The sequence below is a fragment of the Petaurus breviceps genome, unplaced genomic scaffold (genome assembly GCF_028583685.1).
Source record: "Petaurus breviceps papuanus isolate PSGF00001 unplaced genomic scaffold, PetGlider_PUasm1.0 90823, whole genome shotgun sequence".
NCBI classification, from domain to species: domain Eukaryota; kingdom Metazoa; phylum Chordata; class Mammalia; order Diprotodontia; family Petauridae; genus Petaurus; species Petaurus breviceps.
In genome coordinates this window covers 3,497,117-3,628,081 of record NW_027187352.1, presented here as the reverse complement: position 1 = coordinate 3,628,081, position 130,965 = coordinate 3,497,117, and the positions used below count along the sequence as shown (strand labels likewise).

Here is a 130,965-nt window from a genome sequence, read left to right as displayed (position 1 = left end):
AGAGAGAGAGAGAGACAGAGAGAGAGAGAGAGAGACAGAGAGAGAGAACCATGAATAGCTTCTTTGCCATGGGGGCAGAAATGGTCTCCCTTCTATGGCCTTAGAGGACAGTTCTTGGGTAGTGTTACAAAGAACTCAAGTCACAATATGGAGGCACAAGGAGTCTGGACTTGGTACTCTATCATTATAGTGAGTAATTGGGATGGGATGGGTTTGATGGGAAGGAGATGGCACTGTCTAGCAGCCCCAAATTCTCATTCCAGTAAAGTCTAAACCTTCAGATGATCTCTGTGGGGTAAAGGGAAGGATTTCTCCAAATGTTAGGGCACTGGGGAAGTGAATAAGCATTTATATAGCACCAGGTACTGTTTACAAATGTTCTCATTTGGTCTTCATAACAACCCTGGGAGGTAAGTGCTATTATTGTCCCCAGTTCCAGAGGAAATTGAGGCGGAGATTAAAGGACCTGTTCAAGGTCACAGAACTAGTGTCTGAGGTCAAATTTGAATTCAGGTCCCAGCCAGTGCCTCCAGCAACACGTCTATCCAGCAGCCCTGAGGTGTATTTGCTTCATAAGAAACAAGAATTTAGCGCTATGAGTGGGGTTAGGAGGCAGAGTGGGAGAAGGATAAAATGGGAAAGTAGGCTCACCAGAATATTAGAAAGCCTGGGGGCAACCTCAAATTCAGTTTCTTTCTGAGGGAAATACAAAACGAATGATGGTCTACATGGAGGCTTTTAGGGCCCCGTGGGAAAGGGGGACCCACCAAAGAGAGAGCAAAATTGTATAGATTATTTCTGAGCTAACTCGAGGGTCATTGATGTGTTTTCTATATTTATTTATGAACTTCTGTCAGTCTTTGCCACTTTCTGCATTATCTAAGGGGCAAAATAAAGGCTGTTTTGAGTGCTTTTACAGGCCTCTGGGGGAGTCCTCTTACACCTATGTGTGGAGATGCAGACACAGGAGGTTTTCCAGAGTAAATTCTGAGTGGGAGCTTAAGGAAGCAATGAGATTCCGATATTTGGGGGCTAATCCTCCAATCCATGTAAGCCTGGAGCCAAGTCCTTCATTACAAGCAAATACAGCATAATTTGAAGAGGAAGAAAGCACTAACAAAACAACCAAGGCAATCAGGAAGGGCTTTTCTTTCACCTGAGTAGCTTAGGATTCTAAGAGGTAGAGAGGTCAGGTGAGGCATAGTAGATGGAAAGCTGGACCTAGGATTAGGAAGACCTGAGTTCAAATGTAACCTCAGACACTGATGAGCTGTGTGACTTTGGCCAAGTCATTTAACCTCTCTGTGCCTCAGTTCCCTCATCTGTAAGTGGGGAATAGCAGCACCTACATCCCAGAATGACATAATATTTGTGAAGGGTTATATAAATGATCATCATCATAATCATCACTATTCCAGGCATGGGGGACAGACATAAGGCATAAAGGCTGGAGCAGCAGAACTGAACATTCTTTGACCCCAAAGCATCAGAAGGCTCTCCCTACCCCACCCTTCTCTCTCTAGGTCTCAGTTTCCTCCTCTGTAAAATAACAGTAAAAACTCCAATTTCTATAACACTTTAAGGTTCACAAGAGGCTTTCCTCACAATAATTAGGGCAGAGAGTGCAATCATATCATTATCCACATTTTACAGACAAGGAAACTGAGACTTTGAAAGGGGAGGGAACCTGAGGTGACACAGATATTAGTATTGTCCTGGGATATTTACTATGAAGGGCTTGGACAAGAGCATCTTTGAGGACTCTTCTAGCTCTGAAATTCTATGATTAAGGTTTTTAAAAATTGTTGTTCTTCAGTCATTTCAGTCATGACTGACTCTTTGTGACACCATTTGGGCTTTCCTTGGCAAAGGTATTAGAGTATTCCTCCTCCAGTTTGTTTTACAGATGAGAAATTGAGGCAAACAGGGTTAAATGACTTGCCTAGGGTCATGTAGCTAGTGTCTGAGGAAGGATTTGAACTCGGGTCTTCCTGACTCCCAGCCCAGCACTCTATCCACTGTACCACCTACCTGCTCTAAAAATTATTATTTTCCTAGACACAGGACTTCATAGCCTCATTTGGGTCATGGACCCCTTCTGTAGTCTGGTAAAATCTGTGGACCCCTTCTCAAAAGCATGTCTTTAAAAAGCATTAAATTCCGACCACTGGATCACAAAGGAAACCAACTTTATTGTTATAGTTATCTACAGAGAGACAGGGAGGCTGATGAGAGAGAGAGAGGGAGATAAATAGATAAAATCCTATTTATGAATGGATGGATAAAGGGATAGATGGATGACAGGTGGACATTTTAAAAGTTCAAGGACTTCAGGCTAAGAACCCCTGTCCCTCCCATTTACCCTGTATTTACTTGTACTGACATTGTTATTTACATATTCTCTCCCCCATTAGAAAGTGAGCTCTTTGAGGGTAAGGGATTGTCTTTGTCTTTCTTTGCAGCCTCAGCCCTTAGCACAGTGCCTGGCACACTGTAACATTTAATAAATACTTGCTGCCTTGACTTGACTAGAGAGCTCTTTAGCAGAGAAAAGGGAAGGTATCCTTTCTAAGGTGTTGGCATGACAGAGACAAGCCCAAATCTGCAAGGTAAATGTCCTCCACTGGGATTGTCCCAGCTACCTCAGTCTGCTCTGAGTCAACAAAATAACAGAACCCTAATTCATGAGCCCCTTGAGTCTGCCTCTGGGGTGAAAAGGCTGCTGGGGGTGAGAACTCCCACCCTCCCAGTCCCCCAAGGAATGGCCTGTATCAGCAGAATTTGTGCCCAGACACTCCAATTGGCTTGTCTTAGGAGGCAGGTGTCGCTGCATCAGCCCTACTGCCAAGTTGACCCTTCACATCTGGCACCCAAGAGGGAGGGGGGGAAATGTGTTGAAATGAGACAGTTACTGAAATGGGTGGATTGAGGAGAGCTCGAGTTGGCCCGAGTCTCTAGGAATGACGCAAACCACAGAGGGACAGAGCTCTGGGGTGGAATGGAGAAAACAGATGGGCTTAAACTATAGGCAGGGCTGTCATCCAAACAGCCCATACATCACTGAGGGAAGGGGCCTGAGGGAGCTTCTCTAGTGGAGAGCTGGTTATGTGGCTATTATCAAAGAAAAAGGAGAGGAAGGTACATTCTGAAAATTTCCCTCTCAAGACCCAGAATTAACATTCAGACCACTGGCTCAAATTTCAAACTGTTTTTGAGTTGAAATCTGATTGAAGGAGAATATAAACATAATAGCACCAAAGGAACATGACAGGTGGTGGGCTAATGGGAAATCAGGAAATCCAACCCCAGTCTAGATGGCAACAGGCCTTGCTGTCAACTGCTTGCTTTGATACTCAGGCTCTATGAGCACTTGGTTAGGTGGGACATCATGGCCTCCTGCAAGGATTCTGACCTTATCCATCTTCCCCCAGAGTGCAGGTCCTTCCACACCTTAGTTGATTTAATAGAGTTGCTACAGCCAAAAATAGTTCACATTTTGGTGGCCATCCTTCTGGGGATACACCTCTCAGTGCTTGGCTAGGCTGGTCTTTGGATGACAGATTTGTTGGATGCTACTCAGAGCTTTTCCATCTTAGTAGAATCTGCTAGAGCCTTGTGTTCCCTTGGCCTCAGAAAACCCAGGATCACCTCCAAGCATTAATGACACAGCCCTTCAGGACTGTTACAGGGAGACCTACCACTTAGAATGCCTCATCCATCTCCATTAAGTCAATTTTGCAGTATCAGGAGGCAACACAGGGAAGAAGAATCATGGAGACTTGGAGTTAAGGCCCTCAGAGATACAGAGGATTAGAGGACCATAGGTCTAGAACTGGAAAGCCTCCAGAAGTACAGAGAATTGCAGAATGTACAGAGAGGTACAGAGAACTATGGACCTAGAACTGGAATGGCTCTCAGAGGCCATCTGGTCCAAACCCCTCAGAGGGAATTGAAGCAAAAGGAGATAATGTGATTTGTCCAAGGTTACACAGGCAGTAAGTGTAAAAGGAAGGATTTGAATCTAGGTCCTCTTACTTCACAGTCAGCTACTTCAATTCTTATCACTAAAAAAAATAGACCAAGACAGGACACTAGGGTTCTAGTGCTGACTCAGATAGTTTTGTGATCTTAAGTAGCCACTTGCCCATTCTGGGTCCAAGTTTCCACCCCTGTAAAATGAGGAATAACATTTAGGGGTAGGCTGCATTCCTGTGGCTAGGGAGAATTGATTGGTAAATATTCAGTGTGATCATTTATACCTCAGATATTGGCAAATAGTACAAATCAGGGCTTGATTTATTGTCTTGTTGATGATGCAGACCAGTGGTGTCAAACTCAAATACAAATAGATCTCTACTAGAAAACCACAAATTAACATTATGTGTGTCATAATGCATTTTTGTTTATTTTGCTAAACATTTCCCAATTACATTTTAATCTGCTTTGGGCCTTGAGAGTTTTGTGGCAGCATGCACTCTTGAGTCTGAAAACTCTGGTCTAAGAAAGTGATGAAGAAAATGTTAATGATGCAGATGAAACTTAAAATTTTCCTGAGAACTAGTTGCTAAACATTTATTAGCACACCCTTGGAAAACACAGACTCTTAAGGGCTCTGAAAGCATTTTAGTGCTGACACTATTCCAAATGAAAAACTTTACAATTTTTTTAGTTCTAAGATTCATCACAAATTTCCTTCATTAAGTGATGTTACACAAACAAAATGCATTTTATTTTTTTTAATCACTCAGGGTTAATATTGTGCACGGTTCAGTAAAAGAGCAATGCCCATAGGAAACACTAAAGTATGTGTAGAGTTCACTGGTTATTCCCTAAATAGCCTCAGACTAGGTCTGTAGGGGCACAGCTAGGTGCTGTAGTGAATGGAGTGCTGGGTCTGGAGTCAGGAAGATTCATCTTCCTGAGTTCAAATCTGGCCCCAAACCCTACTTATTAACTGTGTGACCCTGAATAAGTCATTTCACCCTGCTTACCTCAGTTTCTGAAGAAGGAAATGGCAAACTGCTCTAGTATCTGCCAAGAAAACCCCAAATGGGGTCACAAAGAGTCAGACACGACTAAAAAAATGACTGAACACAATACAAAAGTCAGAATCTCTGAGTGAGAAGTGTGTCTAAGGGCATAGGCACAGAGTGACTACTCTTCAGTGAAGGAAGATGACTGAGACTGTAGCTCTAAAGGACATTTGCTAAGTCACTTGCCAGCAGGCAAAGTGTGTGGAGGTTGGGCCTTAGCAGGACCCACAGGTGTGCCTGTAGATCAGGTCAGGTCCAAAGGAGCCTAGGGAAAGGTACGTGTTCTAGGACAAAACCCACGTGTGTGTGCGTGAGCACCCAGCGCTATAGCTCAGGGAATCCAAACTGTAGGAGCCCTGTGGTCCCCAAGGTGGTTGACACATTTCCACTGGCTGTCCCCTATGCCCATAACTCTCTCATTCCTCATCTCCCCCTGGCTTCTTTGACTTCCTCCAAGTCCCAGCTAAAATCCCACCTTCTACAAGAAACCCTTTCTGACCCTTCTTAATTCTCATTCCTTCCCATGAGATTGTCTCCAGCTGGTTTTGTCTGTCTTATTTGTACATACTTGTTTGCATGCTGTCTCCTCCATTCGACTGTGAGTTCCTTAAGGGCAGGGATCATTTTTTTAGCCTTTCTTTGTATTCCCAGTGTTTAGCACAGTGCCTAATATGTAGAAGGTGCTTAATAAATTCCTGTTGGCTTGACTGGACCACAAACCACGTCATATGAGGATCAATTGAAGGAATTAAGGATGCTTAGCCTAGAGAAGGGAATGCTTAGGGAAAATAAAATGGGCTATCATAGGGAAGAGGGAACAGCTCTAAGAGGCGGTGGAAAGCGCACTGGATTTGGAGTCGGAGGATTTGGCTTCTAATCTGGCTCTGCCACTTGCTGTCTGGGTGACCTTAAGTTAGTCATTGTTCTTCTCTGGGTTTCAATGTTTTGATCTGTAAAATGAAGGGGTTGGATGAGGTGACCTCTAGGCCTATGACTCTATTGTATGTGGCCCCAGAAGAGAACCTAATACCAGCAGCAATCAGAGTTGTTTGAGTCTGGAATGCCCTTCTTCATAAGATAGTGAGTTTCACATCAGTGGAGGTATTCAAGGAGAAGCAAGATGTTTACTGTGCTTGTTGAGATGATGTGGAGGAGGCTTGAGCATCAGGCAGGAGATGTGGACTAAAGAGGCCATTCGATATCTAAGAAAGTGACCACTTGTCAAGGATGGAGCAAAGTGGACCCAAGCATTGGGGTAGGTTTGGATTAGCCCAGGGACTCTATCTTTTTTGTGCCATCATCCTCCTGGAAGGCTGGGGGAACCTATAGAAGCCTTCTCAGAATACATTTAAGTGCATAAAAGAAAAAAACACAGAATTACAAAGGAAACCAAAGGTTAGAAAAATTAAGATGCCATTTCTTTTCTGTCCACGTTTGTGGATCCCTGCCCCCAAACCTATCCGTGGATCCCAAGTGAAAAACACTTGGACTAGATGATGTCAGATTTCCCTCCTAACTCTACAATCTAGTCTCCATAGTTTAAATGGGATTACAGCCAAGGCAGTAGCATGAATGGAACACTAGACATGGGAGGGTGCAGCAAAAGGTCATTTGTGGTTGTCTCCCATTTGTACCCATGCTCTAACACTCCTCTAAGCAGAGCCTGCAGTCAGGAAGACCCGAGTTCAAATTCAACTTCAGACACTTAGTAGGTGTGTGACCCTGGACAAGTCACTTAACCTCTGTTTGCCTTAACCCCCTAGAGAAAGAATTGCAAACCACTCCAGTATCTTTGCCAAGAAAAACCCATGGACAGTATGGTCCATGTGTTCATGAAGAGTCAGACTACTGAATAACTGAACAACAAAAAGTCTACATAATGGATAGATTTCTAGATTTGTAGTCAAGAGGATCTGAGTTTGAATCCTGTCTCACATACTTACTAGCTATGTGGTCCTGGGCAAGTCACTTAACCTCCTTTGTTGTTGTTGCTGTTGTTGAGTCATGTCCAACTCTTTGTGACCTCATGGACCTTACTACACCAGGCTCTTCTATCCTCTACCATCTCTCAAAGTCTGTCCAAGCTCATGTTTGTTGCTTCCATGACACTATCTATTCATTTCATTCTCTGTCATCCCCTTTTCCTTTTGCTCTCAATCTTTCCCAACATCTGGGTCTTTTCCAATGAGTCCTGTCTTCTCATTATACAGCCAAAGAATTTAAGCTTCAGCTTCAGTATCTGACCTTCCAGTGAAGGGTCTGAATTAATTTCTTTAAGTATTGACTGGTCTGATCTAAACAAGGGACTCTCAAAAGTTTTCTTCAGCACCATAATTCAAAAGCATCAATTCTGCAGCACTCAGCTTTCCTTATAATCCCACTCTCACAGCCATATATGCTCCTGGAAAAGCCATAGCCTTGACTATAGAGACCCTTGTTTGCAAGATAACCTCTCTGCTTTTTAGCACGCTGTCCAGATTTGCCATAGATTTCCTTCCAAGAAGCAAGCGTCTTTTAGTTTCATGACTGCAGTCACCGCTTGCAGCGATCTTTGAGCCCAGGAATATAAACTCTTGACACTGATTCCATTTCTTCCCCCTCTATATGCCAGGAAGTGATGGGATCAGTTGCCAAGATCTTAGTTTTTTTATGTTGTTTCAAGCCAGCTTTGACACTCTCCTCTTTCACCCTCATCAAGAGGCTTCTTAATTCTTCACTTTCTGCCATCAGAGTGGTATTATCTGCATATCTGCAGTGTCAGTGGAGAGAAGGGGCATATGTATTGGAGAGATGTTGAAAAGGTGAAATTGACAGGCCTCGGTAACAGACTGGATATGGGAGTTGGCAGGGAGGGGTAAGAAATAATGGGGAATTCAGGATGACTCCTAGGTTGGGAGCCTGAGGGACTGGGATAATAGTGTTGCCCTCCACAGTAACAGGGGAGTTTGCAGGCAGGGAGAATTTAGGGAACCAGATAACATGTTCAGTTTTGGACATATTGAGTCTAAGATATCTACTGGACATCCAGTTTGAGATCTCTGAAAGGCAAGTGGAGAAGTATGATTGGAGGTCAGCAGAAAGATTGGGGCAGGATAGGTAGATTTAAGAAAAGTCAACATAGAGGTGGCAATTATATTCAAAGGAGCTGATGAGAACAAGTCAAGTCGTATAAAGGGAAAAGAGAAGAAAGCCCAGGATGTAACCCCGTGGGACACCTTATGGTAAAGGGTGTGATCTTGGTGAGGATTTAGCAAAGGAGACTGAGGAGTGATCAGACAGGTAGGAGCAGAACCAGGAAAGAGTGGTGTCCCAAAACCCTAGAGAGAAGAGAGTATCAAGGAGGCGAGTGATCCACAGTGTCCAAGGCTGCCAAGAGGTAGGGAAGAATGAGGACTGAGAAAAAAAGACACTGGATTTGGCAACTAAGAGATCATTGAAAAGAACGGTTTTGGTGGAACAGTTAGATCAAAAGTCAGACTGTAAATGAAGAGAGTGAGAGGGGAGAAAATATAGCCATCTATTGTGATGGCCTCTTCAAGGTGTTCAGCTACAAAAGACAAAAGAGATATATGATAATAGCGAGAATGGAAGGATCAAGTGAGGGTTTTTTCAAGGTGTGGGAGACATGAGGGTGTTTGTAGGCAGTAGGGAAGGAACCAATATACAGGGAGAGATTGAAAATAAGTGATAGAATGGAGCAATCTGTCAAAGGAGACAAGATGGAATGGGATCATCTGACCAGGCAGAAGGGTTAGCCTTGACAAAGAGAATGACCACCACTTTGTTTGAGATGAGTGAAGAATGAAATAGAGGCAGAAGACACCTGGGTCATATGAGACTGAGAAGAGGGAAGAAGAAGTTAGTGGTGAATGGTCTCAATGTTTCTGTAAAATATAAGGCAAGGATCTCAGCTGAGGGCATGAGGAGATGAGGATCCATAGGAGGTTTGAGGAGGGAGGAAAAGGTTTGCAACAGCTGTTGTGAAGGGTGGGATAGTGAGTTGATAAGGGAGATCCAATAGGATTGCCTAGCAACAGTGAGGGCCCAGTTAAAGTTATGAAATATAAATTTGTAGTGGATCCAGTCAGAATAATTATATGATTTTCTCCACCTTCATTCAGCAGCACATGTGCAGGAGCAAAGTGGGAGTTAGGTTAAAGCACGGCAGGATGTAACTGGTGATATAACAAAGGTGCTAGATATTCAAGAGAGAAAGATAGTGTGCAGTTGAATTAGTTCACCAAGTGGTCAAGAAGAGGAAATAGTGGCCAGTGCTGGGAAGATAGCCTGGGAAAGAACTGAGGGGTCAAAGGACTGGAGGTCATGGTGTGGACATAGAGTAGAGTTTTGTGAAGCAGAGGTGAAATAGAATATTGTTGGATAAAGGGATTTCAGAATTCTTGACCATGGAGGTGGTACATTGACAGGAAAATCAAGGCTATGGCCATCTTTGTGTGTGGCTGAGGTGGGTGGAGGAGTAGCTCACGGGAAGTGAGTAGGTTGAGGAACTGAGTGACTGGGTGTTTGAGAGAGAGACCCCCTTCATACAAGGGCAGGAGTTGGGGAGGAGAAAAAAAATTGTGAGCCATATACAGAGCTCATTGAGGAAGGAAGAGAAGTGACCTGGAGGCCTGCAGACAACAACTCTGAGATTTTGATTGGGTAGTATATATGAATAGTATGAGCCTCAAAGGAGTAATGTTACTGAGTGATAGAGGTAGAGAGAAAACATAAAAATGGCAATGGGGAGCAAAAAGTATTCTAACTCCCCTACCATGACTAGTAAGCCAAGGGGAATAAGTGAAGGTATAACCAGTGCTGGAAAGGGACAAGGGAGGCTATGGTCATTGGGGAGAGCCAGGTTTCAGTACAAGCTAGTAGATGGAAAGACTTAGGAATAGATTTAAGATGTGGGAAGTTTGTTGACTATGAGGCATTCCAGAGGGTACAGTGAAAGGGGTGGGTGGTGTTTGGTTGGAACTTTAGGGTGGGAGGGTTGAGGGGGATGAGAATGAGGAATAGGGTAGTGGAGGGTAAGGAATGGGATTTGAATGATGACCTATAGGGGTTTAAAATCACTAGGACATGAAGGGTCTGATCAAGTGTAAGAATGTTTATGCTTGAGTGGAGGGCACCAGTCCTCTTCCCAAAGGAGGATGGAAATGGAGTTGGAGATGAGTGAATTATGAGAGGGGAGGCACATGGTCAGATGGGAGGCCCTGTTTTATCATTATTCCCTCTAATGGATAGAGATGAGGCTGGGAAGAGTAGAATCTGGGGCAATGAGGGGAAGCTGCAAAAAGGCAAATGTAAGCTTGATATCAGGAGAAACTTCCTAATAATTAGAGCTATCTGAAAATGGAACAGATCACATGGAAAAGACCACCTTGGGATATGGCAGCTTCTTTCTTATGGAAGACCTTCAGGAAAACTCGTGGTGGGGATTCCTTTTGGGTATGGCTTGGATTAGTGGTCCAAGGATTATGTCTCTCCTAACCCTATGATTCTTCATGAAGCTTGCTTTAAGGAAATGGAGATGTTAAGAAGCCTGATGAAGACAGAACTTAGGAGAGGACATAATTATCATGTGACCAAGAAAAATAATTGTTTGCTAAAATAGATAAGGAGGGAAAGTTCAGTGTGGTCTGATGCACATCCTAGATTTGGAGAAAGCCAGTTTTGAAGGATTCGGTATTGCATCCCACAGTCTAAAATTCTGCTGGGGGAGTCAGCTCTGGAGCAGTGGGATGCTCCCAAAAATGAATTCTGACACCACAAACACAGAGAAGTGGGAGTGGCCTAGGCACAGGAAACTCACCAACTCAGCCTTTACAAAAATGGAAGAAAGAAGTAAGGGCAGACAATTGAAAATGAAAACAAGAGAGTGGATTGGGTCTCTAGGAATGTCAGGAATTCTGAAGCCCAAAATGAGTTGAGGTCTACAGTGAATGCTATAGGACAAAAAAAGGGTGACTTCTTTAGTTAGGTTAAAGCTGATGTCTGTAGCAGACTGTCACAGGACTCCAGTTTCTCATCCTGTTTTGTTTATCTTTTTTTTTTTAAATCAGTGACTTGAATGAAGATGCAGGGGGCATGCTTATCAAATTCTCTTCTGTGAAAATAAGCAAGTTGAATTAGGTAATCTCTGATGTCCCTCCCAGTTATAAAAAAAAAGTAGGCATCTATAGTTTTGCTGAATTACTGTTGTTCACAAGCAGAGGGACCCAGGGAGTCTACATGTATGATGTACTTTGAAGCAGTAGCTCATGGCTTAAAAATAGCGAACACCCAACGGCCTAAGGAAGGGTTGTAGCCACCTGGCAACAGAAAGCATCCTGAGGCCTCTTTTCCACCTGTAGGTCCACTTCTTGGCATAGTCAAGAGGAGTGAGCTACGTGGCAATGTTGGGAACTGAATTTCATACAAAGGGTCAAGCAAAAGGCATTCCCCCAAAATGAATTTCTTTCCCCAATGGGAATTATTCTTCCTGATTCAGAAATTTAAAACTTAATCAGTTGATTTGTTCAGGGAAATGGGGCACCCTCTAGTTACCTGAATTTTCTGGTTAACTGAGGATTAACCAGATATTCTTGTCTTTCAAATCTTGCTGAAAAAACATAAAAATATAATAGATTCATAGGATGCCAGAGCTGAAAGACATTAGACTTTAGAACGCAGAATGTCAAACGTGGGAGAGATCTTGTTCTAGCCTCCCAGGGAAGGGATGGTCAGTGGCAGAGCTGGTCTCAAATTCCTACCTCCTAAATCCAAGTTGAAGGCTCTTTGTAAACCCCCAAAGTGCTCTATTGATCTGAACAACTGTTCTAGAAGCATGTTCTAGAAGGAACTTGTGTGGAAAAGGGATCATTTTATCCATTAATTGTTGACCAGCTAGTCCTCAAACAGCACAGGCAAGCCAGCCCCGCTAAAGCAGCAAAGCACTAAGAGAAAGAGTTGGAGAGAAAAGGGGCAAAGTGGGGGTGGGGAATGAGGTAGGAGAAGCAGCTTGTTCAAGGTAAGTCAAATCATCACGACCATCTCTTCTGAAATCCAAGTGGAAATGGCCTAGGACTCTGAACCTGAGAGCCTTAGGAATGGTAATGGCCTTCAAACCACCAGTCCTGCTTCCAGCCCTAGCACTCTAGGAGTCATCGAGGGGCAAAATCCCTGGGAAAAGAGATCCACCTTCCTTCACATGACCACCAATTGACAGGAAGGTAAGCCCAAGAATTCTAGAAGGGGAAGCATCTCTCACTCTGCTGGTCTTGCTACCAAGCCATCCCTTGTGGAAGGCAGCCTGAGAAACAGTCCCTTTGGAGATGTGGTCTGGCAATTGCTTCTGTGGGCACAGCTATTGAAGACCCAGAAAGAAAAAAAAGCCACCAACATCCTTGGTATCATCACACTGTTCAACATCAGAATCTGGTATGATTTTATAATGATCTTCATGATGATGCCATTACCATCTACTTTCCATAGAATGACAAAAAATGCTATCCACCTCCAAAGAGAAAACTGATGAAATCTGAGTACAGATTGAAGCTACTTTTAAAATTTTATTTTTCTGTTTTTGGTTTTCTAAGATTCTTTTTTTTCAACATGACTAATATAGAAATGTTTTGCTTGGCTTCACGTGTATATTTGATATCATAACTGCTTGCCTCCTCAAGGAGTAGGGCAGGAAAAAGTGAATTTGAAACTCAAATTTTTTAAAATAAATGTTGAAATTTCAAAGAAAATATAATTGGGAAATATTTAATGAAATAAATACAATTAAAAAAAAAACAGAGACCATGGGACATTTCTTTTATATGCATTCTCTCCCTCATTAGAGTGTGAGCTCCATGAAGGCAGGGATTGTGCTTTGCCTTTCTTTGTATCTTTACCAACTTAGCACTGTTTAGTGCCTGGCATTTAATTCTGACTGACTGACAATTCTCATCTTCTCATCTTGGAAACTGCCTTTCTGAATTAAAAAAAGATCCTTAATACAAGAATGTGCTATTGTTAATGACCTAAAAGTAGAAAGAAAGTAAAAGGGAGGAAGTAATCAAGGTTTTGCTGTTTTGTGGTTGAGACTAGAGTTTCTGAGTCCTACACATGGTCTCAGAAGAGTTCCAACACTTATTACCTGTGTGATCACCCAGGGCCAGTGACTTTACTTCTCCATCAGTTTCCTCAGCTGCAAATTAGGGATAGTAATCCTAGCATCATTCTGAGGTACTTTCAAACCCACCTTGCTTCACCAAATCATCTGAGATAAGGATCACCACTCCACCCAGCCCAACCACCCCCCAAATCAGGCAGACAACTGTGGTGCCAAGGAAAGACCACTGAATTTGGAGTCCATAGATCTGCGTTTGAACTCTGGCTTTGTGTGATTTGGGGTAAATCAGTTCACCATTATAACCCTAAGTTAGGTGGCAAAATGGGACAGAACCCTGGGCATGGAGTAGGGGAGACATGAGTTCCCATCTAGCCAAAGACACTTACTAGCTGTATGACCCTAGGTAACTCATACCTCCTTCTCCTTCAGTTATACTCATGGGGATAAGAATGGTACCTATCTCCCTGGGTTGTCGAAAGGCTGCAACGAGATAATATTTATAAATGCTTTGCAAACCTTAAATCACTACATAAATAAAACAAACATTTATATGTAAATATACATAAATATTAATAAAGCTGTGATTCAACATGACTAATGTGGAAATGCTTTACATGATTGCACATACATAACCTAGATCAAATTGTTCACTGTCTTAGTGAGGGAGGGGAAGGGGAGGGAGAAAATTTGGAACTCAAAATTTTTTTAATGAATGTTAAAAATTGTCTTTATTTGGAATTGGAAAAAAAATACTATTTATTTTTTTAAAAGTAAAGCTGTGTGCCCAGGCAAGTAACTTAACCTCTTCTCACCCTCAGTTTTCTTATCTGTAAAATGAGGAGGTCAGATGTGATGGACTCTAAGGTATCTTACAGCTTTAAATCTCAATTAGTTCAAGTGGTCAGGCCCAATAGAACTAGCTATTTGGAATACTGAGATGGCACATCTGCTGAGCTGCTATCACTTATCTCTGGGAAGAAAACAGTATGAAGGTCGGAGAGAAAGGTCCTACAATACAACAAAATATTTATAGCAGTACTTTTTGAGGCATCAAATAAAAGGAAATAGATGCCCATCAACTGGAGAATGACTAAAGAACTTGTGGTACATGAATGACGGAATATTATTAAACTAAGAAATTATGTCTATGAAGAATTCAGAGAAGTATAGGAAGATTTACGTGAATTAATGCAAAGTAAACAAAGTAGAAGCAGGAAAACAGTTTACACATTGACAATATACCGTTAAAGGAAAGGGCAAAATACCAAACTGAATGGTTTTTTTTTTTCAATTCTAATAGCCAAGTCTGTGCCCCAAAAAGAGATAGGAAAATGCACCTCCCTTCCTTCTGTGCAGAGGTGGGGATCTAGGGGCATAGAATACTGCATAAACTGTCAGACTTATTTAATGCACTGGTTAGTTTTGTAATCTTTATTTTTTTTTACTTTTGTCTTATTTGTTGCAAGGTTTGTCATTCTGGGTAGGATAGAGGAATAAATATATTTGGAAATGTAAGTGAAAAAATAAAAGAGAGGAATAAAAATTTTAAGAGAAATGTGAAGAATGGGATTGGAAACCACAAATTACTGTCCCAATTTTTGGGGGGGAAAATGGGTGGGAGGGAGAATGTATTCTTTCGACTGTAACTTGGTGAGTGTGACTTCAATTGCTGTCAAAACTCTGGAAGACTTTAGTAAAGGGTGTTTTGTAAGAGAAAATGATTTGCTCTCTCCTGGTTCTCCTCCTACATGTCTTGATTGCATCTTGACAGCCTTCCTTGCTGTGCTGGCTCTTTATCAAGAACCAGTCCAATTACTGTGGGTGTCCCCAAAGTTCTGTCCTGAGCCCTCTTCTCTTCTCCTTCTATATTTTTTCACGAGGTGATTTTATCAGGATTCAATTATTGTGTCTATGCAGATTCCTCAGATTTATCCAGGCCAAAGCTCTTTCCTGACCTCCTGTTTCACATCTGCAAGTACCAGAGCCAACTGGCTGCACAGTGGAGAAGAGCACCAGGCCTAGAGTCAGGAAGGTCTGAGTTCAAATGAGATTTTGGACAGTAGGTATGTGACCCTGAGCAAGACATTTAACGTCTATGTGCCTCAGTTTCCCCAACTGTAAAATGGGGATAATAAGAGCACTTAGCTTTCAGGGGTTGTTGTGAAAAGCAAATGAGATAACATTTGTCAAGTGCTTAGCAGTCTGCCACACAGTAGGTGTTTAATAAATGCTTATTGCCTTCCCGGTCTCTCCTATCGGCCATCTCAAACTGAATGTTCAGTAACTATCTCAAATTCAGCATGTCCCAAACTGAACTCATTTATCTTTCTGTCAAAAACACCTCCCTCTTCCTCATTTCCCTTTAATTAGTCAGGGTATCTCCAACCTCCCAATCACCCAGACTCATAGCCCAAGTGTCATCCTTCACTCATCTCCCCTCCATCCAATCTGATGCCAGCTCTTTTCGACTCTACCTTTCTAACATGTCCCCTTCTCTTCTCTAACACTACCACCTACCCTGGTGGCAGCCTTCATCACTTCACCCTTGAATTATTGCAATAACCTTCTCCTTGGTCTCCCTGCCTCAAATCTCCCCCTTTAGTCTATCCTCTACTGTTTTCAGAATGATCTTCCTAAAGGGTAGGTCAGACTATGACCTCCCTCTCCACCCTCTCACTCCATAAACTCCAGGGACTCCCTATTACTTCCTGAATCAAATATAAAATCTTTGTTAGCTTTAAAGTTCTTCATAACTTGGCCCGCCCCTTCTTACCTTTCCAGTCTTCTTACACATTACCCTCCCATCTGCCCCTCACCCCCACCATACTCTGTAATCCAGTAAGATTGACTGCTTTGCTATTCCTCACAAAGGAATATCTATATATCCCTGTATATATCTAAGTATATCTCTCTATATATAATTTTAACTATATATATATATATCTATATAACTATATCTAACTATATCTCTCAACCCTGCATTTCCATCAGGATCCCTTGAACCTGGAATTCTTTCCTTTTTGTCTCCTGGCTCCCCTGGCTTCCTTCAATTCTCAGCTAGATGTCCAACCTTCTGCAAGCCATTCCCAGTCCCCTTTTATGCTAGTACCTTCCCTCAGGCTTATCTCTAATTTACCCTTTAATATCTTATTTGTATATAATCGTTTTCATGTAGCCTCTCCCATTAGATTCAAAAGTTCCTTGAGGGCAGAGACTGGTTTTTGTTTTTTTATCCCCATTTAAAGTTTAGTGTGGTTCCTGGAACACAGTAAGCACATAATAAATGCTTGTTGGTTGGATGATTTGTTACTTGTATGACTTGTGATTACCACTAGCCAGCATGGTTTCATAACATTAACCTAAAACTCCTTTTTACAACAATGTTGTGCTGGCATATTGGAGGAATGGTATTAAATATAGGCTACCGAGATTTCACTCAGGCATTGGACAAAATCTCTCAGACTGTTCTAATGAACATGTAAGAAGGATGTGAACTGAAGAGATGAATTCAGAACTTGTTAAATGACTGGGGCAAAAGTGTTGATTAATACATGGATACCAACTTGGAAGGAAGTCACTAACATAGTGCCAGCAAGCTCTTTCTGGCCCAATTCTATTTAATCTTTTAATCACTCCTAACTTGAATGAAAGCATAGATGCTTACCATCAAATCTGTGGTTGACACAAAACTGGGAGAAATAACATGTCAGATGACAGAATTGGGATGCACTAAAAGATCAGAATTAAGGGGTCAGTTTACCAAGATGAAATAAATGTATATTTGTATTCATTAACTCATCCATGTGGATAGTCCCCCTCCAATGGTAACCTATCCATACTTTCTCCTCCTGTGGAATCCTAGACCTTATTCTCTCACAAATCCATAATTTTTCATTCCATCTCTCCCTCTGCTTCACCCCTCTCTCCTCAACCTATTCTTTGCTCTCATTAAGACCTCCAAATTCCTCTACCCTTCAGTACTCTCTCAGGTCAGATCGTTATAAGGGTAAGACATTTGTAAAGTGTTTTATAACCTATAATAAAATGCTAATATATGCTAGCTATCATTAGTAGATGCATGGTGGACATAAATATGCTACTTGTACAACATTCTACCAGTCACTGACAATGACTTGTGAAGAAATGTAAGATGAAATCTAATATGGATAAATGTAAAGTCCAACATTGGAAGTCAAGTTCTATTCAACAAACATATATTAACCACCCGTGTGTAAGCCACTGTGTAAGAGGCTAGGGTTATAAATACAAAGAATTCCTGCCCTCAAAGAACGGTATATAAATTCTACTGAGGTATACAGTGTACACAAATAAGTACAGTCAAAGGAAAACTGATGAAGGAGAGAGAAGTCTTGAAGGAAGACCAAGACTCTGGGGAAGTAGAGGAGAGAGGAAGGGAAAGCATCCCACACATGAGGGACAGTTTGTGGGAATGAAGGAAAGAATGTCAAGTTTTAGGAACAGCTAGTATACTAGTTTGGCTGGAATGTAGTTTGTGAAGGAGAATCGTGTGAAATAAGCCTGGAAAACATTTTTTAAAAATCAACCACACAAGTACAGGATGAGGGAAATGTGGCTAGACAACAGTTCTTATGAAAAAGATCTTTAAATATTCAGAACTACAAGATTTTTTTTTAAACCACGGTATCTAGTCCAACTCACCCCCCCCCCCAAAAAAAAAGAATCCTTACTACAACATAACCAATCACTGATTCTGTGGAATGTATTTCTGTTTTGGTGGACTGAAAACTCAGGGGGTCAACAGTATAATATGGAAGCCAAACTACAAAGGGAGATCAGACAGAAAGACAACATCACAGATGTACTAGAAGCATGGTATACAGAATGAGGGGATGACATTCCCATGTTGTCCATCCTGGAGCACTATATTCAGTTCTAGGTACCATACTTTAGGAAAGGCACTGACAAGCTGGAACCTGTCCAGAGAAGGGTAATCAGGACAGTGAGGGAATTCAAAACCATGCCACAGACTGAACCAAAGATATTTAAACTCTAAGGCTTAGGAGAAACTAAATGGAAAGATGAGGACTCTTCAAGCATTGGAAAAGCTATCGTGTTTTGTTTGGGTAGATTTCAGCTTGATACATACAACAACTTTCTAACAATTAGTTTTCCAAAAGCAGAATAAAGGACCGTCTCTGTTAGTGAATTATTTATAAAGACCTGCGGCAGAATTCTAGAAGGTATATAGTTAGGATCAAAGAACTGCTGAGGTTCCTTCCAGTTGAGGGTATAAAACACCTCTGTAGATTTATCTCCCTTGACTGTCCTACCTTATGTGTGCTACCCATGTGACCTTGGGCAAGTCATTTTTAACCTTCATGGGCCTCAGTTTACTTCATCTGTAAAATGAAGGGCTTGGAGGAGAAAGCTCTTGGGATCCCTTCCTGCTCTATGATCTCACTACCATTTATTACCATCTGTTTCCTGGACATCTTCACACAGAGGTTCTATACACATCTCAAACTCAACAAGTCCAAAACTGAATTTATCATCTTTTCCCACCCCTCATTTTATCCTTCTCATTTCTCTTGAGGGTGCCACCTTCCTTCCAGCCACCCAGGTCTACAACCTCACAGTCATCTTCAAATCTTTCCTCTCCCTCCATCACTTGCCAGTCCTTGCCAATTCTACTACTCCAACATCTCTCACACTTGTCCCTTTGTCTACACTAACACCGATGCTTCTTGGTTCAGGGCTTCATCAGTTCCTACCTAGAAGACTGCAAAGACTCCTACCTAAACTGTTAACTTTCAGGTTCTCCCTATTGTCCTCCACACAACTGCCAAAATAACCTTCCTTAGCACATACCTGTCTGCATCACTCCCCTGCCCAGAAATATTTAGCAGCTCCCTACGGCCTCTAGGACAAACTACAAAACTTTTCTGCTTTTCTAGGATTACAGCATTCTATGTTCCAGTCCACGTGGCCAGCCTGATGTTCCCCAAGCTCATCGTTCCAGCTTCTACTACCTATGTGCTTCTCACAATGTGTCCCTTGTGTCTGTAATCTACTCCACTACCTCCTCTTAAAATGCAACTCCTGTACAATCGCCTAGACTAGAGGAAGTCTTTGTTATCTCCTTAGCTGTCAACACCTTCTCCCTCTTCTTCACACCATCACATAGACACACCTATTTTCATGTGTCATCCACCCAGCAGAATACAAGCTTCTTGAGGGCAGTGACTGATTTTTATTGACTTTATAACCCATAACCTAGCATAGCGTGTAACAAATAGTGTTTCATAAAAATGGGAATCTATACTCCCTCCAAAGTACCCTCCCTTACTCTGAGCACATAAACTATCTGTCCCCTCTGACTTTGCTCACACCAATTCCAAAGTCTAGAATGTTCCAGTGAACACAGAAAGGGGCAGAAAAGTTAGAGGACTATCCATAAAGAGTCATTTCAAGAAATGAGGAGACAAGCAGGAGAGGGTGGGGGGAAAAATAAAAGTCTGCCAGCATCTGGGACTTGGAATGGAAGAGAAATTGTAGGGTCAAGGTAGGATTAACAGTTGAAAAAAGAGGTCAGAAGCCTTACCAAGTTTCTCTGGCTAAGGACCATGGCAGGCAGTCAGTGGGTGGCCTACATATAACATTAGAAACTGGACACAGATACGAAAGACAGCATCATTTAGCAGAGAGCAACAAGATCCAACCCTAAATACAGACAGTTTGGGTACAATGTGCCCTTCAGAGAGGGCATGGTGACAGCCCTAACTAATTTATAGGGCCTCCAGGGTACAGTCAGGGCAGTAACTCAGAAAGCAGTACTACCTCTCACAACACAAGGCAGCCTCACTCTGTTCCATGGTGGTAAAAACCGTATTACAGCATCCTCAGATCCCGTAACCAATGAAAGGAGACAAGTTTACCCAAACGAGTCCTGACAGAGTACATTTCTGGCAAACACAATACCATGCACTCATTCTGCCCATGTCCCGAAGAAACTATTTCGCTTCCTTATATGGCCCTTCTGTTCAGTGCTGTCCTGTACCATAACGAATGCCCCTGCTGGAGGAACGAAGATTCCCGGGGAAGGACACAATTCTTTGTGCCTCGTGCAGGGAGCACAGGAATACCAGCAAGGGCAAGGGAATAGAGATCTGGGTTTGAACTCCGGCTCTGACACTGGCTATGAGACCTTGAGCTGACTGACCACCTCCATGACCCTCATTATTCCTATTTGTGAAAAGGGAGGAAAAATACTTGCACTCCCTACCTTACAAGGTCATTTCAAGAAAGACACTATATAAACCTGAGTGGTTACCAGGCCCCTTCTGAAGGTGGTGTGGTATAATGGAGTGAAGAGATAATGTGAAATCAGAAGATCTAGGCCCAGATTTATTCATCAATACTTGCTTAGCTAAGTGACTTCAGGCATCTTTCTACACTTCATTTTCCTCATCCACAAAATGGAGCCCGTAATACTTTTACTACCTCTACTTCATTGGATTGTTCTGAAGAAAGCAGTTTATAAGCAGGGAAGTGCTGTTGAAATATGAGCTGTGGTTAATGTTACTATGATTTATTTCACTAGAAAAATTGGCCATGTTCATGGAAAAGTCAACAAAAACACTACAATCTTCTAGGCTGATTGCTGGGATAAAAATGAAAGCAGATAAATTGTAAAACTTTCATTTAACCTCATTAAAACTTACTGTTTCATTTTCTCTATATATGATAGACCTTTTAATTTATTAAATATGCATTGTATAGACAATAGTCTTTCTAGAATATTTTATTCATCAATATTTGTATTCAGGACATTAACTTAAATAATCTCCAAAGGACAGGGTCATGAGGGAAGGACAACCAAACCCATCAACAGATAAAATGTACAACATAACAAGGTTCAATTTAGATCAATAAAAATTTGAATAGCCACCGAGAAACACACACTCCATTACATTCTACCGATGAGTGTGTGCCTGGTTTTTTTTTTTTTCCTTTTTGAAATAAGAAAAACTCTCAAACGTATGCTGGACATCTCTACCACTTGGACGTTCCACTGGCCCCTCAAACTCTGTGTCACCAAAATTAGGATTACCTTTCCTCTTAAACCAACGATTTTAAGGTTTTTTGTGTGTCACTGCTGCTTTGGCAGTCTGGTAAAATGTATGGACTGCTCATCTCAGAATAAAATACAAACAATTACAAGGTAAATCAATAATGCTAAAGCTTCTTCCCATCTCCACTCCAAGTCCTCCATCTGAAATCAATATATTCCTTTATAGGTTTATTGATCGGAAAGTTAAGAGACCTTCATCCAGTCTAGCTCCCCAACTTTACACATGAGCAGACTGAAACCCACAGATAGGCTAAATTATTTGCTCAAAGTCTTAGAGCAAGTCAGTAGCAGAACCAGGACAAATCCGTGTTTCTGACTCCAAACACAATATTCTTTCAATTAAGTCACAGCTTTACATGGGTGCCAGGTTAATCTTCCCAATGGAGGGATCTGGCCACGTCATTCCCCACTGTTTCTTTAAAGCTCTATAACCACCCCTTACTGCTTTGCCTCACGTTTAGGGTCCTCCAAAATCCAGCAGAGTTCTATTGGTCCAATTTTAACTCATTTTAGCAACTAGCATGGAACCTTGAACACAGAGGGTCCTCAATAAGTGTGTTGAATCGAATTCTAATTCTTCCCTTCCAGACAGTTTTTCCTCCCACCAAAACCCCCCTGTATTTTGCTGCCTTTTTGCCTTTACTCATGATGATTATTAAACTTGAAATACCTTCCCTTTACCTGTTAAATTTTTCTCATCCTTTAAAAACTCAAACTCAAATATCACCTCTTTCAGGAAGCCTTCCATGATTCCCTGTGGTGACGAATGACCTTTCTCTCTCTCTCTCGAATCACAGTAACACTTTTTATGTACTTCTCAAGGACAATTTTGTATCCAACATTTGTGTGATGCCAATGAGTTATATCCTTTATAAGATCCATGACAGCAGGGTCCAAGTCTTTTCTACACTTGCTTTCTCTTCCCTAATACCAAACACAGTACTCTAGAAAGTATAAGTACTCATTAAATACTTGTTGACTTAAAGACAAGGGCCAAAAATTTTTCCCTATTTAACCAATCTTTAGATTTCTTGATGAACAGCCAGTATAATGCTTTAAAACAATGCAGCAACCAGCCAATGACCTTGGACACACTCCAGGCAGGGCTAACACAATGTCTGAGGACATGACTGAAAAGAGAATGTCGTCCTAAATGAACTAAAAATGAAGCTAGCTGGAACGAAGAGGCATCCAGCAGAGCCACAAAAAATGACGGAGGCGGCAAATAGCTTGTCTCTCAGACCGCAGGGTGTGCAGTTTTAACCTTTATAAACTGAAAACAAGTCTGCCTCCTGTTAAGAGTTTAAATAACTGCACACATTGCTGCTGTCCTGTCAAATTAAAGAACACATTAGACAACTCAGTTTAAATCATCTTTTAAAAAACAACCTCTCAAATTTATCAAACTTGTATGAATACCATGGCACAGTACTACCTTAAAAAAAAACCCCAACATGCTAAGATTACTTGCTAAGCTGTTTTTACAAGGGGAAGCTTTCAGACAGCTCAATATTTAGGGAGCTCATTGAGCATGTAACAGAGATCACAGGATTGGTGTTATCCCGGCAAGAGAGAGCCCCTAACAGAGTAGAGTTTCTCTAATTCAGGGATCAGCTTTTTCAATGATCCCAGTACAATGCTCAAATGATTTAGTTTGCTGTTGGTAGTTTTTAATTCAATGTTACTGTTTAGAATAAACTTTCAGCACTAATAAAAATAAACATCTCAACAGGCCTCTCTCTTCAGAGGTAGGGTCTTTGTAAAAAGGCTTGCTCAAGAGTCCAGGTTTCCCATACTTTCTGAACAAAGGCCCCATTCCCATTAAGAAACAGTTATGGGATAAGCCAACCCTTACTCAGCTTGCTACACAGGCCTCAATATACTAATGTCCTTATACATAATGCCAAAATTCACCCTGAAAACCTCTGGTCTTAATAGTGCCCCTAGGGGCTACTTTGGCTGGAAAGCCCTGGGTGATGGTTATTAATGAAGCTCATTATGAAGCCTTGGGTCAGTTATAACCCTAACCTTAAATAGCAGACAGCTGATTACACTGCCTACTACCTCAGCCACCGTAATGATCCCTTTCAGGATGTAAGCGGCAAGTCAGACGTCTTCGTCTGTTACTCAAGATGGGGAAGACTGCCCTGCCAGCACCATGTACATGGCTCACTAAAGCTTATTGTTAGCAATTGCCATGCTTGGTTGAACCCATTCAGAGCACTCCATTAGCCTTAAGAGAAATCACCTTTAAAAAAAAAAAACACAATTACAATAAATGATTTATTGATTGTTTTAAGGGATTTTCCCCTCAAAAGAACAAGTTAAAAATGTTCCCTTGCTTTTTTGCCCTGTGTCTGTACTCTTCTCCTTTTAGCTGCCTCCTTGTGCACCCTGTACTCCTGGGCAAAGACAGTGGTGCCAAAGAAAGGGCCAGAGGGACAACATGTGTGTTTTTGTGCTTAGAACCTTCCCGAGCTTGGGGCAGAGCCCCAGAGAGCAGGACTGAGCTTGTGTTTCCTTCAGAAGGAACAAAAGTTTTTCATCCTCAATGCCTGCTGTTCACAGGAAGCCTCCTCTTTAGCTGGGCTGCACTTTCCAGGTGCTGAGAAAGGAGGACGAAGAGAAGAAATGAAAACCACCAGGCACGATATGAAGCACTCACTGTATCAGGAACACGAAGGCTTCAGTGTTCACATTAACTGCCTTCTTGCAGTCAACTACAACCATAAAATGTCTTTGTCAGCTCTGTCTGGGGCCCTTCCCAAACCACGGGCGGTGGGCAGAGGTCTAGAGGGCTTTTGTGAAGAGGACCCAGCAAAAGGTGGCTGTCTCCTGGTCTGGGGCCAGGTGCCAGGGTACTTTATAACAGAGGAAAAGAGGATGACAGGGAGACTTTTGTTACAAGGCTTAGTTAGTCCAATCAGGATTTAAAGGCAGAAAGAAAACTGCTTGTTTCTTTTTCTTTTGGGGGATGAGTAAGGGTGACGAGGCAGAGGAGAGTGGAAGGGAAGGGTCTAGGAAGGAGAGAGAATTCATCCAATGAAGTTCAAGGGGATGGCCCAAACAAGTAGAGAGAATACAAAGACAGGTATTAACATGAACACAAATGGAGGGTAGGGAGAAGTGAGTCAGGATATATGAGCCATTAAAGGACTTCTTCAACAAGTCTGTCACCTATCTCTACTGATGGAGAGCAGATCCCACTCGACAGCACAAAGGCTATGCTTTAAACAGAAGAAGAATGTCATCAGAAGCAAGCAGCTTTTGAAACGCCCACTTGTCCTTTACTTCCAGGAGATGCCCTTGCCGTCTGCATTGAGGTGCTAGATGTACTCGCTTACACAGTAAGCAAGCAAGAGTTGATGCCCCTTGGAAACACGTGGGATGGGACGATCTGCTCCTCCATTGGAAGAGGCTGTTTATTTCTTCTGGAAGAAGCCTGTAATGGACACCTGCCTGTTGGCTTTGCCAGGAGCCGCTGCCCCCTTCTTGAGGCCCTTTCGTTCCTCCTTGGGCTCCTTCTTCACAGTCATTGAGGGGGGTCTCTGTAAGGATGTTGTCTTCACCTTAAACTCTTCTTCACTGTCTGTGCAGGATTCACTTTCATAAGTCTTTTCTGTCACTGTTGTTGGAAAAAAAATTAAAAAAAGAAATCACACATGGGCAGAGTCCATTGGAACTGGGGTGGACTAACTAATCTTGAAATTCCCTCTTCCAGGTCTAAATCTTGCCAGTCAGTAAACATTTATCAAGTGCCTACTATGTTCCAGACACTGTACTAGCACCAAGGATGCAGTGAAAAGCTAAAGACAGTCCCCACTCTCAAGGAGCTCACGGACGAAGGCGGGAGACAACACGCAAACAACAATATACAAACAAGTTCTGTACAGGATCAGAGGGGGCCCTGGCCTCAATGGAGATCATGACAGTCTTTCTGCAGAAGGTGAGATTTTAGCTAAGACTTGAAGGAACCAGGGAGACCAGAAGGAAGACATGGGCAAAGAGAGAATCCTAGGAAAAGTAAAGAGGCCAGGGTCGCTGGATCACAGAGTACATGTATGCGCATGGAGCGGGGAGTGTTAAGATGGAATAAAGCCTGAATAAAGGTAGGGGAGGGTGAAGAAGTTAGGAAGGGCTTTAAAGTCTAAACAGCAGACTTAATCATTGATCTTAAAAGTATAGGGGGTCACTAGAGCTGACTGAGTAGGGGGGCTGACATGGTCAGACTTGCACTTTAGGAAGATGGTAGAAGATTAGGCTGGAGTGGGGAGAGACTGGTGGCAGGCAGACCAGGTGTGAGGTGATAAGGGGGTATACTAGGGAGGGGAGAGAATAGTATGGGAGCAAAGAAGGGGACACATGAAGAGATGCTAGGAAGGTAAAATGCTTAACAACAGACTAGATATGCAGGGTGAGAAGAAGTGAGGAGTTGAGGACGACACCTAGGTTGTGAGTCTGGGTGACTGGGAAGATGGTGGTACCTTTAACAGTAATAGGGAACTTAGGGAGAGGGAAGGGTTTTGAGAAGAAAGGCAGCGAGTTCAGTTTTAGACATGCTGAGTTCAAGATGCCTAACAGACAGATGGAGATTTGAGAGAAGAAGCCAGCAGAAAGCCAGGGCAGGAGAGACAGATTTGAGAATCATCTGAGTAGAGACAATAATTGGATCCAATGGAGCTAATGAGTATATCAAGTGAAGTAGTATAGGAAGAAGAGAAGAGGGTCCAGGATAGAACCCTAGGGGACACCCACCTTTAGTGGGCATGAGACCTAGATGAAGGTCCAGCAAAGGAGACTGAGAAGGAGCAGTTAGATAAGAGAAGATGTAGATGGCCTTTTCAAGGTTAGTTACAAAAAAGGAGGTGAGAAATGGGGTAATAAACAGCTAGAGAGGACGGGAGGATCAAGGGAGGGTTTGTTGAGGATGGGGGATCTTCAAGTTGGCCTATATCTACTTTTAAGCAGTTCTCACTATAAAGATACTTTCCCTTCCATTAGACCTAAATCTGTTTCTCAGCGTTTTCCACCCACTACTTCAAGTTCCTCCCTAGGCAACCAAACAGAACAAGCCTATTGCTTCTTCTACATGGCAGCCCTTCAATCCCTGAAGACAGTTATCACATTCCCCTTAAGTTTTCTTCTTCAAACTAAACAGTGTCAGTGACCTTTAATCAGTCCTCATATAATATGGTTCTTAGGTCTCTCACTAGCCTGTTCACCTTCCTTTGGACTCACTCCAAGTTGTCAATGTCTTTAAAATGTGATGCTCAGAAATAAATACCATCTTTTTACAGACATGCATAAAATAAGACAGGGAACAGAAAGTCTATCAACTCCCTTGGTTTGGGTAGCATGCCTGTATCAATCCAATCCCAGGATCAAACTAGCTTTACTTAGTTACTATGTCACACTCTTGATATGTAGATTATAAAGTCCACTAAAATCCCCAGATATTCTTAATTTGTCCCAAGAAAGCATGTTAAGCAAAATAAGATTATTAATAGCCAGCTATAGGAGGATATACAGCACTAGGTACAGGACAGCTGGAGCAAAACAGGTGACTGAACTATAATTTAAAGTCTAGAAAAGTCAGAGTGAATGGCAGGTATGATAAGGCTCCTTAAAGAGGAGATAAACATGGCGACTTGGGAAGGGGCTGTGACTACCAGTGCCAACTAGGATGGTCAGTCTGTTTGACTATTCTGGTCTCCAAGGAATTTATCACCAAGAGGAGCAACACTGAATTCTGAGTCAGAGTTCTTGGGTTTGCATCCCACATCTGCTCATTACCTATCACTTAATCTCTCTGGGCCTTAGTTCCTTGTCCATAAAATAAAGAGATGGACTAGATGGCATCTCAAATCCCATCCCGACCAACCTAAACCTCTGCTCCTATGAGAAGCCAATGACCACTTCTGCTCCCTGTGCAACCTTGGAGAAGTCATCAAACTCTCAAGGGCTCAGTTTCTTCTTCTGTAGAATAAGGGAGTCAAGACCAGGTGATCTTAAAGTTTCCTTCTCTTGCTAAATCCTATGACTTAATGGCTTTTTGCTTCCGGACCCTTTACTTGGGTTCATGACCCCTGGCCTTCTAGTTTCTAAATGTCTTCTATCTAATCAGAATTCAACCCTCTATCTGGCCTAGGTGCACAGTATCTGCCTGCTTCCCCTTGCTTTGGCTAAATATTATGGACTTGACCTTTGTCCTGTCTAATAAGCCAAACATCTGGTCTACTGGACACCCAGGTCACTATAAGACCTAAGTGACAGAGACAAAATGATATTCTAAGTAAAACATTAGATAAAGGGTCAGGAAACCTAGACTGTTATCCTCCATCTGTATAACCTTGGGTAAGTAACTTCCCCCTCTCTGGGCCTCCATATCTTTATCTGTAAAATGTGGGGATTACAGCAGATCTCTAAAGGCCCTTCTAGCTCTAATGTCCTCAGAGTTTCTCTTCTGAGATCAAGAGATAATGCAGCAAATAAATGCTTAGTTTGGGGCTTGAATCAAGCCCAAGAACACAAAAACAGGAAGGGCACAGCTGGAAAAGGACCCATATCTCCCGACACTGACTTCCCTCTACTATCCCATGCTCCCTCCTTCCATGAGACTCCCTTTGGGAAAACCATCTGAGCATGCCCTGCCCTTGGCCCGATCTTTCTCTCACAATAGAGCTGAGATGCTCATTGGCATCATCCTGGAGAATGTGCTGTGAGTGTCTGACGGTTATTTATTTCCATGGAACCTCTGTTTGCTCTCAAAAGTCTAAGCTTGCTTTATGACTCCTCCAAATGAGAGACCAATGACAAGTCAATCCATTTTCAGGGGATTTCCATAGGGAAGCATGCCTATGTGCTTAACAATTCTGATCCCCTTACATCTCTTGCTACCCCACTTGGAGAAGCAATACAATCATCAACTCCTGGAAACTGACCAGGAATTGTTTCTGTTAACTCAGCACCTCATATTAGGGAGCTTTTAAGCACATTATGACGGGAGACAGGAAGAAAATGTATGCACTTAATAGCAGCAATCTCTAAGGTATAGTATAGAGCTTTGCTCCTCTCCGAGTACATGTGATTCTATAATCAAATAAGACAGCTGACAAAAATTAATTATGCTCTCTAGTCAATTAGCTCATTAATATACAGAATGAAAGAGCTTAAATGTGTTTCTGGCTGACTCGTTTGCCAACCTAACTTGAGTGCAATGCCTGGGGCAGTTATAAACCAGTCAGGACAACGTCATTTTTGTCAGGCTTCTACTCGAACAGAGTAAGCAATTCCTCCCTTCTCTAAACTCTTAGGGGATTTGATACAGTATGTCTAGGACTGTAGTTATTTGTCTTTGTGTCTTCTTTACTAGACAGGGAGCGCCAGGACAGTGGAGGCTGCCATCGATTTTTGCCCCTCTTTGTAAAGCACAGAATTCCTAAATTGAAGGGGACCCCAGAGACCCTCTGAGCTGTCGTGAGAGGCATCATGAAACAGAGTTCTAGACTTGGAATCAGGAGACAAATTATCTCCTTTGAACCTCAACTCCCTCATCTGTAAAACAGGAAAAGAGACTATCAAATTAACTAAACTGTTGCATGGGAAGTGCTTTGTAAATCTTCAAGCACTATATAAATGGGAATCACTATCAATATATGCAGTCTAACTTTTACTTGAAGTATGAATCTCTTCTACAAAATCCCTGCAGGTGGTCAGGGCTACCCAACAATAGAACTGGCATACAGTAATAGGTTTTCTGTCATGGACAATTCTCTACAGAGGCTGAAGATTTTATTCTTCACATGGGAGTCTGGAAAGTGACCTCTCAGCTCTAAGTTACTATGACTGGGGTCAGTTACATCACCTTTGCATGAATAATTAGACCATGATCAGTCACTAGAACCTGTACATCTCCTTAGAATGAAAGGGAACCTTATGAGATAGCCCTTCTCACTGTTGGAGAACTCTACATATTAGGAAGTTCTTAGGATACATGGGAATCTGTTTCTCTTCAGCTCCCACCCAAACAGTCTTCCTCCTGGGGTCAAGCAGAATAGTCTAATACTTCCTTTCATGCATCTGCACACACTAGTATATAGCACTTTTTTTTTCCTTTTTTTGGAGGGGGGAAGGTAGGGCAATTGGGGTTAAGTGACTTGCCCAAGGTCACATGGCTAGCTTTTTTTGTGTTAAGTGTCTGAGGCTGGACTTGAACTCAGTTCCTCCTGACTCCAGGGCCAGTGTTCTATTCACTGTGCCACCTAGCCGCCTCATATAGTGCTTTTTGAAAAGATGAAATGGCAGCTCTGCATCCAGGGCACACCTTCTAAATTATCTACTTCCAACACTAAGGAAAGCAAAAAGGAGAAACTCTAATAAAAGTCTGGACCTTACAGATTCATAGGTTTTTGAGTTGGAAGAAACAGACCATCAAGTCCAAATGAGGTTCAAAGAGGCCCAGAATAATTTGTCCATGGTCACATTAGTGGTAAGGGGCCAAGCCACGATTTGAACCCAGGGTCTTTAGGATCCAAATCCAGTGGTCTTTCCACTATACTCTAAAGATGAGCCAACAGCTTCTCCAAAGTCATCATGCCCTGCTGTAGCTAGTAATATATACTGCATGTGCTGCTTTTCTGAGCTGCCATAACAAGGCACCATTTGTGTGGATAACATCTGATTTCTTCCTCACTGGCTGGTCTGTAGTTAGAAATCCACATGCCTGGCTTTCCCCTTCAACCTGGGGGAGGGGAACTTTCCAAATACATCTCAGGGGGCTAACTTCCCTGCCTCTGATATTAAATGAATTAAAAAGGAAAGGCTGGCCATTTAAAATCACCAGGACAAACTTTGATCAGGGACACGAAAGGACAAGCTCCTTTGTGCTGGTATATCTGGAACAGGCTGAGTAGAGGGAGAAAAGTAAAACTCCTTTGTTGGTAACAGGAGCCAAGATGCATTAGGTTAAGCTCTAGACTCAAACATTTCAGGGGGAAAATATCTCTACTGGAGGAGCAGTTTTCATTGCTGCGTCCAAGGCTCTTAACAATCCTACAATCCTGTCTGGATTGAGTAGTGCAAAAAAGCCCCACAGCATGCACCTGGCCAAAATTGAAGAGCTAGGTTTTGAACAAAGCCACAAGTAATTAGCTACCACCCCCCAGTGCACTCATTTCCCTCACATGGCCATGTTTTATTTTGCTTCTCTTTTTGGCGTTAGGAAGGAGAAGAAAGTTGAGCCCAAGTGTGTGTCCCACCTCTGTCCTTTTTTTTTAAGGGGGAAGAAGACCAAAAAGTTTAAAAGCAAGCAAACACAAACACACACACACACACACACATACATACACATAACCATTAATGATGGAACCATAGTGCTTAAAAAGGTACTAAAAGCCAAAGTCTAGAAACTGAGAAGTTTTGGTAATTAACAAATACTACTTTCTAACAGCATACAAAGCAATTAAGACTTAAAGGACACTTTTCCTGGAAGCAAATAATGCAGCAGGAGATGGATGTTGCTGAAAGACTTAGGATCATAGGATTTAAGACTGAAACAGACAACAGGTCATGTAGTCCAATCTCTTCATTTTACAAAGGAAAAAAATCTGAGGCTCAGAAAAAGTTAAATAACTTGGTCAAGGTAATGAGTAACTTAGCTAACAGCTACCCTCTTAGAAAAAAAAAGCATTCTCTCCTATGGCAGGACTCCACAGAAATTTGAATTTTAAAATGAAAACTAGAAGTCAGAAAGGAATTTCTCTGGTAGAGACAAGCTGAATTAAGTAGTTAGGATACTAATCATGTTAATAAATTAGTTTATGTTTATATAGTACCTTAGAGTTTATAAACCACTTTTCCCACAATAACATTTGCACTACTTGCTAACAGAATTATGATTTCCATCTGACAGAAGAAACTAGAGCCCCTGGAAGTTAAGTGACTTGTCTCAGGTCAGGGAGCCCTGACTCTACATGTGGCTCTATGCTTACACCACACTGACTATACACATGGTGTTTATTAGAACTAGGAAACCTGGGTTACTTGGACCAAGATAAGCAGAAGAGACATGGGCAAATCCTGTAACTCTCCATATGTAGAAATGCTGGAATACAGGAAACTTCACTGGACATCAGGTCATCCAGCTAACAAGGGCATACAAGAAAAAACTCCTATTTGCCCAGTGTCTTTTTAATAGTAGGTGCTTAATAACTCTGCTGAACAGAACTGTGGGAATTGTATTGACAAAGTAAAACCCAGCTAGAGAATAACTTACGGACAGACTCAGCTGAGATCTGAGTTTAAGAGTTAAAGAGTTGTAGAACCATGAACAAGTCATTTACAACTTAGACTCTGAAAGGTTTTATGTAAAATTCATGCAATTAAAATTAAGTGTCACTTGTATAAAGGCTTATTAATTCAGATTCATGAGTGAAGCCAGCTCCTGAAGGCTATGCTCACGGAGGGCAGGGGACTAACAGGTCCTCCACTAAATGCCAAAGGATTCTCCCAGTACAGGCTAGGGATTGGAATGGGATGGGGGTGGCCTGTCACCCAACGACAAATCTGGTAAGCTCAGAGAGGGTGATTCATCATGGAAAGACTGATCACTAGTGAAGCTTTTCTATCTACTAAGTCCTCATCCATACTGAAAGAATCACAGCTCCTTCCAAGTACTTGGAGGGCCTACAGAACACCACTGTAGGCAGCAAGGGTAAGAATACTCAGATTTCTTTCCTTACAAGGTGTTACAAAGAAAGCACCCTAGAAACATGAGCTACTATCTTATTATTTTTGCTATTTTGTCTCATGTCCCCTCAAAATAAGAACACAAAATCACAGGAAAACTGGATGATGCAACAGAAGCAATGTTGGATTTGGAGTTGAAACCAAATCTGGATTCTGCCACTTATGACTTACTTGACCACGAGAAAGTCACCAACTCTCTGGGCTGAAGTTTCCTTGCCTATGAAATGAGAAGGGTACACTAGCTGATGTCTTAGGTGCTAAGATCCTGGAAAGGAAAAATCTCCTCCTTGAAATAACAAATGAAGGGAGATGAAGGAGGAGGCTCCTGGCCACACAATTTTCTATAGACTCTTCTTGATTCACTGATAACTCAGCTAATCTCAATGATCTGTTTAAAAACACACACCATCCCTCCTTCCTGTATTTGGGGACTTCACGCCTCTTACCAATGCAGCCTTCCTCATCCTCAAAGGTTCTGGATTTCAACACTCTCTTCCGTTTTCTTTTCTTTTCTCCACTTGTGGCCTGAAGGATCAAAAATGACAAAGTGAACACAACTGACTGATAGATGAACAATCCCAAGAGAGTGACAATATTTTACAAGCTAAGCCACTGAATACTTTTGCACTGGAAAAAAAAGGAAGAATTCTATGATTCTACAGAATGCAGGATGGCATGCAGTCCAGGCACTGAGAACAGGGAGGCACTGACAACAGCAAGGTATGGAAGCAGCAGGAATGGTAGGTCAGGTGTAAGGAACAGCAAGAAGGTCAGTCTAGCTGAACCACAGAATGTGCAAAGGGAATAAGGGTTCAAAAGGTTGAAGAAGCAAGGTGGGATCAGGTTGTAAAGGACTTTAAAAGTCAGAGGCTACTGTTTTGATCTTGGAAGAAATAAGAAGACCCTGGAGTTTGCTAATAGGGAGTAGGATGGTCAGACATCAACTATAGAAAAAAATCACTTTAGTATAGGGATTCTTAACCCAGATGGAGTCTATGGATAGATTTCAGTGAGGGTGGGGTGGGGGCTGTGAACTTGGATGGTCCAAAAATACATCTTTATTTTCACTGATTGGGGAAGCTAGGTGGTATAGTGAATAGAGTACCGGCCCTGAAGTCAGGAGGACCTGAGTTCAAATCCAGCCTCAGACACTTAACACACACAAAAAACTAGCCATGTGACCTTGGGCAAGTCAGTTACCCCCAATTGCCCTACCTTCCCCCCTCCAAAAAAAAATTTAAAAAAAAGTTTTTTCACTGATCTCTAACTGAAAAATAGTGTTTCTTTCAATTAAGAATTTTTTTAAAAAACTGTTAATTCTGAGGAGTTCATAGGCTTCACCAGACCATCAAAAGAGGCCTGGCCACAAAAAAAGGTTCAGAACACCTGCTTTGGTAGCTGAGTGAAGAATGAATGAGAGGGGGCAGATGATGTTCTTGTCTCACAACTGTTGACCACCGGCTCCTCCTGGATCTTCTCTGTTCTCTGGGGTTTCATGACACTCCTCTCTCTTGCTTCCCCCTCCTTTTCTAATGTTTCCTTCTCCACCTTCTTTGAGACTCATCATTTCTATCATTGCTCCTAATTATGGGTGTTCCCCAAGGACTTGTCCTAAGCCCTTCACAACTCAAACCCTCAGAAACTTCAACTATGCTGCAGGTTTAGCTGTCATCTCTATGCAGATAACTTACAGATTTAGAGATCCACCCCCCCACCGTCTCTGACCTCAGGGCAGGTCCACGTCACCAACTGTCTATTGGCCATTTCATATGGATGTCCTTGAAACCACGCAAACTCAACATGTCCCATACTAAATCCATTATATTTTCCTCAAAACCAAAGTTTTCCAAACTTCCTTAGTTCTATGGTAAAGGCACCCGCATCTTTCTAGCCTCCTAGGTTTATAAACTTATCACTATCCTTCTTTCCTCAATTTCCTTTCATCCCACATATCTAATTAGTGGCCACACCTTACCATTTCTACCTCTACAATAATAAGCATTTATTAAACACCTACTATGCCTAGTCCTGGAAAGCACTCCCTGGTCACCTCCACCTCTAATTGCTCTGAACTTTTAAGACGTAGCTCAAGCACCACGTTCTACATAAAGTCTTTCTTAGGGTCAAATCTGTGGCCATCTCTCTGAGATTACTTTGTATTTATTCCATCTATATTTATATGTGTCTTTCTTATCTTCCCCATTAGAACCTCAGATTCCTGAGGGCACAGTGTCTGGCACACAGGCACTGAACAAAATGCTTTTTGAATGACTGAGCCCTCAGACTGAGGCAGAAAGGGCTGACCAGTCCCATATGAAAGGTGACAAGGATCTGAACTAGAGGGGTCCTGGGAGTAAAGAGAACAAATGCAAGAGAAGTTGTGGAGGAAGAAATAACAAGATTGGAGATTTGTTAGGAATGGGGGGTGCAAGAGAGTGAAGAGGTGAGGATAATACACAGGTTCCAAACCTGAGGGAATGGAGGTGTCCTCCACAGAAACAGGGAAGAGGGGGAAGTCTGGGAGGGGCAGAGGTGATGAGCTCTGTTTTGGACATGTTGAGTAGGAAGTGGCATCTGGTTCAAAATATGCTGTAGGCAGTTCTAGATGGAAGATTGAAGCTCAGGAGAGAGGCTAAGTCTGGACATGTAGATTAGGAAGAGGTTAATTAAATCCATGGGAGCTGATGGGGAGGCAGCCCGGGAGAGTACCCAGAATGAGGAGTTGCAGATAAAACTGCAAGATTACAAATCTGGATAAATGGATGTCTGAACATCATAGACTTAGGAATCAGGAAGACGAGCTCAAATTTGACTCTGACACTTAATCACTGTGTGATTCTAGGCAAGTAAATGAATGTCTCCGAGCCTGTTTTCTCATCTAAAAATTGAGAAGTTTGGACTCGATATCCTCTGAAGTCCTTTCTAGCTCCGAATCTATGATTTATGATCAGTGATGACTGAGTGAGAAGGTGAAGAAAGAAGAGGAACGTTAAAGGAACTGCTCACCAGGGGTAGAATACAGCCTTGAACTCAGGTATCCAAAGTCCCAGAGCTCTCTTCCTTCCATGCTCATTTAACTCCTTTGGGTAGAAGCTTCTCATGGCCCCTCTAACCCCAAGACAGAACCTTGTAGGATCCTCACAGTTGGGGGGGGGGGGAGGTAGGATATTTTCAAAAAATCAATAAACACATATTTTGAACTCTCAGTTATCTATATTAATGCAATGGCTGCTGAAGACTAGTCTAGCTGTAAATCTCTGAGCATATAGATCTGAGCCTATAATAGATCGGTATCAACTATTATTATTTTCCTATTTGCTAAACTATTGTACTTCTCAATCTTCTTACAGGAGAGATGTCAGAATGCAGTAAAAATGAGTCAACTGAATTTGCCCTCTATTCCCCCATTATTCTGTCTTTTTGGCAAGTGGTCACACATAGCAAAATGGCTACAAGGACTCATGTCCAGACCATCTCATTCTCCCTTGCCAAAAACACCTAAGAGAAGAGAACAGTTGTAGCACAACTCTAGAAGCAGTGGACAGACAGCAGGCCTGCAGCTATTTAAGGGTATGTGGGTAAATTAAAAAGGCCTTCTTCAATTGAAGAATAATTCATGACAACATTAAGAGGAACAGTTAACAACTACTTATACTATATTTAAATGTTCACAAAGCACTCTCTTCACAATGCTTTGGGGTCAGTAGTGAAACTATCATTACCATTTTACAGATGAGGAAACTGAGATTCACAGTATTGACTTGTCCACAATTATCCGAACAGCACATACAGCATGGCAGAGAAAGGGCTACAGAAACTTTAGAACCCTGGATGAGTAAGGCTGAGCGAAAGGCAATGGCAAGTCCCAGCTGTAGACATTTTACCTTGATGGAAGGAGGTTCTGGCTCAGTCTTCGGGGCTGGCTCAGGAAGGGGAGATTGAGGAGGACCTGAAGGTGGTGACTCAGCTTCATAAGCCCCTGGAGAATCTGGCACAACTACAACGAAAACCAATTAGACATGAGAATTGGATGCACTCTCCCGTAAACGGTCTTCTGCTTATACTTGACTTTACCAGGTCCAATAACGGGAGTTCTGGTCATTTTCTCTTAAAAATTACATGTGTCATAAATGATGAGATGGTTGGTTTAGAAAAACATGGAAAAACTTGCATGAAATAATGAAGAGTGAAATGAGCAGAACCTAGAAAAAGTTGTATACAGTAACAACAATTTTGTTCTAAGAACAACTTCAAACAATTATGTCATCCTAAGTATTATAAATACCCAAATCAACTACCAATGACCTATGAAGGAAGATGCTATCCACATCCATAGAAAAAACTGGTCAACAGAAGTATGCATAGTAAGGTTTCACATATATGGTTTCACATATATAAACATATTTGTGTCTGCTGGCAACCTTCTCTAGAGCAGGGTGGGGGGGAGGGAGGAAAAAAGTGCGCAACAGAGAACACAAAACTTAGAAGGAAGCACAGAAAAGCAGGGTAGCTGTGAAAATGATTTTTGCAGATTTTATTAGTTTTTCAAAAAAAGTAAACGGCATGAAATGGAAATTCATGGTTTTATATAGAATCCTCTTATGTTGTACTGTGTACACAGAAATGTTCTTTTGTGTATTTAAGTTTAAAATTAATTTAAACTGTGGGGAAAAAAAAAGTACACAAATCTTTTTTCTACCAGTCAGAAAGCAAGCAGGAGGTCGTACATTTAAGTTGACCCTTGTCTACGTGAAGGGAATGTATAAACAAGAGAATGCCCTGAATGGATGCATGCCACTAGCAAGTGTAGCATGTTGCAAACAAGGCCTGCTTGGGGTCTTTCCCCAACAGGGAAATCATCATATGGCCATGGTTGGAACCTGTGGCTTATGAGTATTTTCCTAGTCAAGACTCAAATTTATAGACTGTCAGAATTGAATTAAAATAAATATACATTAGGACATATTACCCAGAGGGTCAGAACTAGAAAGGACCTTACTATATAATTTACGCAAAGCACTTTGTAAGAATGTGCTATATAAATGTCACCAATTATTATTATTGTGGTAATAGGCAAGGGACCTTAAGAGATCATCTGGTCCAAATCCTTATTTTACAGAGCAAAAAGCTAAAGCCTAGAGAAGGGCCATGACTTCTGCAGAGTAAAATGAAGCTAATCTCAGAGGGAAAGCATTAGCCTATGGAAGCCTTTCCATCAAAGGAAAATGAAGGACGGTGTCACTGAGGAGATCCAATCTGTCAGCAAATGTGCAAAGCCCATGAGTGGAGAAGTCAAAAGTCCTCAACTGACCTATTGCTCAATCAGCATAATGAAATTTTTGAACAGAGGACTGAGTAGCTGTTTTGCCTCACCTGCTCCCTCAATCTCATCCCTGGATTCCAACACAATACAAAATCTGGATCTACTATTCTCCCCACTGATTAGGTCAGTCAGTATTAAAAATTATGACCATACAGGGCACTAGGCCAAATGACCTGCAGAGGTGAAGAAGATGGAGCAGCAGCCAACACAAAACCATAAATTATCTACTGCAAGTATGAACCGAGACAGTAAACTTTGGAATAATGACAGAGAACCACAATGGGATGGATGCTGCCCAGAAGGATATTGGACTTGAAACAGCTACAACAGAATAAGGAGTTCAAGTAGGAGAAAAAGAAAGCAGAGAACCAAACAACTTATTTCCCTGAAGGTAAAGGTGTTAAAATAGACAAACTATAATGTTTGTGTTTTATTTTTTTTTCCCAAGAGGGGAAAAAATATGTTACATGACTCTTAAACATAACCATCCCCCCTTCTCAGAACTTGGATCACACTTTAGTTTTTGTTTTCCTAACGTATCACCTGTTAATGTATACTAGTAGTCTTTCCCTGGTCCCTAGCACAGTGCTCTGCTCTGTAAACAGTAGTCACTTAATGTCTGCTGAGATGGTTTCTGGCCAAGATGGCTGCCTAAAGAGGGAGGCAGACTCCCTGGTTCCCACATATCTCTTCAGTCAAACTCCTGAGCTCCTACCATTCTGCTTTATTTTGGGGGGGGAGGGTAATTGGGGTTAAGTGACTTGCCCAAGGTCACACAGCTAGTTTTTGTGCTAAGTGTCTGAGGCTGGATTTGAACTCGGGTCCTCCTGACTCCAGGGCTGGTGCTCTATTCACTGCGCCATCTAGCCACCCCCTACCATTCTGAATAATGATCAGAAAATGCAATGGGAAACTACAATGACTTCTTATACTCCCCCAAATGCCCAAGAAGTCAGCTAAAAGATCAAGGACAACAGGAAAAGGGGCAGCTGTCCAGGGCAATATCCCAGAGCAAAGGATAGCCAGAGACAGGCCACAGGGACACCGGGGGCCTGCAAAGCTCTTTGTGTATGGAGGCAGCAGAAGTACTCAGAAAACCCTGAAGTAAGGGTTTTGAAAGCTCAAAGAGAGAGGGGACAAGTGGGGAACAACCCTGTGGGGAAGCACTGAGAAGCAGCTGCCTGGACACTAGAATAAACAACAATGGCTCTATGAGACAGCAAGAAAGTATAGAAAACAATTTTTAAAAATGTTTCTGAAACATTAGAAAATATTAAGATACCTGATATCAAAAAAACAACTAACCTGGAAAATAGCTCAAGGAGAGAGAATTTTAAAATCACTGGACTACCTGAAAGATGTAACTAAAATAACCTGAACAATATCAATACATTTCAAGAAACTGTAAATGAAAACTGCTGATCCATTAGAACCTAACCATAGGTAAAAAGGATTTACCCATCACCTCATGGAAGGAACCCCAAAATGAAAAGTTCTAGGAATGTCTTCTCCAAAAAGGACCCACTTCAAAGAAAAGATACCATCATCTTCCAGAAAGAAACAGGTCAAGTACTAGGGAATTATGGCTAGTAGCAAACACAATCTGACCACTTCCACTAAAAACCAGCAGATCCTGATAGTAAAATATTACAAAAGGTAAAAGCGATCTAGGCTGACAACCAAGAACAATTTAATCTGCAAAGCTACAGGGGAAAAACGAGTCTTTAATGGAAAAGAGGATTTTAAGCATTTTGATGAAATGACCAGAGCTGAGTATTCCTTTGAAAGACTTGAGCACTCTGATCAATGCCATGACCAATCATGACTCCTGAGGACCTGGGATGGATGGAGCATGTTATCTACCTCTAGATAGACTCAAGGTACAAAACGAGTCCTATTTCTTGGATATATGCCAATCTGTTTTTGCTTCACTATGCTTGTTACAAGGGCTTTATTTTTCCTTTCAGTTTTTAATTGGGGTTGAAGGGAGGAGGAGTTAGCAACAGTGATGCTCCAGGGCTTCTACTTTTTTTTTTTTTTGCTTGGGGGGGGGGGGATGCAGGGCAATTGGGGTTAGGTGACTTGTCCAAGGTCACACGGCTAATAAGTGTTAAGTGTCTGAGATAGGATCTGAACTCAGGTCCTCCTGACTCCAGGGCTGGTCCTCTATTCACTGAGCCACCTAGTCACTCCAGGGCTTCTACTTCTTAAAAACCTTGTATGTTCCCAGTCAGATTGGCTAAGATGACAAAACAGGAAAATGACAAATGCTGGAGAGAATGTGGACAAATTGGAACACTAATGCATTGCTGGTGGAGTTGTGAACTGATCCAACCATTCTGGAGAGCAATCTGGAATTATGCCCAAAGGGCTATAAATTATTTCATACCCTTTGACCCAGCAATACCACTTCTAGGGTTGCATGCCAAAGAGATCATAGAATTGGGAGGAAGACCCATATGTACAAACATATTTATAGCAGCTCTTTTTGTTATGGCAAAGAATTAGAAATTAAGGGGGTGCCCATCAATTTGGGGAATGACTGAACAAGTTGTGGTATATGCATATATTGTGCTATAAGAAACGAGGAGCAGATGGACTTCATATTTACCTGGAGAGGCTTATATGAACTGATGCTGAGTGAGAAGAGTAGAGCCAGAAGAAATTTGTACACAATTACAGACACAATGTATGTGTGACGACCAACTTTGATAGACTGGACTCTTCTTATCAATGCAGGATTATAAGTCAACCCCAGAAGTCTCATGATGGAGAGAGATGTCTACATCCAGAGAAAGAACTGAGTTTGAATCCAGATTGAAGCAAACTACCTGCTGTTTTTATTTTTCTTGTTTGGTTTTGTCTCCTCTTTCCCATTGTTCATTCCATGTGATACAATCTTTCTTTATAACCTGACTAATATCTAATGTGAAAGTATTTCAGATCCTAGATTGTATGCCGCCATGGGAGGGAGAGAAAATCTGAAACTCAAGGAATTGTAGAACTGAATCTTGTAAACTAAGAGTAAACAAATTAATAAAGACCAAAAAAAAACCAAAAAAAAAAAAAACCTTGTGTGTTCATTCATTATTGCCTCACTGGAAGCTAGATTCACATCCAGCAGATGGGGAGAAACTTTGCATTTGCTGTTGTTATTGTTGTTTGTTATTTAAAAGGGTCCTTGGGACTATGTTGCTACTTGCATTGCTTTTTCATTGTTCTGACTCATTCTAAAATAGCTTAGTCTTATGTGCTAGTGGTCCCCTTTATCTTGTTAGCATCTTTTTTATCATTATTAATCAAAAAGAGGAAGAGGAAAAGGGGATCATTGAAACAAATTTTTTTAATCCACAGAAGAGAAGGAATCTCAGAAGGAAGCAGTTTTGAAAGGAATGTGTAGAATTTATTACAGGCTTTTATTTAAACCAAGGGGTATAAAATAGAGATTCATGGTTTCATCTTTGTGTTCTGCTATATTTATGGAAATGCTATTATTTTTGGTTTTTTAGGTTCTAAAAAACAATTCACATACATACATAAAAATGATTGAAAATGTTCTCTGCCTCCAGAAAACTATACATAATTAACCTAAATTACATGTAAGGAAAATTAAGCTGACAGTTGAATCCCTCAAAAGAACTACCAGAGTCCTTTCTCCTAGCAGCCCCCTCAGACCTCCTGGCCATCTCTAAGGGAGAGGAATCCCTATTAGAGCTCCCCCCCATCCATCCTCTATCACACTGTGATCTACTGACCCAAGTACATCCCCTGATAGGCTGCTGTGTCAGGAAAGTAAGAGCTACATACAATGAACAAGTTCGTTTGGGACTAGAGAATAACAGAACTACGTGACTGCATCCACATGGCACACCAATGGCTCTGGCATTTCTGAGAACTTCAACAAGACTGCTATAAAATACAAAAACATCAAAGCCATTTCTTCATCTGCTACCTGGGGCTCCCCATGGTGGTAACTGCCAGGGCAGGGGTGACTTTTCACAGATGTCCAACTTGTTGCTCTCCACATTCAGAGTTTAAGGAACATTCTCCTAAGCCTCCCATTTTTTACTGCTTATAAAACAAAAGCAGGATAAGAGCCCAAGATAGAAAAAAATCTCGTGCTCTCTAGTCCAATCCATAGCAAATCGAGGTGCAACAAGCTAAACCAGTGACTGTCTTACCTCTCCCTGAAATCATCCAAGGGGGGGAACTGATTACATCCCAAGAAAGAGTATGCTGCTTTAGGGCAGCTGTAGTTGTCAGGAAGCTCTTTTCCTGACATCAAGCTGTCACGGTCCTCTTAGAAGCTTCCACCCACTGGTCCTAATTCTGTCCTCTTGAGCCAAGCAGAATGAATCTATTCACTCTTTCATATGTAAAAAGTTCTGATTTTTATAAAACAGATAAATTTACTCAAGGATTATCTGGAGGAATTCTTTCAGAAGATAGCTCTCTGGCCACATTCAGAGCACTGGTATCAATTTCCCACCACTGGAATGTAACACCCTGAATGAGTTGACATGAAAATTCAAAGAGCTACCAGAAATACCTATTCCAAGAACATGAATGGAAAATAAAACTCAATGATAAAATTTTTAAAATAATATTTGTTGAACTGAAGCAGTCAAAGAATAGCTACTTAATAGCTTAATGAAATGATTCATTCCTAGAATCTATCTCTAGATTTTTTTAAACTAGCTTGTTTTAGACTAAAACAAGACACCTAACCAATCATTTTTCAAGTTAAAAATATCCTTATCAAGAGTACAATTCAGGGGTGGCTAGGTGGCACAGTGAATAGAGCACCGGCCCTGGAGTCAGGAGGACCTGAGGTCAAATCCAGTCTCAGACACTTAACACTTGCTAGCCATGTGACATTGGACAAGTCACTTAACCCCAACTGCCTGGCCTTCTCCCCTCCAAAAAAAGAAAAAAAAAAGTACAATTCACTAACTTTTTAGTGCTAAAAAACTAGAAATATCCACTGCTGGGATTTTATATAAGTTATTTGTATAAGGTTTTTTAGCTCTGGGAATCATAATAGCAATGACAAAATTGTTAAAAGGACCAGGAAGCTCTTCCAGCTAAATTCCAGTATAAAGAATAACTCACCCTTGACAATCTATAACAAACTATCATCCAGCCTCTACCTGAATCCTTCTAGTGTTGAGGAAATGACAGAACAGAAAAACCTCCACAGAATATCAAGACTCCCCAAATGGTTATCTGGTTCAATACATTCTTGAAAAGGAATCATTCTGCAATATCCCTAATAAATGGCCATCCAACTTCTACTTGAAGACTTCCAATGATAGAGAACCTACCTCTCAAGCTTGCCCATTTCACTTCTGGAGAGCACAGTTAGGAAGTTTTGTTTTGTTTTTAAATCCCATCAAGCCAAAATCTACATCTCTGCAATTTTCCTCCTCAGTTCCTCATTCTAACCTTCCCTACCCTCCAGGGCCAAAAAGAACCAATCTAATGCCTCTTCCCCTTGTTTGCTCTACAAATATTTAAAGATTAAAGTCACTTAAGTTTTCTTTTCTCTAAGCTTAATATTATAAGTGCTATAGAAATGTAATCTACTCTGAAGTCTAGAGAAGATGGAATAAGAACTTCTGGAGTTCATTCATAGCTCTATAGAGTCCTCCTAATACACTCGGACCCTCATTTCTCTACTGGAAAAATGGAATCATTTTTGACCTCCTTCACAGGCAGGCTTTAAGAACTGTCCATGTTGACAGAGTTCTAAGATCACTAGTTGAATAAGCTTTCCACTAAAATACTCCTTCGATGCCTTAATGCAGCATAAAGCTACCCTTGCTTCTCAATGAGGTTCCAGTTAAGCACAGTCCTCTGGGAGGCTGAAAGGTTTCAAATATGAGCCCACTAATGGACAGAGTGTCTGTCACCAAAGAACTATCCTAGTTACATTTAGACAGGCTCATCATCAGAAGGTTATCCAAGACAAAAAGTTTTGAGGCAAGAATTCTTTCCCCCAGGAAATTAAAAGCATCTCTATCTATATTTAGGCTTTCGTTTGTTGAACAACTGTTTATATGTGACTGTAATGTGTCCTCCTTTAAGTTTAATTGGGCTGAGGAAAATTTTCAGAAGGGGCTATTTATTTATTTAATTTATAGTTTAAAAAGTTCTGTGATGATAAAAACCCATTTTTGCATTTTTAGAAGGTTATGTACATTTTTCAAAGTTATATGAATCCATTACAATAAAAGTTAATAGTCAAATAATATTTATTAAGTAGATAGGTGCCACGAGCCTCAGGCCTGGACTCAGAAAGACTCATTTTTGTGAGTTCAAATATGGCCTCAAGATACTAGCTGTGCGACCTTGGGCAAGTCACCTAACCCTGTCTGCCTCTGTTTTCTCATCTATTAAATGAGCTGGAGAAGGAAATGGCACACCACTCCAGAAAACCCCAAATAGGGTCAGAAAGAGTCAGAAATGAATGAACAACAAAAAAGTCAGATTTTGTATACTTACTGCTTGTCTATCAATTTAAAGGAAGAAGGGATTTCTGTTGCTTTCCTGGGTGAGGAAAGGTGAAGAATCCACATAATCCAGGGTACAAGTCTACTAGGGGAGAAGGAACCCCTCAGAAAGAATAGTCTAGCCTTTAACTATACGTGCTATCCCACCATCCAGCTGGGAGAATTTTGTTTGCTTCTTTGCTTTACTTAACCAAGAGTCCAAAAGAATTTCTAACTATTTAAATCTGAACAAGAATAGGGTATGTTTTCCAAAGAAGGAATTCAATACAGAGTCATAATTGTGAGCCCCTAACTAGGACAATCTTCATTATCAAACCTAAAATAAAGCTGCTTTTAGAGCCTAGATAACCATATAGTGAGTAAAAGTTGGATGACCATAGCAAAGACTCAATCCCACAGTCCAAAAATGAATAGCTCTCACCTTCATCTTCGCTGCTGTCTGATTCAGGAAGTTTAATTCTTCTCCTCTTTTTCTTCAGGTTTTCACTTTCTTTTGCTTCATCATCTGAGAGTTCCTGCTTTCCCCTGTTGCCATCCAAGAATAAAAATGAGCATGTTTCTTCTCACTATCTCCCTTGTACACTCTTCTCCTTGGCCCACCCACAACTACGGCATCTTTCTGTAGAGCAGCCAGCCCCAGTGATTGGGACTGAGCTGCAGAGAGAAGCAGGTGAGGAAGCCACCTACCACCTAGCAGGTGCACAGTGTGCAAGACGAACAGCAGGAGGACTGCAGAGCAGCCTGGGGAGCTGCGTGGCCATCTGTTCTCCCTACATGTGTGCCTCTTTACTAAGGCAATCTGGGAGTGAGTTTTTTGTGTGTATTTGTGAGATAGTGTATCCCAGGTTTACGAGAGAATATTTTGCTTGTTTGTTTGCATTTCAGTAAGTGCTTTTGCTTTCCAAAACAGAAAATGTTACACATGGCAAGAATCCATTGGCTAAAATGTTCACACTGAAACAGTCCATCAGTCCTGCTTGATAAAGCCCACAAAATGAGCACCAGCAAGGGAAAAGTGGGCACAAGTTACCAAGATGAGGAATGAAAGAAGACTGGACAGTTATTTAAGTACAATTAAAACGAATTGCACTGACACTGCCCTCCCGTGACCAGAAGAGGCACTCAAAGCTGATAAGAGGAGGTTCCACTTTCCTTCTCACTGTCCTTTCCAGTCCCCTCTGGGGCTACTTCTCCCATGCATCCTACCAAATCCTCTCATCTATTCAATGAATATCTGAGCAGTGACAGGCATTGTAAGGGACAAAAACCATGTGCAACATATGGATCCTGGAGCTTTAAGAACTTCATAATCCATTAGACAGATGTGAGTAACAAATTTTCTTTGGAGGTTGTTAAAGAAAAAATGGGATTTATCTGGTTAGGTACAACTGTGTCTAAAAACAAGTAGCTAGCTGCAGTGACCTCTTAACTGAAGTCCCCTCAAAGCACGATTCCCAAGGGCCTCTTCTCCCAGGAAGTCTATTCTGAATCACCTTAAAAATTTCATGAGGCTAGAGGCGGCTAGGTAGCTCAGTGAGTAAAGCAGGAGGACCTGAGTTCGGTTCCGGCCTCAGACACTTAACACCCACACAAAAATACTAGCCGTGTAACCTTGGGCAAGTTACTTAACCCCAATTGCCCGCCAAAAGGCAAAAAAAAAAACAACAAATTTCAGAGGCTAGAATAGAATCATCACTATTAAAATCTACATACTTGCCCCTCTCTTTTTTCCAGTGCTTTTCCCTTTATCACCATTATAACCCCATTTGTGTCAAAACGGCCAACTATGAGTTCACAAGTCTGTTAAAAAGTGGACACTTTTCAAGTATTCTGGATGAAGTGATAGACTAATATCAAGAAAAGAACACTGGGTTTGGAGTCAGAAGACTTGAGTTCAAATTCTGACCTTGCCACTTACTACCCCTATTCCATGACCACTTCACACGTCTGTATGTGTGTATGTGTATGTGTATGCATTCACACATGGCTATTTTCATAAATATAATATACAAATCCATTATACTAAGTGCAAAATTAGTACCTTAAGGAGGAGCATGCACAATGACATACAACCCACTTATGAGGAATAGACAGACTTCTGTTATTATGGTATAGATATAGCTACTGGCTCAGAAATTCAGCAGACCCAAGGGCTTCAAGAGAGAAAGGATAATATACTATTATTAATACCATCTTACATGTAATTGGGAAATGGGATGTGCATGCACTGAGGCATAGCTATCCACTGGAAAAGGGGGAAAATGAGAGAGCAGATTGGAGGAGGGGATATCCTGTGGGACTGCTATTTTGGGGTGGTGGTTGGGGGAGAAATGGGGAGAAAATTTGTAACTCAAAATCTGGCGGAAATGGATGATGTAAATCAGAAGTTAATAAAGCATTAAAAAAAAAAGAGAGAGAGAAAGGATGAGGATAAGTTTTAGATCTAGAAGAGACCTTAGAGATAGTCTAATTATCTAATCCTCTTATTTTATAACTGAGAGAAATGAGTCCCCAAGAGGCTAAATAACTCCTGCAGGATCTCATGGAGTTAAGCCTGAGGAAAGCTGAGCTTATTATGCCTTTATCTGAGCTCCTAGAAGCAAGATAGAAACACTATGAGATGTCGAGGCTTAGTGGGGCTTCCTCTTTAAGCTAAATTGAACAGACATGGTCTAAAAGGGAAAGGAACTTAAGGTAAGATCCCTGGGATCCTATATTCAATGATTTCTGAAATACTCTAAAGTATAATTCTACCCTCTCCCTAACAGATGGTAAAGTATTTCTAGCTCAATGATTGGCTTGGGTCAATGGAGGAAAGGAGGCAAAGATGTGATCAATTATATTCTAGTGGCATTGAAAGTGAGTTTACAAAAGGCTGCCAAACCACAAAATCCTTTAAAGACTGCTGAAAGCATCCCTGGGAACATAAAAGATAGAGTGGTTTGAGTCACAGGAGTTCGAGTTGGGATGAGACTTCGACGTCCAATCCCCCAACCCCTAACTGGAAGGCAGCAACCTGTTCTTTCACAGAGCCCAGTGACCAAGGACTATAAAAGTCACAAGTTCTGTAGAGTATGCTTTGCAAGTGAGATATTCCATCAGTATACGATACCTCTTCTCTCCCACCTCCCACCCCTGGAAACTGTCAGCCCCACTTACAGAGCCAACAACAGCCATCACAGTGAGGAGTGCACCCACAGTTGGGAACATTTTAATCCATCCATATCACCTGTTCATGGCAAGGTGAAGTCCCTTGGATAGTACTCCAGCTCAGCCTGAAACCTCAGGAGAACTGGCTGACATCTGCCTGGCAAAGAAACAGTCCCAACCTCTGCACAAAAGTCAGGCCTTTCTAGGGCCTATCGGTCCTGACGGAGTTGCTCAGAGGTTCTTTCAACAGACTTACTGCTACCGACTATGAGGTAGTGTCTCAAACTTCTGGACCCATTTTTAATAGCTTACGTGCTTTTTAGTTTCTCTTCTAATTACCTTTTACCACTTGAAAAATAAACTCATTGATAGAAAAAGTAAACACAGAAAGTCTTCTCTTAAACTTGACTGGAAACAGTATCCCTGAGTAAACCCTCAACTGGCAATTTAAAGCTAAAAAAGAAAAGAAAAAAATAGGTATTCTTAAGCTGTCTACAAGACCAAAATAAAGCTGGGGAGACAATGATCCAGGCCTGAAAGGGTTGGCTTCACAAGATACAGTGGTACTCACTGGCTTTTTACTTCATTCTGACCATATGGATCTATCCTATGGTACCAGGAAGGCCTCATCACTCAGCTAAAAACCACTGATGTCAATAAGCTCAAGCTCAGACCTCCTGGCCCCCAGCAGAGATGCTTTTCCTCCAAGCTCCACAAAACTTTCCTACCTTTTTTTCTCCTTTTGCTGCATTTTAACAGGCTCTACTTTCTTGTAGGGTTTCTTCAGGCCTCCACTGCATGCCAGCTTTGGTTCAGCAACAGAAACTGGAGGTTGTTCCAATGTTTTTTCTTCCTTTACTGCTTGTTCTGAGTCCAAATTGACTTTAAGTTTATCTGCAAACACAGCAGGGTAAGTTATATATATAATTGAAGGGCAATATTATTCTGTCAGGCAATACTAAATTACCTTATCATCACCTCTTGAAACAAGCACACCAGTTAATACTTTCACCCCATAAATTATCAGTATTATTAAGCATATATCTGAGTTTTGGCTCTTTTAGAGGAGAAATCTAATCACTATCTTTTAGAAGTCTTGTCATTTATACACGTCAACAACATCCTCCATTTTTTTTCTTCATTCTCCCTAGAGCCCATCTAGTACAATTCAAAACCAAAGCTCTATAATATCCCCAACAAGGGGTCATCCACCCCATTTGAATGTTCCAGTAATGGGGAACTCATGACCTAAGAAGGTAGGCTATTCCATTTCTGCAAAGTTCTAAACCCATTTCCCTTAATCTTCTAGCCAATGGACCTAGTTTTCCCACCTGTAGGCACATAGATAAGACTATAATAGTCTTTTAAAATTTTTGAAGACAGGAATCAAGTCACCCCCTTTATCATGTCTTCTCTTCTCTGGCCTAACCTCCCCAGTCCTTTCCATCTTATCTTCTATGAAATGTTTTCAAGTCCCCTCACCATCTTGGTTGCCCTCTCCTCTTTGGACATGGTTGATTTTGTTAATATCCCTTCCAAAATGTGGCATTGAGAAACTGAACAAAATATCCTCAAAATGATATGATCAGGGGAAAGGGCTGTAAGACTTTATTGGACTTTACACTTCCATTAGAGAAGTCTAAGATCATATTAGCTCTTTTAGCAATCACATCACTGAACTAAGTCACACTGAGCTTACAGTAATTAAAATGCCTAAGTTTTTTTTTTAATGCTATCTGACTGCATCTCCCTCATCCTATACTTGCATAATTGATTTCTTTCAAACTAAAAAAAGGACTGTATGTTAATCCAGATTAAATCTTACCTCACTAAACATCTGGAATATGTGGTGCTAGTCTCTACTTCCAACACTGTCACTTCCAACTTCTGTTAAGGGTTTTTCCCATAGTAAGTACTCAATAAAATGTCAAATGACTATTAAGAATTGACAAGGGAATAGGAAAACAACCAAAAGAAAACCAAGTCATGAAGCCTTTTGTGAATCTGAAAGATGGATTGTGGCACTGGTCCAGCATCACACTCCAGATCAAATTAAAATGTGAGGTGGTAGTATCTAGCCTTCTTTATGGCTGAGACCTGACACTTGATCTCTTTAAGGAATCTCATGTCACCAATGAACTGCAATTAACATTAAAGGGCAAAAGCAAGATCACCAACACACAGATCCTAGAACAGAGCCCAAATACCAGTCTGAAGCACAGCCCAGTTACAATATAATTCTACTGGCTAAAAGATAAAAGAAAACCCAAATAGCCATTGTGTGGAGCCCCAAACTAGGGCAAATGCAAATTAAGATGGACAAGGGGGGAAAAAACCTTCAGGGACGCACCAAAGCACAGATTCAAACAATGGGGCCTCGCTGTGGGAAACCAATGCAGCATACAGACTAGCTTGGCACACTGCAGACACAGCGTGGGCCCAACCACCATGAATATAGTATGAAATTGGGTTCAATAAATTTTCTTTGGACCTAAGAGCTGGGCCAAAAGAGGAGACATATTTTTCAAAATGTATGTTTTAGTGACAATGACATTTCCTGGATCACTGATTTCTATGGCTTCTTTCCCTAAATCCTCCACAGGAGTCACCCACAATCCTGAAGACCCTTCTAATGATTTTCTCAGATACATCAAGGTAGCCTTCAGGCCACCCATCTTTTATCTTGCCCTCTAGCTCCACAAAAGAACCACCCATTTTCCAGTGATACATGTCCTCATTTTTCATGGGAAGCCATGGGCATGCTGTAGTCTATTTCTTTCCATCTTCTATAGAGCTTTCTACTGCCCTATGAGTACCTGGCAAGTTTGAGTTTTCTGTGGGTAGAGACTTTTTACAATCCACAGATCTCATTAGGAGACCACTAGTGTTAAAAAACAGTGAACAGTTGGGGATCAATGAAAGGGTTATGTGGTTTTCTAAATACAACATTTCCGGATCTCTTCCTCTTGCTCAATGCTTGGCTTGGATCACTGTCTGTCTACATCAACTGTCTAAGACATGCCTACTGATGGACAATTAGGTAGGCTACCTGTCCAACTATGTAGCTGGCACATTCCAACAAAGATGCAAAAAATATATTAGATTTTACACATAAACAAGCTGAGAACCTAACATTTTAGCTTCAACATCAGTAGGACATTTTCTGTCTCAGCTGGCTGAAGTCTCCTCTACCTGTTGAGAGACAACTGTCTCTACCTTCATGAGAAAAAATAGTGAAAGATCAGAGAGACAGATTACAGAGCAATAAAATGAAGACCTTCCTACAATTAACTTTCCAAAAACAGAATGAACTGCCTTGGGGGTTGCCCAGCACCAACAAAGTGCAAGGAGAGATGAGAGTATCATTTGGGGGGGATGTTGTAGCGGTGATTCAAGAACTAAAAACAATTCTACTAGACCACTCTGAGGATCATTCTAATTTTGAAGCTCTATCACAACTATATTAACAAACAAACAAAAAAAATCACATTTCCATAGCACAAAATACTTTTCTCCACAATAACCCTAGAAAGTGGTAGTACTATTATCCATTTTATGGCTGAGAAAACCAAGGCTCAAAAAGGGTAAAAGGTATTCCTAAAATCCCATGACTGATTCTTAAATCTAGATCTCAACTCCAATTGGAGTACTCTTTCCAATCCTCACTCTGATCAGGATAAATGTCTGGTGCTATGGTGGTCCTGAGTTTGCTCTGCCCTGGCTTAAGATAAAGGGGAAACTCAAAAAGAAGCACTAGGTTTTGCAAATGATAGTTTTAGATAGATATGAACCAAAGAAGTTATATAGCTGCAAATGTGGACGGGCAAACTGCTTGTTGCAAACCCGTCTTTCTTGTTCACAAAGATTAATATACAAGGTCACATGAAAAAGAATGGCAGATCTGCCACCTACACACGACCTCATTCGTAGCATAGTGTGATACAAAGTGTATTCCATCTGGAGTCAGGAAATGTAGGTTCAAATCCCAATTCTGACACTCATTAACCATGAGATACTGGGCAAATGATTTCCTCTCACTGAGCCTCAGTTGCTTCATGTATCAAATGGAATAATCCATTTGCAATAATTTTTTTGCTGGGTTACTGTAAGCAAAGTGCTTTGGAAATCATAAAGGACTAAAGGATGCAAAAGAGAAGCATCATTTTCTTTAAGATAAGAGGCTGGACTAGCTCAGGGGTTCTTCACCTGGGATCCATGCATGAGGCTTGTGGATAGATTTCAGGGGGTCTGTACTTGGATGGGAAAAAAATTACATCTTTATTTTTACTAACCTCTAACTAAAATTTAGGCCTCTCTTCAATCACAAATACTCTGAGAAGAGGTCCGTGGAAATCACCTGACTCCCAAAAGGGTCCATGGCCCCAAAAAGGGAAAGAATCATTATCCAGAGGCAAACTGGTGTAGTGGATACAGGAGCCTGGGGTCAGTCTCAGACACACACACTGGCTGCTCGATCCCACTCAAGTCACATCACTGCTCCAGGCCACAAGCAACTCTCTAACTCGGCTAACTTCCAGAGAAGTTGCTGGTCTGCACGGCAGACAGAGTCTACATAAAAGGGAGCTCCCACACTAAGGAAATCACAGGTTAAAAGAAAAACGGTTTTAAAGTCTACTCATTAGCAGAAGCATCGAGGAAGACAAAGACATGCTTACTCATAGCAGCTTTCCCAAAAAAATTGCTCATCATATTCCCTTTCCCTGGTGGTTTGCTGCTTGCTGAAGATGTCTGAAAGCACAGAAAAGAAAACGGTTTGTTCCACAATTCTGGTGTCAGATTCATCTTACCTATGTAGAAGCAGTCCTCAGCACCTGCTAAAGACATCATCCAGGATAGGAGAGTTCACGAATTAGACTGGCTATCTGTGGTTCAGAGAAAAGTACGCAGGCAGTGGAGCCAAGTGTCCACCTAATTCAATACTTGACTGACAGTAACATTAAGGGATGGGAGAGGACATAAGTGGTCGGTCTCTCTAATAACCACCAGAAGTTTGAGATAAATAGCCCAGTTCCTCTTAGTAATATACTACAGATATATAATTAGCAAATGTATTTAAGCTGTTATGAAACCTAGATTCAGAGTCAGAGTTCTGGGTTCAAGTTCCTCCATTTACTAGTGATAAGCTATTTAATCTATTAATTTATTTAGTCTATTAACCCTCAGTTCACAAGAAGAGGGACTCATGTTTATGTAATATTTTTAAAAACACCTCCTTTTATAAAAATCCCATGAAGAAGGCAGTACAAAATTTATAAACCTTATTTTATAGATGAGAAAAGCAAGTCTTTCTCCATAAGACTATTGTGAAGATCAAACAAAATAATAAACTGAAGACTCTATCTGGGTGTTCCCCTGGTGTCACTTTTAGAGAACAAGCACTATAATTGTCATGTCTTTCTGTGATGCTAACTATGGAGAGACTTTGAGTAGAACACAAGGGAACATAGGCTATGTCTAGTGCCACAAAAGCTCTGAACAGAGGATTACACATCTCCTGGGTGAGAACCAGGCTACAGTTGATGAAGAAAAAAATTATTACTGAGGGGGTCACTCTTAAAACTTTTTTTTAAGTCCCAGCAATAGATGAAGACAGTCAGTAACATACAAAGAGACTATGATCCACACTGCTAGAGACAATACCCACAACACAGAAACCCCAGACCTTTACAAATATTTCTTCCATAAAATATCCCTAGTTTGACAGAAATACTGCTTTTTATTTTATACAACCAAATTTTTCTCTAATGATGTTTAAAACATCTGAGTCAAATGTTACCTAGTAGGTGTGTGCAAAGCAGGGAGGACAAATATCTAAACAGGCACCCAACTGAATTATGAATCTTATCATTCTATTAACAAAGTCAACACATTTAAACACATTAAAATGGAGAGAGAATAAAGGACAAACAAAGACTTAAAAGTGAAGAACATTTATAGGGCAAATCCATGAAAATTTCACCCTAATAGAAAAAGAAACAAAGCAGGATTAGACACTGGAACAGGTTCTAAAAAGGAACCAAAAGCCAGAGGATCACAGATGAAGGGCAGAAACAGGACAAGGGGTCAAGGGACACCAAGCTGGTGAGGGGCAGATCAAGAATTCAGATTCAGGTCTCCCAACTGCAAACTCGGTGTTTCTTCCACCACAGCATGCCCCTTCTTTCATTATGAGAAAAACTACAAGTGTTATTGTAGTTTTTTTTTTTAACAAGCTGAAGCTGATGTTAAATTATAATTAAATATTAAAATATTAATTAAAACATTTTAAGTAACAGGATGTTAAAAGACAACTTACATCACATAGGAAAGATGTAAGATCCAAATACTAACTTACATTTGTGGCTTCTTTTGACTCTGTTTTAGTCTCCTTGTTAGGGTCTTGGGGTTTGGAAGCCATTTTGGAGGCAAACATTCCCATAATTCCTTTGGGATGCTGTGAAGTCTGTTTGGTAGCAGGAGGACCATGGCCATTGGTAGTAGGCCCACCATTGGGTCGGGCCTCATTTGATGTCTCAGAATCCGCCTGTCCAAATTTCTTTGAAGGAGAAATTTCATCAGGGTCTCTGGGGACAGCAGCTGCACATCGGATGGCACTAAACCTGGGATGAGAAATCATTCTATTAATTTCATTTCATAACAACATGAAGCCAACCTTGGCCTCCCTTTCCATCTTAACTTTCCCCCAAAAGAATACTTTCAATTAACTCCACTTACTCATCCCAGTTTCTTAAAAAGAAGCAAACCAATCCAAAATGGAATATGAACCAGCAAATAACAACAACAACCCTTGGCAAAGCCATTATTAATGTGAAAATAAATGACTTCACTAGGCTCTTAATCCTAAATCAACTAACAATTATCTTGCAGATACTTAATAATTAATAAATATGAAGCTAAGGGGCTTAAACATCAAAATTACCAGCAAATCTTTTTGCTGGTACTATTAATGATTTAGTACAAGGAAGTGGCTGGGATATGAGTCATAGAGCTCAATGACCTATGGCTACATATCTGTTTGCTACACTTAATTCTCCTTAATATCAGTTAGTGCTACCACATGGGTAAGAATACTCAGGACAGGCAAAAGAATATGCTGGAATATTTTACACAAATAATCAAAGAACAATCTCTTTCTTTGTATGTTTCTCATGGAACTCTAAAACATAAAAATATTCAGTTCAATACTGCTGAACTGAACTAAATTTAGCATCTTTTATATTTTATATGTGTGTATATTAACACACACATATATATGCATATATGTATGTGTGGTGTGTGTGTATATATTTATATGCATCTAAGGAAACCAAAAGTGGGATGTGTCAAATAATTTAACAAGGTTTACACAAAACTAAATTGATATTACAGCAGATGCTATTTTGAATACAGTATTACACAACAATTTTGTTATATTCAAAAATTCAATTTGATAGACCTGAAATGTCTACTACTTAAACTGGGCATAGACCATTATCTAACACCATATACTAAAATCAAGTCTGGGTACATGATATAGGCATAAAGGTTGATACTGTAAGCAGCCTCATAAAACAAGGAATAGTTTACCTATCAGACTTGTGGAGAGGGAAAGACTTTATGACTAAACAAGAATTAGAGAACGTTATAAAATGTAAAATGGATAATTTTGACTACATGAAATTGAAAAGCTTCTGTACAAAGCCAATGAAACTGAGATTAAGAGGGAGGTGAGTAATTGGGAAAGAATCTTTACAACCTATGTCTCTGACAAAGGACTCATTTCTAAAATATACAGAGAATTGAGTCAAATTTATAAGAATACAAGTCATTCCCCAATTGATAAATGATCAAAGGATATGAACAGGCAATTTTCAGAGAAAGAAATTAAAGATATCTATAAGCACATGAAGAAATGCTCTAAATCACTACTGATTAGAGAAATGCAAATCAAAACAACTCTGAGGTACCACATCTCACCAGTCAGACTGGCTAAGATGACAAAACAGGAAAATGACATATGCTGGAGAGGATGTGGGCAAATTGGAACACTAATGCATTGCTGGTAGAGTTGTGAACTGATCCAGCCTTTCTGGAGAGCAATCTGGAATTACGCCCAAAGGGCTATAAATATTTTCATATCCTTTGACCCAGCAATACCACTCCTAGGGTTATATCCCAAAGAGATCATAGAAGTGGGAGGAAGACCCATATGTACAAAAATGTTTATAGCAGCTCTTTTTGTGGTGGCAAAGAACTGGAAATTAAGGGGGTGCCCATCAATTGGGGAATGGCTGAACAAGTTGTGGTATATGCATGTTATGGAATACTATTGTGCTATAAGAAACGAGGAGCAGACGGTCTTCATATTTACCTGAAGAGGCTTATACGAACTGATGCTGAGTAAGAAGAGTAGAACCAGGAGAAATCTGTACACAATTACAGACACAACGTATGTGTGATGACCAACTTTGAAAGACTGGACTCTTCTCAGCAATTCAGTGATATAAGTCAATCTCAAAAGACTCATGATGGAGAGAAATATGTGCAACCAGAGAAAGAACTAGAAAGAACTAAGTTTATATCCATTGGAAGCAAAATACCTGATCTTTTTCCTTCTCTTGTTTGGTTTTATGTCCTCTATACCATTTTTCATTCCATCTGATACAATCCGTCTTTATAACATGACTAATGTATAATGTGAAAGTATTTACAGATCCTATACTTGACTATATGCCACCATGGAGGGGAGGGGAACAAAATGTGAAACTCAAGGAATTGTGGAATTGAATCCTGTAAACTAAAAGGAAACAAACAAATTAATTAAAAAATAAAAAAAAATGTCTGCTACTTGCAAAGAATTGAAGTAGGAGCTAGAAATAAAAAGGCAAAAAACAGTCCCTGTCCTCAAGGAGTTTATGTTAAAATAGAGCAACAATGTAATGAATGGGGAAGGGGAATATTAAATATAGATAAAAAGTCTTAGGGAGAATGTCATCAGCAGGCTGTGGGTAGAAAAGTGATTAGATCTGTTCTGCTTGGCCTCTACCAGCCAAAATAAAAGCAACAGCTTAGGGCAGACTTTAGCTCACTGGAACAGGTTCTAAAAAGGAACCACACTAATGATAAGAACTGCCCAAAAGTAGCCTGAGCTGCCTGGGTTATAAGTAAGTTCCCCATGGCTAGAAATTTTCAAATGGAGAGTGGATTAACACTGGTCAGAGATACCACCAAGGAGATGCATGCTTCTGTAGAAGGAGGGAGAGATGACGCAAGGCAGCCAGTAGAGCAGAGGTAAGAGAGCTGAACTTGGAGACAAGAAGACCCAAGTTTAAATTCTGCCCCAGGGCAAACAGTTTAACCTCTTTATAACTCAATTTCTGCATCTGCAAAATGGGAAAAATAATAGCACCTAACTCAGAGTTGTGAGGAGCAAGTAAGAGATCACATATGAAGTTCTGAAAACCATAAAGGGCTATACTAGCCATTGTTGTTGTTATTCCAATTCTTAAGATTCTAGGAGTTTAAAATCACATGGAAGTTACAGGGAGGCAGGTTTTAGCTCACAATGAGGAGTAACTTTCTAATATGTTTCTAATTCTTCCCACCTCTTACTCCATACCCTGCCACCACTGCTGGTCCCTTCCCTTGAAGAATATTATTTTCCTTTTACATTGTATATGTCCTGTACAATATAGTTATTTGCATATTGTCTTCCTGAGTAACTCGTGAGCTCCTTGAGAGCAGGAACCAATGTTACTGACTTTCTTTGTATCCCCAGCATTTAGCATAGCTCCTGGCACATAGTAAGTGTTTAAGACTTACTGACTAACCGACTACCAAAAATAATCCAAAGAAATGGCAGTTTCACTCTCATTAATTAAGCTTTGCAGGGGCCTGCAGACAATTTCTTACCTTTGAAGTGAGACGTACTAGATCAAAAGTGTCAAAAGTCAAATGAAACAGGAGCAGCTAAACCATATGTAAGAATCCCTGAAGACTACATACTGACTTAGAAATTAACATTAATATAACTCAGAGTCACACTATATTCAAATTAATTTTCTTAAATATTTTCCAGTTATACTTTAGTCTGGTTCTGTACCAGGGAAATGCAGAGGACCACCATGTTTGATGTCCTCTGATGTCCTTCCAACTCTGTATCAAAGAATTTCAGAGTTGGAAGGAATCACAATGGCCAACACACCTACCAATGGTCATTCAACCTTTGCCTGAAGACTTCCAGTGTGAGAGAGCCCAGTACTTCCTAAGGAAGCCCATTCCACTTTTGGAGAGCTCTAACTGTTAGGGATTTTTTCCCTAACACCAAGTCAAAAGGAGTCTCTGAAAGTTTCTATCCATTGCTCTTAGCTCTGCCCTTTGTGGCCAAAAAGAACATCCTTCTTCCACAAAGCAGCCTACACAAAGCAGATGTCCATTGATTGGGGAATGACTAAGTTGTGGTACATGGCTGTAATGGAATATTACCATGTCATAAGAAACAACGATGATGACGAATACAGAGAAAAAAGGAAAGACACATAAACTGATGCAAAGTGAAGCAGAGTCAACAAAACACTCACTACACAACAGAAATAGAGCCAATACAAAACAATCAAAAGTAAGTGCTAAAAAATTACAAAAGAATAAGTATTGGGACAGCTACGTGGCTCAGTAAATAGAGCACCAGCCCTAGGGTCAGGAGAACCTGAGTTCAAATCTGGCCTCAGACACTTAACACTTACAAGCCATGTGACCTTGGGCAAGTCACTTAACCCCAACTGCCCTGCCTTACCCCCTCCAAAAAAAAAAAAAAAAGACAAGTATTACCCTAAAAAAAAAAGTGAGAAGACATTGCCTTCCTCTCCTCAGAAGAGACAGGGTATGGAACACTGCATATGTTTTGAGACTGCTTCAATGTACTGATCAATTTTGCTGATTCCCCCCCCCCTTTCTTTTTCCTTTTAAAAAAAAAAATTCTTTGTTATATAGGATGGCTCTCTCATGGCTAGGAAGTGGAAGGATAATAGGAGAAATTTAGACAATGTGAAAACAAAAGCTATCAATAAAAAATATTTAACCAAAAGAAACAAAAAAAAAATAGCTTTTCAAGTACTTTCATGTCCTACCTGAGCTCTCTTTTTGGTGGCAGCTGGTGATGCATTGGTCTCAGACACTAGCTGGGGGACCCTGAGCAAGTCATTTAACTAATACCTGCTTCAGGTTCCCCATTCCCCTAAATAGGATGGGATAGAGGATAATAGTAGTACCTATCTCCCAGGATTGTTGTGAGGATCAAATGAGGGAATACAGCACTTAGCACAGGGTCTGGCACACAGCAGGTGCTATATGACTGTTGTTTCCCTCTACCCCTACCCTCTTTTTAGGCTGGACACCCCCTGTTCCTTCAAATGATCCTGACATAATATGAATTCCAGGTACTTCAGCATTCTGGTTGCTATCTTCTGGCCACACTCCAGCTTACCAATGCTTTCCCAAAACATGGTGTCCAAAACAGAACCTGACACTCTAAATGTCGTTTGATGAGGGTAGAGGACAGTGCAATGACCCCCTTCTTAGTCCTGGGAGTTCTGCCTCCCTTGATCCAAGATCACAGGAACTTTTTGTATACAACATCATGCTGCTGCTACTTCCTAATGAACTCGCAGTCCACTAAAATTACCAGACTGCTTTCAAACTGCTATATAACCTTACCTCCCCATCTTGTGAGTATGAAATCAAATTTCAAGTATGTCTTTACATTTTACCTCTAATGAATTTTATCTTTGTAGATTCAACCCAATGTTCTAATGTTTTTGGATCCCATGATGCAATGTATTTGCTACTCCTCCTAACCAGACCTTCTCCAAATTAGATAAAGATGCTTCTATTTCTCTGCCTGAGACATTAAGCAGCACAGCTCCCTGGGGGACCCTCCACCAGAGACATCCTTCCAAGCTGACATCCAGCCATTACCGACTTCTCTTGAGACTTAGCCAATTTATTTTCTCACAGCTGTGAATACAGCCACTTGATTCCACTGGAGGCTCATGCAGCCCAGAGCTTTCCATCTTTTCCATAAGAATAACTACTACAATACAAACCCCTTGCTTAAAAAAAAAAAATCTAGATATACTAGGTCTACAGCAATCCCCTGATCTACCAGTTCGGTAGCCCTCTTTAAAAAAGGAAATAAGAATGAACTGAAATAATGAAATAAGATGATTTATGAGGTCAGAACCAGAAAAGGGATAACTTTAGTGAACTTAGCCTTAGTACAATGGAACAAAAAAAGAACCAAACAAAGAAATTAGAGATTAAGTCTTTCTCCTAATAATAACAAAAGAACAAAGACCCAAGTTCATGAGAACAGAGCTCAAATTTGCTATTGGCACTACTACTCCAGGATCATCACTTCTGAGGAACAAAGAAAATGGAGTCTCTAGGAGACACACTGTTCAGGCCTGCTCTAAGGGTTAACCCAAGCTGGTCACCAAATTTTTCTGTATGAAAGAATACATTTGGTTTCTTCCTCGCTAACCCCAACTTTAGAATACAGACCAGACTGTGAGTCAGAAGACACAAAGTTTGAGTCTCAGCTCTGCTACCACTTACTATATGACCCTGGGTAAGTCAATCAAGCTCTACAAGTCTCCATTTCCTCATTTGTAAAAGATTTGCTTCATAAAAAAGGTTAATCCATTCAAATGATGGTTATGAAGAAAGTACTCTGTAAACCTTACAGCACTATGGAGATCTTAACTATTAGTATTATGAATCTCCTTGGAGAGGGACAGGGGTAAAGAGAGCACAAATGACTTCAGGCCCCCACTGGCAGGAAATCACTCAAAAGTCATGGAGAAGAGAGTATGGTGGTAGCTGTTGTTTTGGATATCAAAAAGATCTGACTTCAAGATTTACTGATGGATTATAATCTACTTATCATTCACTAAGTTTCAAAAGCTATTGCAAGCTATAGGGCAGCTAGGTGGTATAATGAATAGAATACTAGGCCTGGAATCAGGAAGACCCGAGTTCAAATTCAGCCTCAAGACATTTATTAGCTGGATGACCCTGGGTAAATCACTTAACCTCAGTTTGCCTCAGTATTGTCATCTGTAAAATGGAGATAATAGTAGCACCAACCTTTCAGAATGGTTGTGAGTATCAAGTAAGAGCTACTATTATAGATATTATTACTATTCTTGGAACTCCAAAAGTAGGTTTGGGGAACCTGTGACCTTGCCCCACCCCTATAAAAGTCTTCCAAAGACAACATAAACATAAGGTTTCTACATGAAAATCACCTCTTAAGAACCTACACTTAAAAAATAATTTTGTCCACTTAAAGTCAGGAAAAGGATATCAGCAATGCTATTAACCATTCATCTTCCCTGGCTACTCTGCTCCCTTATACAAGTAAAAATGGAAAAATTACTATTTCTCAATCAAGGTGATTATGTTTCATAGAACTGTCTATAGCTACTGTTGGGTCAGTGACAATTTGTTCCTTTCTTAGTCTATACTTCTCAGCTTAAGGATTGGGCTGGAAATGGCAACAGGGCAAAAAGCAAGTCAGGCTGTAAGTCTGGGCCAGGGTACAAAGGCCCTCTGCTCAGTTCTAAAGTCTCAGCTCTCGATTCCACAGCACTTCTTCAAACACACAAAACAATCCTAGAAATGAGTCAGTTCCCTGGTGACCCACAATTCTCAGAGCTAAATACGAACTTCTTTATTGAAGATAAATTTTTCATATTTCTACTGGGAATAGCTTAAGTGAAATTTCATTAGAATGCTTCCTGTTACCAAGTTTTCCACTTGCCTTGTTTATTTTAGGGGGCCCTCAGCAAACTGCATTTTCAAATTGCTTTTCTTCTTGCTTACTGACACGATGTTTGCAATATGATGACTGGTTTTTGGAACCTAACATATCATTCCAAATTATAATGCAGAAGGCTTTTCAAAAACCAATAATCACTCAACTTGATCGACACCTACCAGAGACTTTTAATCATTTTTTTTTCAATTCTCACAAAACAGATCCTATAAATTTTTTATTTTATCTTTTCAGAACTTACTTCCCAGCTAGGCTGACTGAAAAGAAGATGTCCCTGCTACACTGTGAACCAAACGAGGCTAGGGACCATATCTTATATAAACTATGGATTCTCCCCAGTGCCTAGCACAACAGGTATTCTATACTTAGGTATATAGGTACTTAATCAATGTTTGCTGATTATTAAATTAATGAAGAAACTGCCTTGTTTGTTACTGAGCTCCCCATCATTAGAGATGTTCAAAGAAAGGCTGCAAGACCACTTATCAAGAAGATAACTAGAACTTCCTGAAGGAACTACGATGTTTTAGCCTAAACTCAGATTATATGATGATTTACAAAGTCAGTATCAGAAAAGAAATAAGATTTCATGAACTTTACCTCATATGGAGAAATGAAAAAGGAATGAGGGAGACAACATTACTGTCTCCAAATATCTTAAGAGGATCATCCCATGGAAGAGAGAACAGATATGTACTACCTGGTTCCCGTGGGAGAGAATTTAGGGTGGGAAAGAGGGAGAGTTATCATTCCACAGAGGCAGATTTCAACGCAACATGAGTGGAACGGGCTGCCTCACTCAGGAGATAGTCTCCCCTTCAAGCAAAGATTGAATCCCCACTCGTCAGGGATGCTACAAAGGGGATTCCTGCATCGGGAGGGACTAAACCAGGTGACCTTCCAGAACCATTCCAACACTGAGATTCTCTGAGTCTGTCCTTCAAGGGAAGGATTATACCACATCATTTTTCTAAGATTTATGACAACTTTGAGGTTCTGTGATTCTACTAAATAATCATTTTGTGGTATATTACAGAAAACCACAGTTCTTTCTGGGAGAGGCATGTAGGAACACCAATGGGATTTTGGTATGGGGGTCCTGGGGAAATCCAGTCTTCCTTTACACAGAGCTTTTGGGTTTTTTCAGCTCACAATGCACCAGCAAACCAGGCACTGGCTATCCTGTAAGGCAATTGGGGTTTAACCATAGCTGACATTTCACTCTAAGAGGGAGCCACTGTACAAACAATTTACAAGACCAATTAGCCAAGAAGCCCACAGAGAAGTTTTAAAGCACTCACTTGCTGCAGCTCTGCAGGTTGGTTTTGAGGATGTCATAGTCGGTGTTGAACAGAGGCCCACTGTCCTTGAGCATTGCTTTCTGGACACTGTACACATGGATGCTGGCAGTCACAGCAAGCCTGGACTTCACTGCTACAAGTCAACAGGAAGAGCACGCTGTTAATACATAGTCTTCATGGTATGAAGAGGAATATAACAAGAAACCCTTCTGCATTAAACCATTTGCAGTCTGTGGTAGTCCAACAACTTTAAAAGACTAACAAGCCACCCTGCAATAACATCAACTCATCTGTCTGCAAACAGGGACATTTTGACAAGGTAGGTGGTAGTGAGTCAGGCGGTATAGAACCCACTATCATCTCCCACATCCAGTGGGCACTCAATAAACAGTAACTGATGACTGATGATGACAACCAGGGCTTCTCTTTCCCTCAGTCACTGGAGGATTTATAGTCTAGCATACTGCTGGGGAGAAACAAGGTTGCTGAAGGTCATTTCTGCCTGAACCAATATATATTAATATCTATCAATCTCTGCACAGAGATACTATTCTCTTAGGAGGATGCTTAGCATGGTCTAGTGGGAAGAGTGCTAGAACATGAAACAAAAGACTGGGTTTGAGGGCCAGTTTTGTTCCTGGCAACCCGAGTAACCTTCATCTCAGTTTCTAGATCAGTAAAGCAGAGCAATAGTCCCTCCCGGTACTCCTTCGGATTGCTCCTAGGAATATAGCATGATGAAGTAAAAAGAAGGGTTGGGATTGGAGGTGGAAGACATGGCAGGTTCTGCCATTTGGGGCAAGGCACTTAGCACCTCTGCGATTGTTTTGCTCTATAAACAAAAGGATTGGATTAGATGATAGCTTCTAGCTATAAATCATAAAATCACAATCCTTTGGAAACAAAGAGTTTTTAAAGTCTCAGAATTTTTTTAATTTAAATTTCATTTTTATTATAAATTTAACAATGATCAATAGGCACATTAGAAGAATTACAAGAGCCCAGCATCAAGGAAAGATGAAATAAGTCTTCTCATAAAGCCTTGCCTAAGGAGATGGTATGGTATAGAGTCAGAAAGTCTTATTTCAAATCCAACTCTTATACCTATTACTTTACAGCCTTGAGCAAGTCGCAATCTCTCACTTTTCATTTGTAAAAGAGGGGGGTTGGGCTTAGTGATCTCTAAGGTCTCTTCCAGTTCTAAATCTATGATCCTATTACACTCATATAAATGAAAGGTATTATTGTAGGGTAGATACAACAGTACCTGTCTATCACATAAAGAAAAAACAGAGGGAAAAGATACATCTAGGTTATAGCAAATGCCCTAGACCCCCTCAGCCACCTTGCTTTTGCTAACAGAACAATGTCACCATAAGTAAAAAGATGAAAGAAACTCTCTTTGGCGGAAAAGAACTACCACCATTAATACATCAAATTTAACTTTGGCTAACAATGGGAAGTTTGGTACAGAAATGAGTCTTTACATACAAAGATAATAGCTAATGCTTTGGCAGGAAACAGAGATCCAAGACCATAACATCTCATTGTTAAATATGGATTCCTGGTCGTTGGATTGTTTTGGTTTTTTTTTTTTTTTTGCTTAAAGACAAAACAAAACAGAAGAGTCCTGTTATTGTGCTCAAACATTTAATTTGGAAGTGACACGAAGCCCTCTGAGATTTCCAGAGAAGTTCTATTTTATTTCCATCCCAAACAACTGTCAAAGTGCACAGTGCCCTGATGAAAGGCTACTGTCTCTCCATGACTGGTAAGCAAATCCATCGAGCTTTCAGTAGTTTGGAATGTCCATCAGAAGTTTTGAGGTCTTCTGATGAAAAGTGCTATATAAATGTCAGTTGTTATTAAGTTGTGAGAGTGTGAGGTTAGGCAGATGGAGTATCATATTTTAAAAGGTTTGAGAAACTGGTAATAAAAGGAATACAGAACTCTTCAGTTAAACAGCTGAAAGTATTATGTGCAGATGTTAAAGTAGCTTTTTATGATACCTACATTTTGGTACCTTAAGAGGAAAAACTTGCTTAAGAACTCAAATACTTACCCTCCAGTTTATCTTCTCTCACTACTGCAACCTTGTGGCACTGCAAGAAATAACAGTTTATCTTCATTAGAATTCTAAGACTTTCTTTCTAATAGTTTAAGAGCACTTGGAAGGAGTATTAGGACAGCAATGGATACTTCAAAAATATGTGATAACCTCTATGCTCAGCACTGAGAATACAATGATAAATATGGCACAGGTTTTGTTCTGAAAGAACTTAAATTCTAATTGGCAAGGGGAAGGGAATAGAAGGGAGGAGAGAGAGAGAGAGAAGAAATAAAACATATGCCCATAAACATGATGCAAAGGATAGGATGCTAAATGCAAAAGAGGGACTCCACCAAGGAGCTATGATAAATCTGTGGAGGGAGAGATCCCTTTTGGCTGAAGGAAGGGAAGAGCACATTAAGTCCTGCTTCATGGAAGAGGCAGCAGCTGAAATGGGACCCTGAAAGGGAGGAGTTTCAACAAACAGAGGTCCTGAGGTAAGGGTAAAAGGTAGGGAGAGGGGGTCTATTCCAATAACAAGGGATAGAATGACACTGAGATTGAGGAGAAGGAAGAATAATGGGTAACAAAGAATAATCCAGTCTGGCTGGAACATAAAGTGCACAAGGGAGACCAGCACAAATTAAAAAAGCTTGGAGCCAGACTATAGAAAGTCTTGAATGCCATGATAAAGTTTAAAAAAAAAAAACCTTTTAAGTAAAACAAGGATATCCACTATCACCCCTCTTACTCAATTTGGTACTAGAAATGTTAGTTGTAGCAATGAGAAGAAAAAGAAATCGAAGGAATCAAATTAGGCAAAGAAGAGACTAAGCTATCATTCTTTGCAGATGATATGATGATATACTTAAAGAATCCTAGAGAATCGAGTAAAAAAACTGCTTGATATAATAAATAAATTTAGCATAGTTGCAGGATATAAAATAAACCCACATAAATCCTCGGCATTACTATATATTTCTAACAAAGTCCAACAAGAAGAAATAAAAAGAGAAATTTCATTTCAAGTTACTATAGACACTATAAAATATTTGGGAATCTACCTGCCAAAACAAACCCAGGAACTATATGAACACAATTATGAAACACTTTTCATACAAACAAAGTCAGATCTAAATAATTGGAAAAACATCAGTTGCTTATGGCTAGATCGAGCTAATACAATAAAAATGACAATTTTACCTAAATTAATTTACCTATTTAGTGCCATACCAATAAATCTACCAGAAAATTATTTTACAGAGTTAGAAAAAATAGTAACAAAATTCACCTGGAAGAATAAAAGGTCCAGAATATCAAGAGAACTAATGAAAAAAAAATGCTAGGGAAAGTGGCCTAGCGATACCAGATTCTAATCTGTATTATAAAGCAGCAGTCATCAAAACTACTTGGTACTGCCTGAGGAATAGAGTGGTGGATCAGTGGAATAGACTGGGTATAGGAGACACAGCAGTCAATGACAATAGTAATCTACTGTTTGACAGACCCAAAGACACTAACTTCTGGGATAAGAATTCACTACTTGACAAAAACTGCTAGGAAAACTAGAAAATAGTATGACAGAAACTGGGCAGAGACCAATATCTTACAAGGTGTACCAAAATGAAATCTAAATGGGTACATTTCACCATTTAACAAAAACTTCTGGGAAAACTGGAAAATAGTATGGCAGAAACTGGGCATAGACCAACATCTTACACTGTATACCAAAATGAAATCTAAATGGGTGCATTTCACTATTTGACAAAAACTGCTGGGAAAACTGGAAAACGGTATGACAGAAACTGGGCACAGACCAATATCTTACACCGTATACCAAAATGAAATCTAAATGGGTGCATAGATATAAAGGCTGAGACTGTAAGCAATCTGGGAATAGTTTACCTGTCAGATTTATAGAGGAGGGAGGAATTTATGGCCAAAGAAGAGATAGAGAGCATTATGAAATGCAAAATGGATAATTGTGATTACATTAAATTGAAGTTTTTGTACAAATAAAGTTAATGTAACCAAGATTAGGAGAGAAGTAGAAAACTGGGAAAGAATTTTTACAACCAGTGTCTCTGATAAAGGCCTCATTTCTAAACTATACAGAGAATCGAGTCAAATTTATAAGAATACAAATCATTCCCCAATTGATAAATGGTCAAAGGATATGAACAGGCAGTTTTCAGAGGAAGAAATATAATACATCTATGAACATATGAAAAAATGCTCTAAATCACTACTGATTAGAGAAATGCAAATCAAAACAACTCTAAGGTACCACACCTCACAGGTCAGATTGGCAAAGATGACAAAACAGGAAAATGATAAATGCTGGTGAGGATGTAGAAAAATTGGCAGACTAATGCATTGTTGGTGGAGTTGTGAACTGACCCAACCATTCTGGAGAGCAATTTGGAACTATGCCCAAATGGCTATTAAAAAAGTGCAAACCCAGCAATACCACTTCTAGGGCTGTATCCTAAAGAAATCATACAAGTGGGAGGAAGACCTGTTTCCACAAAAATATTTATAGCAACTTTTTTTATGGTGGCAAAGAATTGAAATCAAGGGGATGCCCATCAATTGGGGAATGGCTAAACAAGTTGTGGTATACTGTAGAAGCAAGCACCCTAGCATACCCAGGGTGGTTGCTAGCATAGGTTCTTAGATCTGCTTTTTTAAAGGAAAGCAACTCAAAATGGGTTAACAATCTTACTTTAATCAATCAAACATTAGAGAATACAAACAGAAGTTACAAGCACACAGAGAGACAGATCAGCAAACAGGGCTTCCCACTGTCTGACCATTACGTTCATACCTAGTTAGTTACCAGAGAGGGAAGCACCAACATCTGGGTTTTCAAAGCCAGGGGGGGCTCAACGGCTGCCCAGAGTCTCATCTGGCCATATCACACAACTGTTCCCAAAGTGAGCCCCAAAGCAAAACCTCACATCAGGGTGTGTGTAGATAGATGATATAGATAGATTAGATAGATTAGATAGATAGATAGATAGATAGATAGATAGATAGATAGATAGATAGATAGATAGATAGATAGCCTTCTCCTGGGTCAGAGACCATCACAACCCTCATGACTCACTGCTCAGTCACAAAGTAACAAGAGGTGTCAGCATTGCTGAAAAACAAGCCTCCCTCTATAGGCTCCAGGTGAGCACATTCAACCTATTCTGGGGCAGAGTATATTCTCAAATCAAGGAAGGTTCTCAGAGTTACTTAAGCCTATCAAAGGGCCAAGGGCCAGGAAAGATCTTCAGATTCTCATTCCCATAACATATATGAATGTAAAGGAATACTATTGTGCTTTAAGAAATGAGCAGACGGACTTCATAATAACCTAGAGAGATCTATATAAACTGATGCTGAGTGAGAAGAGCAGAACCAGAACTTTGTACACAATTACAGACACATCATACATGTGTAATGACTAAATTTGATAGACTAGGCTTCTCTCAGCCATGTAAGGTTCTAAGACAACTCCAAAAGATTCATGATGGAAAGGATATCCATATCCAGAGAAAAGAACTACAGAGTTCGAACGCAGATTGAAGCAAACTACTTGCTCTCTCTTTTGTTTTGTCTCATTCCTTCTTTCTCGTTGTTCACTTCATTGGCTATAATTCTTCTTTACAACCTGACTAATGCTTAATGCAAAGGTATTTGTAGAGCCTATACCGGATTGCATGCTGCTGGGGGGAGCAAGGGGGGGAAGATCTAGTACTCAAGGGATTGTGGAACTGATGTTATAAACTAAAATTAGATAAACAAATTTAATAAAATAAAATTGAAGGAAAAACAAAAACAAAAACCTTTTAAGTCTTTCCTACTATGAATCTTCTAAATTAGATTAAGCAAAGTTACAAGGCTTATTTCAATATTACAAATAGTTTAAAAACCATAACTAAATAATTCTGAATTGCATTCTGAACCTAACAAATGAGAATTTTTCATATACATGTAATATATGTGTGTGTGTAGATAGGTATCAGAAATGAAAGAAAATTGTATGAGAAACTGCAACACATAACTTTCAAATCCATCCCGCTTAACTGTGATTCTTTCTGGCCTTCTATTCTCTTCTGTCCTTTTGACCCTCTATTCTTTTTAGGGAGAAGACCCTCTTTCACACACCCCCACAGGGAAAAATAAAAATAAAAACACTGCCCTTGTAATAAAAATAGATGGTCAAAAAACCTAAATTCCCAAATTGGTTATGTCTGCAAATGTACAGTTTATTCTGCACTCTGAGGCCATCACTTCTGTCAGGAGGTGGGTAGTATACATCATCATGACAGAACTGAGATTGGTCATTAAATCTTTCCAAGTTATTATTCTTTACGATGCGGTTGTTATTATTTAAATTGTGGTGGTTCCATTCACTTCACCTCGCATCAGTCTGTATAAGTCTTCCCAAGTTTCTCTGAAATCATACCTTCCACAATTTCTTACAATATAATAGTCTAATCACATGCATATACCATATATATGCAACTGTTCTCCAATCCATGCATACCCTCCTTTTTTTTCTAGTTCTTTGCCTTTGCAAGAAGACCCATTATAAAAATTTTAATACATATAGGGCCTTTTCCTCCTTCTTTGATTTCTTTGGTGTCAGAACTAGTAATGGTATCACTGTGTCAAAATCTAGTGACATATTTTAGAGATCTTTTTTTTTTTAAGATATAGTTCCAAACTGCTTTCCAAAATGGCTCTACCAACTCACAATTCCACCAACAGTACATTATTGTATCTGTTTTCCCATGGCCTCTCCAACATTTTCATTTTCTTTTCTTGTTATCTTTGCTACAGATGTGAGATGAGAACTTCAGTGTTGCAATTTTTTTTAAATTTTTATCAGTTCCTTACTTATATATACTGGATATCAAGATAACAAAATCTAATATCCATTTTTATTAAAAATGCCAAATAAGCACAGGAAAATTCCAGGGAAATCAGCTATAAAATTTTCCCCTAGTTTACCTGTTTCCCTTCCAGTTTTAAATGCACTAATTGGGTTTATGCACAAGGTTTTTAATTTTAGGTAATCAAAATTGTCTATTTTATTGTCTGTGATCCTCTCTATTTCATAGTTGATAAAAAAAAGTATTCCCCACCTATAACAGTGAAATGTGTGTTCTTCCTTAATCACTGAATTTGTTTATAATGTGATCTTTAATAACTAAGATACATATACATACACACTTGGAGGTTATCAGTCTGTGCTTAATTTCTGCCAGGCTGCATTGCATAATTCCCCAGAAATTTTTGTTGAATAGTTTTTTTTACCTCAGTAGATTTGATCTTTGGATTTACAGAACAGGATACTATCATGTTCATTTGCTTCTATATGTTGTGGACTAAATCTGATCTACTGAATGACTTCTCTTTTAACCAATACCAAGTCACTTTAATGATTACTGAATTTGTGGTAGTTTGAGATTTGAAGTTGGTAGGGTTCCTCCCTTCCCACCTTCTTCTTTATTTCCCTTGAGGTACTTGACCTTTTCTCCTCCAGATGAATTTCATTAATATTTTTCTGGCTCTATATAAAGTAATCCTCTGGTATGGTACTAAATAAGTATATTTATTTAGACAGTATTGTAATTTTTGTTACATTGGTATGGCCTACCCATGAGCAACAAATATCTAATTATTTAGCTCCATCTCTAGTCTGTAAAGAATGTTTTAGATGTACTATTATAATTCCTGTGTGTCTTGCCAGATAGATTCTCAAATGTTTTATACATTCTGTAGTTATTTTGAATGGAATTTCTCTATCTATTCCTGCTGCGATTTGCAGGTAATATACAGAAATGCTAACAGTTTATGTGGAATTATTTTATAACCAGCAACTTTGCTTAAGTTATTGTTTCAATTAATTTTTAGCAGATTCTTTAGAGTTTTCTAGATGGACTATCATATTATCTGCAATAATTTTGGTCCTAACTGCTCTTTAAAGTTTAATAAAAATTACTTGTAAATACATCTGATTCCCCCCCCTTTTTATAAATTGTTCATTTATGAATTATTCGATTTCTTTTTCTGATACAAATTTACTTATATACTGTATCTCTTGTTCCATTAATCTGGCAATTTTATGTCTTTTTGCAAATATTAATCAATTTCATCTACGTTATCCTTTTTGCTGTCATACTGAATAAAAGTTAACTATGGTTTCCTTTATTTCATAGGCAACAGTTATAAATTCTCCTTATTCATTTCAGTTTTTCTTTCATTCACTTTTCTTTTTTAAAAAAATTAGGTTATTTAGCTTTTTAAAAAAAAGCAGTTCCTAGTTTTATTTGTCAACAATGGATTTTTGTTTTCAATTTTATTTAATTCTTCTTTGATTTTCAAAATTTCTACTTTAGTGTTCATTTGGATTTTTTTATATTACTTTCCTGGGGTTTTTTGTTTTGTTTTATTTTGTTACACACTCAATTTATTCATCCTTTCTCTAGTCTTCATTGATGAAAGCATTTAGAGACATAAATTTTATCCTAGACACTGCTTTTGTTGTATTCCGTAAGTTTTGGTATATATTATGTCACCAGAGATGTCTCTCTGGTGACAGCTTGCTTCTTTAATGAAATATTTTGCTGTTTAAATGATTTGTTCTTTGACTCACTAATTACTTGAGATTAAAGCAGTCTCTAATTTTTTTTAATCCAAACTTCAAAGTCCCTTTATTGAATATATTTTTGCTATATTATAGTCAATAAAGGATGTTTAATATTGCTACTTTTCCTCATTTGTTTGTGAGGTTTTAAATTCCCTAATACACAATCATTTTTTAAAAGGTGCCATGCTCTTCCTATTCCTATTCTCTTTCTAACTTCTGATCCTAATCACAAGAAATCTATCATATCTAACTTATCAAAAGCTCTATTCAAGTCATTAATGTTTTCCTTGTTTTGTCTTGTTAGATTTGTATAGATCTGAAAGGAATACGATGGGGTTCCCCCAATATTATAATCTTACTATTTTTCCCTGCAATTCAATTAACTTTTCCTTTAAGTATTTATGCTATGCCATTAGAGCACATATAGGAAGTACTGAGTCATTAACTATGGCGCATTTAAGTATAATACAATTTCTGTGCTTAAGTTTTTGTGTTCATATTTACCATGGTATTATCTGAAATCTTGATTGCTACCTTTGCCCTTTTTTTTTTTTAAGTTCACTTGAAACATAAGACTTTGCTCCAATCCATTATCTTATCTCTGGGTGAGTTTTTATCTTTCAAATGTTTTTCTTTTAAATAACTACTGTAACCTGCTTTGTAATCCATAATATCCTCTTCCATTTTCATGGGTCAGTTCATGCCATTCATGTTGTTATGACTGTTATTTGTGTATTTCTCTTCATCTTGCCCTCTTGTACTTTTTCTTCTCCCTTTCTCCCCCATATCTACTTTTTTATAAAGAGGAAAATGAATGAGGAGTTGGCTTATCACTAGTAATCCAAAACTGAAGAGATTTATTCTAATCCATTGTCCCTCTTCTATTCACCTCACTGTCTCTAATCTTTCTTTCCTTTCTCTTAATCTGTTCTTAACACTCTACCCTCCAATGCTGGCTGTTCTGCCTGTGACTATTCCCTAACCTATCCTGGGTTCCTTCTTAAACTTTTCTCTCTTCTCTCCTTGCCCTAACATATTTCTTTATAGAGTTTAAGATATTTCTGCACAAAATTCTTCATGTGTGTGTCTGTCTGTGAATGTATACAAGTTTCCTTATCTAGTTCAGATGAAAGAGAGATTCATGGGATGTACATTCTCCCTACCCCTTCTTCAGTGTTTATATATTCTTCTCCGAATCCACTCTTCTTAGTGCATTAATAGATAAAATATTAACTAGCTTAAAAACTAAGTTTTCTCCCCCTTTTCCTTCTCCTAAGACTATCAAAGAACAAAATTACCCCTTGACTTTCTATCTTATTTAACTCTTTTCATGACTCTTGAAGATATTAGAGGTCTTTATGTTGTCTCCCTCTTTAGAATATAAGTAATTCATTGTTACTAAAGGATCAAATATATTTACCTTTTTGTACTTCTCTTGCTTCATGCATTTGCCTTTCCAAGTTCTTATGCCCTTCTGGTCTTTTCAGAAGGAATGTTTTCAAGTCCTCTATTTCATTAAAGGTCAATTTCTTTCCCTTGCAGGACTATACTCAGTTTTGTTAGATGTTATTCTTTGTTGCAAGCCTTTATCTTTTGTCTCTTGTAATTATGCATTCCAAGTTCTCTCCTTGTAATGTCAGCTGACAAATCTTGAGTGATCCTGACTATGGCTTCTTGGTACCTGAATTCTCTTTTGTGACATTTTTTCTTTGACATGGAAGCTCAGGATTTTGGGCCATGATGTTCCTAGAAATCTTCATTTGGGGGTTAATTTCAGGAGGAGTATTGTAGGTTCTTTATATTTTTATTTTTCCTCTGGTTCTAATCAATCTGGGAGGATTTTAAAAAATAATTACTTGAAATATGGTAACCAAGCTTTTTAAAGTAATGATTTTGACATAATCCAAAGATTCTTGGATTGTTCTCCCCTTGACTTGTTTTCCAGGTCAGCAGCTTGTGACATTTTCTTCTGCTTTCTCCAGTTTTGATTTTGTTTTAGTTTCCTGTTGTCCATTGAAGTTGTTGCTCAATGTTTACTTCATTCTTGTTTATCACCTTCCATTCTAAACTACTGATTCTTCTTGCCATTGTCCCTCTCCATCTTCCATTCCATTTAACATCACATTTTGTGTATCATCCTGTTATATGACTTTTAGGTTCTCTTCAATGTTGTGGCCAGGCCTTCTTTTCTCAGAGGCACCTGTTGCAGGGTTATTCTTCTCTTCTGTATTTACCTCTTAGGCTTCTCTAAATCCACTGTCTCTCTTCATTGTGTGCAGCATTTTCTTCTTTTTTACTTGTAACTCCAGCCTCAGCATCTGGTTTAGGGCCTTGTACTCACTCTGTTCCTCCCACATTTCCTGATGGCCTGGGCACATACCCTATTTGGTCCTGAATGGGGTGGCTCCAACTAGACTGCCTTCTGCAGGAATTCCTCGGTTTTGGCTCAGTCTCCTGATGGCTCAACTTAGGTTTTGGTGTTGGTGCTTTCAGTGTCCTTTCACAGCCCTAAACCTGCAGCTGTCTCTGTCCCTTACTATTAACCCTGTTAGACTCCAGCCAAATGCTGTTGACTACATTGATTTCAGGTCTCCTACAAGACCTCAGGTGCTCTTCTTCCCAGGTGCTACCCTGGTTCTTTCTCCTGTTGTTGCTTGAGTTTAGACTGCCCAGAAGTTAATCTTGCCTGATCTCCCACTATGCATTAGGCAGGCCTACTGGATGCTGTACCAATGAGTCTCTTGAGCCCTGGGCAAGGCTGCCTGGGTGCTGATCTGGCCCTGTCTTGCTTATAATCTTTGCATTCATCTGCCTACCTTGGCTGATAGCCACTCAAGAGCTTTCACAGAATTGTAAAATCTGGCAGCGTTTTTGTGCAGTCTTAGATTGAATAAAAGAGATCATAGCTATTTTTCTTTGGCTTTCTGGTGATTTTTTAGTTTTACTAGGGTATTTGTAAAGGGATCTCAAGTCCTCTACATCCTAACACATCACCTTCCCACAATTCCTCCTAATTAATTTTACTACTGTTAAGTAAGTATGTTTGGACTTCATCTTGGTGCCTATATTTCAAAAGAAATCTATTAAAATCATTTTATAGTTACAAAAAAAAATTTCACAGGGTTTTTTAAGGCAGGGCAGAGGAATGTGATAAAGTGACACATTTACAGATTACTTATACCTCACCATGAAAATTTCTAGGGCAATAATGAAGAGTTCTCCACAAAGATATCAGTAATTTGCCTGATGATGTGAGGCAGAGACGTAATGTGCAGATTGTAGTCTTATCTCCATCAGCTATGTCATGTGACACTGGTCCAAGAATTCTAGTACTAGCTCTGCCATTAACCTGATCTATAGGCTTTAGTATATGGTTTAATTTCCAGGGGCCTCAATGACCTCCCCTCTAACACCACCCACCCTACCTACTTCTTAGGCTTACTGTGACAACCAAATGGGCTAACAAATTTGGAAGAACTTTGTAACCTCTGAAGACTGTACAAATGCATTAGTAGTCATCTTTCTTGAGGATGTCATCGCTCTAGAGAGGGAAGCATGAAACTATCTCGTGGATCCTAAGGCAAAGACTATGCCACACACAATTAATGATAACAGAAGTCTTAAAAAGAATAAGAAATTAAATTCCAAACAAAACCCTTTTATTTTTATGAGAATGACCTAACTCTCCTAATTTTAAGGAAAAATGAGAATTGGAAATTGCAAAAGCAGCCACCTGATTGCCTGTTTTGGAAGATAGGGACTGGATCAGTGGTTTCACAGATACATAGAACTGCCTGACTAGGAAACTCTCTCATCCAATGCAGGTTATCATTTTCTTTGCAACTGACAGCCTTAGAGAATTGCCCAGAGCATGGAGAAGTTAAGGGACTTGCCCATTCACACAGGCAGTATGTGTCAGAAATGAGACTTGAACTCTAGCCTTTCTGGCTCTGATGACAGCCCTCTCTCCACTATGACATATTCCTTTCTTTTCCATTTCAGAAAACAGCAGCAGCAAATTGTGAAACAAGCTGCCAAAGATTTCAGCTTTAGAATGTTCACTATATCAATCCATTATGGTGAGATGCACTGTAATAGAAAGAGCACTGGGCTTGGAATTAGGTTTAATCTCTGCTAAATGGCACAAGGTTTACAGCATAAAACCTGTAGTCAGGAAGTCCAGAATACAGATCTGGTCACAGGACCAGTTGTGGGACCCTGGGCAAGTCACTTCACCTGTCTACCTCACCTTTCTCACCTGCAAAATGGGGACAACAACAGCATCTACTTCCTAGGGGCAATGTGAGAACCAAGTGAGATAATAACTGTGAAGCCCTTAGCAGTGTCTAGCACTTATTGGGTGCTTAACAAATGCTTGTCATTCCCCCTTACCTTTCATTTACTAACTAAGTGATGACAGGCAAGGCATATATCTTCTCTGGGCCTCATCAACAGGAATGATGTTATTCACACAACCTACTGATACTGTGGTAAAGGCTCAAATGAGAATATGAAAGTTAAGCACTTTGCAAATAAAAGTTGTGGTCATTAATAACAAATCAAATTTAATCTACACGGGCGGCCAGTTGGCTCAGCAAGTAAGAGCACCGGCTCCAGTGTTGGGATGGCCTGGGGATCAAATCTGGGCTCAGATACTTAGCACAACACCCAGAAATAACTGGCCATGTAACCTTGAGCAAGTTACTTAACCCCAATTGCCTTAAAAAAAAAATTTAATCTACAAATCTAAACCACTCATCATCACGAACTTTGAAGCTTCCGTGCACCAAAAACAATGTAGTCTAATGTGAAGGGCACCGGCCTCCTGGCTCTGCTCACAGGAGCTGTGCAAACTTGCTGAGTCCCTTCCCCTCTCTGATTTCTTTACCTATAATCAAACAAAAATTGACTAAGCACCTGCAATGTTAAAGACCCAGTGCTCAGTGCTGGAAATACATGATGAGGAACAAAAGTCCCTTCTTTCAAGGAGTTTATAATCTAATGAGGGGAGGGAGATAACACATGCACAATTTAGTAGGAAACAAAGTATAATTTAATAACATCAAGTAGGGACTTAAACAAAGTAATAAGGGAAATATGAAAAGCAGGAAATCAAATAAAGAAGTTGGATTTGTTGATATTTCAGATCCCTTCCTGCTCCAGTTGTCAATGGTTCTATAAAGTGTTAGCTTTTCTCTATGTGCCATTAACTATATGTTATCTCTAGTTCAGGAGCAGATAGATGGTGCAGTGAATAGAGGGCTGAGCCTGGAGTAAGGAAGACTTGAGTTAACTAACATCCAACCTCAGACACTTAAAAGATGTGTGATCCTACGCAAGTCCCTTAACCCTGTTTGCCTCAGTTTCCTCATCTATAAAATGAGCTGGAAAAGGAAATGGCAAACCATTCCAGTATCTTTGCAAAGAAAACCCCAAATGGTCATAAACAGTTGGACCCAACTAAAATGACTAATCAACACCACCTATAGCTCAAGCATACCTCAACTCTGGGTACTTACGGAGTTTCCATTCTGAACAAGGCTACCCGACACTAAGTATGTGACATGTAGCTGGGCTCCAGAATTTTCCTTTCTCTTCCTTTCAACATAATCATACAGCATCCTGATCAAAACAAACAAAAAATGAGGAACAAGTAAATCAGGGGCATGTTTTGTTTGACTTCCTATTTGTTAGAAGGATTTCAGTTTGGGTTCTGTTTTTTTCCCCTCTCCCTGGGGTGTGGGAAAAGGTGAGAAGGAAAACAAATAAAAATGCTAATTAGTTGAAAAAAATTTTTAAACCATAAGTGGACCCTAGAGAATTATATTCCTGAAACTATTAAATCCAACATAGACCACTCCCTCTAAGGATCCTCCTTTTAAGGATTAAAGGTGAACTCAAGAGAAAATTTCATTAAATGAAGTAATCAAAGACTTCTCTTAATCCGATGATTACCTAATCCAGTTCAGGCACGGAGAGAAAGGATATCAATCAAGGGTTTCTGATCTACTGCAGTCCCTAATTCTATCCTCAGAGAGGATTCCCATAATTTTTTAATTAATTTCCTCAAAGAAAGTGGTTGGGCCTTTGGTAAGAAGGAAAAGGGATTAAGAGCTGGATTATTTCAGTTGATAGTTAAAGACTGATATGAGCTTCTAATTCAGGTTAGACCAAGTAGACTTCAGACTGTCCTAATATTAGGCTTTAATATGTAGCCGAAAAACGGAAATCAGGATGCTTAGAAAATACAGAATTCTTAGAAGAAATGAAACAAGAATCATATAAATGAAATGAAACCTTTACAGGAAAGCATGGGAAAAGAAATTAGACCAAACCAATGAAGTTAAAATTAAAAGAAAAACTGGTAACTGGAGAAAAATCTTTATAACAACTACATCTGATAAAGGTCTTACATCCAAAATATATAAGGAATTAATTTAAATTTATAAGAACAAGAACAATGCCCCAATAGATAAATAGTCAAAGAATATGAACAGGTAGTTTTCAAAGAAAGAAATCCAAATTATCAAACATGGAAAAAAAAAAACCCTTCAAATTACTAATAATTAGACAAATGCAAATTAAAGCAACTGTGAGGTTGTACCTCACATTCACCATATGACAAAAAAAGGAAAAAAATAATTGCTGGAGGGGCTAAGAAAACAGGAATACTAATGTACTAACGATGGAGCTGTGAACTGGTCCAGCTGATTTAGAAAACAAGTCAAGTTTTGAATGGGGCCAAGATGGCAAAGTAAAGGCAGGAATTCACTTGAGCTCTCCCCCAAACCCTTCTAAATATCTGTAAAAAGTGACTCTAAACAAATTCTGGAGCAGCAGAACCCAAAAAAAGATAGAGTGAAACAAATTTCCAACCCAAGACAACCTTGAAGGTCAACAGGAAAGGTCTGAGAGAGAAGTGCAGTCCAGCCCAGGCCCCACCACAGCCCCAGGGCAGCAGCAGCTGTGGTGGTGGCAGTGGCTGTTTCCAGATCTCTCAGCCAACAGATGGTAAGGGGGATTGACCAACTGATCACAAGAAGATTACAGGGGTCTTTTTGCTGGCAGTGAGGCAGGATCCTATTGTTTTGGCCATACTTGGATCTGGGTCACAGCCCAAGGCAGCATTCCTGGGGAAAGGAGAAGCACTGGCACACCAGAACTTGTGGCAGCACTGGAGAGTGAACCCTCCTCATAGTTCCAGGGAAGAAAAAAGTGCTTGGGGTCACTCACAGACCAAAGCACAGGCCAGGAGGAGAGTAAACACCTCTCCTTGGATCATAATACCTTGGAAGAATTGAAAACTTACAGGTACCTAGAAGTATCTCTGAAAACAGCTGTATGAAACCCCTGAAGCTTAGGACAGTGTGCACTCTCCACCCTGGAAGCAGAGCCCTACCTTATCAAAGAGTAAAAAAGTCAAGTAATTCATGGAAAAATGAGAAAACAATGGAAAAAACTCAGATGACAGAAACTTACTTTGGTGACAAGGAAGATCAAAACATACAACCAGAAGACAACAAAGTCAAACCTCCCACATCCAAAGCCTCCAAGAAAAATATGAATTTGTGTCAGGCCATGAAAGAACTCAAAAAGGATTCTGCAAATCAAATAAGAATAGAGGAAAAATTGGGAAAACACATGAGTGTGGTGCAAAAAAATCATGAAAAACAAGTCAACAGTTTGCTAAAGGAGACCCAAACAAATAGTGAAGAAAATAACACCTTAGAAAATAGACTAGACCAAATGGCAAAAGAGGCCCAAAAAGCCAATGAGGAGAAGAATGACTTAAAAAGAAGAATTAGCCAAATGGAAAAGGAGGTCCAAAAGCTCACTGAAGAAAATAATTACTTAAAATTAGAATGGAGCAAATGGAAGCTAATGATTCTATGAGAAATCAAGAAATTATAAAACAAAACCAAAAGAATGAAAAAATAGAAAACAATGTGAAATACGTCACTGGAAAAACAACTTACCTGGAAAATAGATTCAGGAGAGACAATTTTAAAATTACTGGACTATATGAAAGCCATGATCAAAAAACGAGCCTAGATGTCATCTTTCAAGAAATTATCAAGGAAACTGCCCTGATATTCTAGAACCAGAGGGTAAAATAGAAATTGAAAGAATCCACTGATCACCTCCTGAAAGAGATCCCAAAAGGAAAATTTACAGGAATATCACAGTCAAATTCCAGAGTTCTCAGGTCAAGGAGAAAATATTGCAAGCACCCAGAAAGAAATAATTCAAGAATTGTTGAACCACAATCAGGATAACACAAGATTTAGCAGTTTCTACATTAAGGGATCAAAGGGCTGAGAATATGACATTTCAGAGATCAAAGGAGCTGGGATTAAAATCAAGAATCACCTACCTGGCAAAACTGAGTGTAATAAATGAGGGGGAAAAAATTGACATTCAATAACGTAGAGGAATTTAATTCCTTCTTGAGAAAAAAACAGCTAAATAGAAAAACTGACTTTCAAATATAAGAATCAAGAGAAGCATGCAAAGGTAAACAGGAAAGAGATATCATAAGGGGCTTATTAAAGTTGAACTATTTACATTACTACATAGAAAGATGACATTTGTAACTCATGAGACCTCATTATTAGGGTATTTGGAGGGACTATATATAGACAGAGGGTACAGGGTGAGTTGAATATGAAGGGATGATATCTAAAAAATAAAATTAAGAGGTGAGAGAGGAATGTACTGGGAGAAGGAAAAAGGGAACAGTACAATGGGATAAATTATCTCACATAAAAGAGGCAAGAAAAAGTTTTTATAATGGGGGGGAAAGAGGTGAGAGGTGAGAGAGGAGTGAACCTTACTTTCATTGGAACTAGCTTAAGGAGGGAATAACAAACACACTCAAATGGGAATGGAAATCTATGTGACTATTATGGAAGTGTTTTGCATGACTACACATGTATAACCTATATCAAATTGCTTGACTTCTCAATGAGGGTGGGTCAGGAGAGAGGAAGGGAGAGAATTTGAGACTCAGTTTTAAAAACGAATGTTAAAAATTGCTTTTACATGTAACTGGGAAATAAGATACACAGGCAATGGGATACAGAAATCTATCTTACCCTACAGGAAAACAGGAGAAAAAGATAATGGGGGGTGGGGGTGGTAGAAGGGAAGGCAGATTGGGGGAAGGGGTAATCAGAAGCAAAACACTTTTGAGGAGGAACAGAAAGGAGAGAACGCAAAGAATAAACAGGGGTAGGGGAAATAGAATGGAAGGAAATACAAGTAGCAATAGCAACTGTGAAAAAAAAAATTTTTGAACCAAATATAGAGAACTGTGTCAAATTTATAAAGATAAGAGCCATTCCCCAAATGATAAATGATCAAAATATATAATCAGTTTTCAGATAAAGTAATTAAAGCTAACTATAGCCATATGAAAAAATATTCTAACTCACTACTGATTGGAGAAATGCAAGTTAAACAATTCTGAAGCACTACCTCATACCTATTAGATTAGATGATATAGGACAGAAAAAGTAAATGACAAATGTTGAAGGGAATGTAGGAAAACCAAGACATTAATGTACTGTTGTCAGAGCTGTGAACTGATTAAACCATTTTATAGAGCAGTGTGGGAACTATACCCAAATGGCTACAAAACCATGCATACCCTTTGACATAGCAATACCACTACTAGCTCTGTATCCCAAAAGAGATAAAAAAAAAGGAAAAGGACCTATGTGTACAAAAATATTTGTAGCAGACCTTTTCTGGGGGTAAGAATTAGAAATTGAGGAGATGCACATCAACTGGGGAATGATTGAATAAATTAAATGTGGTTTGTAATTATGATGGAATAGTACTGTGCTATAAAAAAATGATGCTCTAAGAAAAACCTAGAAAGACTTAGGTGGGTTGATGCAAAGTAAAATGCACTGGGTACAAAGAAACAGCAATACTGTAAAATGATGAGCCGTGAATGACTTAGTTATTCTTAGCAATACAACAATCCATAATAACTCTGAAGGATTTAGGATGAAAAATGGTATCCCCAGAGAAACAACTAACAGTATCTAAATACAGACTGAAGTAATTTTTTTCCATTTGTTTTTCTTGAGGTTATTTTTTGGTCTATGTTTTCTTTCACCACATGACTATAATGGACATGTTTTACATGACTACAAAAATAGAGTCTATATGGAATGGCTTGCCTTCTCAATGAGGGTGGGTGGGGAGGGAGGAAGGGAGAGAATTTGGAACTCAAAGTTTTAAAAAGAAATGTTAAAAATTGTTTTTATATGTAACTGAAGAAAAATTAAATTCTAAATAAATACCAAAAAAAAAAAACAAGTCCAAAAAGTCACTGAATTGTATTACTAAACTTTGACACAACAGATATCACTACTGGGCCTATAACACAAAAGAGCTTTAAAGACCGTAGGATACAAAAATATTTATAGCAATTTCTTCTGTAGTAGCAAAGAACTAGAAACCAAGGAATGTCCATTTATTGAGGAATGGCTAAACAAATTATGTATGTGAACATAATGGAATATTATTCCACTGTAAAAAAAGGATGACAAGAATCTCAAACTAACCTGGGAAGCTTATATAAACTGATATGGAGTGAAGCAAGCAGAAAGAATAGAACAATCTATACAGTAAAAACAACATTATAGAGAAAATCATCTTTGAAAGACCTGAAGACTCTGAATGAAGAATCATAGCATTTACATAGCACTTCAAGGTTTGCAAACTACAATTATACCATTTGTCTTCACAACAACCCTGGGATGACGGTACTGCTACTATCCCCATTTTACAGATGGGGAAATTAAGGCAGGGAGAGGCTAAGTGACTTGCCAGGGTCACACAGCTTGTAATAATGAGGCTGGATTTGAACTTAGGTCAATCCAAGTCCAGTGCTCACCTGTATGCCACCTAGCCAAAATGATTAACTCCAATTTAAGAGAACTGATGATGAAATACACTTCCCTCCTCTTGATAGAGAAGTGATGGTCTCAAGAAGAAGAATATGTTAAATTTAACCAATAGATTTAAAAGCTATCCTGCTTGTTTGTGTTTCTTTTTGACCTTTCTTCTGTTGCCTTCTCAGCATTAAAAAAAAAAAAGCCTTAATGACCCTTTTATACTTATGCTTAAAAATAAACACAAGCAATTCAAAATAGAGGTCTGCAATTTCATGTGCAATCTTTTTCTTTTCTATTATGTATATGCATCCATTTTACTTAGTGTTTATTAAATTCTGAAAAAAAAATTATTTTAAAAAACAAAGGAAATGAGAATTGTAAAGGTAAGAATAAGAAAGGAAGTGAGATCTATAAAGGAAAGCATTAGAATAAATTGCTTAGCAAAAGAGGTACAAGAGCCAAGAGAAACATAAGGTGTATAACAAATACTAATTACAAGGGATTCAATAAGGACAGACCATTTACCTTTATGTAAAGCGTCATTAGTAAGTGGGTAGTCCATAAGAAAGATTGGAGTAGACCTGAGTATGATATGACTTTAAAAAGTAAAACCATATGGGGCGGCTAGGTGGCGCAGTGAATAGAGAACCAGCCCTGGAGTCAGGAGGACCTGACACTTAACACAAAAACTAGCCGTGTGACCTTGGGCAAGTCACTTAACCTCAATTGCCCTCCAAAAAGCAAAAAAAAAATTTTAAAAGAGTAAAACCATTTAGAAGCAGCTAAAAAGAATAATCATTTTATAAAAATGAGGAGCAAAAGGAAGAATTAACAAAGAGGAATTAGATGGGAAAGGAGAGTTAGTAGTCTTGGTAACCTACAATACATATATATTCAGAAGAGTATAAGAGTCTTCTAAATTCAGAAGAAATAATACAGTAAGGCGATAAGGAGGGGGGAGAGGACAAGGGAGGGATCTCTAGAAGGGAAGGTGGGAGAATAGGTAAAGGGGGGTATAGAAGGGTGTTTAGATTTATGGGAATGAGAAGATGGGGAGAAATCCTTGGAGGTGGGGTAGGCAAGTCATAGGAGGGCAAAGTAGCAGGTAAAAGTATAGTAGAGAAGTCAAGAGGGATAGGAAATAAGAGATATGTACAAACATAAAAACAAAGATCAGGAATAGAATTTGTAAGAGAAAGTTATGTCTATGTAAACATGTACATATAGACATATGTATATATGTATACATATGTATATGTCTATGTATGTATCTATAAATAAATATATTCACACTTAATTATAGCCTTCAGCAGTAGGGGAAGGAAACAGTAAAAAGTACACAGCAGAGAACTGATGGACAGCTCTCAACACAACATGTAGTATGTATCATACAGGCTTTCTTGAAATGAAAGTTTGTTGCTACATATTTTGAGTCCTCTCTAATGTTTTGCTATGCACATGGTGTGCTTTTTTTTCTTTTACTTAGTATTTAAGTTTATGGTATCTTTTTTTTCTTTTCTCTATTCTATATTTATGTTCTGGTGTTTGGGTCTAAAAATTTTTTTAAAGGGGGGAGGGGTATGTGGAAAGGAAAATGACCACAAAGATCTTGCAGCGAAACCCAAATGAGGTAGATTATCCTAAGAACATTTACAGATGAAACTGGGAAAATAAACAACAGACAAAAAAACCTATAGAAATATGCCAGAGTTTCTATAGTAACCAATTTTTATTCTACTGGAGAACTATCATATAGGCTCTCTCATCAACAGGGCAGCTAGGTGGTACTGTGGATAGAGCACTGAACTGAGTTCAAATCCAGTCTCAGACACTTTCTAGCTGTGTGATCCTGGGCAAGTCACTTAACCCTGCCTGCCTCAGTTCTTTCATCTGTAAAAATTAGCTGGAGAAGGAAATAGCAAATCACTCTAGTGTCTTTACCAAGAAAACCTCAAATGAGGCCATAAAGAGTTGGACACTGGGGTGGCCAGGTGGCTCAGTGAGTAAGAGCGTCAGCCCTGGCATCAGGAGACCCGAGATTGGTTCCAGCCTCAGATACTCAGCACCCACACAAAAATAACTGGCCGTGTAACCTCGAGCAAGTTACTTAACCCCAACTGCTTTAAAAAAAAAAAGAGTTGGACACTACTGAAATGACTGAACAATAACAAAAAAAATCTCAGTCCCTAATATGCAACACAGAAGGGGAAATGGAACTTTTAGAAAATGAAATTGGGAAGAGCAGCTTGACCAAATCAATGACAAGTATAAATCCATAATGGAAGAAACACAATGATGAAAGGATTGACAGATCAAGTTTTTAAAATATCTGAAAGAGGAAAGGATATTAGATTACTGGAAAAAATTATAAATGGTATCATTACCCCTCTAAAAGTGTCTGGGATAACATCAGTAACTACTGACCCATATGCCCACTTTATAATAACTAAAATTTTTATAATAATTATCTACACACACAAGGGTATCCCTGGTGACAATTAAAAAGTGAACAGACAGGCTTTCACAATATTTTAGACATATTGATAGTTTCAATTGTCTGAAAGATACAGGAATGCAAGATTCCACTGCTTGCCAATTATTTTTTTAAAGGCATTTAATTCAGAAGACAAAATGGATTGTTAAATACTCTTCTCTAACAAACTTTCCCACAAAAATGTTAAGATCATTTAAGATTCTTTGAGAACTACAACAAGAAAATGATCTTTGGGCAATAATCCTCTGACAAGCAATAAGAAAGATGTTTGCCTGACAGCACTCATATTCATCTCTGTCAGAGAATCCAAGTGGAAGAAATATGTTTCTCCAGATGCTCATGTTTGAAACAACCTCCAAAGTTCCTCAAGAAATCCCAAGAACACTCGAGAAAAAAGTAGAATAATCCACAGAGGATGAACCAAACTGACGGGAAAGGTCTGCTATACAGACAGTGAACTGCAGCTAGCTGGCAGTTACATCGAGGTAGTTCACCAGTACTTGGAGAATCTCAGAGAAGCACTGCAGATGGACAATGAGCTGGGCCCAGAAGCAGAGGAAGAGAGAAAACTGGGCTGAATTTTGGAAATAGTATAGCACACTCAACAATCCTAACCTGCTCCCTGCACAAAGCCCATCTTTTAAACACCAATAGTCTTCTGGTCAGATTATATGGCTACAAATCATGAAAAATAACAACCTCCAAACAATCAAAATCAGGAATGAACAATCCAAAAGCATCAGCGATACTCAGAGAATGCAGTGGCATGTCACAGAGAGTGTGCTGAACTAGGAGTCAGGAAGACTGGGTTCAAATCCTACCTTGGACACTTACAAGCTGTGGGACACTTTAGCAAATCAATTAGCCATTCTGAGCCTCAGTTTCATCATAGGTAAAACATAGATAATACCTGTACTATCTATACCTTAGCTAATTGTTGTGAGGGTCAAATGAGAAAATCTATGTAAATGTCAAGTTCTTGCAAAATTCATAGTGGTACATATATGTTAGTTCTATTATTGTTGTAGAAAGACTTATAAAATGTTGGGTGGCTCATATGTGGAGAATTTACAGGGAAAAATAGACAAAGAGGCACACAGAATAAGAAAGCTGGGATGGATAGGTAACGATTCACAGCACTGGAGAAAGCACCCACATTATACCTTCATTTACATATTGTCATAGTCTGGGCACTATTAAGGGAGGGGAGGGAGGGGAGAGGGTATTAAAAAAAGAAGGGAGAGAACCAAGAAATGTTGCCAAGAACTCAAGTTCAGAGCCCTTCTGATAAGCACACCACCTTTTTCCAGTGGCAGCCCTCCTCTCACCCTGGTAGGATGCCAGCTAGAGGAATTCTCCCCCTGCTTCTCCAGCTTTGTCTCCTGGCTACTGTCAACTGCCAGCTAAAACCCCACCTTCTACAAAACGTCTTTCTCAATGCCCCATAATGGTAGTGCCTTCCTTCTGAGATTACCTCCTGTTCACCCTGTCCATAGCTTGTAGTTACAGAGTTATATGTACACTGTCTCCCTCGTTAGATTGTGAGCTCCTTGAAAGCAAGGACTGTCTTTTGCTTTTGCAGCCATAGCACCTAGCATAGCGTCTGGCACATAGTAAGTAGCTTCATAAATGCTTATAGTTAACAGCAACAAAGGTAATAAAATAATCAGTCAATGTTTTCATTTGTCCTAATTAAGTTAAAATTCATAATAATAATCCAGTTCGTTTGGGTTTTTTTTTAATGGAAAAGAAACTTGGAGCTTATAAAAAAAAACAAGAAAAAAATTATAATCACTAAAGTTTTTAAGCAATCTGGTTACTTACTGTTTGGCCTGGTTGACATGGATGCCTAGTGTATAGCTAAGCCATTTGTAGGTCACCTATAAGAGAAAGCAATTTTCAAAATGTTATCATGTATAGAGAGTAGAACACAAATTAGCCCCAAAACCCATTTCTATAAACTCAACAATTAGCAAAAAGAAAGACTGTTTCTGCCCTTAACGAGCTTACATTCTAGGTGGCACATTGGACAGAGGGCTATACTTAGAGGCAGAAAGACCTGAGTTCACATACTGCCTGAAACACTTACTAGCTACTGAAAGAAGTTACAGGTAATTGGGAAAGGGGCTCACAAACATTCCTGAGAGAGGCCAAGAAAGAAGGCAGACTGGGTTTTATCACAGTTGGGTGATGCTGTGGACAGAGTGCTAAACCTGGCGTCAGGAAGACCTAAATTCAAATCCTATGTAAGACACTAACCAGATGTGTGAAACCTGGGCAAGTCACTTAACCTTGCTCAGGTCTCAGTTTCCTTACCTGTAAAAAGGGAATAACTACCTCTATCTCACAGGGTTGTTTTAAAGACAAAAAGAGATAACACAGCTCTTAGCAAACCATAAATCAGTGCAAAAATGTCAGCTGTAATTATTATTTTATACCCCAAAGCTACAAGAAATACTATGTCTTGGGATTTACCATCATTATGAATTGTACTAATGACAAGTATTTGCAAAAAGCCCACGAGGAAAATTATTACAGCTTATACATCAACATTAGTCACTAAGGAAGAAATACTAGAGAAATTCCCAGAACTTGATCTTCCAAATTAAATCAACAACACTCATGATACTTGATGACTTCAATGCAAAGGTAGGAAATGGTAAGAATGGGGGAAAATACATAATAAAACATGGTTCAGGAGAAAGAAACAAGAGAAGCCTCATACCCCTATATCATGAAACCTTCCTTCAGAAAAAGAAATGGCAGGATCTGGACAAGACAAGCACCAAACATCACAAAGAATGAAACTGAATACATTTGGGGGGGGGGCTTTTTGGGGGGAGGGCAGGCAATTGGTGTTAAGTGACTTGCCCAAGGTCACATTGCTAGTAAGTGTTAAGTGTCTGAGGCCAGATTTGAACTCGGGTCCTCCTGACTCCAGGGCCGGTGCTCTGTCCACTTCGCCACCTAGCCTCCCCTACTGAATATATTTTTAACAGAGAGAAAAAGACTTATTACAGATATGGACATTATTCTTGTCAGCTATCTGTGCACAATCAGACTCTCTTCCTGTAAAAGCTAAAATAATAATTTATAATAAAAGGAAATACTTTTAGAATAATAATAGCTATCATTTATGCAGCATGTGCTATGTGCCAGGTACTGTAGTAAGCATTTCACAAATATTATCTTATTTGATTTTCACAAAAAAAAAAATCACATACATTTAAGAAGATTCAACCATGAATTATTTAAATATGCCATTGAAAATCAGAAGTGGGAAAAGGAAAACAGAAATAATAATGCCTATCATAATAATCATTTAGATGTGATGAAGACCAGTCAACTCTCTGTCCACCCACACCAGAAAGACCAAATGGATAAAGAATGCCTACCTCCCATATTTCAACATTCATCCGATGACACCCAGATAGTGCTAATGCAAAAGAGAAAATAAGGAGGACCTTCAGCAAACTGGGTAGATGCCCTCTGATGAGCTTTCTGAAGGACATGGATAATGACAGCACAGAATGGGAAGGCATGGATGGATTATAATCTGTCTAGTTGGACAGAGCTCCCAAATAGGTAAGGTCACAGATAAATTTGAAGATTTCAGGATACATGAATTACTATTAAGCAATATCAACTGATAAACATTTATTAATCGATAAACATTATGCCACTGTGCTTAAGTGCTGGGAAAAAGAGGCAAAAAACATTCCCTGCCTTCAAAGAGTTTACAATCTAATGGGGGAGAAAATATGATAGCAAACACTATATATTCAGGATATAGAAGAATATATACATATTTATATATACACACACACACTAAGGATATCCTCCTTGATGGGACAACTAAGTGGTACAGTGCACAGAATGTCAGGCCTAGAGTCAAGAATTTTCATCTTCCCCAGTTCAAATCCTGCCTCTGACACTAGTTGTGTGACCCTGGGCATGTCACTTAACCTTGTTTACCTCATTTTCTCATCTGTCAAATGAGTTAGAGAAGGAAATGGCAAACCAGTATCTTTGCCAAGAAGACTCCAAATGCGGTGATGAAGAATCCGACACAACTGGAACAACTGAATGACAAAATATTCAGGATACATATCCAACCATATTCAGAAAAAATAGGAAATACTTAAAAGAGAGGAGGCACTAGAATTAAGAAGGGTTGCGAAAGGTTTCCTATAGAAGGTGGAGTTTTAATCAGGACTTGAAGGAAGCCAGGGAAGCCAGCTGACAGAGACTAGGAGAAAACATTCCAGGCCAGAGAAAATGTCTGGGGTCTGGAGATAGAAAACAGACCTGTCATTAAAAGGAAGAATACCTGGTGAAGAATAAGATTTAAGAAGACCAGAAAGGTAGGAGGAAATTAGGTTTGAAGGATTTTGAACAGAGGATTTTGTATCGATCATAGAGGCAAAAAGGAGCAACTGAAGTTTATTGAGGAGGGGTAACATAGGTGAAACTGAGCCGTTGGAAAATCTCTTTAGTGTCTGAATGACAGGTGACTTGAGTGGGAAAAAGACTTAAGGCAGGTATATTCACCTTATAGACTGCTACAATAGTCCAGGTGATGAAGGCCTGCATCCCAGGGGTGGTAATGTCAGAGGAGAGAAGGGGGAGTATGTGAGAAATGTTGCAAAGGTGAAATCAACAGGTCTTAGCAATGATATGGGGGGACGAGAGATAGTGAGGAATCCAGGATTACTCCTAGGCTGTGATCCAAAAGTATCAGAAAGACATCATTCATTGTACACTGCAACAGCAACATTTTGTGATGATCAATTCTGATAGACTTAGCTCTTCTCAGCAGTACAATGATCCAAGACAATGCCAAAAGACTCATAATAGAAAATGCTAACCATATCCAGAAAAAGGACTGTGTAGTGTGAATGCAGATCAAAGCATGCTATTTTCACTTTTGTTTTTTTCTCATGATTTTTCCTTTTGTTCTGATTCTTCTTTCACAACATGACTAATGTAGAAATATATTTAACATGATTGTACATGTATAACCTATATCAGATTGCTAGCTGTCTTGGGGAGAGGGGAGGGGAGAGAAGGGGAAAATTTGGAACTCAAAATTTTACAAAAATGAATGTTAAAAACTATCTTTACATGTAATTGAGAAAAAATACTATTAAGAAAAAAAGAAACATTCTATGACCCTCTACAATAATAAGGAAGGTAAGCAAAGGGGAGGACTTGGGGGAAAGATCATGAATTCTGTTTTGGATGAGTTGAGTTTAAGATGTTTACTGGACATTCGTTTCAAGATGTATGAAACGGTTAGAGGGCATGATCTGGAGGAGGATCCAACAAAGGAGACAGAAAAGGAGCAGTCAAATAGACAGGAGAAGAACCAGGAGAAAGAATGGTATACCAAAAATCTACAGAGAAGAGAGTATCAAGGAGGAGAGAATAACCCATAAGTCAAGTGGTTACAGGCAGTCTCAGGGTCAAGGAGAGCTAACTTCAGGTCCTGCCTCTGACACAGGGAACCCAGTCTGTGTGACCCTGGAGCAAGGCACAACCTCTTAACACTTTAAGTTGCAGAACAGGTACAGATCTGAATGGCTGAGTGAATTCATACCAACGAAAATTCATGTCTGGTCTAAAAAAATATATATTCCAGTTATTGTTCCTTTCCCTTCATTCCTCCCCTTTCATGACTAGGTTCTAGAGCCTCCTCTGTGTTGATTATCTCCAACTTATCCTATGTACTGGTTCTATATGCTGTTTATGTGCACTCGAGTGGAGACGAGATGGACTCCAAAGTACTCTAAGAGACAGAGATAGGGAGGGATGGCATGTCAGACCTACTGGACAGCCCACGAAACGGCTCTCCGCAGGGAGAGCAAAGCAAGTGGGCCAGTAGGGCTGGAATGGAGAGAGTCAAGAGAAGCCATGGAATGTAACCTTAAGGCAGGACAGGTAGGCTGGAGTCAGACTGCACTGCGAAAGGCCTTAACAAGACAGATTTTATTTTATTCTAGGGACAACAGACCTAGAAAGCCCTTCGTTTCCCCTTCCCCACTCTCTCCCTGTCACAGCCCCCCAGGACGCTGGTCCCACGCTCCTCCGCTCCACTTCTTCCACTCTCAATCACAGAGTGGGGTGGGGGGGTTTCAATTCCGGGATGCGCCTGCCTGACTCGGGGGCACAAGCTCAGGCTGCGCCGGCCCCCTCCCTCAAACCCCACGGCAGGCCCCCTCCCTCAAACCCCACGGCAGGCCACCTCTGCTCTCTCCCTCTTCCTGCCCCCTCCCGGCAGAGGTGCCACAGCACCGCCCCAGGGCAGAGGCCCCTCCCCTCCCTCCATCTGCGCCCCGGGCTCCTCACTATCTTGTTCTGGTCCGTGACGAACTCGTCAATGTTCTCCAGGTAGAGTTGGTCTGCCATGGCGAGGGGCTAGACAGTCCCCAACTCCTGCTCACGCCGCGGCACCACCGCCGCGACCGCCACAGCTCCCGCCGGCGGGAAACGAGTCTCCGCGCACGGCTGGCCAGAACAAGTGCTTCCGGCGGGGTCAGAGTTTCCTTGGCAACGACGGAGAAGCACTACGGCGGCCGCCGAGGGGTCAAAGCGAGGCAGCTGTCACTGGAAAGGAAATGGACGCACGTGACCTGAAAGAGGCGGAGCTAAGAGGGAGGAGGACTGACCGAGGGAGCAGGAGAACGCTGCTAGAGGGGAGCTCCGGACCCAAACTTCTAAATGGAAGGGACCTTTGAATTCTCCTAGTCCTGGAGGTGGAGAACCTGCGGCCTCGAAGCCCAATGTGGCTTCTAGGGCTTCAAGTGCGGCCCTTTTGAGGGAGTCCAAGTTTTGCAGAGCAAATCCTTTTATTAAGAGGATTCTGGATTGATCAAAGGGCCGGCCACACTTGAGGACCTAAAGGGCCATATGTGATTCTGCGCCCTTCTCCCCCTTCCCCCCCAGTCTAGCCTTCTCATTTTATAGAGAGGGCAAGTGACTGTCCCTAGGTCACACAAGTATCGAACGTCAGAGTTACTTCAGAGGTCCTCTGACTCCAAATTCAGGTCCAGGGAGGCCTCTCCCTTTTTGCTTTCATCCCTTGCCCATTTTGCTGACAGAACCTCAGTTTCCCTTTTTGTAAAGATAGAAAAATCCTTCCCATAAGATTACTCTTACATAATAATAGCTAATATTTCTATAGCATTGTAAGCCCTTTACAATCATTTTATCCTCACAACAATCCTGAGAGGGACAGGCTATCATCTCCATTTTACAAATGAGGAAATTGAGGCAAATAGAGGTTAAGTGACTTGTCCAGAGTCACACAGGATTTGAACTCAAGGTTTACAGACTCCAGGTCTAGTCCACTTTTGAGACCTATGTATAGGGTATATGGATACCCTATACAGTATTCAGAGTCAGAAGACTTAGGCTTTGGTTTTCTTCTCTCTGAAATGATGAAATTGGACTAAACAGAGTGATGTATTTGGAGTCAGAGAACATGGGCTCAAATCCTGGTTACTTATATCTGTGTGACCTTGAGCCAATCAATAAGCCTCTCTTGGGCCTCAGTTTCTTCAACCATAAAATGAGGAGGTTGGAATGGAGGGTCTCTAGGGTCTCTACCAGCTCTGAATCTATGATTCTGCAATCTTGTGAGGAGCTCATCCAACTCTGCTATTCTATGTTCTAAGGTTCCTTCCTAACCTGTCCAAAAATAGAATTGAGTGGTTTTCAAGTAGAGGTTATATGACCACTGATTGAGTGTGTTGTAGAGAGTATTCTAGGATTAGATTAGCTGGCATATTGAGGTCTATTCTAACTCATAATCCCATCATTCCATTCTCTAACAAATAACCCATATCCTCTCCCATGCCCCAGAGGCATGTTAGATTTATGAGAATGACATACCTCTTCCATAGCCTAGGACAGCAGGAGGTCGTCTGCTTCATGTGTTGCCTTTTAATATTTCATGGATCAATCCATCAGCAAACATTTATTAAGCACCTACTATGTGCTGTGGAGCTACATTCAGGCTGTCCATCTGTTATTCCTCATTCCCCCTACATAATTAGTCTGCCTCTTCTGGCCATACTTATCCAGAATGATTTCTTTTACATCACTGCTTGCAACCAAGCCATCACTGGTAATATGCTGGGTCAGATTCAACATGAATGGATGCAGGTCAGGGCTAGCCCATGGGAGGTTATTGGCAGTCCAGTCCCAGGTGACCTTCCATCTTTAGTGGCAATGGGGTGCAATAAAAATAAAACATGTTCAAGTTTTAGTCTTAGTAGTTATTACCAATATAACCTTGGGCAATTTATACTCAGAATCACTCTGTTTGATTCTAAACCAAAAGTGAGTGCCTAGTACATAATAGGAATTTAATAAATGCTTATTGATTGATTAATCAATCACAGAATCACAACGACCTCAGAGGCCATATGGCACAACTTGACCTAAAAAAAAATTCCTCTTATAAAACTGGTAGGGCATGGATGGCTGAATTGTGGGACAGAATACGCACATTGATAAGACTGCAGATCTATTTTAGCATTTCAGAAATAATTCTTGGATTTATGTATCATTTAAATTATTTATTTTATTTTTTTATTGATCTCAGATCTGATCTTGGCCATTTTTCTTTTTCTCTTTGTTTTGAGTTTTTTTTTAATGTGTTAAGTACAGACCCAGCTCTTTAATTTTCTCTCAACATTTATAGTCCTTTGTCTAAGTTCTGCTTTGTCCATTAAAGCATAAATACATCTCTATTTTGATATGTATTATCTTAATTATCATTATCTCTGATGTAACCTACTATCATTTTTATAATTTCTTTTTCCATGCAGTTATTATCTAATGTCATTTATTTAGTATCTGTGAGTTCCTACACCTTTTATTGATTGCATTTATTTACAACTAGTTGTATTGAATTTTGGCTTATAAATGTTGCATATAGAACCTCTTCTTTTCCACATTTATCTCTGCCTTTTCCAGGCTTTAGCACATAATAAGTTTTGTTTTAAGTCCAAATGAAGGCTTGAAAAGATGTTATGTTCTTCACTTGCATCAGTTAGCCAGTCAACAAACATTTATTAAGTGTCTCCTATGCACCAGGCACTGTGCTAAGTGCTGGAGATACAAAAAGAGGCAAAAAGCAGTCCCTGCCTTCAAGGAGCTTACAATCCAGGGGGAGAGACAACAAGCAAATAAATATGTGCAAACAAGGTATATGCAAGACTAAATAGGGAAATAATTTACAGAGGGAAGGCACTAGAAATAAAAGGGTTTGGGAAAGGCTTCCTGAAGAAGGTGGGATTTTAGTTGAATTTGAAAGAAGTCAGTAATCCAGGAGGCAGAGATGAAGAGGGAGAGCATTCCAGGCATTGGGTACAAGCAGAGAAAATTCTTAGAGCAAGAGATAATATCTTATTCATGGAACAGCCAGGAGATCAGTGTCATTGGATGGAAAAGTGTATGTGTTGAGGAGTAAGGTGTAAGAAGACTGGAAAGGTGGGAAGAGGTTAGATTATGAAAAGTTTTGAATGCCAGAGAATTCTGTTTCTGATGGTGAAGGCAGCAAGGAACTACGAAAGTTTACTGAAAAGTAGGGGGAGGGGAGGGTAACAAGGTCAGATTTCTTTTGGTGACTGAATGGAAAGGTGGATTATAGTGGAGAGAGACCTGAGGCAGGCAGATCCACCAGCAGACTATTGCAGTAATCCAGGTGTGAAGTGATGAGGGTCTGTACCAGGGTGGTGGCATTCTCAGAGGAGAAAAGGGGGTGTATTCAAGAAATGTTGCAAAGGTGAAATCAACAGCCCTTGGCAACAGCTTGACTATGGGGTAAGAGATAATGAGTAATCCAGAACGACTTTAGGTTGTAAGCCTGAGAAACTGGGAGGATATCTTTGCCCTCTACAGTAATAGGCAAGGTAGAAGGGGAAGAGGAGGGTGTAGAAGAAAAGATAATGAGCAGTTTGGGACATGTTGAATTCAAGAGGTGTATTAGACATCTAGTTGGAGGTGTCTGAAAGAAAGTTAGAGATGGGAGATTCAAGGTCAGCAGAGATGTGTAAAGCCAAGCACCAGCAGCTTTCAAGGTTCTGATTACACAGTATAGTAAACTCTCTATTTATTCAGTAACAAACAAAGACAAAACATTCAAAGAAAATCAAGGTACAGCATTCACAATGTTACAACTTATCACTAGAATAGCAACATAGTTTTCACCAAAGTGGTCACATAATTTTAAGCAAAGTACATTCATTTAGTCAATCACAAAGTACAAAGTACAAAAGTCAAAGTCCTACACCCATGGCATGCAATTAAGTTACAATATCATCAGTCACTACCTCAGTAACATCTTAAGTGGTAGTGGAAAGTACACAGGCCTTCCACCCCTAGGTCACAAGTTACAATTTCATCAGTCAGCATTAAATACCCAAGGAGAGGTCTTTTCATCTTGAGTTCAGGCAGGCTCCCAGCTTCCATGGTTCCTCTTCCATGGTCCCAGCTCCTGCCCAAATATAACCAACTGCTACCTGAGTTCAAAGGCAGACAGCTCCCAGTTCCTTATTCAGCTCTCTGTGCAGTTCCTGTTCCATATTGAAGCTCACAGTGTCTAGTCCACCTCAAGTCCTTGTTCAAATACCAGAAAACCAAGGCCCAGAACCAGAAAGTCAAAGTCATTACAGTAACCACAAAGTTGGTACACATGGTTAATGCAGTGAACACCCGGTACATTCCCAGGCCTTCACAACAGAACAGATTCCCTCAAGCAGGGATCCTCCTCTCTCACTCATAGTACCTCCTCAGCCTCATTCTTGTAATCTCTCAGCAGAAGTTCCCAAAAGAAAAGTCTCAGCAGAAGGTCAGTTCTCAAAATCAAAATTACTTTCTGGCCTCTCCTCCTCAGTCTTCATGCAGCTTGCTCCAAGAAACTCTGAATCTCCAGCTGGTGTTTTCCTTATATAAGGTATTAGCTCCTCCCTGTTCCACCCCTTCCTGTTACATCAGCAACATACCTTCTGTTTTTTTTTTTTACTGGAATTACACTTGTAGTTTTTTTTTCAAATGCTTTATTAACTTCTGACATTACATCATTAATTTCCGCCAGATTTTGAGTTGCAAATTTTCTCCCCGTTTTCCCCCTACCCACCACCCCAGAATAGCAGTCCCACAGGCTATCCCTTCCTTCAATCTGCTCTCTCCCATATCTTCTCCCCATACGCCCTTAGACTTTTTAAGCAGGGCATGGTGGATCTATATGCCCCGTGCCTGTATATCTTCTTTCCCAATTACATGCAAGATAGTATTAATAATAGCATTATTAATAATAATAATATTATATAAATATATGTAATATATGATTAATATTATTAATATATAATATTATATATAATTTTAAACATTTTATTTTAAATCTTTGAATTCCAGATTTGTTCCCTTCCTCCCTTGTCACCCACCCTTACTGGGAAGATAAGAAGTTCAGTATAGGTTGTACATGTGTAGCTAATGCAAAACATTAACATAGTAGATATATTGTAAAAGACTGACTATATTTCCCTCCCTCCTATCCCACCACACACTTGTTCTATTCTCTACTTTGATCCTGTCCCTTTTCAAAAGTGAGTGAGATGTGAGATTCCAACTTCCCTTCCCCCAGCCTGCCCTCCCTTCTATCACCCCCCCTCTCATCCCCTTCCCCCTACTCTCCTGTAGGGTGAGATACCCTATTTAGTGTGTATTTCATTCCATCCCCGAGCCATATTCAGTGAGAATAAGGTTGACCCATTCCCTTTTGCCTTCCTATTCTTCCCCTCCATTGTAACCCTTTTCCCTTGCCTCTTCTTTATGAGATAGTTTACCCCATTCTGTCTCTCTCCATCTCCTCTCATTATATTCCTCTCTCACCTCTTAATTTCCCCCTTTTAAGTATCATCCCTTCCTATTAAATTGGTCCTGTGCCCTCTATCTATGTATACCTGTAAGCATATATATACACATTCACACATGTATTCATATGCCTGTATACCCTCCAATATAGACATATATACATATATTTATATTCCCTTTCAACTATTTTCATTTCAATTAATTTTCATGAGAAAAGTTTTATCAGTTACAATTATTGTTTTTCCGTGTAGGAATGTTAATAGTTCAACTTTGATCAGTGGCTTATTATTTCTTTTCCCTGTTTACCTTCTCAAGCTTCTTCCTGCTTCTTGTATCTGGATGTCAAATTTTCTATTCAACTCTGGTTTTTTCATTAAGAATGCTTGAAAGTCCTCTATTCCACTGAATGACCATATTTTTCCCTGAAACATGATACTCAGTTTTGCTGGGTAGGTGATTCTTGGTTTTAATCCCAGCTCCTTTGCCCTCTGGAATATCCTATTCCAGGCCCTTCGATCACTCAGTGTAGAAGATGCCATATCCTGTGTTATCCTGATTTTGTTTCCACAATATTAAAATTGTTTCTTCCTGGCTGCTTATGATATTCTCTCCTTGATCTGGGAGTTCTGGAAACTGGCTATAATATTCCTAGGAGTTTTCTTTTTGGGATCTTTTTCAGGAGGTGATCGGTGGATTCTTTCAACCTCTATTTTGCCTTCTGATTCTAGAACATCAAGGCAATTTTCCTTGAGAATTTCTTGGAGGATGATTTCTAGGTTCTTTCCCTGATCATGGCTTTCAGGTAGTACAATAATTTTAAAATTATCTCTCCTGGGTCTATTTTCCAGGTCAATGGTTTTTCCCATGAGATATTTCACATTGCCTTCTATTCTTTCATTTGTTTGGATCTGTTTAACATCATCTTGATTTCTCTTAAAGTCACTAGCTTCCCTTTGCCACAATCTAAATCTGAGGGAAAGATTCTCCTCATTGAGCTTTTGAGATTCTTTTTCCATCTGGCAAATTCGGCTTTTCAAGGCATTCCTCTCCCCATTGCCTTTTTGAGCCTCTTTTGCCAATTGAGTTAGTCTGTTTTTTAAGGTATGATTTTCCTCAGTCAGGCTGTTGACTCTCATTTTGTAATTTTCTTGCATCACTTTCATTTCTCTTCCCAATTTTTCCTCCACTTCTCTTATCTGCTTCTTAAGGTCCTCTATGGCCTGTAACCAGCTCGTATTTTCCTTTGCAGCTTTTGGTGCAGAAGTTCTGACTTCACTATCTTCCTCCTGTTCCATGCTTTGCTCCTTTTTGTCCCCCAAATAGGAGTGTGATGTTGGATTCTCCTGTTTGCTTTGTTTCCTTTGCCTGGTCATGTCGCCTCTCAGTCACTTGACCCCTGGGCTTTTTGCCACAGTAGGACTCTGCCACCAGACAGGGGAGCTTTCGTCCCAAACCTGGGGTTTTCTCAGGTGCCAGAGGTATTAGTTGGGTGCCCTCTCTGAGGCCTCCACACGCTCTGGCAAGCTGGTCATGAACACCAGGACCTCCACCCTAGACTGCAATCCAGATCCAAGCAGGTTAAAGCAAGAGCGATTACTCCTCAGACTGGTCGCTTGGTCCCCCTACAGTCTGCAGGCCAGGAGCTGAAGCTGCCACATGGCCCTGGCTGTGCTGGACAGCTCAGTGGCTTCTCGCCCTGGGGACAAAAGCTGACACAGTCCTGACTACTGGGTCCCAAAGTCTATACTGCACTGACCTCTCACTTTAGCATCTTTGATGTTGATAAATCTGGAAAGGGCCACAGCTGCTGCTGATCTGGAGTCCCTCAGGCTGGTGGCTGGTCAGACCCACCCTGGGGCTAAAACCTCTGGCTCAGTGGGCCTGGGCTCCGCTCTGGGGAGCGCTGAGCTGGCCAATTCCTGCCGGCCTGCCAGGCTATCCTCAGTGGGAGATTAGCTTCTCTGTGTCATTTTGTGGGTTCTGCAGCTCCAAAGTTTGTTCAGAGTCCCCTTTTTACATGAATTGGGGAAGGTGGAAGCTGGAGCGGTGAGGAGGTCCTGCTTCTACTCCACCATTTTGACTCTGCCGGCCCCCCACCTTCTGTTTCTTAACAGAGGCTTGATATAATTAACTTGAAACTAAGTGCTAAGTGCCTGTTTACTTGCCAATACAAGAGGATCTTCAAATTCCATTACTATTACAAGAGGTTAGGGCAAAATAGGTAAATTTGAGGATCATCAGCATATAGATGATAATTAAATCCACAGAAGCTGATAAGATCACCAAGTAGTATAGAGAGAAAAGAGAAGAAAGCCCAGGACTGAGCCTTGAGAAACTCAGATGCTTAAAGGACATTACCTAGATAAGAATACAATGAAACATATTGAGGGATGGTCTGATAGGTAAGGGGAGAACAAAGAGAGATTAGTGTCCTAAAAACCTAGAGAGAAGAGAGTACCAAGCAGAAACTATCCACCAAAGGCTGCAAAGAGATAAAAAAAGAATGAGGATTGAGAAAAGGCCATTGAATTTGGCACTTAAGAGCTTATTGGTAACATTGGAGAGAGTGTCTTCAATGGAATGATAGACAAGGTCAGAAGCAGAATTAATTGTAAGGGGTTAAGAGTGAGAGGCAGGAGGGCAGATAGGTGTGCAGTAAATAGGGCACCAGCCCTGGAGTCAGGAGGACCTGAGTTCAAATCCAGCCTTAGACACTTAACACTTACTAGTCGTGTGACCTTGGGCGAGTCACTTAACCCCAATTGCCCTGCCTTCCCCCCTCCAAAAAAGAAAAAAAGGCAAAAGATGATAGTTGGCAGGGATGGAAGGACAAAGTAAGTGTTTTTTGCAGATAGGAAAGACATGGGAGTGTTTGTAGGCATTAGGGAATGAGTCAGTAGACAGGGAGAGATTGAAGATAAGTGAAAGAGGGGGGATGACTAAGGGGGCAATCTGTTGGAGGATATGGGAAGAAGTGGGATCGCTTATGTAGTGTGAAGGGTTTGTCTTGGTAAGGAGTAAGGCTACCACTTTGTGTGAGACAAAGGTGAAGGAGGAGATGGTGGCAGAAGTTATCTAAGTGATATGGAATGAAGAGGGGAGAAGAGGGAACTCACAGCAAATGTCCTCAATTTATTTTTGTAAAATATAAAACAAGATTCTCAGGTGAGAGAATGGAGGGAGAGGTTTCAAATGGAATGAAAAGGTTTGGAAGAGCCACTATGGAGAGTGGGATAGTGAGCCAATAAGAAAGGTATAGAAGGATTGCCTAGCAGCAATGATTGTCCAACTGAGGTTGTGTAACATAAATTTGTAGTGCACCCATTTAGAATAGTTGACTGATTCTTTCCACCTTCATGCAGCAGCATGTGTACAGGAGTGAAGGCAGCAAGTTATGGGAGTGATCCAAGGCTTGGCGGGGTGCAATTGGCAAAATGAAGGTGGGTAATGGTGACATAAGGGAGTGTGACCATTGAGGACCTTAATGGTTAGGGAGTTTGACAGAAAGTAAACATGTATATCTTTCCATGTAATTATTAGTTTGTTTGTATTAACTGACTAAGATTAAGCAGCCATGTGGCATAGTGAATACAGCATTGGACTAAGATTCAGGAAAACCTGAGTTCAGGTCTGTCCTCAGATACTCAAATAAGTTCCTTCTCTGGATGTGGACAGCATTTTCCATCATGTCTTTCAGAATTGTCTTGGATTATTGTATTGCTGAGAAGAGCTAAGTCTATCACATTTGATCATCACACAATGTTGCTACACTGTGTACAATGTTCTCCCGGTTCTGCTCACTTCACTCAGCATCAGTTCATTCAAGTCTTTCCAGGTTTTTCTGAAGTTCACCTGTTCATTTTTTTTTATAGCACAACAATATTCCATTACATTCATATACCAAAATTTGCTCAACCATTCCCCAATTGATGGATATTCCCTCAATTTCCAATTCTTTGCCACAATAAAAAGAACCGTTATAATTATGTTTGTGCATGTGGGTCTTTTCACTTTTATGATCCCTTTGGGATACAAACCTAGTAGTGGTATTGCTGGGTCAAAGGGTATGCCCAGTTTTATAGTCCTTTGGACAGAATTCCAAACTCCAAAATTGATAAGATCAGGTCCTAACTCCACCAACAATGCATTAGTGTTCCAATTTTCCCACATCTCCAACATTTATCATTTTCCTTTTCTGTCACTTTAGCTAATCTGATAGGTGTGAGGTGGTCCTCAGAATTATTTTAATTTGCATTTCTCTAATCAGTAATGATTTAGAGCATTTTTTCATATGACTATAGATAGCTTTAATTTCTTCATCTGAAAACTGCTTGTTCATATCCTTTGACCAATTATCAATTGGGAAATGACTTGTATTCTTATAAATTTGACTCAGTTCTCTGTATATTTGAGAAATTGGGCCTTTATCAGAAACACTGGCTATAAAAATCACTTCCCAGCTTTCTGATTTCTTTCTAATCTTGGTTGCATTGGTTTTGTTTGTATAAAACCTTTCTAATTTAATGTAATTAAAATTATTTCTTTTGAATTTCATAATGTTCTCTATCTCTTGTTTGATCATAAATTCTTCACTTCTCCATAGATCTGACAGGTAAACCATTGCTTGCTCTTCTAATTTGCTTATGGTATCACCCTTTATGTCTAAATCATGTGCCCATTTTAACCTTAACTTGGTATATGGTGTGAGTTGTTGGTCTATGCCTAGTTTCTGCCATACTATTTTCCGATTTTGCCACAATAAGTGAGTTCTTGTCCCAGAAACTGTAATCTTTGGGTTTATCAAACAATAGACTACTATAGTTAGTGACTACTATGTCTTGTGTACCTAATCTATTCAACTTATCCACCACTCTATTTCTTAGCGAGTACCAAATAGTTTTGGTGGTTACTACTTTATAATATAGGTTGAGATCTGGTACAGCTAGGCTACCTTATTTTGCATTTTTTTTCTTTAATTCTCTTTGATATTCTTGACCTTTTATTCTTCCAGCGGTGACACAGTGGATAGAATGCCATTCCTGAAGTCAAGAAGATCTGAGTTCGAATCCAGCCTCAGACACTAGCTGTGTGACCCTGAGTAAGTTACTTAAACCTATTTGCCTAGTTTCGTTACCTGTAAAATAAGCTGGAGAAGGAAATGGCAAATCACTCTAGTATCTTTCCCAAGAAAACCCCAACAAAACTGAACAATATTCAGAAAACCTGACAGAGATCAGATAGTTCTCTCTTTTTTAGTGCAATTTCAGAAATCATAACCCTCTTAAAAGGTAATACTAAAATTCTAAGCCACATCTGTGTAGACTACAACCAGGGAGGGGAGGGGAAAAGGGAGACTTGTAGCTAGATATCCTCCTTCTATCTAGCTCTGGGTGAAGAAGGATAAAGGCCTATGAGGAGATTAGGACAAATAAGTGAGAGCAAGAGTGCTATCTCATAGCAAGCACCAAGGAAAATTCCCAGTGTCAATTTCACCAAAAGAAACCAGATACAGATATATCAGTTCAAAGCTATAGATCTCTGGGTTGTTCCCAGTTCTGCACACAGTATTTCTACCACTCAGTAGGGTTCCCAAGTCTAGCCAGGTGGGAAGCTACAACTCTTGCATTAGCTTCACTCTCAAATTTTGCAAAGTCTCACATCTCTACTTTTCTTTCTTTCTTTTTAAAAGTTTATTTACTTTTAACATTTTTTCTTTTTAAATTTTGACATTCAAATTCTCACCCTCTCTTCCAGCTGCTCCCCCACCCACTGAGAAGGTAAGCAATATATCAATTATATATGTGAAATCATACAACATTTCAATATTAGCTATATTACCAAAAAAAGCAAAAAAAAAATGAAGTGAGAAAATGATACTTCAATTTGCTCTCAGAGTTCATCAGTTCTCTCTCTGGAGCTGGATAACTTTTTTCCCATTATGAGCCCTTTGTAATTATCTCGGGTATATTATTGAAAATTATCTTATATCGATCAGAGTAGTCAAGTATTTCCCAGTTGATCATTACAACATTGCTGTGTGTATGTCATTCCCTCCCTAAGCCAAACATTAAACATTGTGCACAATGACCTCCCAGTTCTTCTCACTTTACATCAGGTTGTATAAGGTGTTGCCATTTTTTCTGAAACCACCCCCCTCATCTTTTCTTATAGCACAATAGAACTCCATCACAATCAAATGCCACAACTTGTTTAGTCGTTCCCCAACTGATGAGCATCCCCTCAATTTCCAATTCTTTGCCACAGGAAAAAGAGCTGATGGGAATATTTTTGTCGATATAGGTCCTTTTCCTTTTCTTTATTTTTTTATCTCTTTGGGATGTATACCTAGTAATGGTATTGCAAGGTCAAAGTGTATATATTTGAGCATAATTCCAAATTGTTTTCCAGAAGGGGTGGACCAGTTTCTCTAATCAATAGTGATTTAGAGAATTTTTTATTTGACTATAGAGAGCTTTATTTCTTCTTCTGAAAACTGCCTGTTCATATTTTTTACCATTTATCAATTGAAGAGTAGCTTTTATTTTTTAATAAATTTGACTCAATTCTTTATATGGTTGAGAAATGAGGACTTTATCAGAGAAACTTGCTGTAAAAATTTTTTTCTGTTATTTCATTGTCTATGGTACCTTTTAACAAAATGTAGTTTTCTAGGTCACTTTTTGCTTTTGCTTTATCTAAGGTCATGATTATTACCATGCCTTTTTTACTTCAGCTGAAGCATATTAGATTCTGCTCCAGCCCTTTATTTTAACTGTTTCGTGCATGTCTCTTGTAAACAACATATTATTGAATTCTGGTTTCTAATCCATCCTGCTACCCACTTCTGTTTTATGAGTGTGCTCATACCATTCACATTCACAGTTATGATTACTAACTGCATATTTCTGTTCATCCCATTTTCTTCTGTTTATTCTTCTCTTTTTACCCTGCCCCTCCCCTCCTCAAAAGTCTATTTTGCTTCTAACCACCTTCTCCCTTCATCCACCCTCCCTTTTATCATCCCCTTCCCCTTTTCCCTTGCCCTCTTCCTCTCCTATTTCTTTCTATTCTCTTTTTTATTTTTTATTTTACATCATTCATTTCCACAAATTTTTAGTTACAAATTGTCTCCCCATTTTCCCCTACCCATCACCCCAAAAGAGTGATCCCACTGAATATCCCCTTCCCCAATCTGCTCTCTTCCATATCTTCCCCCATCCCCACTCTGACTTTCCCAAAATTTGAGAATTTCTTGAAGGATGATTTCTAGGTTCTTTTTTTGATCATGGCTTTCAGGTAGTCCAATAAGTCCTCCTGATTCCAGGTTCTCTCTGCTTTGGAACTGTGACCCAAAACTGTGTATGGGCAATAGAATTGCCAATCAGTGCCAGCTGCACCCAGTGCCTTACTATCTCTGGGTTGAGAACTCCTGAAGCTGTTGCTGCTACTCCTGAAGCTGTTGCTGCTGCTCCTGCAGCTGCTGTTGCTGACACCACATGTATGTACTCTGGGCAGGCCTCTACCCTGTTGCCATAGACTTCTACTGATTACCTCCTAATTTTTCTTAGGCTGGAAAAATGCCTCACTCTGACCTTTTGTTGGCTCTGTCACTCCAAAATTTGATTTGAGGTATTATTTTAAAGTTGTTTGGAGGAGAATATGGAGAGAACTCAGCTGTGTTATATCTCTAATCTGCTCCACTTTTCTTTCAATAGTGACCCTCCTCTCCTCAGTTTCAAACTTTTTCCCACTGTTTCTTGCTCCCATAAATCCAAAGGTGGGGAAGCTCAGAATCAAGATCAATCCACTCTGCCAACAGTAGCTGATACTTCATTCCAAGTCTCTTGAATCACTTTCTCCTGTGAGAGTGGCCAAAGGCCTATTACATTATTAAAACAGTACTTCCAACACCTCCCTCCCCTGCTCAAGAAGCAGCTCTTTATTGTCCATTGCATTAACTCCAAACTCCTCAGTTTAAGACTTTTCATAGTTTAAATTATAGTTGCCCACAGAGTTGGTTTGATGTAGGGTTTCAAATTTAAACTATAAGCCCTACCCACAGAGTACTTATCAAAGGACTGGACATATAATCTATATTTGGTCAACACTCTGGAAAGAGAAATGAATGAAATGTGTGCTGCCTAATAACTGTACTAAAGGATCTACAAGGTACTTTTTGCATGACTAAAACGGGTTCTAAAGAACATTGTTAGCTCAAAGACTTGACTGATCTCCCATACAATACTCTGACTGTTATATCATTGACCAAGGGTTGTAGCCTTGATAAGATAATTCAGTGAAGTTCAGGTCCAAAGGATGGAACCTAATTGTGGTAGCCTTCAGAAAAATATACAGTCTGGCACTCAGAGATTAGAAATGAGGGTGAAGGCAGGATGTTCATTTTGAGCCAAAGCTCAGAATCTAAGAAGTTAAATTACCAACAGGGTTTGGTCTGAAAAATAATAATTCTGTAAACATCCAAGCAAGTGACACAGTGGATAGAGCGCTGGATCTGAAGTCAGGAAGACTCCTCTTGCCCAGTTCAAATGTGACCTTAGATACTTACAAAATGTGATTCCGTGGTCAGATCACTTCACCCTGTTTGTCTCAGTTTCCTCATCTGCATAACAAGCTAGAGAAGGAAATGGCAAACCACTCCAGTATCTTCGCCAAGAAAACCCCAAATGGGGTCACAAAGAGTCAGACACAACTAAAACAACAACAACACACATTCAGTCAGCATTCCTGTCCTCACTAGCTCCTTAGTCTCTTTCATATCTGAACCTTCCTCCCCTCTAACATACCAACTGCCCTAATTCAGATCCTACTCATCACTGCTCACTGAGACTGTTCTCATTATCTCTTCTCTAGCCTCCTTGCTGCTAGTCTCTCCTTTTTCACCTATCTTCCACAATGCTTTTCATATGCACTTCTCTCATCATGTCACTCCTTGACTCAAAAATCTTCAGTGATTCCCTATTACCTACTGAATAAAGTCACATTCTTCACTTATATTGAGTTTTTGGTCAATAAACTCTCCACATCTCTTTCATATGAAACTACTTTTAAGTCACTATCTTCCTAATCCTTTACACAACTTGTTGATTTTTTTGAACCTAAGTGTTAGACTTTACATTTATCTTGGTTAAATTTTATCTTTCCAATTTGGTACTCACAATAAAACGCTCATCCTAGCATTCAATGCCCTCCCTAATCTGGCTTCAGTCTATTTGCTTCTGCCTTTCTCACTTACATCCCCTCTTTCACATATAGTATAGTCTAATAAAATTGAACCATTTTATATCTCTCTTCAAAAGGCCAGTTTTCATCCTGCCTTCTTTTATCTCTGTATTTTTGCTTTCACAGTTCCCCCTACCTATAACAGTCTTTCATCCCCCAATGAATGAATGACAAAGTGCTAGGCACTGTGCCTAGGATTCAAAACTATGAGGATCCAAATATAAAGGTCCTGCCCACAAGGAACTTCCATTCTAATAGGGAAAGATAGCACCTATAGAAGAGGGGAGATAAGCATCTGCTTTGCAACTTTGGGAGTTGCCTAGGCCACTGAGAACTTCAATAAATTGCCTAGTCACATGGCCAATGTGCATCAAAAATCAGACTCAAACCCAGATCTTCCTGTGCCACCTCTCCATCCATTCCTCCATGCTGCCTCTCACTACACCAATTTCTAGTGAACAGTAGTGCAGAATTCATTACTCTGTAGCAATGAAATAATTATTATCCATTGCCTTTGAGTTGGAGTAGTTGGGGAAGGCTTCATGGAGGAGGCAGGTTTTGAGCTGACCCTTGATGGGATGAGGTTAAGTAACCAGAGGGGATAATAGAAGGTATTCTCCAGTGCACTCCATGGCGGTCACCCTGTTCCCCACATTTAACATGCTTAGCCTTTGCTCGTGCTTTTCCCCCTGCATCTAGTATGTAAGCTGTATATGTCAGGAGCATGAGATAGAAACCAAGAGAGCTAATGAGCTTGTTAGCTAATGAGCTGATTAGGCCGTTAGATGGTACAGTGGATAGAGCATTTGACCTGAAGTTAGGAAGACCTAGGTTTAATTCTGGCTTCAAACACTAGCTATGTGACCTTGAGTGAGTCACCTAACTTCTCTTTGCCTCAGTTTCCTCAACTGCAAAACAGGGGTAATAACAGCACCTATCTTGCAGGGTTGTTGTGAGGATAAATTGAGATAATATTGGTAAAGTGCTTAGCACAGTGCCTGGCATATAGTACATGCTATATAAATACTTATTCTGTTCCCCTCCACCTTAGGGTTAGCCAATAAAATTATAGCGTCCAGAGTGAGAGAGTTGATAGTCCCCCTTTCCTCTGCCCCAATCTGACCATGTCTAAAGGATTCCATTCCATTCTGGGCACTGTAACACTGTAGTATTATGTGGCTTGACCACCCTTCTCTGTGGACTGAAAGCTGGAAGCAAGCTCAGCTGGTCCTGCTCGGATGAGTAGCACTAGAAAACTTCTGAACACAGCTCTCACTGAGTCTTCGTTCCCCTGTTAGGTGGTAGTCTCCTTTTATATGGACATATTTTTTTATGAAAGTGATTTTAAAAATAGTCTTAAAGACATTTGTGTGAGAAAAGTAGACTCTTAATGGCAGAGACAGAGTTCTGAAAACCTGAAAGAAAGTAGTTCCTCAGATAAAAGTCCTGGAAAGGGAATGGTGAAAAGATGGAAACATGTTATAACTTAGAGTAGGCCAAATCACCAAGACACACACACACACACACACACACCAATAAAGTTCCTAGGAATGAACCAGAAAGAACAATTAAAAAGAAAACAGCTCTAGGCTTTTCCTTCTATCCAGGACTTCACAAAAAGACTGCCAGACTCTAGCAGAGGCTCTAAAGCAAAGACAAGCCAGAGCAGGGGGAAGCAAAGCAGAGCAGCCAGGACCACAGCTGGACACAGGGCCAGAATAGCACCCAGCATAGGGCCCATGCAGCCTAGCCCCTAGCCACAGCAGGAGACAGGGCTAAACCACTACCCAGGCAGCCCATTCCCAATCCAGTGACCAGGCAGTCCACGCCAAACCTAGAGCACAGGCAGTCCACATGCAAATCTGTGAAGCAGACAGGGCCAAGCCAGCACTCAAGCAGCCCACACTGAAGCCACATCAGGAACTACAGTGGGAAAAAGGCATAGGGACACTCCAAGGGAGAAAAGTATCTGGGGCCTTGCAAGAGCCCTGCTACTAGCCCCATCAACAACATCTGACTGGGGTCTGACAGAGTCACAGAGAGAAATGGAGCCAAATTCAGGTTTCGGACTGTGGAAGGGGAAGAAGGGAGAAGGAGCCAAGGCCAAAATCTTAGTCGAGCCACCAAAAGACCGAGCCAAACCCCAGAAATTCCTGAAGAAGGTGGAGGCTTAGTCTTAGCTATCCCCTCCAGGTCTAAACAAGGCTTATCCATACCATCCAAAAGTACAGGAGGAAACAGAATCCAATCCAAGCACAAAGCCCCCAAAACCAGAAACTGAGGGTAGAGATAGGAGTATACAGAAAAAGTGCCAAACACAATGATGGGACACTATGGATTGAGAAAAGCCCAAAAGGAGAAAGTAACTCTACAAGTCCAAGTAGAACCTCAGTGAAAATAAGACACTCATCACAATGACCACAAGAGTACCTGGAAAAAATAAAGTAAAATAAAATGAAATACTAAATAAAATGGCAACTATGGAAGAAAGACAAGAAGAATTAATAGTTTAGAACAGAAGGTAGCAAACTTGACCCCAAAACTCGTCTTCCTGAAAATTAGAAAGGGCCAGACAAAAAAGAAATAACTCTATGAGACAGGAATTTTTTTTTTAATTTTGAAAAAACAGAAGAAAATGTAAGGTATATATCTTCGTAAACAACTAACCTGGAAAATAGGGCAAGAAAAGATAATTTAAGAATCACAGAATTACTTGAATATCATGACCCCCCCCCCAATAAGCCTGGATACTGTCTTTCAAGAAATAATAAATAAAAACTGCCCAGAATAGATTAGAAACAGAATACAGAGTGAAAAAAGATAGAATTCAACAGTCACCATCTCAATAAAATTCTAAAATGAAAACTTCCAAGAACATCATGTCTAGAAGCTAGAACTTCTAGGATACATACGAAAAACTGAAAGTGTCTAAAAAGAAAAGTTTAAATACCAGTGAGACACAATCAGAATTGCACAAGACTTGGCAACTGTCATTAAAGAACTGGAATATGATTTTCAAAAAGGGAGAGGATGGTAAAAATTTACAACCAACAATAACATATTTGACAAAATTAAATATTCTACAGAGAGAAAATAGATCTTTGATGAAATAGAAGAATTTCAAGGATTCCTGATGAAAAGACCAGAACTGTGTAAAATCTTTGAAAAGCAAATGCAGGAACCAAGAGAAACACAGAAAAGGAAATATTTTCATACATTTATTTGGGTTAGACTACAGTCTGGTAGGGGAAGAAAAAACAAATGTTCTCTTAGAATTCTAATCTTCAAGGAACATAGAGAGTGTTGAATAAGACAGAAGACTTCGGCAGGGTGCATTAGGTTCTGTTCTATTTTTATGGTCTTGGGAGAAGAAAATGGGAAAGAAATGGAAATATGCTAGGGAGGAAAGAAAAGGGAGGGAACACATAATAGATGTACATGAGGTCTAGAATACAAATGTGGAATAAGGAGTAGGAGAAACATGAATTCCATGAACCTCATTTTAATTTGAACCAGACAAAGGAATATTCAATAATCTCTCTGTCTCTGTGTCTTTCTCTCTGCCTCTCTGTCTCCATCTCTCTCACCTCTTGTCTCTCTTCCTCCTCTTTCTCTTCCCCTTCTCTTTCCACCCTCCTCTGGTCACCTCCCTACATATATACACAAATGGTTTGGTGTACAAATACATTAAACTCAACAGGAAAGTAGAGATGGGGAGAGAAGAGGGGAAAAGAAAGTGTAAGAAGGAGGGCAGGGTAGATAAGAGCATAATGATAAGTAAAACAAACTCCAGCATCAGAGGGCAGAGCATGATGGGGAAATTAAAAGGAAAAACAGAGTGAAAACCCATGATTGGGGACTGGGGAAAGATGACAGAGCAGGGGAAAGAAAAAATATCTCTTCAACTATACTGCTCTCAGCAGTGTTAAGCACAGTATTTTCACCAACCCTTTCTTAATCATGAAAAGGAGCACCTAGTCCTCATGTCCTTGGACGTGACTTTCTATCCCAAGATGATTTGAAGTAACATCTATAGGAATTGTGAATCTTTAAAATATAAAGAAAATATAACATATTAAAATACAGTTTCAGGTTATTCCAAAATAATAGTCATTACTTAGTTCCTTTCTGGGTCACTCCCCTCTCTGGATACTTTTTCAAGGATTGAAAAAGGTTTCACCCCTTTCATCAGTATTTTAACCTTAAATGTGAAGAATACACTGCTGTTAGGTGGATCATAATGTCAAACGCTTCTGGAGGTTAGAGAGACAATGATCTTACTTAGACAAGAGTTAAGTTTGTTTATCACTCTTAACCCATTTCCCTTTTATCCTTGACCTAATTCATCTGTTTTTGTTGGGGGTTTTTTTGCCCTTGTTTTTTGGAGGGCAATTGGGATTAAGTGACTTTCCCGAGGTCACACAGCTAGTTTTTGTGTTGTGTCTAAAGCCGGATTTGAACTCAGGTCCTCCTGACTCCAGGGCCGGTGCTCTATTCACTGTACCACCTAGCCACCCCCGACCTAATTCATCTTTAACCAGAGAAGTATAGAAAGTGCTTTTTAAAGAGAAAAAATTTGTTTCTTAATATTTTGAGAGAAACTAGAAAAGAGATTTTTAATATTCTTCCACATGGAGAAACACAATATATCACTTTCAGATCTAGTTGGTTGGTTGGTTGGTTGTTGTCCTTTGTTCTTGAAGAAGACCAAAATGGCAACACATATGGTCAAGGTACAATGTGTCCAACTGTGGCTGATCAGACCAACATGAGCTTGAAATGAATACTTTACAATAGATTAGGTACAAATCATCCATGTGAACATTCATGGTGTATTCTCTAAATTTGCGCATCTCACTCTTTTTTTTTTCAGCTACTTCAATTCTCCTTTGCTCATAGAGCATAGTACCTTCTTTGATGAGGTCATGCAATGCTGGGCAGTCCTATGCCAGTATCTCCCATGTCATACAATCAATTCCAAAATTCTTAAAAGAGACCTTGAGAATGTCCTTATATCGCTTCTTCTGACCACCAAGTGAGCACTTACCTAGTATGAGTTTTCCATAAAATAGTTTTTTAGACAAGTATATGTTTGGCATTTGAACAATATCACCAGCCCATCAGTATTGTGCTCTCTGCAGTAGAGTTTGAATGCTTGGCAGTTTAGTTTGAGAAAGGCCCTCAATGTCTGTTACCTTATCCTGCCAGGTGATTTTCAGAATTTTCCTAAGACAATTCAAGTGGAAGAAATTCAATTGCCTGGAATGGCACTGATATACTGTACAGATTTCACAGGCATACAATAATGAGGTCAGCACAACGACTGTGTAGACCTTCAGTTTGGTAGTCAGTCTAATACCTCTTCTCTCCCACTCTTTCCTTTGGAGCCTCCCAAACACTCAACTAGCTCTGACAATGTGCATGTAAACCTCATCATCAAAGTGTACATCCCCAAAAAGTACACTGCCAAGATAAGTGAACTTATTCATAGTATTCAAAACTTCTCCATATGCTGTAAAACCTAGATAAATCATTTAAACTATAAGCAAGGCGTTAATTACCTAAATAGAATTTAAGGAAAAATGTAGATATGATAGACCTCTGGAAATTACTAAAAAGAAACAGAAAAGAGTTTACATATTTCTCAGGAGGGCAAAACATCTTTAAAAAATTGACCATCTATCTTGGCACAAAACCCTCATAAACAAATGTAGAAAAATAAGAAATGATGAACACATCCTTTACTGATTACTACATATATATATACATATACATATATATAATACAGATAGTACTTATGGATGGTGAACTTGGCACATAATTAAAAAGGAGGAGGAAACCATGTTAAATTGCTTTTAGAAAATTGCAAAGAACTTTTTGTGAGTTCAACCTTCTGATAATTGCAAAGGTCCAACTTTTCAATACAAACATTTTTACCAGTGTTGTTGTTACCTGAATGTCATTGCCTCCAAAGAACTAAAAATGAACATGACACAAAGGGCAATGGAAAAGTACATAATGGATATAAACAGTTTCTAACATAAAACTAATAATAAAACACTGAAGTAGAACAGGAGTAAAAGATGTCATCAAACAATTGTATAACAGAAAGAAAAGATGGGCAAGTCACACAGAAAGAGCAATGCATGACAAGTAAGCAGTTACACCCTTGCAGAGTCAGGAGAAAGTCCTCCAGCACATGTGGTGGGCCCCCTCTGGTGAATTTTTGGGAGGACAAGGATAATAATGGGATAGAATGGGAAGGCATAGATAGGTTGTGATCTGCCTAGTTGAGTGAACTCCCATATCAATGATATCACAGATGCATTTATGGCCAGCTTTGCCATATAATTGTATATGGCTTATATGCATTGTATGTAACAAAGATATGACTTTTATTTCTCACCACAAGACAGATAAATCCCTTCACACCAGAAAACTCTTTAAAATAGGAATCAGTCAGCAAAGAAATTCAAGAAGTTTTTCTTAAACCTGGAGAGATTTACATGAACTGATGCAAAGTGAAGTAAGCAGAACCAGGAGAACATTGTACATAGTAATAGCAATATTGTATAATGATCAACTGTGAATGACTAAACTACTCTCAGTAATACCAAGATCCAAGACAGTTCTGAAGAACATATGATGAAAAATGCTATCCACCTCCAGAGAAAGAACTGATGGAATCAGAATGCATATTGAAGCACACTGCTGGGGTTTTTTTTAAACTTTGTTTTTCTTGGGTGTTTTTTATCTGTTTTCTTTCACAACATGACTAATATGGAAATAGGTTTTGCATAACTGCACATGTATAATATTTATCAAATTTCTTGCCTTCTCAATGAGGGGGGAGGGAGAAAGGGAAGGAAAGAATTTGAGACTTAAAACTAGAAGAAGGAGAAGGAGGAGGTTAAAATTGTTTTTACATGTAATTAAAAAAACAAAATATTTAAACTTTTTAAAAAAGTTTTCTTAGGATGATAAGAGCCTTAGAGCCCAGACAAGGGAACACACCTCAATAATTCTGCAGACCCTGTTCTAGGGTATCTGCTTCCACTAAAAGAGTTCAGCATTGTGTCAGTGGTCCAAGAATGACAGCCATCAGAGAATCGGTTTCTACCAGCAGGAGAATAGAGAGGCCCAAAAGAGAAGTGGGTCTGCCCAGCAGGTGACACTTCACATACGGACCATTTTCTGTTCAGATTATCAAGGAGTGTAGTCCAGAGCTGTAAGATGCCCAGAGTGCATGGATTTCCTCACTCGTGTGCTTCTCTGCTACATTTCTACAAGATTGTAACTACTTTCCCCCACAGATCCAATTGCATTGTTGTGAGAGTGTGACCCAGATTGTTCTTGCTTTTTTTGTCTTCTTGTTTATTTTAAAATAAATTAATTTTTGTGATTGAGTTAATGACGTCATTGTGGATGATTTATTTAATTGGGAAGCACACCTCTCTTCACCAAAAGACAGGAGGCATTCTCCACTATGAGTCTCCTGAAGTCACGGTCTGTCACTGCTTTGATCTGAGTTTTTAAGTCTTACCCTATGATAACTCAGAACAAACACTTCCTCCATACCAAGAAACACTCTTGATTTCAGCCCTTCTAGACCTGATGATAGCCAGCCTTGACATCCAGCAAACCATACATATGCCAGTATTCTTTTGACATTCAAGAAATTGAAATGCTTCAGTGCTATTGTCTGTACCATTGACTCTTTTTCTTGTCTGCTGCTTGTCTCTTGTCTTCCACTATTTGAAGGGTTAAACTCAACTTACTCCGTGGGACTACAAAGGGAAGGAATCAGACCACTGTAAAAAAGTTACAGGGAGGCACATTTCAGTTGAATATGAGGAAGAACAGGGTGGCGAGGTGGTGCAGTGAATAGAGCACCTGCTTTGGAGTCAGTTCAAATCCAGCCTCAGACACTTAACACTTACTAGCCATGTGACCTTGGGCAAGTCACTTAACCCCAATTGCCCTGCCCTCCCCCCTCCAAAAAGCAAAAAAAAAAAAAAAACTTGAAAAACAAACAAAAAAAGAACATAAGAAAGAACTTTCTAATAACAGAGCTCTCCCCAACCCCCTAGAATGAATTGTACCCTTAAGAAGTCAGCTCCCAATCACTGGAGGTGTTTGAATAGAAGCTAAATGACTTTTTGCCAAGGAGGTTGTGGAGGGGATTTGCTGCCGCATTGGCATTCTAGGATCTCATGCTTCTCAGAATGCCCCCCTCTATTTTGTTCCCACCTGTCTAAATCTTCCCTTATCCTCCAAAAGCCAGGCATATCTCCCTTTGTCCAGGACACCTTCCTTAAGGGAGGCATTATGGTACAGTGTAACAAGCCCTGTCTCCACAGTCAGGGCCCTGGGTTCAAATCCTTGCCATTTATACCTTCTGTGACTTTGAGAAAGTCATTTATTTTCTTTCCTCATCTATACAATGAGGGGGGTTAGATTAAATGGTCTCTGAAGTCCCTTCTGGTTCCAGGTCTGTGATTCCATCTGACACTGATTTCTTGCTCCTCAGAAATCCTTCCTATAACATGTGCTGTTTGTATCAACACTACTCCCAGCAATAACTATGCTCTTTTTTCATATGGGTTACTCATAGCTTCATAGAACCTTAGGGTTCACTTAGAGTGACTATATTCTAAACCAATATTTTTTCCTGCCTAACCTCCCCCAACCCATCCCCATCACTCCCACTCAATCTGACATCAAACTATGAGCTCTATGAAGATAAGAACCATGTCTCCATCTTATGTACATTCTCATAGGATTGGTCATAGACTACATACACATACATATAAGTATAGACTATATATGTATACATATAAAGATATAGACTATAGATAGATACACATCACAAACATACATATATAAGCTTAGACTATATATGTATACATATAAAGATATAGTATAGACATATAGACATATCACACACATATATATGTATAGACTATATGTGTGTATATATAAAGATATAGACTATAGATATATACATATCACACACATACATATATAGGTATCAACTATGTATACATATAAAGATATAGACTATAGATATATATCATACACATACATATATAGGTATTGACTATGTATATATATGAAGATATAGACTATAGATACATACATATCACACACATACATATATAGATATAGACTATGTATACATATAAAGATATAGACTATATATCTATTATATCACACACATACATATACAGGTATAGACTATATATGTATATATATAAAGATATAGACTATAGATATATATATATACACATCACACACACACACACACACACACACACACACACACACACCCCAAGGCCAGTGTTCTAATCACTGGCCCATGAGGCTTCTCACAGCTCCAGAGCTGAAAGATGCATCTGAGGTCATCTAACCCAACTCCTTTACTTTACAGTTAAGGAAACTGAGGCCCAAGGAGATGATTAAAAGACTCATCGAGGCCATAGAGATAGCAAATAGTGGACTTCAGATTCAAATTCAAGTCCTACTAACTTCAAATCTAGTGCATTTCCCTCGTATGGTGGTACCTCTCTTCCACCCTGTTGTTTTCATTCAAGTGTTTTGTCAATTATAAAAAGTTAGAGAAATCTGGGTTAACTTTATAAATCCAAAGGTGTAAACCCAATGGTAAAGATTTGGGGGCCTTCATGATGGACCAATGGGAGAGGCAATGTCAGGGAGCAGTTTGTACCAAAACTGTCTCTAGGGCTCATTTAGTCCAAAAATCAGTCCTTACTCTTAAGAAACTCACAGTCTATAGCCCTTCTCAGCAATGCAAGAATCTAAGACAACTCCAAAAGACTCATGATGGAAAATGCTATCCATATCCAGAGAAAGAATTACAGAGTCTGAATGCAGATTGAATCTTACTATTTGCTCTCTCTCTCTGTCTCTGTCTCTCTGTCCCTCTGTCTCTCTCTGTCTCTGTCTCTCTCTCTGTCTCTCTGTCTCTCTCTCTGTCTCTGTCTCTGTCTCTCTCTGTCTCTGTCTCCCTCTGTCTCTCTCTGTCCCTGTCTCTCTCTGTCTCTCTCTGTCTCTCTCTCTCTCTGTGTCTCTCTCTCTGTGTCTCTCTCTCTTTTTTGTTCATTTCTTCTTCCTCATGGTTCCTCCCATTGGTTCTAATTCTTCATAACATGACTAACATGAAAATATGGTTAATATGAATGTATATGTATAGGCTATATCAGATTGCACATCATCTTGGTGGAGAGAGGAGGGAGGGGGAGAAAATTTATATTCAAAATGTTATGGAAGTGAATGTTGAAGACTAAAAATAAATAAATAAAAGATAGTCTAGTTGAGGGATGGGCGGGAGTATCAAAATTCACCTCAAAGAAAATCATTTTGATCCATCAACTTCTGGATTCTGAACCTACCTTATTTCTACTACAAAAGTATCCTGGACTTGGCTATGATCAGATGAACCAGTTTCCACAATATTGTAAAATCAACTGCAAATAAGAACTGGATTAATTTATAACCCAAATGAACAGCAGGTGGCAGAATTGCATAATCTATTAACTTCAATCCTCAAGCAAGCTCTGCCTTAGCAGAATGATAATAATTCGGAGAAAAACTCAGACCTAGAAGAGCCCTTAGAACATAGAATATAGAATTTCTGGGCTGGAAAGAACCTTAAAATATAGAATCCATACCATTAGAGTGAGAAGGGTCCTTTGAATGTAGAACAGATAGTGTCAAATTTGGAAGGTGCCCAGAAGGGCTTCTAGTCCAACTCTAATCTCTTATTTTGTCTTTTTTCTTTCTATTTACATGTTTTCTTGATAACTTTAGGATTTTTTTTTAGCACAGTGATTGCTTCTAAAAAAACATTACTCTACCACTGTATCCTCTTTTTTTTAAGTTAAGCATCAGGGGCCACAAATGAAAGTAAGTAAAATTCCTCACCCATAATCCACCATCTCTTAGCAGAGACAAAGGAAGTGTGAGGCAACATAGTTACCTAGAACCAACATTGGTCATTGCATTTGATTTGATGTGAATTCTATTATCTTATGATGTCATCTTCAATTACATTATTGTAGTCATGCATATTGTTTTCCTGATTCTAATTTCTTTACTCTGAATCAGTTCATATATCCCATGTTTCTCTGAATTCATTATATTCATCATTTCTAATAGAACAATGATAATTCCATGCCATTCATATACAACAATTTGTTTGGCATTTCTCTATGTGATGGCTTCAGACAGTTTCGGTGTTTTGCTGCTATAAAAAGTGCTACAACAAATATTTTGATATATATGCAAAATGGATCGTTTTGATTGAATTAATTTTTTTGCACAAACAAAGCCAATGAAACCAAGATTAGAATAGAAGCAGAAATCTTGGAAACAATTTTTACAGCCAATGTCTCTAATAAAGGCCTCATCTCTAAAATATATAGAGAACTGAGTCAAGTTTATAAGAATACGAGTCATTTCCCAATTGATAAGTGATCAAAGGATATGAATAGGCAGTTTTCAGATGGAGAAATTAAAGCTATCTATAGTCATATGACAAAAATACTCTAAATCACTATTGATTAGAAAAATGCAAACAAAACAACTCTGAGGTACCACCTCACACCTATCAGATTGGCTAAGATGACAAAACAGGAAAATGATAAATATTGGAGATGTGAGAAAATAAGAACACTAATGCATTGTTGGTGGAGTTGTGAGCTGATCCAACCATTCTGGAGAGCAATTTGGAACTATTCCCAAAGGGCTATAAAAAAACGTGCGTATCCTTTGACCCAGCAATACCACTTTTAGGTCTGTATCCCAAAGAGATCATAAAAATGGGAAAAGGACCCATATGGACCCCAAAATGGGAAAAGGACACAAGAATATTTATAGCAGCTCTTTTTGTGGTAGCAAAGAATTGGAAAGCAAGGGAATGCCTATCAATTGGGGAATGGCTAAACAAGTTGTGGTATATGAATGTAATGGAATACTATTGTGCTATAAGAAATGATGAACAGGCAGACTTCAGAGAAACCTGGAAAGACCTATATGAACTGATGCTGAATAAGAGGAGCAGAACCAGGAGAATATCATACATAGTAACAGCCATAGTGTGCAAGGACTGATTTTGATAGACTTAGCCTTTCTTAGCAATGCAAGGACCTAAAACATTCCAAAGGGAACATTATGGAAAATGGTAGCCATATCAGAAAAAGAACTATGGAGTCAGAATGCAGAGTGAAGCAGACTATTTTCTCTTTTGTTTTATTTTGTATTTTTTCTTTCTCATGGTTTTTCCCATTCATTATAATTATTCTATGTAACATAACTCATGCAAAAATGTGCTTAATAAGAGTGTATGTGTAGAGCCCATATCAGATTGCAAGCCATCTTGGGGAGGGAGGGTGAGAAAATTTAAAACTTATGGAAGTGAATGTTAAAAACTAAAAATAAATAATTTAATAAATTGAGATTAAAAAAAAGAAATGATGAGTAGGTGGATTTCAGAAAAATCTGGAAAGACTTACATGAACTGAGGCTGAGAACATTGTACATAGTAACAGCAACGTTGTGCGATGACCAACTCTGATAGACTTAGCTCTTCTCAGCAATACAATAATCTAAGACAATTCCAAAAGCCTCATGATGGAAAATGATATCCACATCTAGAGAAAGCACTATTGAGCTTGAACGCATATCAAAGCATGCTATTTTCTCTCTCTCTTTCTCTCTTTTTGTTTTGTTTTTTCTTTCTCCTGGGTTTCCCTTTTGTTCTTATTCTTCTTTAACAATATGATGAATGTGGAAATATGTTTAATATCATTGTACATGTATAGTTTGTCAGATTGTATGCTATCTTGAGAAGGGAGAAGGAAAGGAAAAAGAAAAAAAATTTAGAACTCCAAATTCCAAAAGTGAATGTTGAAAACTATCTTTACATGTAATTGGAAAAAATAAAATATTATAATAATACAAATATTTTGATATATACAAGACCTTAATTTCTGTCATTGATCTTCTCAGGTTATACCCAATAATGGCATCTCTTGGTTAAAGAATGTGAAAATTCTAGTAACTTTTCTTGAATAATTCCAAATTGTTTTTCAGAATAGTTGGTCCAATATATAGCTTCAACAAACATTAGTCTGCCTATCTTTACAAAGTTCCTCCAACATTGACTAGTCCCATCTTCTATCATCTTTGATAATTTGATGGCTATGAAGTAATAATTTTTATTAATTTTATATTAATTAAATTAATAATCAGGATTGTTTTAATTTTTATTTTTCTCATTTTTAGTTATTTGGAACACTTTTCATTTGATTTTTGTATCTTTAATTTATTCTTTTGAAATCTGTTTGCTCATAATCTTTGACCATCATATCTAATGTAGAATGGACACTAGTCTTCTTATATTGGTGTCAATTTCCCTATCATGTTTTAGATCCAACTTGTATCACAAATGCTTGAAGATTTTTTCCCTAATTCATAACTTAAATGTTTATTCTAGTTTTCTATTTCTTTGTTTTGTTTGTGAAAAAGCTTTTTAATATTGTGTGATCGGAACTACGTTTTGTCTTTTATAATCTCCTCTATTCCTTGCCTATTATTAATGTTCCTTATAATCATAATTTTGAAAGATATGATCTTCCACTGTCTTCTAATTTTAAAAATTAGCTTACCTTTAATATTTAGCTTTTATAATCATATATTGCAGTATAGGGTGTGAGTTGCCTGTCTAACCCATTTTTTGTCCAAATTCCTTCCAAATTTTTTTAGGAGTTCTTGCCAAATAGGAAGGCCTTTCCCTAGTAATGTATGGTCTTGTGATTGTCCTTATTTTTCAGATGAGGAAACTGAGTCTCAGGGAAGTAAAATGGCTGATTCATCCTGCATATAAAGTCAATACAGAACCTGAACTACAATTAAATTCTCTCTGGTTAGAGCGCTTGGCAGAGATATAGATAGATTTTCATGAAAGAGAAACATTTCAGATAAAATTTCAAATACTAAGGTAGGAATTCCTGGAATACAAGGGAATCACGAAGCTGGAGACTGGAGGCTAGAGGCTGGAATCATGAGGCCTTAAAATGTGGAGCTAAGTGTGAGGAATGAGGTGGGCACACCACAAGTGACTGGTAGATTAAGAACTTAGGAAACGCCAAACCAGGGGACTCTGCAGTCCAGCAAAGTATGTAGTATCTCCTCAGAGAAGCCTGCGTTAAGTCTCTGGCCCATCAATCCCTGAAGCACAGCGTCCATGACAAATTCATAGTCCTCGTTTTTTTGTGTTGTTTTTTTTTTTCATTTTACAAAAACACTGTTGTTTATATTGGGTGATTAAGATGTTCCTACACAATGTTTACATTTTGGTTTCATGCTTTGTGCTTTATTTTTAATAAAAGAACAATTCAGTCTTGTGGACCCAAACAACTTGACCACAATAAAATGAATGTTTTGATACTTAGGCAATGGGCTTCTATAAATATTAACTTCTTATCAAGACAGAGGAGAATGAGAGCATTCTGTCCAGAGGAGTTCTCAGAAGCCCAATTAAAGTATTGGACTGGGAGTATGGCCGACAACAGAAAAAGTCTGAAAAATCTAGAATATAAAATGGGAGAAGGAAAAATTTCCTGATAAGTAGAGCTTTCAGATAAGGGAAGGGGTACCCCAGGGGATCAGCTCTAATAGCTCCCTATTTACTCTAAGATCAAAAATAAACTCTTCTGTTTAATGTTTAAAGTCCTTCACATCCTGGTCTCAACCTACCTTTCCAAACTTATGATTCATTACTCCCCTTCCTGCATTCTATAGTTCAGCCAAGTTGGCTTTCTTATTCTTTCTCACATAAGAAACTCCATGGGTTAGCAAATAACTGTTAAATAAATGAGAGAACAAAAAAGAAAGAAAGAAAAGAAACTCTGTGGGGCAGCTAAATGGCATCAACTCTGAAGTCAGGAGGATCTGAGTTCAAATCCAGTCTCAGACATTTGACACTTAGCTAACTGTGTGACCTTTGGAAAGCCACTCAACCCTAATCACCTTCCCCCCTGAAAAAAAAAAAAAACAACTCCATCTTGTCTCTGTTACCTGCCTTTGCACTGTCTGACCTCATACCTAGAAATGCCTTCTCACTTCTTCTCTATCACTTAGAATTCCTTATTTTCTTCAAAATCTAATCGTGTCATCTTCCACATGAAGACTTTGCTGTTGTCAGTACCCTCTTACCCCATCCCACCACACACAAAAAAATTTACCTTATGCTTATTTGGTATATATGTAGCCTGCAAGTTCTGGAGATACTCATTCCAACTCCAGTGTGAGTCAGCCCCACCCCGAACAAGGCTGCATCTCCCTTTTGGGCTTCTAGGGATACCCCTGAGGACATTTCTAAAAATGCCAACACAGATTTAAGCCTTTAAAAGACTAAAAGGTACCATCCCCTGAGCCTGCTTCTTCAGAGTTCTGTAAAGGGACCCGATCCCCCAGAATCAGGCAATAAGGGAGTGAATGAGCCGCCGATCTGCAGGTGTTCCAGTCGATCCTAGGTGACCCTTCATCAAAGAGGCTGTAGAAGTTGTACTAAAAGTTCTGAGGTCTGAGACTGTGAGAATGAAGGTGCTGGACAGTGGAGTGATAGAGCTAAGAGCAGCTCTGGTTCTTGTCCTCTCCCTGTCTCCCAGCCCCACCTTCTCCTCCCAGGGGTGGACCCATCACTGCAGGTGTCTGAGCAGAGTCTCATGGACCCTTTGTCAGGGAGGCTGTAGAGGTGAATCCTGAGGCCCCCTGCAGCTCAGAGAGTCTGGGGCTACAGAAGAATCAGGGTGCAGGACAGAAGAGAGAGCGAGCAATCCAAGAGACCCTGAGCAGCTCCCTACCCTTCCCTTTCTTCCTGGAGAGGGAATGAATGCTTGTCACTGTTTTCTTTCCATCTCACCTGGTCATACAACTCTTAGAAGCCGTTTGTTCTGGACAAGTGTGTGTTGGAGACTTGCTGGGACAGAGGAGATGGAGCACATAGAGGGCACAGAATCTAAAGTATTCCTACCTCTAAAACATGTTTTATCTCATTTGAATCTCACAGTGATTCTGTGAAGCAGTTGTTACTGGGATTATTATTCCCATTTTACAGATGAGAAAGCGGAGGCTCAGTGAGGTCGTTTACCCAGGATCACACAGCTAGTAAATGTTGGAGGTGAAATTTGAACTCAAAACTCCTTGACACTGAGTCAAGCACTATATGCCACACTGCCTCTCAACTAGTTGTATGGTTCTGAGCAAATTATCCAATTTCTTTGGATCCCAGTTTTCTCATCTATAAAATGGAATGCTTGTGCAGTATACTACAAGCAGTTATACTTGTGCTGTCCATGTCATAGGAAAAAAAATGCAAGGCGATGGTTGTTATATACCTTAAAGAACCTTGGATATGGGTGCTATATTTCTTATTCTCTCTGCTCAGCAAATTCAAACTCCCTTTCACAGTCAGGGGCTTAATTTGGGAGGAAATGCTACACATCCTTTTCTTGCCCGAAGGTTCACAATCTTTCTTTCCTCTTGCATGTAATTTAAAATCCTTCTGGCTTCCTAGAAAAGTGGCATGTGTATGTGTGTGTGTCACACACACACATACACACACAGGTTTTGGAGTCATATGGGTCAAAGGAATCCTCCAGCCCAAGGTGTTGTTGGTGACTTGAAAGCAGGAGGCCTTCCTGAAGGTTTCATTCTTTGTTTTTTCCTCTTAGGCCTTCCTGTCCCCTGGGGGGCCACACGGGGACTTCCTGGCTTTGATAAACAAACAGCATCCGTGTACGTAGGCAGGACTTCCAGGATGGATGGGTGGACGGAAGCAGAAATAGTGATGCAGTCTAGAAAGGAAGCTCAACCTGGAACCACAGCTCTGTTACTAACTCACTGTGTGGCCTTGGGCAAGTCAATTTTCCTTCTACCCTCTCCTGGTTCCTCCTTCCCCACCCCATCCCCTTATTTTTTTTCCCATTTGTAAAATGAGCCTGTTGGAATAAATTATTTCTGCCTCTAACCTTCTATGTTCTATCTTCTGAGGTCTCTTCCCCCTCTGACATGCTATGTATGATGTTCCTATCTCCTTTTAAGCTAACATTCTTTGTTTGATGGTTAAAGACTCTTTACAACCCTATTATCTCTGATCTGCAAACCCTCCTGAGGTAGGTCGGCATAACAAATAGAGTCAGAAAGACATGGACCTAGAGCCTGTCTTTAATACATTCTAGTTATGGGACCTGGCTGTAGTACCTCTCAATGCCTCACGCAAGTCTCTAAGACCATAAGTTGTCCTCATAGTTGCTGGGATACATTAGGAGTTCCCGGTACCAATGAAATCCTAGTTCTGAGCCAAAGCCAAAACCAAGAAGGAAGTCTCTTTTAGTTTTGAAATTCTGAGTCCTAAAGTCCCTTCTCCAACTATGACATTTCATGTTCTTTGAGTGAAGGAGCCTTCCAATTAAGATGCTCTATCTTCCATAGGGCCTTCCTGTTCTAACATTATATAAAGTGTGTGTGTACTCTGTGTGTGTGTGTGTGTGTGTGTGTGTGTGTGTGAGAGAGAGAGAGAGAGAGAGAGAGAGAGAGAGAGAGAGAGAGAGAGAGAGAGAGAGACAGATCCTACTGGCTCAGGTTGGGTAGTACTCTCTCCCCCTAAGAGGGCCAGATTCAAGCCTACGGGAACATGACCTCTAAAGAAAGAGGTCAGACTCTTTCTAATTATCTCTTTAAGCTCCTACCCCAGATTCTCAAGGGGAAAAAAAATCACTTAAAGCTTACATGTGTTTCATGCCAAAGGTCTCCCTGAAAGAACTTATAAAAGTGCTCTAATATAAAATATAGATGGTGCATAGGATAGATTCTTATTTCCTCCTCACTAAAGGAATGCTTAAAACACCAGTCACATGCTTTCCTCTACTGTAAAATAGGTAAATTAATAGTACTGACCTTCCAATATTGTTGTGAATGTAAAATGAGATCATTGTAAAAAGTGCTTAGCACATTGTTAAGCACATAGTAGGCCCTATATAAAAGCTTATTCCCCTCCCTTTCCCCCAGAGGTGGGCATTGGCAGGTATTTAAAATATGAAACAATAGGTTATAATTCCTATTCTACTTTCCCAGGAGGTTGATATTTAAACATTATAAGATGACAGAGTGGGACTATTGACCAACCATTTCATTTTTACCTCAGCTCTCCACAATTCCATTAAAGTCCATATCTTCTGTAAGACAGGGCATGACATGGGCTCATCTTCCCAACTCCTCCAAGAAGCATTGTAGAAAATTCAAGTACTCCTGCAGTGCAGCTGGCACCAGCTGACAGGAGCTCCCAACTTCTCAAACTCACAAGGTTGCCTCCAAAGTCTGAAAGCCCCATCTCAGGATCACTATTCAATCACCTATGCTTAGAAAAAGAAACCAAAAGCAGACTAGGCAGTGAGGCCTTGAGATCCATTCTCAGGGTCACATATGCATGATGCCATGTGTGAACAGTTATCATTGCTAAGATTGGGAAAGGAAGAAGAAATCCTGTCTAGCCTTCATGGGAAGACCAATAGAGAGAGGAAGTTGAGAGGAAGAAATTAAGTTGCCCCACCCTTTAAAGTTTACTGAATAGATTGCTGTACATGGCTTAGCAGTGAATCCTTTTTGGATGCATCTCCTTTCAGGAACAAGGGATTGTTATGACATACCAAAATCATTCAGGACTGAGGACATGGATCTATCCTCAAAAGTGACCTAGGGAAGTTTAGCTCAGCTCCATGCATGGTCTGTGCAATGTGCTCTATCCTCATTACATAGGCTATGAGTAAAGTTGGATTCAGGTTCACATCAAAATTAACTGACTCATAGGTTGCCTTAGCCCAATATGTATTCCACAAGCCAACATTTTAGTGAGGTGAGCCACCCTGGTTAATTCCAGTCATTTTGAGGACTTAGAAGTCTTTCCCTACATAGACAAACAGGACGATGATGCCAAAAGCAAGAGGTCTTTATTTGCTCATTTCCACTCACTCAAGGTGAGATTTGAGGCTTGAGGGTACACCAAAGAGAAGAGGGAGAAGAAAGCACAGAGGAGAAGGCAAGGATGACAAGAGAGGCATCTGCCTGGGCTGTGATGATCTGTGGACCAGCCAGGAGAAGGAAAAAGATTCAAGGATGATCATGCTTCTTAGCCTTGCTCCAGGTTTCTAGTTATTTCTCCAAATCTGCACAGATGATGGCTGGGGTCTCCTCTTCTCCACCAAGGCAGCACATTAATCCCTATGGAAGAGATGAGAGCCTACTCTCCCAACACTGTGACAAAGAGCTAACTCCATAGGTCTGGGACTCTCACATCCCATCTCATCCATATCCTTGTATAGCCTATGCACTAAGTCTAAAAAAGCCTTTTACTGGGTGAGCAAAGAAATAGACCCAAGGCAAAATAGGGGTAAGAATGGCACCTACCTCATGAGATAACAAATGCAAAATCCTTTGAAAACTCCAAAGCATTAAACAAATGTTAGCTATTGCAAGAAAGGACAGGTCCAAAAAGTTATAGGGGCATTTAAGGGACACTGAAAATGTCTCATTGCTAAACCTTGTGTTTGGTTTGCTTGGAGTGGGCAGTATAAATATTATCCTCATTTTCCATATTAGAGAAATTGAGGTTTTTAGAGGTGACTTGTCTTAGATAGAATATAAACCTCTTGAGGGCAGAGATCATTTCATTTTAACTCTATATCACTGGAAGAACCTAGTACAGTATCTTGTTGAGTATAAAGCAGGGAAAGGAAAAGGGTTAGGGTTAGAGTGAGAGGATTAGGGATCAGTGATTTTATTGATGTGAGGAACTTTCCCTACTGATGCAGATGGGTACCTTCTCTGTAACTTCTAGTCTCAGAGATTTGCCTAGACAGATCATAAAAGTGCTTAATAAATGTCTGTTGAATTGCCCATGGTCACACAACAAGTAAAATGGCTGAGTAGAAATTTGAACCCAAATTTTTTTACTCCATGGCTAGTACATTTTGCATTATACCACAAGGAAATGCCATTTACCTTCACAAGATCTCATCTGATTCTTACATCTCTGTAAAGTAGGTTCAAATTATGTCTCCACTACTTACTAGCTATGTGACCCTGGGCAAATCACTTAACCCTTCTATCCTCACCTACAAAATGAAGAGTTAGAACAGAGGGCCCCTAGAGTCACTTCCCACTCTGAATCGAAGTCCTTTTGAACTATTACAATCCATTTTACGTATTACCACCCATTTTACAGATGAAGAAATAGAAATTTGGGAAAAGGTTAAGGGACTTGGAAAATAAGCATCTCTCTCATTTTCTAGATGAGGAAATTGAGGCTCATAGAGTTTAATTGGCTTCACCAAGTGTACGAGGCTCATGGGTCACAGAACCAGAACAGAAACCCAGTTCAGATCCCAAGTCCTGCATACTTTCTACTGGCTATTAAATGAATGCGCTGCACTGCCTGCTAAAATAAGAGTGGACTACAGCCAGGCTCCAGCTGAGCAACCTGGGCCACATCAAGGACCACCCCCTGCTCTCCTAACAAGGCTGATTCTAGGGGAGAGACAAGCTGCCAGTCACCAACACCATTTGCTGCTTTCCTGCCCTGGTTCTGAGAGAATGACCCCCTCAGATCATAGGAGAATGGAGTTGGAACTTGAGAGATCTTGAAAAAAAAAACCAACACAGATACTTGTAATTTTAATAAAGAAAATCCAAACTGCATTACAATAAAATGAACATAACTCCACTTACAATGAGATGATGAAAAAAAAACCCTGAGAATGAAGGTAGTGGTAAATGATTACTTCCGAAGTTCAGAGTCGGCACAAATCACACAGAGTACATTCACACAAAAAGAACCTCAGAAAGTTACAGACTAACTCCTTATCTTTTCCTTTTGAAAATTCATGCTCTCAAAGCTACTATTTCATAGGCTTTACATCCAAAGTGACCTCACATCGTTGTTTGCATTTCTCAATTTTTATGTACAATGCTAAGGCAAAAATCCAGAGGATACTGGCATAGAAACACAGGTATGACTGAACACTTGTGAGATAAAGACTTGAGAGTTAGTCCAACCCCCTCATTTTTCAGGGGAGAAAACTGAGGTTCTGAGGGGTAAAGGAGTTGCCCAACATCACACAACTGGGAAAGATCTAAACTGGGACTTGAATGCAACCAAGTCTTCCAACTTAGAGAGAGTTTCACTTCACTGTACCAGATCATAAGCAGGAAATCAGGGGATTTTGGCCCTAGAAGAACCTTAGCCTGTGATAAGGTAATGGGTCTTGATAACTAGCTAGAAAGTGTATTTAAAGTAGTGGAGAGAAGCAAAGAAAAACAAGGAAATCCACACTTCTGGCCAACCTACACAATTCAGCCACTCCAGGGAATTTCCTTAACGACTTCCTCCAGGCAGCTCCTGGTGCACAGAGCTGGGAGAGAAGGCCAAGACTTGGACTTCCTCTTTTCTCTTTGCTTCCGTTACTGTCACCACGATAGTGGGAATATCCTTCAGATATCCCCAAGGTCTTGGGCACAGGGAATTCACTGGATTTAGGGCCAAGAGGGACCTTTAAGATGATCTAGGAAAGGGGTTCTTAATCTCTTTTGTGTCATGGACCCCTTTCTCAATCTGATGAAGCACATGGACCCCTCCTCAAAATCATGTTATTAAATGAATAAAGTGCGTAAGATTACAAAGGACACTAATTATATTGAAATACAGTTATCAAAGTATATTTGTTTAATTGATAGACTCCCCCAGGTAGACCCTTCCCTCTTCAAACCTCCTACCCCCATCTAGACCAAATTTCTTATCTTATGAGTAAGGAAATTGAACAGAGCTAGAATTCACATTCAGACTCCTTGACTCAAATCCACCAGTCCTTATGAATACAATTGCCCTTACATGGAATGATCTTTCCTACCATCAAGGCTCCTTCCCCATTATCTAATTCCTACACATTCATCAAAGCCCAGGTCAATCTCACCTCTTCCAAGACCTCCCTGATGTCTCCAGCCCATACTGATCACCTCCGTCAGCATCTGGATTTGAGTTTGGATTGTTCATATGGCTCTCGTAGGTGCTCCCTTCTTAGCACAGAACCTTAGAGCTGTAAGACTTCCTAGAGAGCTCCAGTTCAGTGTATGCCTGAAGCAATAATATCTGCCACAACAAGCAATTGTCTGTCCTTTACTTGAACAATTCCAGTGACAGAGAACGCCTTGTTCTAACTTCCATTTGAACATCTTATATTCAGAGGGAAGCATGGTATGACTGTATTGTATGAGTACTGGAGTACTGGAATTCAAGAGCCCTGAGATGGAGGGCCACCACTCACTGTGTTTCCTTGGGCAAATCACCAAAATTCTCCAATTTTTAACTTCCCCATCTGTGAATTACATCTTGGAATCCCTCCATCCAGGCAAGTCTCAGTCCAAGTATCATGTCCTACATGCCACCCTCCCTGATCCCCTAGTTAATGCTCTCTCCCCTCTCCCCCAATTATTCTGTGTTCACATTGTATAGATCTTGTATTTACTCTTCTTTATACATGTTGTTTTCCCCCAATAAAATGTTAAATCCTTGAGTTCAGTAACTGTTTTGATTTTTGTCTTTATATGAGGCAGTTAGGTTTGGCAGTTGATAGAACACTGGACCTGGAGTCAGAACAACCTGAATTCAAATCCAGCACTTCCTACCTATAAGAGCCCGGGCAAGTCACTTAACCGCTGTCTGCCTCAGTTTCTTCATCTGTAAAAGGATCTAATAAAAAGGATGCAATAGCATCTCCCTCCTAAACCAGTGGTGAAGGTGAAATGAGATGATATTTACAAAGGACTCTATAAATCTTAAGAGTGCTATAGAAATGCTAGTCATTATTATATCACTAGGGCAATGAGGTGGCACAGTGGATACAGTACTGGACTGGAAGTCTGGAAGACCTGAGTTCAAATTTGACCTCAGACACTTAATAGCTGTATGACGCCCTGGGCAAGTCACTTTACCCTGTTTGCCTCAGTTTCCTCATCTGTATAATGAGCTGGAAAAGAAAATGGCAAACCACTCCAGTGTCTTTGCCCAGAAAACCCCAAATGTGGTCACAAAGAATCAGACGCAACTGGAAAATAATTAAACAACACATTATATCACCAGGACCCTAAATAGTTCCTTGGCATGTAGCGAAGAGTCACCTGTTGAACTGAATTGAAATGTTGCCCTCAGAGGCTTGTTGTAAGGACACTGAAGGTGTTAGAGAAATGTGAGGGCACAGTGTTATTATACCGGACAGCCTTTATCACAAAGTTCCCTCCCTATGACTCATTCCCATTGATCCTTGTTTGGTTTTCTGGGGCCACACAGAACAATCTGCTGCCTCCATCCTATGACAGTCTTTCTGTTATTGAAGACAGATCAAAGTTTCTATTCTTTCAGATGAATGTCCCTGGCTCTTTCATCTACTCTTTATATGCTGGAGTTTCCAATCTCTTCATCATCATCATGCTCCAGCTTGTCCTTCCAAAATGTGGCCTTGGAACCAAAGCCAATAATCCGTAAATGGCCTGCCTAGAGCAGGTGCCAATCTAGACACTTCTATTAATGCAACCTAAAATGTACTTAGCTTGTTTTTATTGCCATGTCATACCACTGATCCCCAAACTATGTTATCAACTTCTTGAGAAGAGGAATTCTGACGTATGCTTATGTATGTATGTGTATCTTAATTCCTAGCAACACTTGCTTTTCTCATACATATTAGTGGTATTTGCTTTTCTCCTCAAACACATCATTGGTGATATCCTATAGATCACTTCTAGTGGAAAAATCATTGTTGGCATCACACTGTATGTATCCACCATATACCTTTCCATTGGTTTATAGGTCATCTGCAAATGGGATTCTTCCCAGATTAGGGCTTCCTAAGATTAATAGCCACCCAACAATATCAACATTGAGGAGAGAGGCTTCCAGCTCTGCCATTCTTTGCTCCATATTTTCCAGTCCCTTCCAACTCTGACATTTCATATTCTGTGTTCAAGTGTCCCTTCTAACTCCAACATTCTGTATTTTGTGTTCAAAAGTGCCTTTCACCTTTGACATTTTTTTTTTACTAAATTCTAAAGTACTTTAGACTAAAGGCATTCTATGTCTGAATGTGTTTTCCAGCTTTAACATTCTGTGTTCTGGAGTCCCTTTCATCTCTGACATTTTATGGCCCATGTTCTAAGGTTCTTGCAAGGTTTTATGTTCTATGTCTTACTTCTAAGGACCATTTATTCTAATAATGGCATTCCATATTTTAAAGTCTCTTCCAGCTCTGACATTCTGTGTTCTACATCCTACACTATTTTACAATGACAACATTCCATCTCCCATGTTCAAATGTCCCTTCCAACTGTGTTCTATGTTCAACAGTCCCATTTGACTCTGAGACTCTTTGCTCTCTCTCTGTATATATATACACATATATTTGCGCTTTTTGGAAAGGGGAAGGCAGGACAATTGGGGATAAGTGACTTGCCCAAGGTCACACAGCTAGTTAAGTGTCTGAGATCGGATTTGAACTCAGGTCCTCCTGACTTAGGCCAGTGCTCTATTTGCTGCACCACCTAGCCTCCCTTTTGCTCTATATTATAATATCCCTGCTCTGACATTTGGTTTTGTAAGGTGCCTTCCAGCTCTGGCATTCTGTGTTCTGTGATCCTTCCAGCTTCTGAATTTTATGGCCCTTCCCACCTTGTCTTCCTAAATTCTAAGTTCCTTTCCAGCTCTTCGTCTATGTTCTAAGATTCCTCCTAACTTTGATTGTTTTTTACTCGACCATCCCCTCCAAGCACTGACATTCTGCATTCTAAGGATCCTCCCAGCTCTAACATTCTATAGACTATATTCTAAGGTCCTTTCTAGCTTTGTGTTTTAGGATTGTAAGGGTCTCTTTCCAGCTTATCATTATCTTACTTTTGGCCAGGGGCTCCAGGGAGAACAAAGATCCCTTGTGACCTAAGTGCCATAGTGTTTGGGAAACATATCTTGCAGTTTCTCACGGTTCTCCAAATGGTGGCAAGGTGCCCACGGGCGGGCAAGGTATTGCTCATAATTGAAAAGAAAAAAAAAAGGCAATGTCCGCTCCGGTGTGTAATCTCCCGTTGGCAGCTGGATTCTAAAATCCCTTTTGTTTTTTTTTTTCTTTCTGCTCACGTCTCCCTTGGCGGATCTGAGCAAGAGGGTTGGGTGACGGGCATTTCATTTTTCATTTTATTTTAGGGAAGGAGCTCGGAAGCATTTGTTTTGGCAACATAAGAGTATATAAATGTTCTTTGTCCTCCTCAACTCTACTGCCTCCCCCCCTTCCCTCCACTTTGCTTAATTTAGACTCCTAGGCTCTCTCTCATGGCCAGAATCATCAGTGTCCTTCCTGACCCCAGACTTCCTTCTTCCTCCCTGGTGAAGGGGGCTATTGGCCCCCACCTGTGCAGCCTTCCCAGAAGGTCAACCTGGCCTTAACCTCTCCCCTGCCAGATCCTCATTCAAGGTTTAATCACTTCCCCTCCTAACTCCCC

General features: G+C 39.8%; 1 protein-coding gene across 2 annotated transcripts; it reads right to left on the bottom strand.

Annotated features, from left to right (window-relative positions):
* Positions 1-23,522: 23,522 nt before the first annotated feature.
* Positions 23,523-90,773, bottom strand: POLD3 (DNA polymerase delta 3, accessory subunit). Of its 2 annotated transcripts, XM_069070846.1 has the most exons (13): positions 90,571-90,696; positions 87,618-87,658; positions 86,047-86,102; positions 76,338-76,440; positions 64,182-64,221; positions 62,120-62,252; positions 53,340-53,604; positions 51,661-51,733; positions 47,713-47,878; positions 44,256-44,359; positions 35,884-35,996; positions 32,446-32,524; positions 23,523-24,878 (listed from the first exon to the last, which is right to left on the bottom strand). In XM_069070846.1, the coding sequence occupies exons 2-13, from the start codon at positions 87,636-87,638 to the stop codon at positions 24,676-24,678; spliced, it is 1,356 nt and encodes a 451-aa protein (XP_068926947.1). In that variant the 5' UTR covers positions 87,639-87,658; positions 90,571-90,696; the 3' UTR covers positions 23,523-24,675. The 2 variants fall into 2 exon arrangements, with proteins under 2 accessions (XP_068926947.1, XP_068926946.1); XM_069070845.1 differs by lacking the exon at positions 87,618-87,658 and having other exon boundaries at positions 90,571-90,773.
* Between the last annotated feature and the right edge of the window lie 40,192 nt (positions 90,774-130,965).

Excerpts from the sequence above, each read along its gene's own strand:
- POLD3 (XM_069070845.1), bottom strand. The coding sequence starts at position 90,630 with ATGGCAGACCAACTCTACCTGGAGAACATTGACGAGTTCGTCACGGAC. Across the intron at positions 62,253-64,181 it reads GAGAGAAGATAAACTGGAGG|CAGTGAAGTCCAGGCTTGCT; the intron begins GTAAGTATTTGA and ends GTTGACTTGTAG. Across the intron at positions 51,734-53,339 it reads AGTCAAAAGAAGCCACAAAT|ACATCTTCAGCAAGCAGCAA; the intron begins GTAAGTTAGTAT and ends CTGTGCTTTCAG.